This window comes from Eublepharis macularius, chromosome 12 (genome assembly GCF_028583425.1).
Source record: "Eublepharis macularius isolate TG4126 chromosome 12, MPM_Emac_v1.0, whole genome shotgun sequence".
Classification (NCBI taxonomy): Eukaryota; Metazoa; Chordata; class Lepidosauria; order Squamata; family Eublepharidae; genus Eublepharis; species Eublepharis macularius.
This window is the reverse complement of record NC_072801.1, coordinates 2,957,161-3,098,646: the sequence shown is the minus strand read 5'-3', so window position 1 is coordinate 3,098,646 and position 141,486 is coordinate 2,957,161. Positions and strand designations below refer to the sequence as shown.

The 141,486-nt window shown below is 50.0% G+C and overlaps 3 protein-coding genes and 2 long non-coding RNA genes across 5 annotated transcripts; 3 read left to right on the top strand and 2 right to left on the bottom strand.

Annotated features, from left to right (window-relative positions):
• Positions 1-11,076: 11,076 nt before the first annotated feature.
• LOC129338471 (serine/threonine-protein kinase PLK1-like) lies at positions 11,077-17,013 on the bottom strand. Its single transcript, XM_054992744.1, has 10 exons — positions 16,663-17,013; positions 16,381-16,549; positions 15,049-15,193; positions 14,567-14,660; positions 13,922-14,141; positions 13,369-13,527; positions 13,195-13,272; positions 12,592-12,746; positions 12,116-12,298; positions 11,077-11,744 (listed from the first exon to the last, which is right to left on the bottom strand). The coding sequence occupies exons 1-10, from the start codon at positions 17,011-17,013 to the stop codon at positions 11,538-11,540; spliced, it is 1,761 nt and encodes a 586-aa protein (XP_054848719.1). The 3' UTR covers positions 11,077-11,537.
• Positions 17,014-53,708: 36,695 nt separating this feature from the next.
• Positions 53,709-59,162, top strand: LOC129340687 (uncharacterized). The gene is made up of 4 exons (XR_008598042.1): positions 53,709-53,813; positions 54,387-54,468; positions 58,594-58,637; positions 59,138-59,162. It is a non-coding gene; the product is annotated as an uncharacterized LOC129340687 (long non-coding RNA).
• Positions 59,163-59,507: 345 nt separating this feature from the next.
• On the top strand, positions 59,508-61,985 carry LOC129340679 (uncharacterized). The gene is made up of 4 exons (XR_008598041.1): positions 59,508-59,562; positions 60,327-60,483; positions 61,269-61,484; positions 61,822-61,985. It is a non-coding gene; the product is annotated as an uncharacterized LOC129340679 (long non-coding RNA).
• Positions 61,986-64,173: 2,188 nt separating this feature from the next.
• LOC129338927 (mesothelin-like) lies at positions 64,174-87,416 on the top strand. Its single transcript, XM_054993487.1, has 14 exons — positions 64,174-64,217; positions 64,792-64,912; positions 65,521-65,606; positions 66,288-66,417; positions 67,975-68,165; positions 68,754-68,844; positions 71,648-71,759; positions 74,198-74,388; positions 74,723-74,860; positions 77,334-77,467; positions 83,918-84,048; positions 84,451-84,545; positions 85,044-85,230; positions 86,896-87,416. The coding sequence occupies exons 1-14, from the start codon at positions 64,174-64,176 to the stop codon at positions 86,988-86,990; spliced, it is 1,746 nt and encodes a 581-aa protein (XP_054849462.1). The 3' UTR covers positions 86,991-87,416.
• Positions 87,417-88,569: 1,153 nt separating this feature from the next.
• On the bottom strand, positions 88,570-93,331 carry LOC129338469 (mucin-5B-like). The gene is made up of 5 exons (XM_054992740.1): positions 93,222-93,331; positions 92,764-92,894; positions 92,483-92,577; positions 90,158-91,307; positions 88,570-88,797 (listed from the first exon to the last, which is right to left on the bottom strand). Exons 1-5 carry the CDS (start codon positions 93,329-93,331, stop codon positions 88,712-88,714), a joined length of 1,572 nt encoding a protein of 523 aa, XP_054848715.1. The 3' UTR covers positions 88,570-88,711.
• Between the last annotated feature and the right edge of the window lie 48,155 nt (positions 93,332-141,486).

Below are 141,486 nucleotides of genomic sequence, written 5' to 3'. Positions count from 1 at the left end.
CACCCGAGCAGCCTGACTGGGTGGTTGGCCTGCGAGGGTTAACCCCCAGGACTCCCAGTGAGGGGGTCAGGGTCCGGAGCGCTGCGGGAAGAGCCCCCTGAAGTCGATGCAGGGGGTAAATTGCCTGTTTTCTCCTATGGAGGCCAGCAGACTTGCGCAGCACATCGCGTGCTGCCGGGCCATGGAGAACGGCAACAAGCAGATTTAAGGTGAAAACCTGAAAGTAAGCGAATCCCTTCTGTTATTCTAAGCGTATGCGAAGGATTGGTGGGAGTTGAAGCTAAGAAGGTTCAGATATCTTCCCCTTCATCGAGTTTTGAAACTTAGTTGGCGGACTCCCCCCCCCTAAGATGGTGACAAAAAAGCAGAGCCCTGCTGTGGACAAATCTGTTTCGGCTGCTTTGCAGGGGAAAATAGAGTTTCTTGAAGAGGTGGTTAAATGGTCGGTCATTGAAGCTATGAAGCCCTTTTTTTTTTTAATTAACTACATTAACTAACAATACAAAGGGAAGAAAGGGAACAAGGGGAGGAAGGGGAAAAAAAACACAACAACTACAACATGTAACCACTATACTACACAAAATGTTTTCCCTTCATACTGCCATTATTCAAAAGTTAAAGCTTTATGTTATATTGATGGAGTGGTTGACCTTACTAGATGCAAATTACAATTTAAATTCAAATTAAATTTTCCTTCCCCTCCTGGGTCCCGGACGCAATTCTCTCTGAGCAACTGCAGCCGCAGTGCTCGTTTCCTCCCCCCCCCCCTCAGACTTCTCCTTTTCGTCTTGCTTGGTGCACTGAAATTCCGGATTTTTATCCTCAAAATCCCTTAGTTGATCTTCTGATAGTATCTTGAAAGCTTGATCTTTGTGACTGAACCAGATTCCTTCCGGGAATAACCATTTGTACTTTATTCCACGTTCTCTCAGAAGAGCTGCGAACTTTTTATACTTAAAACGTCTTTTCCGAACTAGAAATGGGACGTCTTTCAATATCTTAACTTTATTACCCAAAAAGTCCAAATCTGCATTGTATGAATTATATAGGATAGTGTCCCGGATCCTCTTAGATGAAAAATCAATGATGATCTCGCGAGGCAGCTGATGCTTCATTGCATATTTTGAAGTAGCCCGACGGACTTCCAAAATGGCGCTTTTTACTTCTTCTTTAGTTGCCCTCGCGGGTGTCGCCAGTAGTTCCGAGACCAGACCCCGTAAATCCTCATTTTCCTCCTCTTTCACATTCTGGAGGCGCAAAATTGTCTGTGTTCGTTCCACTTGTAGCCCGATCAGCTGGTTCTCCACCAGCTTAAGCTCTTTATTCGTAGCCTTCACGAGTGACGCACTTTCCCGAGCAGACTTCTCTGCCCCCCCTGCTGCTTCCTTAATGGTTTTCACTTCGCTCTCAATTAAGCCCACCCTTTGATCTGTTTCGTTCAGCTTGTCAACAAAGGGTTTTATGGCTTCACCAACCGCCCTCCGCACTACTTCCTCCAACGACTCTCCCTTCAGGGCAGCCGAAACTGACTTGCCCAGAGCAAGACTTTGTTTTTTCGTTGCCATTTTAGGGGGGGGGGAAACCACCAACCAGATACTGAAACTCAGCGAAGGGGAAGAACGAGCCTTCTTAGCTTCAGATCCCACCACTCCTTCGCGTGCGCTTGTAGTAACAGAAGGGATTCGCTCACTTGCAGGCTTTCGCCTAATTCTGCTCTTTTCCGTTTTCCATGGCCCGGCAGCACTCGAGGCGCCGCGCACGTCTGCCGGCCTCCGTAGGGACAAACGGGCAATTAACCCCCCGCATTGATTCCGGGGGGCTCTTCCCGCAGCGTCCCGGACCCAGCCTCCCTCACTGGGAGTTTTGGGGGCTAATCTTCGCAGATCAGCCGCCCGGACAGGGTGCTCGGGCGCTTCCTCTCGGACCTGCGAAGAGGAGCATCCGACATGGCTGAGAAAACGAAACCGAATCCTCTATGAAGCCCTTTGTTGATAAGCTAAATGAAATCAGTCAAAGTGTTGGATCAGTTGAGAACGAAGTGAAAACCATTAAAGACGTAGCGTCTGGGGCAGTACTCATGAAAGCAACAAACAAAGAAGTAAAGCTTTTGGAGAATCAATTGATAGGGTTACAAGTGGATCGTGCTCAGACGGTATTGCGTCTTCAGAATGTGAAGGAGGAGGAAAGTGAAAACTTAAAGGATTTGGTGTCGGAACTTTTGGCGTCATTCGCAAAGGCAACTAAAGAAGAGTTATTCTGGTAGTCCGCCGGACATCTTCAAAATATGCAACGAAGCGTCAGCTGCCTCGCGAGATTATTATTGATTTTTCATCTAAGAAGACTCGGGACACCATCTTCCTCTTCCGCTGAAGCCACGACCCTTCCACTTTCAAAAATGGCGATTCCCCACTTCCTGTCCCTTGGCAAGGGCCGCTTCCCTCCAGCCACTCTATTGTTATTACGCACTTCCTGTCTCCCGTCTTCCCACAGCAGGTCTCGCGATGGTGTCTTTTTCCCACAGCTCCAAGACCACAGGTATTCAAAACAATAGTCCGATTTTTGTAATAACTTCTTTAAACTTAGTCTCTTTTAAAATACAACTCCTGCCGAGTCTTCACCTCCTTTTCACTAGTCTGTTGCAGTTTAAAAATCTACTTTCTTTCCTCTCTGTTTTTGTCAATCTGTCCCGTTTCAAGAGATAGCGATCTTTACCTTCTCTTCAACTTTCTCGGGTTGTAATCGCTGTTTCGATCTTAAATTCTCCTCTCGACTTCCCTCCCCGATCGAAGCTTGGGTATGTAGGTCTTATGCCAGCCGAGTTGGCCCCAAAATTGCCGCAGAGATTATAGCCGACCCGTCGCAAGGTGGGACCTCAAGGATCGGGGGGGAGACTCCTTGTGTAGAGCCCCCCCTCGTCCGAGATCTAGCTCACCCTAGGGTCTTGAGCGTTCTTTGCCTGCTCCCCGCCTGAGAGCAGTCGGCCGCGGGTTATTTTCACCCCTCCGGCCGGTTAAAACGGCAATCCGGTCAGCTCCGCAAATGGAGCTGCGTTAGACCTCCATGAATCCCAAACCGGAAGTTTTTTATATGTTGTTTCTTCCCTTTCCCCCTGTTCCCTTTTCCCCTTTTTGTAGTTTTTGCGGTTAGTAATTAAAAATTAAAATTTACGTAAAAAAAAAGAAAATTGCTTGCAGAGGAGCTCCGGTCTGGTTACTCCCCACTTTAGGAAGCACTTTCTCCAAACCTTGTGGAAAGGCAGGATCTGCTTCCTCTTTTCCCAAGTCCATCTGGGCTAATTCTAGAGTCCTTAGAACCTTGGGGAGTAGTTTGGCATAAACATCCTGAGGGAAGAGTCTGGTCTGAATAACTTCTCCCATTCCCTCTTGTTCTTCCGACAGTTCCCCCTCTTTGCTCTCAGAGTGCTCTCCCGAAACCTCTGTATCTGACTGGGACTCTTCAGACAAGCTGGAGTCGTCTACCAAATACCTCACCTGTTTTCTCTTTTTTGAAGAATGGGAAGTGTGAGGGGGTGAGGCCCTCGTTCTCTTTTTTGGCCTTGTAATAGATCTACTCTTTCTAGAAGCGTCTTGGTTCTTGATAGAATCCATAACTTCCTTGAAACCCTTTTTCATCTCTGTTCTAATCCAGGCCAGCAGGTTGTCTTTGGTCTCTGGTCCTGAGAGGTCTAGCTGGCTACCCTCCTGGCCATGACTACTAAGGCCTTGCGAAGGGGGAGTGGAGGGGGGAGAACTGGAAAGGTCTAGGTCCTCAGCCCTCCCGGTCGCCATTTTAGGGCCTTCTGCCTCTGCCTGGGATGCCATTCCCGCCAAATTACTTTCCTTCCTAAACAGGAGTAAATGGGGGGAGGGAGAGACAAAGGACAGGGTCGAGAAAAAGGAGGCTAGTGAGCTTAATTAAGATTGCTTACAGCCCTGCCTAACCATCTGTCCTGAATTGCTCCTACTCACAAGCTAAGGACCCAATCCCTTCCAAACCCAGAGCCCAAAGGGGCACTTACCGGACCTGTGGAAGGGAGACTAGGTCTGTCGCTGCCGCCGCAGTGCATGCGTGCTTATGCGATTTTTGTGTCGTCTGCGCTCCCGCGGTGGTTTGCTCTCGCTGCTCGCGTCTCTCTTGCCCTCTCCCCGCTTGCCCAGGCTCAGCTTTGCCGTCGCGTTGCTGCGCATCGAGGGACTAAGCTGGGATCACTGTTGCCGCTGCCAAAAAACCACAAAGACTAGCTTCCCCCACGCCTCTCTGCTGCGGGGACAAGCGGCTGGCTCCGCACCTCCGGGCGTCGCGTTCAGTGTCTGAGGGGGAGGGGGGAGTGCGGGATGGAGGGACAAGCCCTTCCTTTTCCCCTTTAAACTCCTTCCTTTTCTTCTTTGCAGTCTCTGAGGTTCTTCTTTCTGTCCTCTTTTTTTTTTTGGAATCGTTGCTCAAAGCACAGCGATTCAACTCCCTGCCAGAGCAGGGCCAGTAAAAAACTGGTGCACCAGGGAAGAGCCCTCCCATGGGGGATCGTATGATTCGACCGACCCTGCAAATAGAGGAGGAGCTACTTCCCGTCAGTCAAGACTGACCCACACCCATACCACTGGAGAATGGTAGACAAAAGTTTTGGAGTTTGTGTCAATGACAAAACTTACTTCATTGACTAGAGAAAGGACATTAGTTATTTTTTTGACTGAATGGAAACCGTTTATAGACTTTTTACATGAAATGGATAATAAGGATTCGATGATATCTGGATTTATGGATAAGGAATTATGAACAATGGAAAAAAGAGGGCTCTTATGTTTAACTTATACTAAGGCTTACGTGGGCATAAGTGGATCGTACGTGGACGCAAATGCCCTTCCGCTGGCAGTGGCACAAGGCGTGCTACTGCCGCTGGGCCGCCACCAGCGGGAACACTTGGCAGGCGGGTGGAGGCAGAGAAGCGGCGCAGGGCCCTGTGCCGGCCCAGGAGCAGGCGCAGCAGAGGGCAGGGCCAGAGTTAGTTCACTCCCTAAGCCCCACTAGGCACGGGAATGCCCACAGAACAAGGTGGCATAGCCCATAGAGGCCCATTGCTGGGGAAAACTCGGCCCCCTCACCGAGCACCCAGCCCCACCCCCACAGACTGAAGGAGCATAGGATGTGAATTACCACGGGGGCCAATCCGTGTCCACTTCCGGGGTGGACGAGCCCCCCTCCCTGTACCCAATCACCTGCTCACACACCCTTCAAAACGTCCAGCTGCGCAGCTCATGACCTCAGGTAAGTGAGCATGCGGCCAAAGGCTCTGCCCCTCGGACTTCTGCCGTGGGTACTTTGAGCACGAGGCGGAAGAGTACTCATGGTGACGGGCACTGAGTGCACTTTGGGGACTTTGCGAGAAAAGTGGGAGAACTTTGCACTCGCTCAAGAGGAGAAGGGCAAAGTGCAGAATGTCTGGCTAACTAATAGCCACTCATGTTCCCTTGCAGGTTATCTGAATCTGAAGTTCCATCTCAGTAAAGAGCAAGGTAGTACTTACCGGTAAGAAGATGGGGCAGTGGCTAAGCTGGCTGGCTGATTTGTGCTGGCTGCCCCATCACCTGAACTCGCCTGACTGCCATCCTTGGAGGGGAAGAGGACGGTGGCGGCAGCCTCTGCCTGCCCCAGAGTCAGTAGCCCAGAAAACTACTCTTGACCAGGTGTTTGTAACTACCTGCTCACCTTCTCCCTTAAAGGTAAAAGAACCTCAAGGTAGAGCGCATCCTTGCCAGAGGGTCTTGCATCAGCTGGTCACTGCTGCTGCTGCTCTCTACTATGTGCATCTTCTCAGATGTTGGCGTGTGGGCTTTGCCTCGGCCATGGACCGAGGCAAAGCCCACATGTGTGTCTTTCTCTTGCAGGCACGTCGTGGCTCGTCCGGGAGACGACTGAGCATGTCTACTTCCTCCCCCCTCCCCCGTAATCCTCTGCAAGTGTCATTCGGATCCAGCCCAGGAAGCAGTATCTCAAAGCAGTCCACATTTCAGCCTCGCCCCTGCGAGCGCAGAAGGAGGGCTGCACCTTGGCTCCCTTTCCAGCCTAGAAACAATGGCACTTTTTCCAGTTTAATAAAATGAGTTGAAAAACAACAAACCTCTGAGTTTGCATGCCTGACTGACATTGTCATTAGCCCCTCTCTCAACACCCTGTCACACATGTCCACTCACACATCCCCACAAATGTATCAAGCGGCACCCCGTCCAGCTTCCCTGCCCCCTTCCTCCCCTCAATGTAACTTCAGGCAGAGGGGTGGGAATTGAACTGTGGACCATGAATGTCTGCGGGGTGGGGGAGGCGCTGAGGATTTTCATTCTCTGATAGTCTGAGCTGCTGCCATCTGCTAAGCCAGGAAGATGGTCACTGCAGGTGGAAAGCTGCTGACGGGGTGGGGGATGTGTTTGTGGAAGCAGGGATGGACTTGGCATGGGGAGGGTCTGTCAGTTCACTCTGGGGGGGGGGGCATCTCCCCAGTACTGGGACATGGCTGTCAAGGTCCAGCCCCCATTCTCGCTTTGTAGAGATACAGTGATGTGTTCAAGTTGCGCAGCAGCAAGTCTGAGTGTGCTTTTCATTCTCCTCATTTCCAAACGGCCTCCCACATGGTTCCCAATGGGCATTCCTGTCACTCATTGACAGCCTCGCCTCCCCCCCCACGCGCTTCTCCGGCACCTGGGGACTACTTAGGATTGCCAGTCTCCAGGTGGTAGCTGGAGATCTCCGAGAATTACAACTGATCTCCAGGCAACAGAGATCAGCTCCCTACTATCTGGCCCTACTTTTCAGGGAGGGGGAACCTTTTTCTTTTGGTGGTGGCAGCGGCAGTGGGTATTTGCAGGTGCACCAAGCTGCAGCCACCAGCCTGGCCCTCCCCATTGGCTGCGCTGCTGCTTGCCCCTCACCTGAACGTTGGCAGGGGTGTGGCCATTGGAAGGTGTGAGCGGGGTTGTCAGGGGAATGGTGGGCAGGCCCTCCCCCTCCCAGGGGCCGTTGCACTCCCCCCTCCCAGGGGCCGCTGCATCTCGCCACATTTGGGCTCTGGCAGGACTATCCTGCAAAAGTCCATAGGGAGCCGTACAGCTGTGCCCCTTTTACACTGGCACACGAGTGACAACGCTGCCTGGGGGGGGGGGGTTAGGATTGGGCTGCCCGTTTTGTTTATGTATTGTTAGTGTGTCTTCCTTTTAGAATGTTGTTTTTCTTATCTTCTATGTTTATTGTTTATAACTTTTATGTTGTTTATAGTGTGTAGTTTAAATAAAGAAAATGAAATACCGTAAGTAGGCATGCCAACCAAATCGCAAGTTATAGCCTTCTAGTGTCAAGACTCTATCATTTTCCAGAGTAATCTATTCCTTCATCCACATCAGACATGAGGCTGCAAAGTACAGCTTTAAATCTGGTAGTTCTAAGCCACCCCTTTCCTTTGCATCTTGTAATATTTTGTATTTGACTCTTTGTTTTTTCCCTTGCCAAATATATTTAGAAATGTCTTTGCCTCTGTTTAAATGGTACATCTGATGTTAGGACTGGTATTGTCTGGAACAAGAACAACATTCAAGAACATTCATCTTAATAATCGAGATCCTCCAAAAGAGGAGCTGTTGGAGGATATCGGTTTAATGTGTTTATTGACTATTGTAACCAAAGATATCATCTAAAAGCTTTTATTGACTATTGTAACCAAGGATATCATCTAAAAGCTATTATTGACTATTGTAAGCAAGAGGGGTAACAATAAATTATGATAAATCCAAAATAATGGTATTTTCAAACAAACTGTGTTCCAGACGGAAAATGTAGCCTGTTGAGAGCAGGTATCCCAATTTAAATATCTGGGAGTAAAATTTACTTACAATCTTTCTTGGAGAACTCATATTCATTCAGCAATTGAAATTGAAATTGCCAGAGCAAATTCAAAGGCTAGCTTAAGATTTTTCTACTCAAATGGTGGTCAGTACATACCGATGGCCATTATAGCCTTTAATGCCAAAATAATTCCCCAGATTCTGTTTGGGGCTGCCATTTGGATAAATCAGGTTTCTGAATCCTTGGACCATTGTTGTAATAATATAGATTAAAGCACATTATACTAATCAATACTAAGCTAATACATACGAACGGCTTGTATTCTAGGTGAACTTTTAAACTTTTCATGAACTTTCTGTGCATTTTTTTAGTGTTAGGTTACTAAAATAGGTGCACTTTAATCTTTTGACAGCTAATTAAAAATAGTGGACTCCATCTAGATTAATGTTTCTTTATCAGAGACTGGACCAATAGTGATCTAGTATCTTAACTCTTCCAGTCATTTCTCATGGATTTATGGCTTTGTTTTGCAAGTTACCTATAACGTCATTTTTGGCTAATTAGACAGGTTATACAATAGAAATTATGAATATTCAACAAAGCATTAAACCAATCATAGTTTGCTTATACTATTACATGAAAAGATCTTAGATATTTGCATATGATAACCTATAAAACATGCTAATGTAGATAATGAGTTAGAGTTCTGACTGGAAGAGATTTCGTGAAGAATAGGTGAGATTCTTATCTTTGCAATGTAGGCTACGAAAATCTTAATGCATTTCATAAGAACTTTATTTTTAAAAAGAGTTAGTTAGGAAATGTTAGCAAATTTAATTCTGATTGCCTTTCTGTGTTCTATTTTTGAAGGACTTCTATTAATATTTTAACTACTTGCTTCATAAACAAGTGTGTTTTCAATAAAAGAGATAAATTTTAACAGGTGTCTGAGTACTTTGATTAGAAGCGGCAAAGTAATAAAGAACCGTTTACAAATAAATGTACTGATAAGCAAACGGTTCAAAGAACAATTTTGCTTGACAGGTCTTGCTGAACACTATCCAAAAGAAAAGATAAATCTTTTCTTTGGAGTAGTGGAAGCTTAGTTCAGACACAGGCAAGACAGCCAGCTATACCATGCGCTCAATTTTTACGATGAATGGCAGGAGCCCCAAATTGCATTGCAGGAACTGCGCTTAGAGTGGAGTTTGCACAACACTCCCTGGAATCCAGGGCCTGGATAGCGGCTTTTAAACTAAGACTGAAGGTCCTTTATTCAGTCCCTAATACCCAAGGAAAACTTGTATACTTATTAAAAGAGGATAACTATAGAAGCATGTTGGAAAGATGTATAGATGTTAAACTTGAGCTGTTGGGCTTCTCTGCTGCAAGGCTTAATAAGATAAATTACCAAGAAGTGTTAAAGCGGACTAGACTAAAGGTGACTAACATTGACCGGGCCAACACTCTAACCCGTGCAAGACAGGTATGCTCCTCCCTTGCACTAGGGATTCCTTTGCCCACAAGTCTCCCTTCATATATGAGATCCCTTACACTACATAGCCATAGACGTGCTTTTACACTGGCTAGGCTAAACGCCCTTCCAACTGCAGAACTAATAGGGCAATTTGCGAATATACCATACTAGGATCACCTATGTAACTGTGCATCTGGTGCAATAGAGACACTGAGCCATCTCTTATTATCTTGTCAGCAGTGGGTAGCTCCCAGATCTCTTTGGATAACCCCAGTTCTGCTCAGACATCAGTTGCCTGTAGAACCCCGGGTGATATCCCTACTATTGGCAGATTCTGATCCAGGAATAACTCACCTCTGTGATGAAATTCCTGACAACGGTGACCTCTTTAAAGCATCAAAGCGGATCGTGTTAACTATAAATGTGGGTATATTTACTGGATTTGGGCTTTCAGTTATACTTAATGCACAAGTTTAGTGATTTTAGGATTAGAATATTAGATTTTATCCACCTTTTACTACCTATTTTATGCTATGTATACTTTATTGGGATATTTTATTTTGAATGTTTCATTCTGCTTGGGATTGGATGTTTTAACAATTTTATGATGTCTTAAATTTCAATTGCTGTAACTATGTGATTCAGTTTAAGATCTATAGTCAATCAAGCTTGTAAATAAAGGAAACAGGAGCCTGTTAAGATGCCTTTGCGTGCATGTTGTTTCTATGCTGGGCTTCCTGCCTGCTTGTTACCTGGATGGGACTCCTTGCAAGTAACGGAACTAGCAGCAAGGAGTGGGCTTATGCAAGAGGGGTAATGAGCGGAACCCCCATCAATGTTTATGGGGTCCTCTCCCCAAGGAAACGTTTGAGACAGGTGTTCCTTAAAGCAAAGAGTAACTTTATTTAAAGGGGAAAATGCATACACACGAGAAGTAATAAATTGTTGGCACAAACACACAGTCCTAAAAAATTAGCCAGAGGTTGGAATAGTGACGGAGGGGAAGTATATTTACTTATCTAAGAGAGCAGAACAGTCCCTGGAGGAAGAGAGCTTCAACATCCTGTTTCCTTGGGCCAGAGAGGAAGGCTCAGAGGAGAATACTCTGAAGGTACGACACTTGGGTCCCAAAAAGTGTGTACAAATTAAGTGGGGCAAAGTTCTGGTTTTTATAGGGCAAATCATGTCCTAAGGCTGGGGAGCCCACTTGGACGTTGAGACAAAAGGCCAGAACAGTCAGTTCCTGAGAATGACAAAAGGTTTTAGCACCTTTGATTGTTGCTACCGTGGTGCAACAAAAAACAAACATTGGATTTTCCTGTTGTTGGAAAAGGAAGCAATTGATCCTTAATATTCCTGGAGTTGGTGCCAGGAAGAAATTTGCAACTTAATCAATGCTGACTGAATTATAATCCATCAGAGGGATTATAAATTGTGGAAATGAGGGGTGATTGGAATGCATGGGGGTGACCCATCAGAAACCTTTCTTGTCAACAACCGTATATCCACAGCGTGAGGGGGTAGGAACAACCATACCCGATCGCTTTGCATTTGCATCTGTATTCTGTTCAAGCTTCATTCTCCTGGGCAGGACCCGGCAATTGCTTTGTCTATCCAGCTGTCATGGCTCTGATGCAGATCAAGCTGCATTAATTCGAGGGCTCTGTGATTTTATATCACAGGCTGTATTAAACACGACAGAGGCCGGGGTCGACCGCTCACATGCTTACACTAAGAAGACTCCCAAAGAAGCCGCCTCAACAAACATTGAGCAACATACAAAATTACCTTTATTAGATCTAATATTAAAAGGGTGATTAGGATTAGCCACAGAGGCTCCAAGAACAAACTGGAAATCAGCACAGATACAGGAAGGAGAGCCCAGAGGACAGAGAAAGCAGTGTGCAGGGACCCACAGATAAATAACTCACATGATGCAGCCACAGCCCACCTCTCCAATCCCGTCACCTGCAAGGGTCAGCCAGGTGACTGTAGGGAAAAAGGGCATCTTCTCCATCAGAATTTGGGCGGGAGGGCGGGGGTGGAGAAGAGATCCTTCCAAGACGACTTCTATTGCATGTGCTTTGCCAGGAACCTGAAGGCAGGGTCTGCCTGGGGTGGAAACCAGCCCTGGGCTTAGCCGCCAGGCAGAAGGGGTGCCCTGGCTCCAGTGCAACATCACAGCCTGGAGCCCTTCTGGAAGTGGGAGACTGTCCTCTGTCCCAGCTGGGCTCTAGGCACAGGGCTTCACACTGGCTGCCACCGTCTTGTTGCTGAGCAGCTTTTCCACCATGGTGCGGGCAAAGCGCAGGCGGCTGGCCAGCTCCTTGCTGCAGCCAAAGTCCTCAATGAGGCTCAGTTTGTAGGTCCGGAACTCCCGCTTCTCATTGATGTAGCTGACAGCGGCCATCAGGGGGCACAGGATGACCTTGGTGTGGTCCTGTGGGCAGAAAGGGGCAAAGGGTTCGCTTGCTCAGGATGCTGCCAGATCAAGAGCGGCTCTCCTCTGGCTTGCGCCAATCAAATTCACATCTCAAATACATCTTTGTTAAGAGTCACAAAATGAAAAAATAACATGACTGAATCATATAAGAAGCCCTTGCCTGGAACCCTGACACACAATGAAACCCTGCCTGTTTTTAAGGCCACCCTCCTCCGATGCTCCACAGCCATGATGGGAAATTTCCAGCGGGAGGAAGGTCTCCGGCTCAACTCCCAGGGCTTGTTTCCTGGGTTCTGAACAAGGCTCGCCTGTGAGTCCCCCACCCTGCCTACCGGGAAAAGGAAACGGGGCGAGGCTCTGCCGCTCACCTCAAAGAAGTTGAGCTGTACGGTGCCGTTGCTCAGGTGCAAGATGATGGCGCTGCGCGTGCGGAACCAGGTCCGCAGGTAAGGAAGCCGGGCCAGCTCGTCTCCCTCCCGCGGGGTGATGTTGGCGCCAGCTTTCAGCAGGTGCTCACTCATGTAGTTTTGGAAGTATTTTAGCAGCGTGATCTGGGGAGGCAACAAGGTGCCACATTAACCAGCCCCATAGCAAGCAAAATAGCTTCTTCTTCAGGGGAGACCGCCCAGGGCTGAATTTCTTCCAGGGTGGATCTAGCCACTGGACCCAGCCAGGGCTCCATCATCTTCCTGATTCCTCTACTGATCCCAAACCAGCCTTAGATCACCTCTGGAAAATCACCAGCCCATTTCAGCACACTGGGCCGGCTCATGCCTCCTCCCCCACCCTTCCTCTCTGCCACCCACTTGCTCCCACGCCACAGGGCATTCCCCAACAAACTGACCTTCTTGTTGAAGGTATCTGGGTAAGACTCCATATTGAAGTAAGTCTCAGAGCCGTTTTGCTCTATATACTGGAGACTGTCCCCATCATTGTACATAATGAGGCAAGTCGAGTCATTGTAGCGCATACCCACACTGTTGTCGCACAGCTGGTAGCCTGCAGGGGGAAAAAACAAGGAGCACAGGCCACTGCCTCATTCTGCTGGCCCAGCAAGCCCAGACCAGGCTAGCCACTTCTGCCAGAAGAAGACTTCCAACTCCAGCAAGGCGGCCCTCCAGAGAGGAGCGCGCGCCCTGGATCCCACTGGTGCGAGAGGAACACGGGGAGGGAGACATTTGGCTCTGCTCTGTGGCCCCTTGCGCGTAAGCTCCCCTCCCTGCTGTGTTTATGCAACAGCACCGTGTTCCAAGAGCCCTAGACCAGCCGCTTCTGATTGCTGCCTTAAACACAGACCTGCCCAAGCGATTTTTTGCTTTCCAGAAGCAAGAATTGAAGCCAGCCACATGCAAGCCAAGGAAGTTGTCCGGGCCCACCCTGCCAGGGTCAGGCTGGCTTGAGGCAATGAGGCTGGTAATGTGGGGGGCCCTGCCAGCTTGACACCCACCAAGGCCATACTTGTCGGAATAATCCACCCATTTGCTAACCCAGAAGATGGGGATGCAGGCCGGGTCTTCAGCTTCCTCTGAAAGAGAGAACAAGAAGGAACCAGCCTTTAGAAAGTGAAATGCAGCCGGCCGGTTTGGTTGAAAAGCAAGCCCCGCGCCCCCAGACCCCTTACCTTGCCTCACAGGGACTCGCTCTGCAGGCCTGGAGGAGTTAACAAGGGTCAGCTGTTGGAACAGGTCTGCCAGGAGGGTGTCCACAGCCTCGCCCGGCTCCCGCAGAGCCACCGCCTCCTCCTTCTCAGGCACCTTTTCCAGCATGGGGCTCTCTAAGCCTGAGAGGGGAGAAAGCAGCCTAGATGAGCAGCTGTAGGGCCTCCAGGGAGAAGGAAGACCTTCTAACCTCCCTCCACCAATGCACGTGGGTTTGTGTCCACATATTTTCTGGGGGACAAAAGGGGGAAGGAGAATGCCAAAGGAGCCCCCATCTCTCCCACTGGGGGCTGGCCTGCCCCATGCGCCTTTCATCCAAAGTTGCAATGTCCCACAGGCTGGCTTTATAAGTGGGAGGGAAGCCCAGCCCTCTGGTTCCCAGGAGAAAAGGCATTGAAATGACTCGATCCAGGCTCTGCAACACACACACACACCCTTTGCCTAGACCAGCTAAGGAGGTTCTGGGGCAGGACTTTTGGGGGCTATGGCTTGACTTGTTCGGCTCAACCGGCTCACCTTTGTTCACCACAGTCAGGGGTTTTCTCCCACTGGGCTCAAGCCCATTCGGGGCCAGAGAGAACCTGGGTGGGACCGTGAGGCAGCTGGTGGGAAGCCGCGAAGGGATGTAACCCGTGGAGAAGAAGTCGTTGTTCAGCAACTCCTCGATGGTGGGGCGGGTGGCCGGATCCGAACGCAGCATCCTTTGGATCAGGTTAGCAGCTACAGGGTTGATGTGCTGGGAGGGAGGGAGCGAACGAGCACTTAAAAGGTCCAAGCAAAAGCCAGGAAGCCAGGCAGACGACAACAGCCTCTGGGAGGGGACTGGAGGGGGTGACTGCAAGCCACATTTGTCCCCCCTGTACCTTCGGGAAGGGCCTGTGCAGTCTCGATAGCGCTTCTGCAAAGTGGTGGCGTCGGGGCACGACTGGTTCTCTGGCTGTGTGCCAGGGGCAAAAGAAGGTGTTCCCAACACAGGAGGGGCCTTCTTAACGCTACCATCAAAGGGTCACAAAGCAGTTCTAACCCTGCATCCTCGTGCTCCTCGTGCCTTTCTTCACTTCCAAGACCATGCAGGTTAAACATTGAAGCCAACAACTGCAACGCCTCACAGCCCCCCTTATCAGAGAGTGCCGCCTCCCCACCGTCCCGCCAGTGCCGTACCGACGGGATGGTGTAGTCGTTGTTCTTAATCCTCATGTACGTTTCCTTCAGGCAGGAGGTTTCAAAGGGAGGCTTCCCGACCAGGAGGGTGTACCTGTGTGGAAAGACCCATCCGTGGAAACTCAGGCAACAGAACACCCCCCCCCCATCACCGAAGAGGGCCTGCTGCTCAGGAAACGGCTTCCTAGCCGGGAAAGAGTGGCAGTTCTCCTGCCTGCTCATGGTGTCATTTGCTCAAAAAGACTACGACCCCCCTGCAGGCAGGGGAAAAGAAAAGCTTGCCTACAGAACGAGGCAAAGGAAACTGTTGCCTTAACTAATCTCACTCTAGCAGGTCTTGATGCATTCAGGACCAGCAACAGCAACACATCTTTGGAAGCAAAATCAAGCATTTGAATGAATCGATACTCAAATACGTCGGGGAAGGGAAAGGTCTCTTCGAGCAGCCACAGCCTCCCTCCCCGAGGCCCCCCACAACATACATGATGCAGCCAATGGACCACACGTCCACTTCAAAGCTGTGGCCCTTCTTGCCGAGCACCTCGGGGGCGATGTAGTTGGGTGTCCCGCACAGGGTCTTCTTCCGCTCCCCCTCATACTCAACCCTGGTTGCCAAGCCAAAGTCCCCTGGAAAGATGTAAGGAGGCAGCCCTGGTCAAGGCTTTGGCCAAGGTGGACCCCATCTTTGGGACGGGTGTACCCCACCCCAAATGAAGCATTTGAGCATGGGGGAAACAAATGGGCACAAGCTCACTCCTCATTCCCAGGGGGTAAAAATGGCAACAACATCTGGCTGGCCCCAGCTGGTCCAGGCTTGGCCACTCCGAGCTGTGCTTTTTTCCTCCATCTGCCTGGTCACTGACCATGCGCCAGTGGAGTAGAAGCACGTCCCTGAGAATGGCTGCCTCTCATTCAGGGAGGCCTTTCTGGCCCCCGTGTAGGAGCCAGAGACCCCCAACTCCCCTCCCTGGGTGCTGAGCCACAGCCACACCAAGATCCCGAGGAGATAAAGGCGGCTCGGTTCCTTTTCCTTTGCAGCTTTTCAGCCTCTGGGCTCGTTCTGAGGGTGTCATCACGTACAACAAGTAACTCTTGACGCAGGCTAAATAAAATATACCGAATGCACTGAGAACATATTACAGAGAGTGCCTGCGGAGAGCAGGAAGAACTCCGAATCAGGCCAGAGGCAAGCAAACCAAACAACACTTTCTGTTGCTGGCTGGCTAACTGGCTTCTCGGCTAGAAAAGAATAACGGCTGGAGGCTCCACAAGGCACCAGGCAGCCTCGTCTTCTTGGCCTGCCCACATCCGCCCGTGGGGCTTAATTACTTAACTGGCATTCTCAGCGTGAGAAACGGGGGGGGGGGCTCCCAACTGGGAACTGAAAAGGCCAGCAGATGCGCTAAACTGACAGGCCAGCGCATCTTCCCCAAGCCAGTACTTAGAGCCTGACCCCAAGCGCTGAGATCGTGCGGCTCTTCAGGCCGGGTGGCGCTTTTCCCTTAACCAGAGAGAAGCCGGGAGAGCCATGGGGGGGGGGGGGCAGCGCAGGCACGAAGCCCGCTGGCCGGGGCTCTCGGGCACCCTTCCCCCACCCACCCACCGGGCTGTCCCGTCCCAAACTCTGCAGCTCGGAACCGGGAGGGGGGCCGTCGGGCGGGCCGACCACCTATAAGGGCGGCTGAAGCGTCGCTCCCCAGCAGCACATCGGGCAGGCTGGCTGGCTGGCGTCCCCCGCCGGCCCTCGCATCCCTCCCCGCCCTGGAGAGCAGCTTCCCCCGAGCCCGACGCGGCCGGCCGGCCGAGGCCCTTACCGATCTTGACCTCCATGTCGTCGCTGAGGAAGAGGTTGCCCAGCTTGAGGTCCCGGTGGATGACCCGGTGGCCGTGCAGGTACTGGCAGCCCTGGACGATCTGCCGCAGGTAGTAGCGCGCCTCGGGCTCGGTCAGCACCTTGCGCCGCTTGTGCAGCTCCAGCAGGGACTGCGCGGGAGAGGAGCGCGGAGGAGCCTCAGCCGGGGCCCGGCCTTGCCCCCCTCGGCCCGCGCCCCCCGCCGGCCCCGCCGCCCCCCTCCGCGCCGGCCCGCCCGGCTCACCCTCCGGCGGCAGAGCTCGAGCACCACGAAGACAAAGCTGTCGTCCTCGAAGCAGCCGTGGAAGCCGACCACGTGGCGGTGCTGGAGGCCGCGGTGGATGGCCACCTCCATGGCCATCTTCTCCCGCTGCGGCGCCTTCAGCAGCAGCGCCTTGGAGACCACCTTGCCGGCGAACACCGCGCGGCTCTCCACGTCGGTCAGCTCGTAGCACTTGGCGAAGCCGCCCCGGCCCAGGAAGCGCCCCAGCCGGTAGCGCCGCCGGCTCCGCGGGTCCAGCAGCACCTCGGGCGGCTCCTTGCCCGCCGGGCGGGCCTCCTTCGGCCGGCTCGCCGCCGCCGCCGCCGCGCTCATCGGGCCGGGCTCCGGGGCGCAGGCGAGGCTGGCCGCGGAGTGCTCGGCGCCGCGATTTCAAACCTGCGGCCGGGACGTTGCGGGCGCCGCTGCGCGCTCCGATTGGCCGGCGGGATTTAAACTGCGCCCCGCCCCGCCGCCGCCCGGCATGCCGGGAGCGCGCCCCCGCCGCCCTTGCGCGGGCCCCACAGCTTGGCCGGCCGGCCGTCTCGCGCGCGGAGGCCCGGGGGCGCGCCGCCTCGCCCGCTCCGCGCCCAGCTTGCGCGCCGGACAGCCCTGCGCTCCCGCGGCGCCGCCCCAACCCCCGGCCCGGCCCGCATGACGGGAGCCGCTGCAGCTGCTCCCTCCAGCCCCGGGGAGGCGACCCTCCTCCTCGGCCGGCAGCCAGCCGCGTCCGTCGGGCTCAGGCCAGGAAAACCCCGGACGCCCCTCCGCCGAAGCGCTGCCTCCAGCCCGTCCCCCGCCGGAGGCCGCCCTCTGCTGCCCGGGGCAGAGCCAGGAGGGCGCGCCCGTGGCCAGCCTGCCTGCCCGCCCCCGGGTGGATCAGGGCCCTGGCGGGGGCTCGGGGCCCTGCCAAACAGCGTTAAGTGCAGCAGCCGTGCTTGGGGCGGCGCGCTGATGAGCCGCTTTCTGCCCAAAGTTGAGAGTAGGCGCCGGGGTCCCTCTCTTTGCATAATGCCGGGCGAAGCCTACCCCCCCACCACGCCACCCCAAGGCCGGCAGTGCTGGCCCGCCCCTCCCCGCTGCCCTCTCCCGCTCCCCAGCAGTCCACAGAAAGGCACCACAGGCAAGCTCCTTGAGCACGTTTTAATTTTCATCTGGAGAGGAACATAAAAACCAACCAGGCAGCTCACACAGTGGGGACAACACCCTCCCCCCCCCCCCGCTGGGAGCTCTCAGTGCTGGCTCATGTGTGGCAAAGGCCTGTGCGCCCCCACCCCTGGACAGACATCGCTCTCCTGCCCACCCCCACCCCCACCCCTAGGGCAGAATACAGCCAAGCCAGATAACGGAGCAGTTTTTCTCTAGCTAGGAAGAAAACCAGCAGATGAAGCCTGCTGGGCCACCACTCACACATCAGGTGCAGCCCCAGGGAGGACATGAAATCCTCAGCTGGGCCTTGCAAGGCCTCCTCAGTGTGGATGTTGAGGGCCCCCAAAACGATCTGCTTGAGAATCCTCCACTGAAGGTCAGAGATCACCTATGGCGAGCTCGGAGAGCAGCGCACACACTTCAACGCACAGTACAGTCAGTCCATACTGGCACCCAGAACCAGTGCGAGGGGAGAGGCTGACCAGGTTCTATATTTCATGTGTATGCTGTAAACTGCCTCGGGCACCAGACATGCTGGAGAGGCAGCATAGAAGTTGAATGAATGAATGAATGAATAATAAAGATTTTGGCAGCCCCGTCTCCTCAGGCAGATTTGGTGGAGGAGAGCTTGCAGTATGTGCCCCGTCTCAGCAGTGGCACAGAGCGCCTGCACTCCCGGGACATCCCCCTCCTCAGTCTACAAAGGAGTTTGCTGCCCAGGCACAGCTACTGTGGGTATCGGCGTGGGGTGGGGGCCGGTCTGGGTGCCACCCGTGGCCTCAAGGGGACTGGGCGGGGGAGTCAGGCAGGGCCTTCCCAGGCTCCCGGGTCTCCGGTCTCTAGGCCTCCCCCAATGAGGCTACTTGAAGGGGAACTGAATTGGGGGGGGGCAACACTGGGAATCTAGAGGAGGGGGGTGCATGGCCATCTGTTCCCGCAGCTGTCCTAATTGACAGATATGCCCAGGCAGGCAACGCTGAGGGGAATGGTTCCTGGCTAGAACGGACAACAAAAACACGGGCACTGATGCCTGTTTGGGGGATCTTGCTGGGAATCCTGTGGTGGTGAGTTGCAGAGGCTTTTACTGCACTTCAGTCAGGATTATTTTATTTATTTACTTAGATTTATAGTCCGCCCTCCCCAGCCAAGTGGGCTCAGTGGCTTTCCCGGAAGCTCTCTATTTGTGCTAAGAAGTTTCTGATGGGCTGTGTTGTGGAACTAACAGGCGCCCTTTTCCAGGCCAACTGTGTATGTGGGCAAAGATGCAACGTGGCTCTATGCCTTGACGTCCCTGGTACATACAGGAGTGGCTCTTGTGGTGAGACCCTCCCCCTCTCCTTTTGCCTTTGGGGGGAAGATGTAGCTGGTCATGGAGGGGCCCCCTGAGCTGTCTCTGCTTCCCACAGCCTCAGGGAGTGACTCTGGCACAAGTCAACGGCCCGACCACTGAGGAGGTCACACTCCTGAAGTCCAGCAAGTGCAAAATCATCCCCAGCACAGATGTCAGGTACCCACAGGGCAGCGTCACCCTTCCCCCCAGCCAGTGGCTGCTCATAGGTGAGTGTCCTGTCCTTTCTTCATGCACAGTGCAAGGTGTCAGCGCTGTTCTGTTACACACTGCAGAAGAAGGCGCATGCCCATCTTCCAGGCCCACATCTCAGTGTCTCTGTGCATGCTCACATTCTGTCTTGAAAGTGGCTGCAGGAGAACAGAACGGCAGCTCAAAGCAGCCATTAGCTGAGCAGCGCTGCGTTGAGACTGAAAGGCCCAGGTGGGAGAGGAGGCCTAGGAGAGATGTTAGCAGTCCAACCCCAGGAGAGAGGTCAGCAGTCCCTCATGCTGAAAGGGCAGTTTATGAATACGGTGATACCATAAACTCTTTTTCCTCGTGTGCTCCAAACACGCGGCCTGGGAGCTGGGCTGCCCCTCCACACCAGCTGGGCCCAGTGGCCGCTCCTGGGCCGGGGTGTTGCTGGGGTCATGTGGCCTGCCTTTTGGGGCTGTTCTGCCTCTCGGGGCTGGGTGGGCACTGCTGGTGCAGCCTCTGAGCCATCTGAGGTCATGCCCCCCCACTGGCTTCCTCTGCTGCCCAGCCGCTGTTCCCGTACCTCCCCCTCTCCCTTGGCCTGCCGGTCTTCTGGGGGGGGGCTTGCTTGCCCTCCCTCCCTGCCTGTGGGCTCTCCCCCAGTGATTCAGGGTTTATCCGGGGGCTGGGCAGGCGGCTGGCAGCGATTGGGGGAGGGGCTTCCCCATATTACCGCAGTGGTCCTTCTACCGGGGGGGGGGGATGTCCCCAGACACAAATATTACTCCGTTTTTTAAAAAAGAGTCCAAAGGGGAACCAGTAAATCACAGGCCAATTAGCCTGTCTGTCCCAGCCAAATGGGTAGAAACTGTTATTAAGGGTAGCGTTATGTGGCACGTAGAGGGAAAACAATCACGGCTTCTGGAAAGGGAAGTCTTGCCTCACCAGCCTTTTTGAGTTCTTTGAGAAAGGGAACAAGCATGTAGTTAATGGCAATCCAGTAGGCATTATATACTGCACATTCCTGACTGGGGGAACTAAAGACAGACGGGGTATCACCCCTCTTGTTTACAGACCACCCAGCTCCCCCGTAAGCACCCTTTCTGAGCTGGCAGAGCTGCTAGCGGAGATGGTATTGGAGACATCCAGACTTATTGTCCTGCGGGGGCTTCTACATCCATGCTGAGGGTCCCAAGTCAGACCGGGCTTAGGAATGTCCCTGGCATCCCTGTGGCTTTCTCAAATAGTGACAGGCCCTACTCACGAGAGAGGCTACACGTGTTGGACTTAATATTTTGCAGTGAGCCTTTGAGGGAAAGTCTTGTTTCAGTGTTGAAGATTTGGCCAGAACCACGGTCAGACCATCATCTGCTGAAGGCAAAAGTGTATGTGGCCCCAAAACCCTGCGAAGTAGGGGGTCCGGTTAACTTGCGGGTTCCTCAGGGTACAAACTTGTCTCTCATGTTATTCAAGCCTTTAGGATAACTCATTTGCAGCTATGGAGTTGGATGTCACCAATATGCTGATGACACCCAACTCTATATCTCCCTATCCAGGTCCCCACGGGATGCAGTAGAAATCTTGGATCGCTGCCTGACAGCCGTGGAGAAATGGCTGAAAAAGAACAAATTGAAATTGAACCCAGACAAGATAGAAGTGATCCTTGTTGGGACGGCAGAGATCTTAAAGGACATTGTACTCCCCACCTTCGATGGAGTGCCCCAGGACTACACAGAAAACAAAGAAGTCAAAACATATATAATCAATATCCAAGCCCAGCAGAGGATTTAAGCCATGCTTTCTGAGATCTTCTTATTAGAAACATGATGGAAATGAAATAGAACAAACTATTTATTTTAGCCAAAATCTATAATTTCATATTCTACCCCTATCAGTCTGGGAACATCTTTGGATTTCAGATATTTACTTAAAAGTATTCTATCTGCAGATAATAATACAGAATCACAGATAACTATTAAGCTTACAGAAAGGAAGAGATACTGATCTTTACAAAAGAAGAGGGGAGATAAGTTAGAAATATAATGTAATTGATAGTTTGATGTTAGGTTTTGCTTAATTCAATATAATCTATCTCAGTAGCGTATTAAGACAGTTAAGAATAGAAAAGGAGATATAAGTAGTAGGTTTAGACAGCGGGTTGGAAAACTGTTGGAAGTCTTAGATTAAGAGGCGGGGGAAAGGGTGGGAGAATATGGAAATGAGGGTTTCAATTGAAAATCTGTAATATTAATCTTTACTCACCCAATAAAAATTTCTTTAAAAAAATAATAATTCAGAATCACAGGGTTGGAAGGGGCCATACAGACCTTCTAGTCAGGGGCGGCGCAAGGGTTTGTGGCACTCGCGGCCAGCCGGCCGGGCACCTCCCCCACGCGTGTGCAAGCGTGCATGCACTGGCCTGCGTGATGACATCATGCGTGATGTCATCACGGGAGCGCACCACCGCCAGCCCGATTGCTGTGGCGGACGGCCTCCAAGCTCTCCCGCTCGGTTGCCTGCACCGTCGCAGATGCCTGCCCGTGGCGGCTGCTCCTGGCCGGGGGCTTGTGCTGGCGGCGGTGTGGGGCAAGAGGGATAGGCGGTGGCTGCTTTGTAGCGCACACTCCTGCCCCCCGCGTCTCCTCCGGCGCTCCCTCCGGCACCCCGCGCCTGAGGCCACCACCTACCTGGCCTCAATGGGTACACCGGCCCTGCTTCTAGTCCAACCCCCTGCCCAATACAGGAGGAGCCTAAAGCATCCCTGACAAAGATTCATCCAGCCTAGGGGTGTGCAAGGAAAAAACTTTCGGCTTTCTTGTTTCGGCATTAGCCGAAACAAGAATCTCTATCGTTAAAGCCAGAAAGCCGAAACAAGAATCTCTTTCGGCTTTCTTTCGGCTTTCTTTCGGCTTTTTCTATGGGAAAATGCCTCCGTCTTCCAGGACGCCTGGAGGAGGCATTTTCGCACCGAATAAGCCCAAAATTGGTGGGGACCTTCCTCTAACCCTTCTCTAACAACCACCAAAGTTTCAGACAGATTGGACTTTGGGGGGCCATGTTATGGCCCCCCAAAGCAGGTCCCCCCATCCTCCCATAAGAAAGCAAAGGAGCAGCATATTGTTAGCATGCTGCTGCTCATCTTCATTATTTCCTATGGGGAAAAAATGAAGAAGCAGGCTTCCTTTGCCAGGGGTGGCATTTTGCATGCAAAATGCCCCCTTACCCTCAGGGGCCCTTCACCCACCCTTCCTCCCACCCCCCACCAAGGCTCAGCCTGCTCCCACTTGGGGGGGCCATTTCATGGCCTCCCCAAGTAGGTGCTCTCATCTCTACCACTGACAGCTGGGGGAGGCTTGTCTTGCCAGGGGTGGCATTTTGCATGCAAAATGCCCCCCTACCCTCTGGGGCCCTTCTCCCACCTTTCCTCCCACCCCCACCAAGGCTCAGAGTGCTCCCACTTGGGGGGGCATTTCATGGCCTCCCCAAGTAGGTGCTCTCAGCCCCCAAAGTCCACCCCTCACAGCCCCACACAAACCCAATTCCCCCCCAGCTGCCACACACAGACCCAAATCCCCCCAGTAGCCCCTCACAGACCCAAATCAACCCCCACCTGCCCCACACCCACCATAACCCCAGGAACAGGCTGGCCTGCCCCCCCCTTTTGGGAACCCCTAAACTCTCTTCCCCAGGGCAATTCCGCACAGACAAGGGTGCCACAATGGTGGCAGTGCCAAATCGTCCCTGGGAAAGAGCACCTGCCCTGGCACACAGACAACCACCCTCCTGACCCCCACCACCACCTGCAGAGAAGGCTGGCCAGCCTGCCCCATTGTTCCCTATGCTGGGAACCAACCTCCCATCAAAGAAGGGAACACACACACAATGATTAAGTTTAAAAAAACTTTATTTTATAGTTTTCAAATTACAAGTGGTCAACAAATCACAACATATTACACTTATTGTCCCCCACAGCACAACACAACACAATTAACTACACATCAGAGAATCTTAAAAACAATTTTTCTTTTGAAATGGACAAACAGTAAAGTTTTGAACATTTCCACAGGTTACATAGTAAGCGGGCACAACAGGGCATGGAAACAGAAGCCCACACTAGACAAGATGATCATAACTACCAGCCTAATACAACTCTCCCTCCATAACATGACTTAATGGGGGGAACCACTGCAACAAAATCCCCCCCAACCCTCTGGGGCCCTTCTCCCACCCTTCCTCCCACCCCCCAACAAGGCTCAGCCTGCTCCCACTTGGGGGGGGCATTTCATGGCCTCCCCAAGTAGGTGCTCTTTTCTCTACCAGTAACAGCTGGGGGAGGCTTGTCTTGCCAGGGGTGGCATTTTGCATGCCAAATGCCACCCTTACCCTCAGGGGCCCTTCTCCCACCCTTCCTACCACCCCCCACCACATGCATTCCTTGACAATCAAGAAATCTGGAGTTAACTATAATGTGCATGTCAGTCCCTCAAAGACAGAAGCAATATGGAGTTAATGACCCATTTGATTTCCACAACTTCAGACACAATTAGGGATCCGTTTCCCCTTGGTGGGGGATCCCCCACTCTCACCTATCGCCCCCTGTCACTGCTTACCTGGCTGGAAGGGGGAAAGTCAGGGAATGAGCCTTCAAGGTACGCTCCTGGGGCTGCTGCCGTGATGTCACTGATGTCATCTGGCTGCCCTGAGAGTATTCCTGTGCTTTGCAGTGGGCTGATTTGGGCCCTACAGGCCAAAGCAGGATCACTTGTGGCCCAAATCAGCCTGCTGTGAATTGTGCGTGCTCCCCAGCCTTGTGTGATGATCACATCACTTCCTAGAACAGACATCATCATGCCAGAGCATTGCCATGAAATGATCATGCGTGTGTGAACAGACCCTAAGTATCCTCTAGGCTTCAGTGATGGTATAGTATGTCAGTAATGTTTTCACACACATTATAGAGAGAGAGAGAGACAGAGAAGGGGGGAGGCACTGAACCTAGATTATTTCGTCTATTTTACTGTCCCCTTCCAAAGCCAGGGTGGCATTGGCACAATGCCCCCCTCCCCCCGGCCAGAGCCTTAGTAACAGTATGCATTGACAGGCCCATGCATCATAGTCCTTTTTGAGACCCAGCCAAGTTGTGTGCCTTTTGGAGAAAAATGTTCAAGTTGCTGGTGGGGGTATGAACAATTTTTAGATATCCACTGTAGTGCAATGGCTAGAGTGTTGGTCTAGAATCTGGCAGACTCTGATTCTGTGCCTTGTAGGCTTGATGGATGTTCTTGGCTCAGCCTAAGTAAACAATTGTGTTGTTTTTTCCAGAGGCAGTCTAGGTGATTTTGGGGCCCTGGACAAATGTTCTGGACGGGGCCCCAGAACCAGTGCCGCCCCACCACTGGCTCCTTGCCAAGGCCAAGCAATTTGGTCACCTAGGCCCCAGATAGAGTGGGCTGGAGTGCGTTGTCTCCCTCCACCCCCCTCCACCCCCTCCAACTACTAAGAAGGCCATCGGTGGATGAAGTCACTCCCAATGTGGGGCATGGAGCAGCTGTCTATTGTTAGCCTGGTTGTGATGAGGGTAAAACAAATCAAGGGAGAACAACAATGTGTAAACCACTATAGGTTCCCATGGGGGAGAAAACCAGGGCATAAGATAAACCTTTAATTTGGTGGGGAGGGGGTATATACATTTTATGTGCATGTGTCTGTATGTTTTATGCGTTCAAATCACTTATGGTGTACTTTAGAATTATTGAGCTCCAAAATATCCCAAAAACCTTGTCCATGTATTGCAAACCGAAGTCAATCTACCACATCTAGGGTATTCTTCTTTTCCCTACTGCCTTCGATTTTTCCTAGCATTATTGTCTTTTAGTGAAACTTGTCTTCTCATGATGTGACATAAGCACTATCATTATATGATATCTTCAAGGGAGAAAGCAGGCCTGATTTGGTCTGGAAGCCACTTACATGTCTTTTCCGGAGTCCATGGTACATGTAAATTAAAACTTTCTTCCTACTTCACAGTATGAATGCATTTTCTTCCTATGAGCTTTGTCTAAATTTTACTGTACTGATACTGCTCATTTGGCCAAAAGGCCTGCCCTTGAGCAATGCCACATTAAATACTTCATAATAAAAATATGTTTTGAAAACCATTTAAAAGTGTCTTTAAGTGCCATACGCTGATTTAAAAAACATAAGCTAAATGTTTGGGTACACAACCAGATATGTGAATGACTGAAATGCAGCCCAATCCCACTGCCACTTAAAATCCATTTTTGATGGAGGTCTGGATTGACTTACATTGGTGTCATTGAGCTTGGAATCAGGAACCTGGAAGTGTTCCATGGGGGCTACAACTTTCATGCCAAGGCTAAGAGGGTGGAAACGGGATCTCTCTGGGGTGGCAAACTCTGGCCTTGGAAGTTACTGGCAATTTGGGGGTGGGACTTGTGGAAAGGGAAATCTGAGTAGGGATCTCCCCCAGAATCCATGGTCCACATTTGCCCTCTAGAGATTGCCCTTGGAAGCAGCCAGTTTCTCTAGGGAACTACTCTCTCTAACCTGAACTCCAAGCCCAACCAGGAGTTTGGCAGCCCTAGGAAAATTTCTGAAAAAGATGGCAAAGGAGGGCCAGCAACTGATAGAGGCATGGAAGCCCACACCAGGACAGTAGCAGGGGCCTACTTGGGCACAAAGGACTACCAGTGCTCTCATCCCCCATAGTCCACTCCTTACAGCCCCACACAAACCCAGTTCCCCCACCCCAGCTGCCACACACAGACCCAAATCCTCCACTCAGCCCCTCTCAGAACCAAATCAACCCCCACCTGCCCCACACCCACCATAACCCCAGGAACAGGCTGGCCTGCCGTCCCCTTTTGGGAACCCCTAAACTCTCTTCCCCAGGGCAATTCCGCACAGACAAGGGGTGCCACAATGGTGGCAGTGCCAAATCGTCCCTGGGAAAGAGCACCTGCCCTGGCACACAGACAACCACCCCCCTGACCCCCCCACCACCTGCAGAGAAGGATGGCCAGCCTGCCCCATTGTTCCCTATGCTGGGAACCAACCTCCCATCAAAGAAGGGAACACACACACAATGATTAAGTTTAAAAAAACTTTATTTTATCATTTTCAAATTACAAGTGGTCAACAAATCACAACATATTACACTTATTGTCCCCCACAGCACAACACAACACAATTAACTACACATCAGAGAATCTTAAAAACAATTTTTCTTTTGAAATGGACAAACAGTAAAGTTTCGAAGATATCCACAGGTTGCATAGTAAGCGGGCACAACAGGGCATGGAAACAGAAGCCCACACTAGACAAGATGATCATAACTACCAGTCTAATACAACTCTCCCTCCATAAAATGACTTAATGGGGGGGAACCGCTGCAACAGGGTCCAGCAGAACTTATGTCATTTCCTGTGGCTATGCTTTCAGTTCAGACACAAAAAGCTGAACTGGGCACTTCCAAGGCACTGGACACTGGTATTTCTGGAGCAGTTCTGCAGAGGTCTCCCCCCACCCCCACACCAGCCTCAGAATTTACCTGGGAACATCTGCGAGAGATCATCATTGGCCGGTGCCCATCCACCACTCTTCCCGCATCCCCCGACCATGCAAACCCAACATTAACATCAACAATTTTTTTAATGGATTTTTTCTTTTTTTAAACGTGAACAGTCCATCAACTCAGAAAACACAGAATAACATTTTTTGGGGGTTTTTTTTTTAAACATGAACATTCCATCAACTTTGAAAAACCATAATCACAACATTTTTGGTTTTTTTTTCTTTTTTTTACATGAACAGAACATCAACTTTGAAAAAACATAATCACAACATTTTTTGGGGTTTTTTTCTTTTTTTTACATGAACAGAACATCAACTTTGAAAAAACATAATCACAACATTTTTGGGGTTTTTTTTCTTTTTTTTACATGAACAGTACATCAACTTTTAAAAAACAGTACAACAATTCTTCTTCATTTTTTTTTAACAAAGATTTCAGCTGATAAAAACATTTTAAACATTCACTGCAGGATCTGATATTTTCCCATTCCCTAATCCCCACCTAAGCAATCCCTGTCTAACCTGTTCCTCCCTCCAGTAGCAATCCATGTTTCTGGGGCATTATTTTTCAGAATAAATTTGGTCCCACAGGGTCTGTCTCAGTGATGGGAGATGTTTTGAATACCCTGGGGGGGGCTTTCAAATTGCTGGGAGTTTTCCCTTTGCCACTGGTTCCTAACCACCCTCCCTCTACTGGCCGGTTTTAACTGTATATACAGGGTTTTATACAGGGGAGAGCGCGATTCCAAAGGATTGGACTCACAGAGGATGCAGGCCACAAGTTGGGCTCACCTCAGTCACTCTGGAAGTCCAGTCCTGAGAAATCGAAGAGGCGAGAGTTGACCTTCAGGAAGGTCAACTGCTCGACTCTCCATGGGAGAAGGCGAGTGCGATGTGGGCCGACAATGTCGCCCGCATGTGAAAAGACGCGCTCGCTCTCCATGCTCGTCGGAGGGCATGAGAGCAGCCGCTGCGCCTCGAGGGAGAGGTCCGGCCAGACCGACTCCTTCCTGGCCCAGTAGCTGAGCGGATCGGTGGAGAGCGACTCGCAGGGCTCCGCGAGGTAGTCCCTGACCATCGCCTCCGCCGGATCCTCTCTCACGGTCCTCACGACCCCAGAGGGGACGAGGGCCCACCGGAGCATCTCCATCTCCATCGGCACTCCGGTGGTGGCCGCGGGGGGGGGGGGCCTGCGCAGAGGGGGCGTCAGAGGGACCCGCACGGCAGGGCCCCTCTTGCGTCCCCCCTGTCGACAGGCGTCCCCTCTTGGCCTGCCTGCGCCTCACCCAAGAGCAGAGCCCGTCTCTGGCTTGGGTGAGGTTCCCGTCCCGCTCGGCAAAAGTGCCCTTTATGCGCGGGTCACACATGGTCGCCAACATGTATGACTCTTCCTTAGTGAGAGGAGTTAGCCTGGCAGCAATGCCAAGCTGCAGCCTTCTCACTAATGCGCGCACCGCTGGAACAAGGTCAGCACGGGGCGCGACCCGGTCTGCAAGGGTGGCCAGATTCCTCTGGAGCATGTGCACCAGGGGAATGACCAGACTGAGGGTCGCCGTGTCTGACGAGACCGCCACAGTGAAGTCCTTGAAGGGCTTCAGGACCTCCACTGTCTGGGTGATGGTGAGCCAATCCTCCCGGCTGAACTCACCCACCTGACTCGCACCGCGGTTCTCGGAGAGCCACGCGTGGAGTGCGGCCTGCTGCTCCACCAAGCGCTCAAGCATGGCGCAGGTGGAGTTCCAGCGAGTGCTAACGTCAGTGATCAGAGCGTGCTCTGGCACACCTGTCCTGACCTGTGTCTGGCGCAGTTCGTGCGTGGCCTTCACGCTGCGCGAGAAGTGACCCGTGAGCCTCCGACATTTCTGGATAAGTAGCTGGAGTTCACGGGTCCAGGTATCCAAGGGTTCCTTCGAGGAGCCCAACCCCAGCGCATCTCTCACCACTAGGTGAAGCTTGTGAGCCGCACAGTAGACGCACTCTCGGCTCACTAGATGCGCCGCTGCCCTCATGTTCTTGCCACCATCCGTCACCATGCATCCCACGGTGGCGGGTCCCTGGCCTATCCACTCGTCCAACTGTCTTCGCAAGGTGGCAGCGATGTTCTCCGCCGTGTGGGACACGTCGAGCACCTCGGCGTGAAGCAAGGCCTTGCAGTAGCCGGCCTGGCGGTCTCCCATCCTTCCCTGTCTAGCTGTGCTAGGCACCTCCCCCCGGCCCTCAACCAGAACCGACTCGGGTTCCCACCAGTGAGCAGTAAGCGAGAGGTACGCTTGCTGCACACTTGGGCAGGTCCAGATGTCCTATGTGAAGTGCACAGTTCTCCCGGCAACCCGGGACAGCTGTGCCTTCACATGATCCCTGGCAGCCCTGTAAAACGAGGGCACCACCGATCTGCTCAACGTCGTGCGAGCAGGGACGGCGTACCAGGGAAAGCAATCTCGGAGCAGCCCTGAGAAGCCGAAGTCTTCAAGTACGGAATACGGTTGTCCATCCACTGCTATCATATTGACGATGTGGCGCGTGATGCGCCGGCTCGCCCTCCGGATCCCCTCTCTGGGCACACTAGCGCCCTGCATACCAAGCATCTCTGGGAGAGAGGTTTGGCGTCCCTTTCCTGCAGGTACCCTTAGGAGGAGAGCACCAGAGGAGTCTGCCTCCTTCTGGCTAGCTGGCGGCCGTGCGGCGCCACTCGAACCCTCCTCCCGAAGAAGCACCGCCTGGTGGTGCCTCTTCATATGGTACCTCAACCCAGACGTGGTAAGATGCCGCACATCTTTGCCACGGCTGACGCGCCGCCTACAATGCAGGCACAGGGCTGCTCGGGGATTCTCCGTTGTCTGGAAGTGCTTCCAGATTTCGGAGGAAAAGGGCATCCCACGCTTCCCAGGAGAAGCGCTTTCTGGATCACCCTGAGGCACCTCCTGTGAGGTGCTCTGGCCGGACACACCGTGTCCCACTCTCGGCCGGGCAGGTGGGGATGGACGAGGCTGAAGGGGCAGAGATGTGGGCTCTCCCACCACAGTCTCTGCCTCTTCCTCCTGCACAGCCGCGAGAGGCCTGCTGCTGGCCTCAGAGGAAACTGGGGTGGACCGCCCCAGGGGGGGGTCTCACGGGCAGTTCCTCCAACATCCTCTGGGTTCCTGGGGTGAGCGGGAGCGCAGGGAAAGTCATGTGCTCCGCGCCCATCCCAGGAGACACCACATGCTGCCCCTCCTCCAGCAGCTGGCTCGCAACCACTGGAGGAGGAGGAGCCTCAGCAGCAGGCCCCCGCCCAGTGCCAGCACCTGCCTCACGCCTCTGGGTTGGGGGTGGCCCTCCAGCAGCTGCCTCAGGAAAGAGAGTCTTGCGAACCCTCTTCCTGTCACCAGAAGCCAGGCTGGTGAACGGCAGCAGCGCAGGGGAGGGCCTCCTCCGCTCAGATGGGGGGGGGCTGCCGCAGCAGTCCCCCTCCCCCTCCCCTCCTCCCCTCTAGATTTCTCCCTAGCCTTTCCCCCGGGGCCCCTCTCTGCTTTCCTCTCTGACATACTTTCCCCTCCCGAAATCTACCCTAACTAATCAGAAAAGATTTGGAAAACAAAGGTCAACTTTGTTTTCAAGACCTAACTAACCTGCTCTAAATCTGTGCTTCTAGTGGCTCTGTGACTTGGAGATGAACAATCAAGTGCCTTTTTAAGCAACCCTATTTATGTCAGGGAACCTGAGCCTGCCAATCAGCCGAATTCCTCTGGAATTGAGCTGGCCCTAAACCCCAATAACAGGCGACAAAGCCTTAAACACTCACACACTAGTATGCCTGGGCCGGCCTGGCACCACCACGGGTGCCAGAGATGGGCAGTGGAACCCTAGTTATGGGGGCACTAATGGGAAGCCTATTGACAGCTATTACAAATTTATATATATATATATATATATATATATATATATATATATATATATATATATATATATATATATATATATATATATATATATATAGAATTCAAACCTAACACTCACTCACTAATGCTTTCCCTGCTGAGTCCCTATTTAGTTTTGTAAAAAAAACTAGGCTTGGTTTCCCTAATAATTATGTTGAGGGCAATTATCCACTGATCACCTACCAACTGGCCTACCTACCTAAGAGACACTATATAGCGGGAACAATGTATCTGTGGTATGTCGGTGTGGGGTGTGGATGTGGTGTTCTGAAGATGAGCCTCCCCCCTCCCAAGCTAGCAAGAACCCACCCCCAAGCCCACCCAAATATGAACCTGGACTCGCTCACTAACACCAGTCCTGCAGTCCAGCAATGTTCAGGCGGTCTTGCAGCTGGTCCTCCTCTCCTCCGCGATGCTGTCAAGAAAATTGGAAATGTTAACAGAGTCAATACCACACGCCGCACACGCAACCCCCAAAATTCAAGGCCCCGTTGCACAAGCCAAGTCAGCCCCCCCCCCTGAAAGGCTAGGGCCAACCAGCAGCAAAACAAAACACATCCACCCAGCAGAGCTTCTGGCCTGTGCAGGCCAAAAGCTGGCACACTCATTTTTTAGTCCTGTGAAACATTAGTTCAAGCCCACCCCACACTCAAACTTGACAAATGAAACATGAAAGAAAGCAGGGACTGCAATCAATGCTGCCCCCCCTAACCCCCAAACAATGTCCTCTTGCCCAACCAGAAAATGCCCCCCCTAGCCCAAGCCATAAAGACCAAGCCAAAGCATATGCTCGCAGGTAGGCACAGCAGCAGACATAAGCTCAAAAAACATTTTACAACAACCCTACCAGTCCTCCACTACAGATGTCCAGCAATGTTGATCCTCCACGCAGAGATCTGCAGGCCGATGTCCACCAAGTGCAGTCCAGTCCAGAAGAGGTCCACCAACGATAAACAACCTGATTGTGAAGCAAAACTGTGAGTGCCAGGCCAGCAAACAGGAAGGGTTACCAAAGCCAAAGCAGCAGGCCTATGTGTGGGCCACAGGCTGGCACAGTTGTTCAGGACGGAGCCTGTTGGGAATCCTTGCAAGCAGGGGACCAGACACAGGAAAAAAGCCCACACCATTCCAGTTTGTGAAGCAAAACTGTGAGTGCCAGGCCAGCAACCAAAAAGGGTTACCAAAGCCAGAGTAGCAGACCTGTGTGTGGGCCACAGGCTGGCACAGTTGTTCAGGACGGAGCCTGTTGGGAGTCCTTGCAAGCAGGGGGCCAGACACAGGAAAAAAGCCCACACCATTCCAGTTTGTGAAGCAAAACTGTGAGTGCCAGGCCAGCAACCAAAAAGGGTTACCAAAGCCAGAGTAGCAGACCTGTGTGTGGGCCACAGGCTGGCACAGTTGTTCAGGACGGAGCCTGTTGGGAATCCTTGCAAGCAGGGGACCAGACACAGGAAAAAAGCCCACACCATTCCAGTTTGTGAAGCAAAACTGTGAGTGCCAGGCCAGCAATCAAAAAGGGTTACCAAAGCCAGAGCAGCAGAACTGTGTGTGGGCCACAGGCTGGCACAGTTGTTCAGGAGCCTGTTGGGAAGCCTTGGAAGCAGGGGACCAGACACAGGAAAAAAGCCCACACCATTCCAGTTTGTGAAGCAAAACTGTGAGTGCCAGGCCAGCAATCAAAAAGGTTTACCAAAGCCAAAGCAGCAGGCCTGTGTGTGGGCCACAGGCTGGCACAGTTGTTCAGGACGGAGCCTGTTGGGAAGCCTTGGAAGCAGGGGGCCAGACACAGGAAAAAAGCCCACACCATTCCAGATTGTGAAGCATAACTGTGAGAGCCAGCCAGAAGAAAGGCACCAAAGACACCCAGCAGAGCTTCTGGCCTGTGTAGGCCCAAACCTGGCACACTCTTGTTTTAATCTTAAAACAGTAGATCAAGCTTAAAGAAGGCAAGCACAACAACCAATGCTGAACCCCCCCCCCACCATCAAACATTGTCTGCCCAACCTGTCCCCCAGGCCATGCCAAGAATAAACTGCAACACCTTTTTGCAGAGGCAGGCCACAGCAGCACATTGCCCAGCATCAAAAAAATTTACAAAATTTTTAAAAAGGCCTACCAGGTCTCCTCTCAGGACGTCCAGCACAGATGATCCTCCAGGCAGATGTCCTCCAGATGCAGTCTCTCTCCTCGTCTCTCAGGCAGCAGCAGCAACAGAAGTGTTCCAGACCAGTCTTGCTCCAAATTTAAATCCCCTGCTGCAGCCTCAGCCAAAGATTTAAATCTATTGGCTGGCATAAGAATGCAGCAGTGGGATTGGTGACTCCTAAAGTCCCCCCTCCCCTGCCTTTCCCCACCCACACTCCAAGAGCCACCCTCCTCCTGCTCCCCCTCCCCTACCTGTTAATTTTGGCGGGAATCTCTGCTGCTTTGCAAATGCAAAGTGCAATGCAATGCTTGCACCTTGCATTTGCAAGGCAAAGCAGGATTCCCTATCCTCCTTTGCAAGAGTGGTGGGGGGTGACAGAAGGAGTGAGTGATTCACTCCTTCTCCCCCCCTCCCCTCTTCTAAGAGCCTGCAGGAAGCCTTTGCTTCCAGCAGGATTTTGCTAGCCGCTTGCTAAGGCAAACAGCTAGCAAAAACAAAATGGCGATTCTCGAATGCCGAAAGAAAGCTGAAAGAAGCCGAAACGTTTCGGCTTTTTTTCTTTCGGCTAAGCCGAAACATTTCGGCTTTCTCCGAAACGTTTCGGCTTATCCGAAAGAAGCCGAAACACTTTTGTTTCGGCTTTCTTTCGGCATTCGGAAAGCCGAAACGCACATCCCTAATCCAGCCTCTTCTTGAAAACTGCCAGTGAAGGGGAGCTCACCACCTCCCTAGGCAGCTGATTCCACCTTTGAACTACTCTGACCGTGAAAAAAGTTTTTCCTAAGATCAAGCCAGTACCTTTCTGCTTATCATTGAAGCCCATTGCTTCAAATCCTGTCCTCTGCTGCCAACTGGAACAGCTCCTTTCCCTCCTCCAAATGACAGCCTTTCAAATATTTAAAGAGAGCAATCATGTCCCCCCTCAATCTCCTTCAAACTCAACATTCCCAAGGCCCTCAGCCTTTCCTCCTAGGGCTCAGTCTCCAGACCCCTGATCACCCTCATTGCTCTCTGCACCCTCTCGATTTTGGCCACATCCTTTTTGAAGTGAGGCCTCCAGAACTGCACACAATACTCCAGGTGTGGCCTGACCAAGGCAGTATAGAGAGGGGCTATGACCTCCTGCGATTTTGATGCAATGGCCCTTTTGATACAACCCAAGACTTTGTTTGTCTTTTTTGCCACCACATCACACTGACTGCTCATACCTAGTTTATACTCCACTCTTACCCCAAGATCTCTTTCATAAGAGAATATAATATAATAAGGATCATAAAAAATTATGAACACTATTGAAGTTGGGAAATATTCTGACCTCTCAGACACCATATTCTTTATTCAAGACATACCATATTTTTATAGATGGATAGAGAAAACTGACAATCTGGATTTTTTTCAAAGATGAGGGAAAAGATTTAAACTGATTGTTTAGATATAATATAAATAAATATAAATTGTTTATTGCTTTTCCGGCCGAAGCCATAAGCCATACAAACACCAACAAAATATGAACTGTACACTTGAACAGACCCAATTCACACAGACATAACTCGTCATTATCACTTTAAACTATCTAAGCTCATGAAGATTTTGTTTCTTTATCACCGTGGCTAAAAAGGAAGCCACTATAGCAGAGGTTTGATTGTCAGGAAAGTTATCAGACAGTAGCACTGAGATTGCCCAAGGAAGGAAGGGAAGCTTTTCTTTTAACATAATAGGAATAATAAATCTCTCTCTTTCCTTACTCCACTTAGGGGATTGTTTAGATAACGAATGGAATAATATTTAGGGGAAGATAAAACCACAAACAATTAACAGCTGTCAGAGAAAATTATAAGAATTTACTCAGGATATTGTTCAAAAACTGATCCAGATATTCAGCAGCTCTGCGAGATGCTGGCATGTGAAAGCCACAGGGGGGAAAACTGGTCAATTAAGGTTTTGCTGGAGGCAGATTTACATTTGTGGATTTGCATAAATAATGTTTTGATAATAATAATAACCTTGTGATTATAAACCGCTCTTCAGGACAGATTAGTGTCACACTCAGAGTGGTTAACAAGTCAGTGTCATATTATCCCCGTAACAGACATCCTGTGAGGTAAGTGGGGCTGAGAGAGCTCTGAGGGAGCTGTGACTGACCCACGGTCACCCAGCTGGCTTCAAGCAGGGGGTGGGGATCAAACCCTGTTCTCCAGATTAGAGTTCTGCTGCTCTTAACCACTACATCAAACTGGCTCAGTTTAATATTTAATAAATAATACCACACAGACCTGAGGAGAAAATCGTGGCCTTGAGATCACTGGGTGCTGCTTCATCAAAGAGGAGGCCCAAGATGCCACGTTTAGCCACACGGTGTCACTCTTGCATCATTTAGGATGTTGGATTCAATTGGCTGGACCCTGGTAAGAGAAAATGACACTTGAAGCTATTCTTTCCCTACAGGTCTCAGTACTTTCATTTAATGGACTTTGACTTTAGAAGTGCTAAGAAGATTGTTTTAATCAGTTCCTTTACTCTGGGCTTTCAATTGGCACAAAGACGGGGAATTAACAGCTCCTGGAAATTTATGTTGATTAATTAGGATTAATAATTTCAGAAGGGTTTTCCTTTTAGCCAGTTCAAGTAAAAACAAATGAGGGTCTTAGTAGCACCATAAAGACTGACATATTTTTATTCTAGCACAGGTTTTTGCGGCCTTGATGAAGTGCCATGCTAGTCCATAAAACTTGTTCCAGACTAAGAACATGTCTGTCTTTAAGGTTCTGTTAAGACTGTGTATTTATGCTTTTATTAAAGGTAGGTAAAGGTAGCCCCCTGTGCAAGCACCGAGTCATTACTGATCCATGGGGGGACGTTGCATCACAACGTTTTCTTGGCAGACTTTTGTTACGGGGTGGTTTACCATTGCCTTCCCCAGTCATCTACACTTTACCCCCAGGAAACTGGGTGCTCATTTTACCGACCTCGGAAGGATGGAAGGCTGAGTCAACCTTGAGCCGGCTATCTGAACCCAGGGCCAGCGCCAGAGTTTCTGGCGCCTGCAGCCACGAGCGCACGCGCTGTGCGTGCGCACACCTCTGACTGCGTGATGATGTGACATCATCACGCAGCGCAAGATGGATGGGCGCGGCACGCAGAAGCTTCTCCGTGCTCCGCACGCCACCCCAGCAGCTGCTCGCAGCTTCTGCACCCGGCTGGGGGGTGTGGGGGCGGAGGAGCGCGCAGCAGAGCTGGCGTGGCTGGCTGCAGCAGTAGCTGCAGCCAGCCAGCCCCATGCCGCTGCCGCTGCCACATGCCCCAGCTGGGCGCAGAAGCCCCGAGCCGCTGCTGGGGCGGCGCACGGAGGCTGTGCCTGGCTGGGGCGTGTGGCAGCGGTGGCACGGGGCTGGCTGGCTGCAGCAGTAGCTGCAGCCCAGTCATGCCAGCTTCGCTGCGCGTGCCTCCGCCCCCCACATGTCCTCCAGCGCCCCTCCAGTGCCCTCGCACCCGAGGCCACCGCCTACCTGGCCTCCATGGGCGCGCCGGCCCTGTCTGAACCCACCTTCTGCCAGGATCAAACTCAGGTCGTGAGCAGAGCTTGGGCTGCAGTACTGCCGCTTACCACTCTGCGCCACGGGGCTCCTAAGGATGCTGTTATTAGGACTACTGTTTCCCCCCAACAGTTGGCCTCAGGGTACAGGCCCAAGGAAAACGGCCACCGACTGATCCACAGAACAAGGCCCTGGCTGGCATTTCTAGCTCAGCCAATTTCTTGCCTGGCTGGACCTCTGCAATGGCAGGAATGCCCTCAGAAGGCCACGCCTTGCCTCAGTCATGATTCATGGCGAAGGAGAGAAGAAAGCCAGCCGTTGCCAAGGTATTGGGGCCGCGCCTTCATTCCACTGATCTTGGAGGTGGCCAGCCTGTGAACTGGGCCCAGCAGCTGTCCTCCTCACCAGCTTTGAGTAATGCTTGGTGCTGTAAAAACCTTCCCCTCATGAATTTTGAATAGCAGACATCTGCTACAGGTATAGGAGGAGACTGAGTGGATTTTTTCTGGTCAGCAATGCACAAGAAGGCAGCCACTTAAGGGAGGGGAGGCAGAGATAAATGGGGAAGGCTGAGTGCTGTCTGTTCCCCTCATGTTTTCATCCTGCCTTCCTCCAAGGAGCTCATGAAGCATGCCTGGTTTTCCCTCCCAATTTTATCCTCCCAGCAACCTTGTGAGGTACTTTAGGCTAGGAGTATGGCTGGGGAGTTTAAGTGGGGGGGCTAAAAGGGAAAAAATTCCCCACTCCTCCGCTTGAAGCCAGCTGGGTGACCTTGGGTCAGTCACAGCTCTCTCGGAGCTCTCTCAGCCCCACCCGCCTCACAGGGTGTTTTGTTGTGGGGATAATAATGACACACTTTGTAAACTTCTCTGAATGGGCATTAAGTTGTCCTGAAGGGTAGCATACAAATTTAATGTTATTGTTATTAGTATTACTAAGGAGGGATCTAGGGTGACATCAGCAAGGTAATCCACCCGCCTATCAGTGGAGATTAAACTTCTCTTAAGTGCATTTCCGTGTGTGGACAAGCTGGGCTGGTTGCTAATGATCGCTGTAGCACAGGATGGGCAGGCTACCCATTGTGGGGCTGCAGCCTGGGCTGTGGCTGTGCTGCTGCCTGCCTGGGGCAACCAAGTGGGGCAGTTTCTCAGCCCCCTGGGAAGCTCCCTCAGTCAGGCTCTCCTTCTCGCTGGGGCATCCCCTCTTCCTTGAGCTTGCCCACCAACAACCAGGCACCAGAGAGAAACATCTTTCTAAAGGGATGACTGACCTTTAACAAAGGTTTCTGGACTTCATGGCCACACTGAGGCAAGAAAGCCCCTCTGCCAAAGGGCACTCCCCGACTTGCTTCCTACCCAGGCTCCAGGTGTGTTACCCCTTCCAGAGGGGACTATACTACTACCCATTTTTGCCCCTCAGCTGAGCCAGTCTTACTCTCCTTCAACTCGGGGGGGGGCAGCCTTTCCTGACTGCTCTCCTCCTAGACCTCCTGCCAGTGCCAGCAACCTAACCCTTGGTGCCCCTTTAAACAACTTCCTCCCTGCTGGAGCCACTTCCTGGCTCTCGGTTACACTACCGAGAGCCAGGAAGAGAGAAAAGAGGTGGTGGAACTCAGTGGTGGAACTCAAGACTGCACAATGACATCACTTTGGGTCAGCTGGAACAAGGGGGGAGTTTTGGAAAGTTTAAATCGCACTCGGAAAATGGTCACATGGCCAGCGGCCCTGCCCCCCAGATCTCCAGACAGAGGGGAGTTTAGATTGCCCTCTGCGCCGCTCAGCAGCGCGGAGGGCAATCTCAACTCCCCTCTGTCTGGAGATCAGGGGGCAGGGCCACCAGCCATGTGACCATTTTCAAGAGGCTCCAGAACTCCGTTCCCCCGCGTTCCTGCTGAAGAAAAGCCCTGGTATATTTGTATTATTGTGTCCTAATTATGATCTTTGATCTTTGTGAGCCGTTATACTTGATATTTAATATTATTTATTATTCCATATTTATTGATATCTTGGATGTGACTGTTGATATATTGTGAAATATTTATGCATATATTTCATAAGATAACCCCTTTTGAGCACTTTGCACTTTATATATTTCATAAGATATTGGTTATATCAAGTGATTTATAGTCCACGGGGGACTCTTGTCCTCCTCGTGTTTCTACCATCAAAACTTGCTGGGTAACCTTGAGACAGTCACACACACACAGCCTAACCTACCTCACAGGGTGGTTGTGAAGATAAAATGAAGGAGGGCAGAACAATGTCATAAGATGCTTTGGGTCTCTATTGGAGACAAAAGCAGGGTATAAATATCTAAATAAATCAATGTTCATAGGGTTGTTGATAGACTGTTAATAGACCACAAGTCTATTAACTGCCTCTGAATATAATCTAGAAACTATGATAAGCACCAAATTTAATGGAGCTGTTAACCCCCAGGGGGTTGGACTAGATGACCCTGGAGGTCCTTCCCTCTCTATGATTCTACAATTGCCTGATCTGGGTCTCCCATTGCCAGTCAACATGTGCTGAAGTGACCATCAGCTGGCAAGCACAGAAATCTTAGAAGAGGCAAGCGAGCATGTCAGTGAGGTCCACTGGCAGGCTGGAGGTTTCAACTGCAGCCCTACGCAGGAGCCCCCCATGCCGGAGCCTGGCAATTCGAGGTGATTCTAGTGAATTTGCAGCCGAGACTAAAAGGAGAGTGAAATGCGTGTGCCTCATTGTCTCCGAAGCTCTGCTTTGTCCCAACCTGTTTGGCCTTCGCTGGGTTTGCACGGCTGTGTTTGTGGTCTGATTTGAGGAAGAACCTCTCAAAAATCAAGGGAAGGAGCACTGACAATGCTTACTTTCAGCTCGGTAAAGGAGCCTCCCAGGCCACGGCTATGTCCCAACAAGCCTTACATTGAAGGGGTATAAAGAAAGATTGACATGGGTGTGTTCTGAAAGACAGCTAACGCTTTCCACATCTGAGAAAGTTCCAAGCCACAGCAACTAGAGGTTAAACCAGTTGCAGTGTCAATAGTCAGGGGATGGAGAGAGGGAAACCTATCTAGTATAGAAGTGATCCAGAACCATTTCTTAAGACATATCCTAGCCCTTCCCAGGGAGTCTCCAGCTGCTTTGGTGAGAGCAAAATCAGGTCTTCCCTCCCTTAGAGCCCAAGCGCATCTGGCCATTATAAAATATTGGGTAAAGAAAAAAAGTCCTAGACAAGTTTCACTTAGCCAACAATCCTTCAGTTTTTTGATGGCCAATAACTCACAGCACTCTGTTTACCTTAATGAGATATTCTTAAAGTACTTTATTCCTGATGATCTTATAAGGACTCTGGCCACTTACCCCAACTTAGGGACTGGAATTTTAACTCCAATGCATGGATCAATTGCTCCCAAATTCTAAATTCAAAAGCAGCACCATGGTTCAAATATATTACGTTTGACCACGTCCTCACTCCTAATCTTGTTAACATTTCTAGTCATAATCTTAGAGCGTCCTATTGCGATTTCAGTCCATGCCCTCAGCAATATTGTCTGGACATTATTCTCAAATTCCTATAGCCCAATGGGTCTATATCTCATACATATGAGGATTTACCTCATTTTATTCTTTTTTGTCTTTCATATTCTGACCCCAGATCAAATTTTCTGGTGGGATTTTTATCTGGCTTAAGTTTATACACAGATGCGGAGAAAATCTCATTTTTGCTTTCTAATGATGACGCATACATTTCATATAAACTTTCACTTTTTGCTTTTGCTGCTATGAAGATAAGGTCTAATGCAGCAAAGAATGAGAGCATTACCTGAACTTGCAGTTAATTTGTTGATTGATGGTTCGATGTCTGTTTTAATGGCATTTCCCCCATGTTCTGGTAAATCTGTATTATATATAGTTGTATTTTACCTAATTTTGATCTTATCTAATGGGGATTTTGTAATTTTGTGACAGCCTATGGCTATACTCAATAAATTCTGAACTGAACGGAACAGTGTCAATATCTCCATAAGTCATCGGGTTTGTGTGGTGATATAAAACAGGTTCGCTGATTATACTTGGTCTTTTTAAGGTCCTAAAGTCAGAAGGGACCTTCAAGGCCCCCTGCTCAGAAAATTCAAGCCCCATCCCCCATTGCCTCCATGTGTTCAACCAAAATCCCCCCTCCTGGAACCTGAGCCCATGAGATTCTGGAGCAGCAGAGAATGAGGCTTTTCCCTCTTCCAGGGGACACCCTTTTGGGGATTTGACCCAAACCATCATGTTTCCCTCCTGAGTCTTCTTATCTCCGTCCAGGCTAAACATACCTGGCTACCCCAACCTTTCCCCTTCTGAATCTGAATCCAATCTGTCTACAACCTTCTTAAACTGTAGGGCCCCTGAACTGCACTCAGGGCTCCAGGTGAGTTCTGACTTGCACAGAGCAAAGGGGAACTGTCTGCAACTTGGAGACGAGGGTTCTCTTCATGCAACCTCAAATTGTGTTATTTCAGTGCTGCTTTTCTGTCAAAATATCCAAGATAGTTTTCAATTTCAAATAAGTACAGGAAGTGCCTGTCAGGTCTTGCCAAGTAATTCCCCAAACACTTCACTGCATCACTTGTGTGAAAGAGTTAAAATGTTTTATTAAGGATTAATTAATACCAGTATCAAGTAGCTCAGACAGTGGAATTGGCTGGAATGCCCAAAGGTGATAGAATACAGATAGTTATAGGATGAAGTCTCCACCCCCAACAGAGAAACCTCGTCTGAGAAGAGGCCTGGGAAGAAGGGAGGAGGGAAAAGGGAGCTCAATTTCTCCAAGGTCGAATTCCCAGGAGCTCAGCAGGAACTCAAAACAAAAACATCTCTCCTGTAAAATAAGCAATTAGTCATGGCTAGACATGGGCACGAACAACAACAACAAAAGAACCATGTGATTTGTGGTTCGTAGCATTCTACGAACCACGAACGTTGGACTTTTTCTCGGTTCGTGATTTATGGTTTGTGAGGCTGTCATTTCACAGACCCCATGCTGGAACTGGCGCTGTGTCTGTGAAACTGACAGCCCCTTTCTCCTGCCGCTCCGACAGCAGGAGAAAGAGGCTGCCATTTCACAGACTCCGTGCTGGAACCGGCACAGGGGTTGTGAAACTGATAGCCTCTTTTCCTGCTGCCTGGGCTGTCAGTTTTACAGAACCTCGTACTGTTCCAGTGCGGGGGTCTGTGAAACTGACAGCCACTTTCTCCTGCGCAGGGCCTGTCAGTTTCACAGACCCCGCACTGGGTTCAGCCGATGAGCTGAAACTGGTGCAGGGTCTGTGAAACTCTGAACCAGCCACGGAACAGCTAGAAAAATTTGTCTGTTCCACAAACATGCGTTCCCATGGAACGCATGTTTCGGTGCAAACAAACCAGCCATTCCGTATGGAATTTTGTTCCATGGTTTGTTTTGTGCCCCTATCTAGTCATAGCACATTAGAAAACAGCTTCACTCTGCACTTACTCAAAGATCCCTTACAACAGCAGTACAGATACAATTAATGGCATGGCAGATATGCAGGGCTTATCTGACAGTGCCCAGGGTCATTGGCTGGTGTCAGATGAGCCCTGCTTATCTGCCATGTATGTCTATTGCACTCTGTGTTATATTCTGGGCCTCTGAGAATGTATGGAGGAATAAATGTGTAGCTGTGAATCACTTATCTTGCAGGTGGCTGCTTTCACTTTCTTGGCTGGCATAGGAAAGTGTCCTTGAAGTGCTGGTTGGAGCTGTATCTCCCTGAAACATGGAATGAGCTCATCCTCCTCTTCCCCTCACCCCTACCCCATCCATCCTTCTAGGCCCTGTGCACCTAAATTCTAATGGTCCTTATCCCAGGGAGGGAACCTTGCCCTATAACTAACATTGCTTTCCTCCTTTTCGTCACTTCTGCCAATGCTGTAGTCTGACTGCACTGATACTGATGGATCTCTAATAAAGAAACTTTAACTGGACTCTTGGAGTGTCTACAGCGAAGTATCTGGTGATCTAACTGGCAAGGCCACAATATCCATTACTTGTACAATACCAGACGAGACGGGTACGGGACCTAAAGAGATGCCAAAAAAGTCTTCCACCCTCCCCACCCAGACATGAGGTTTAGTGGGGAGAGAGATTGGGACAATTCCCAAAGCTGGGGCGACTCATCAGAACCAGTTATTGACCACCTGATGTGAGTGGGCGCCCCGCAAATCGGAGAGTTGAGAGGAAAAGTTAAGGCGGTGAGGCAAACTATTCAGCCGCAGCCTGATGGACCTGGTGGAGTCCCTCAAGGAGGAACCGGTGAAATCTGAGGAAGTCCCTGTCAAATCCAATGATGATGGAACAGAGGATGATGATGAGGTGGACGAGGAGGAGAAGGGAGGCAATGGCGTTGAACCAGTCGACACCCCCCCCCCATCAAATCCGATGAGGATTGAAAAGAGGACAAAGAGAAGAGAATGTCTCAGAATTGGACCAAAGTGACTCCCAAGACTGCAAACCACCGGGGGAGGGTCAAAAAGTGGTCCAGGGTGGGATGCGAGCCATCTGGGGAGAGCTGGATGACCTGAAGGATGGCATGATACAGGTGATGAGAGGACTACGAGGACTGATGTGGTGCTTGCCTCCCGCCAGGGTACCGGTTGGCCCGGGGCCTGCTGGAGATGGAACCATACCTGGGCCAGGCCCACAAGACATACCTGTTGGGCCCCCGGCAGCTCCACCACCAGCCGCCCCGCTGGTAATTCCCCCTGCAGCTCCACCACCACAAGGAGTACCAGCTGCCCCACCAGTGATTGCTTCTGCAGCCCCCCCCCCTTCGAGGAGCACCCGTTGCCCCACTGGTGGTTCTCCCGGCAGTGGCCCCACCTCTGGGGTGGTGTAAACTGTACGCCCACTTTGAAGGGGACCCTGAAGAGCTGGGCTTCTTCCTAGTACAGGCAATGGAATTTTTCCAGGAGTTGGGGTCACACCTTCCCAAATGAACAGTCGGGTAAGCTACCTGGGCTCCCAATTGGGGGGTCCCATGGCCAAATGGTATGTCACCCTATAAGGAGCGCGGGCGCCAGAAGTGCAATATCTGGAAGCATTTGTGCGAGCTTTAAGAGCCCAGTTTGAAGACCCCCTCAAGGAGGAGTGGTCCAGAACCAAATTGAAATGGATTCGGCAAGGCGGCCACTTTATGCGTGAGTATGCTGTGGAGTTCAGGCAGTATGCGGCCAAAGTATAGGAGTGGACAGAGGGAATTAAAATCAAATTCTTCCAAGCGGGACTGAACCCGGAGCTAGTGACAAAGACCCTGGTGCAAGATGACCCCAGAACGCGTTTAGGATGGATCCAGCTCACCTGTGAAGTAGAAAACTGAGACCAGGTTGTCAGGCTCCTGAAAATTCAGCACCACGTTGGAACTCGCAGACCTTCCCATGAAACAGGAGCAAAAGAGAAGAAACCACCCAAGTTCTACTCACCAGAGATGGAAAAGGCCATCCACTTGAAGAGGGGTCTGTGCCTACAATGTAGGGAATCAGGCCATTTTGCAGCAGATTGCCCCAGCGCGAGGAAAGAAGCCATGGAGAAGGGCCACCCAGCACGGAAAACCCCAGTACCTGTGACCAAGCCATCCCGCAATGCTCCTAAGAGACAGAGCGAAATAGATACCTAAAGGTAGGAGAGGAATCGGAGGCATCGAGTGGAGACCCTTCGGGGGGAGAAAAGAGTGTTCCCATACCAGTGGAAAATGCCAACAACCTGCTGTGAGGAGGCCCCACTGGCAGATCAAAGAGAAATCCATGCCTGAGTAGGTGAGATATAGAGGGGCCCTATTTTATGTGCCAGTCATGCTAGTTAACCCCGGTAGGGGAACCCACATCTGAGTGTGAACTTTAATTGACTCAGGATGCACTCAGGACCTGATAGCTCTGGCGCTGGTCATGGGACTAGGACTAAATGTGTGTCAGCTTAGGCACCCTATTATATTTGAACAGATGGACGGTTCCCAAATGAAAGGGACCCCCTCCAGCTACAAGACTGAATGTACCCCAATGGGAATGTGGAGTCATTGGGAAGCCAGAACTTTCATGGTAAGTGCCACCACTAAATTTCCATTAGTGTTGGGGATACGATGGCTGTGGGATCACGATCCACACATAAGGTGACAAAGCCGATAGTTGTGTTTTGATGGGGAAACTTGCCAGGAACATAAATGGAACCCCGAGTGGGGCTTGGCAGCACCATCCCTCCTGGATGTGGCCCTACTGACCAGGGAGGAGAAGGAACAAATTCCCCCGGAGTACAGAGATTTGAGTCAAGTGTTTGATGAAAAAGAGGCTGATGAACTTCCCCCCAACAGGGCCATGGACTGTGCCATTGAACTGATTCCTGGTCAAAAACTCCCAAAGGGGAAGTTGTATTCTATGAGCCCGCAGGAATGAGAGGAATTACGGCAATTTATTGATAAGGGCTTGGGGTTCCATCCAGCCTGCCAGCTCCTCCCATGCCGCTCCAGTGCTGTTTCGTAAGAAAAAAGATGGGCGGCTGAGGCTGTGTACAGATTACTGAGGGATTAATGCAGTCTCAATGTCGAACGCTTACCCCCTCCCCCTCATCAGGGATCTACTTGGGGTTGTAGCCCAGGGGAAGATCTTCTCAAAATTGGATTTAAGGGATGCATACTTCCAGGTGAGAATAAAGAAAGGGGACGAATGGAAGACCGCCTTCAACACCCCATTGGGGCAAATTGAGTATCGGGTCATGCCTTTTAGATTACAAGGGGCTCCAGGAGGTTTTATTACTCTAATTAATGAGGTCCTACACAAGCACCTGTACAAGGGGGTGGTGGTTTATCTTGATGACGTTTTAATTTATTCAAAAGACTATGAATCACATGTGAAATTAGTACGAGAGGAACTAAAAACTCTGTGGGACCACCACCTGCCGGTAAAACTGTCTAAATATGAATTCCATAAACAGGAGTTGGATTTCTTGGGTTATCGAATCTCGGCCAAGGGATTGAAAATGGACCCTAATAAAGTATAAGCAGTGGGGGTGGATGGGGGTGGGACCCCCTGAAAACTAGGTGACAATTGCAATCATCTCTGGGATTCGCAAACTTCTATAGGCCCTTCATAAAGAATTTTGCCCAGATCTCTTTGCCATTGACTGACCTGTTGAAAACCAAAGGGAAAGGACTGCAAGGGTGAAGCCTAGTGCTAGACTAGAATGGACAAAAAACTGCCAAATCGCGTTTGAGCAGCTAAAACAATTGTTTACATCAGAACCCGTTCTAAGACACCCCGATGAAAATTGCAAATTTATTGTGCAGGGGGATGAGAGTGATGTAGCGATGCGGGGGTCATATTGCAAGAGGATGAGAATGGAAGATTACACCCTTGTGCTTACGTCTTGAAAATTTTTTCTGATGCAGAGCACCACTGGGCGGTGGTTATTAAAGACTTTGCATCTAATACAGAGACATTTCTGGTGGCCAAATATGAGACGGGATATCTCCCAATATGTATCCATGTGTCAGGTGTGTCTGATGGGGAACAAAAGGGGGGGAACCACTGGGACTCTTGCAGCCATTGGAAACCCCTTCCCGGCTGTGGACAACGGTCTCGATGGACTTTATCACTGATCTTCCCCCCTCCAAAGGGAAGTCTGTAATTTTGGTAGTGGTGGATCTATTTTGAAAGCAGGCTCACTTCATGCCCTGCTCAAAGATCCCAACTGCAAAGAAACTAGCCAATTTGTTCATGTGGTACATAGTCTGATTACACTCATTCCCAGAGAAATTGATTTCCGACAGGGGAAGACAGTTCATTGCCAAGTTCTGGCGGAAGCTCTTGCAAGTAGCAGGGATCAAGCAGGGGCTCAGCTCCGCCTATCATCCCGAGACGGATGGGCAAACCGAAAGGGTTAATCAAGTGTTGGAACAATTCCGAAGATGCTATGTTCGTTACCAATAAGATAACTGGACAGACTTTTTGATTTTTGCCAAATATTGTTATAACAATGCAGTACATACGTCTACCGGGGCCTCTCCCTTTATGGTAGCTCATGGATATGAGGGCAAAGCTATGCCGTTTGCTCAAAGTCCACCAGAAGCTTCCCCAGGAGATTTGAGAGACTGGTGGTCCAGATTAGTAGCTCAATGGGAAGTGATAAAAAAGAGGTTTATAAAAGACAGACAGACAAAAAGACGATCTGACCCGTGGAAGTTACAAGTGGGAGACTATGTATATATTTCCACCAAGAACCTGCGGGGGGAACAACCAAGTAAAAAGCTTGGATGGAATTCCTAGGACCTTTCCCAGTGGTGAGGGTGATCAATGAAGTAATTGTGCAGGTGAAACTACCAAAAAAATTGAAAAATGTCCACCCTGTATTTCATTTCAGCCTCCTGAAGAAAGCACACACCCCCTGGATAAATGGCATCCAGAACGAGGAGTCCCCCCCGCCGCCCGTTGTGAATGGACAACCACACTATGAAGTTGAAGACATTTTGGACTCTAAATTGAAACAGGGTGAACTGTTTTACCTGATTCAGTGGGTACGCTTTAATAAAAGTAATGCGGAATAGGTAAGAGCTACTGATGTTAATGCCCCCAAATTAGTAAGCAGATTTCACAAAGCTTAACCCAGAAAAACCGGGTCCAACGTGAAGGGAAGGGCATCTTCAGGAGGGCAGTATGTCAGATGCGTCCTGCTTATCTACCATGTATGTCTACTGCACGCGGTGTTATATTCTGGGCCTCTGAGAATGTGTGGAGGGATAACTGTGTAGCTGTGAATCACTTATCTTGCAGGTGGCTACTTTCACTTTCTCAGCCGGCCTGGGAAAGTGTCCTTGAAGTGCTGGTCGGAGCCATATCTCCCTGAGACATGGAATGAGCTCATCCTTGTCTTCCCTTTCCCTACCCCATCCAACTTTCTAGGCCCTGTGCGCCTAAATTCTAATGGTCTTTATCACAAGGCGGGTATCCTGCCCGATAACTAATATTGCTTTCCCCCTTTGTGTCACTTCTGCCAGTGCTGTAGTTTGAGTGCACTGATACTGATGGATCTCTAACAAAGAAACTTTAACTGGACTCTTGGAGTGTCCACAGCGAAGTATCTGGGGATCTAACTGGCAGGGCCTGACAGCTGGCTTCTTTTACTCCCCGGTCTGAGTAAGTCTCTTGCCTTCTCCTTGAAGCGTACCCAGGGAAACAAGGGAGAGGCTGCCTCTGCTGGCTTCTCTTATGTCCTTGGTTTATTTTGCTTCACTTATACCCCACTTTTCTCTCCAGTGGGGCCCTAAAGCAGCATACATCAGTCTCCTCTCTTTTATCCTCACACCAACCCTATGAGGTAAGTTAGGCTGTGTGTGTGTGACTGGCCCAGACTCAGCCAGCAAGATTTTGTGGCAGAGGGAGGGTTTGAATTCGGGTAACCCAGATCCTAGCCCAACACTCTACCCACTATACCACATTGCTTGGTGGTCACTTTATGACCTGACGGTGTGAGCGTTCTGGCTGAGGCTTCTCAGAAGAAGAGGTCTGCGACGCTCAGCAACCCCGGAATAAGGCCCCAGCTCTGGCGGGTTGGTGCGTGCAACATGATTTGGGAAAAGAGTCACCCCCCTGATCCCTCCCCAACATCAGGATTTTCTGCAAACCGTAAGGATCCCCTTGATGCAGCTATTCACAATTAGCAGCATATAAAACTGCCCCCATGTGAAATGCTTCCTTCGGGTATTAAAGGCAGCGTCTTTGCTTGTCATGTTTTTTGAGTAAACCTCAAGCCCTCTGAGTTCAGACAAGGGAGCAACTGGCACTTAGTTCTTTTTCATTGTTCTCCCTGCAGGATGCAGCTGCACTCCTCAGGTTTGGGGAAGTCACCACGGTTGGGATGGCACATTGGGTGTTGGTCGGAGGTCATGGAGCTGAGTCACTGGTGCATTTCACAAGGACGGTGGCGCTCCTGCTGAAAAAAGTGTTCAGTGTGTAAACGGATGAGTTTGGAGAGTGACAGCTATATTTTAAAAGGACAAGGTGGTGCCATGAGTCAAGCGTTTGCCTCTGAATCATAGAATCAGTGTTGGAAGGGACCTCCAGGGTCATTTAGTCCAACCCTTGCACAATGCAGGAAATTCACAACTACTTCCCGCCCCCCCCCCCCCCGGCCACCTCGCCCATGCCCAGAAGATGGCAAAATACTTTCAGGATCCCTAGCCAAACTGGCCTGGGGAAAATTGCTTCCTGACCCCAAAGTGGCAATACCCTGAGCATGTAAGAAGGGGCCATGAGGACTAAGCACTGATGTAGCCCATTCTGCCCACCCCCTCATGACCTGCCCAGATTCACAGAATCAGCATTGCTGTCAGATGGCCATCTAGCCTCTGCTTAAAAACCTCCAATGAAGGAGAGCCCACCACCTCCCAAGGAAGCCTGTTCCACTGGGGGACCATTCTAATTGTCAGGAAGTTCTTCCTAATGTTTAGCCAAAAACTCTTTTGATTTAATTTCAACCTGTTGGTTCTGGTTCAACCTTCTGAGGCAACGGAAAACAACTCTGCACCATCCTCTATATTGCAGCCCTTCAAGTTCTTTAAGATGGTTGTAATACCACCTCTCAGTTGTCTCCTTTCCAGGCTAAACATTCCGAGCTCCTTCAACCTTTCCTCATAGGACTTGGTCTCCAGACCCCTCACCATCTCCGTTGCCCTCCTCTGGACACGTTCCAGCTTGTCTATATCCTTCTTAAATTGTGGTGCTCAAAACTGAAGACAATACTCTAGGTGCGGCCTAACCAGAACAGAGTAGAGTGATACCATTACTTCTCATGATCTGGACACTATGCTTCTGTTGATTCAGCCCAAAACCACATTTGCCTTTTTAGCTACCACATCATACTGCTGACTCATGTTCAGTGAATGGTCTACTAAGACCCCTAGATCCTTTTCACACATACTACTGCCAAGACAAGTCTCTCCCATCCTATATTAATGCTTTTGATTTTTCCTATCTAAATGCAGAACTTTGCATTTATTTCCATTGAAATTCATTTTTTTTATGTTTTAGCCCAGTTTTCCAGCCTGTCAAGATCATCCTGTATCTGTAACCATATTTGCTACCCCTCCCAATTTATTATCATCTGCAAATTTAATAAGCGTTCCCAGGGTCATGCCCTGCTTTGATTTGATCAACCAGTGGGATCTAGCACTTTCCAGAGCATGCCACCCTCTGGCAATCTCTAGTGAGCATGCCAACCTCTGAAGAGCAAATTAGATGTCACTGGGGCAGCCACTGTGAGATGTTCAGATGACTGTCCCATTCACGTCAACTGGAGGAGAACTAATTTGTATATCAGAATGGGTGTGTTGGACTTGCCTTCCAGGTAATCCAGGCACGGGCTCTGCTGCAGAATACGACCACTGATTTACTAATCAATATTGGTAGAGTTGCGCTGAGGCCGGGTGGTATCTGGGTTCCACTCAGGGTGCTGCTTATTACCTTTAAAACTCTTCACAAATTGGGCCCCCACATAGCTGAGGGACAGCCTCTCCCTCTGCCACCATCAGCAGTCCTTTCCGACCCTCCCACCAAGTCCACCTGGCTTTTCCCATCACTGCCCCCTGAACTACCTCACTGCGGATAGATGCCCTCCTTTTAGCCTTCAGAAAAGTCTGTAAACCATGGCTGTTCCAGAGGACTCATACCAGGTAGTTTCTTCCAGACTCTGAGAGGAGAACATTCCTTGGTTGTGTAGAAACGGGATGGGTTTTTAAGGTCTACACAGAACTTTAATTCCTCTGCTTAGAAGAAGCGACTGAAAGATTCTGAATTCTCACTTGGAGCTCCATGGGCTTTGAAAATTCATAGGCTCCTATGAATTGACAGAGCTTCTCCACTGGTTCCTCATTTGTGTGGCATTCTCTTCAACTGGCCCCTTTGCCTGGCAGCTTAGCTCTAAGAAATCTGCAGCAAGAGTAATACTCCAGCAAAATCATTTCCACTTCCCTATTATTAATAAAACAGGAAATTTGTGGCAATTGTTAACATCATGCCAGCCACATTCTTTGAAAATCCAACCCTGGCAGCCATGTGCAGTTATCACCTCTAAAACGACACACAAACAGAAACAATTAGCTGTGATGATGGATGGCAGAACCTCCGGTTGTGGGATAAGAAACCAAATGTTCGCCTGGGCTGGAGAAAAGAATGCGGCACATAAGGGCTCCTCATTTACTTTGAAGATCTGTAGGCGGCATCGTTGTCATCAGGGCTTTTTTTCTGGGAAAAGAGGTGGTGGAACTCAGTAGGTTGCTCTCGGAGAAAATGGTCACATGGCTGGTGGCCCCGCCCCCTGATCTCTAGACAGAGGAGAGTTGAAATTGCCCTCCCTGGCACTGGAGCGGCGCGGAGGGCAATCCAAACTCCCCTCTGTCTGGAGATCAGGGGGCGGGGCCACCAAGCATGTGACCATTTTCAAGAGGTGCCGGAACTCCGTTCCACCACGTTCCTGCTGAAAAAAATCCCTGGTCATCACCATGCCCCCAGGAGTAAATGGCCTCTATTTTGTCCCCTAAACTGGAAAGAAGCAAGATGCTAAAGCCATAGTGAGGACAACTCTGTTAAATCCCCTGAACTGTGAGGTAAACCATCTGTGAGGTCCCTGAGCTCTTGCTGAGCACTCCTTATTTTCCCCAGGATGCAACCTTACAGTATATTTTCTGCAAAGGAGGAAACTGAGGAAAGGGAAATAGGGGTGTGGGGTGTGTGTGGATAATGGATCCCCAAACCTGTTTGCAATAGATTCCACTGCCCAGAAATGATCCCAGTCTGATTTAGGCCTCACTCTTAGTCTCTCTTCTTCAACAGCTTGGTTCAGACGTCATATGAAATCTTGGTCCAGCTAAACTCTTTATTAATAGCCTTCCTTTCTCCCTGAGACTCACAGTGAACTACAGGATTAGAAAACAATGTGAACAATAAACTGTCTAAGCAAGGTATACTCTAGGCAATGCAGAAAGTGGAATGACAAAGGACAATGCAGTAAAAGCAAGATGACCCTTATGCTAATCATTGCATTAGACTACAGTCCTATTCCATTATAAAGGGGCCCTCCTGTGCTGTTCTATTTTGCTAACTTTTGCTAACTCCATTTATAAAAATGCCTCCTTGAACATTTTTGTTTTGGACATTCTGCAGCATGGGGGCCTTCCTGACCTCCTCCAGCGGGCTGGTCCACAAGGTGGATGAACATCAACAGAGTGTAACAGGAATCAGGGGAGGTGGGCCCTGCAGGTATGTGAGTCCAAGGGCCATTAAAGGCTTTAGATCCAGAGGAGTTGGCCGTGTTAGTCTGTAACTGCAAAATAGTAAGGAGTCTAGTAGCACCTTAAAGACTAACCAACTTTATTGTAGCAAAAGCTTTTGAGAACCACAGCTCTCTTCGTGCATTACTATTAAAGGCTTTGTGGGTGATTACCAGATCTTTGAACTGAACCAAATTGATAGTACCCAATGGAGTATCTGTAGAATTATGGGTGTGACGTGCACGCTCCTCTGGTAAGTGGGACTATCTGAGTGGAAGCCACTCCACTAGCTACATACCCTTTATCAAAACCAGTCAAAATAATACAACATAGTGTGCAAGCTTTTGAGCTCTCCAGAATTCTTCATCAGGCTGGATGTTAATTAAAACACAAAAGGAAAAAGATGGGGATGAGATCTCTTAGGCCACATTTTTAAAGATTCTCTGTCAGCAGCATAGTCTGTGGAACGTGAAGCCTCTTTCATGGGCTCACACGATACATGCAGCCTAGTCTACTTAATCGGGCACAGGGCATGGATAAGGTCAGGTTGCACACTTGGCATGCTGGGGGGAAGTGGAGGTTCCCCCAACGGAAAATATAAAAGGGTATCCAATCCCATGGGATTGTTGGGAGGGTTAAGGGGGGGGCGCTATAGGCCAGCAATGAGCTTTTTGGTGAAAGGGTAGAAGACAAATGGGATAGGTCTGGATTTGGTTCTCTAGGTCTCCTCACTCTTTGACAAGCCCAGAAGCTGTTCCCCAGGTTCCCCCATTTCATTTTGATCCTTTGTTTAGAGTAAGTTCCCCTCCAACTTGAGTTTTTCAACAAACCACAGTTTGGTTGACCACAGATTTCCTGTATCTTAGTTGAAATCAAAAATAGCTTGTTACCAGGTGACTTGAATTAAACCAAGGGGAACAGAGGCTCTCTCATTTTCTCTAATTAATAAGCAATTGTACTCATTGTTAAGAGAAAAGTGTTTGGAATTAAGCATAACCATGGATATAGTAATACAATTGAGGCACAGACTTAAGGAAAACTGATCTGGTAGATGGGAAGTCCACCCAAGAGTCGAGGCGCTTCAGAGGAGTCAAGGAGCATAAAGATCATGGATGGAAAAATAGTAAAGGCCAAAAGGGGAAGCTACCCAAGTTAGACAGTTTCAGAGTCACCCATGCCAGGTGTTGGGAAATTGCGTTAGTAAAAATATCTAAGCGTGCTGGGAACATGCGTCATTGGTGATGCCCAATCAGGAAAGCCCACATAGGCATTGGTGCCGTGGCAGCCACCCAAATAAGTTCTCAAAGAAGAGGGGGAAAGGATATAAAAGGAGACCCCAAAAGAGGATGAGACACAAATCTCCTTTGCCAGATTTTTCCTGACTGGTTGGCAAACAGCTCATCAGCTTAGGCAATCCTCGTTTGGGGTAAATATAATGCAAGCTTGCTGAAATCCTGCCTGTTTCCCGTATTCAATAAAAGCTTGGCATGCTGGGGGGAAAGCTTCACGTATTCAATAAAAGCTATAGCTGCTTTAAGGCACATCGGTGCCCTGTTCCTTTCTCCTTCTCCTGCTGGCACCTTCAGCTCAAACGAACCCTCGTACAAGAAGAGTGGGGGTCTTTGGGGAGTCTGGTCACCTCCACAGCGGACCCCACCTCAGGGCGGAATTCCAGCATGATAAATGTACTAGACAAATGGACAACACTCCTTTAAACCAGCAGGGGCAGCCAAAGCTTCCAGTAGGTACCTCTTTCAGCGGTGTGGTAAGAATTAACACATAAATGCCACCCAGTTGGACTGCCAAACTGTTTTGTTTTTTTTTAAATTCTGCAAATCCCAGGTGTGGCTGGTGCACTTGACATCTGTCCTGTCATTTCAAATGAAGTGATTAGATGCAGAAGGGCCACACCCTGCCCTTCTCAATAAAAAGCAGCACTGCCTGAGCTCTCAGCCCTACACACTGGGACGAGAGAGTGGTAAGTACTGGACTTGGAAGAGATGCCCCTTTTCTGTGCCTCTTCCCCCACCCCCAGTCCTTTAGGGGCAACACTGCTTGCTTCTCATTCTCTGAGCTCCGTCTTCCATGCCAGACTATGGTCTAGGGCCTTGCGGGGGGGGGGGGTGTGCGTGTGTGTGCGTGCATGTGTGTGTGTGTGTGGAGTTAGTTCATGTTGTTTCATTATCTGATGGAGGGACTCTAGCCCCTGACAGCTTCTGCTAAAATAAATCTGTTAATCTTTAAAGTGGAAAAGACTCCCTTTTCATTTTGCTGGAAGGGAGGAGGCCAACAGAGCTACCCCAGTGGAATACATGCACGTTATAAACATTGCTATTATGCATTATGGTTTAATGAAGCACAGGCTTAGAGAATTCTTTAAGACAATTGCCAACACTGTCTTAATCATTTCTCTTTGCAGGACTTTCTCTTCCTTTTTGCCTAATTTTACAGCTGTAATATTTGCCTCGCCTAAATGCATTTCCTGTTCTTTTAAGGATCCCAGAAGCTTTAAAAATCAATTTAATTCCGTTCTTTTTTTTCGTTTCCACAGTGACTGGATTTAATCATGAGAAGAGATCCATTTGGAATCGTGTTCCAGTCCCCCAAATGCCTCAGCTTCTTGCTTGTGCTTGGTGAGTAGTTATTATTGGTTGCAAAATTTTGCAAAGAATTTGGAGCTGAGCAAAATGTCAGAGGAATGCCGAGAGAAACAAAAACGTAGTTTGGATAACAGCAAAATTTATGATGGGGTGGCGGGGAGGCAAAGTCCCCGTGTCCCTTCTGTTGCTACTCAGTTTCATCAGAACTGTGGGGGTAGATTTGGACAAGACATCCAAAGAATGTTGTGGCAAGAGTTTGGATCAGTGACAGGCAGGGCTTTTTTTCAGGGGGAATGTGGGGGAACGGAGTTCCGGAACCTCTTGAAAATGGTCACATGGGCTGGTGGCCCCGCCCCCTGATCTCCAGACAGAGGGGAGTTGAGATTGCCCTCCGCGCCGCTCCAGTGGTGCGGAGGGCAATCTCAACTCCCCTCTGTCTGGAGATCAGGGGGCGGGGCCACCAGCCATGTGACCATTTTCTCCGAGGGCAACCCACTGAGTTCCACCACCTCTTTCCCCAGAAAAAAAAGCCCTGGTGACAGGCAGGGTCGGTTCAAGACCGTGCCCCCAGTTATTGCGTGGTGTGGGTTCAAGAGACGACCCTTATCTCCCCATGTGCTACTAAGTGCTGAGAACAGGGCGGGCTCCAGAAACCTGTGGGTGCCTCAAGAGCTTAGCTTAGATCTGTCCAGCAAGGACAGGGCCCTCGTAAGCGAGAGGGGCAGGCCCTTTCCCATGCGGAATCTTGAAAGTTCTGTTCCAGTTGTCATCTCACAGTGGTGCAGCGGTCAGAGTGTCAGACTAGAGTCTGGGAGACCCAGGTTCAAATCCCCACTCTGCCGTGGAAGCTCGCTGGGTGACTTTGCAGCCTAACCTACGTACCTTAGAGTGTTGTTGTGAGAATAAAATGGACGAGATAATGATGTAAACTGCTTAGGGTCCTCATCAGGGAGAAAGGCAGAGTATGTATTAAGTAAATGAATAAATAAATTGTTGTATTAGCACTGTGCATCAAACCAAGCCTGAGGTCCACATGCCAGCCCCCTAGACCTGATCCTACCAGGAGGTCATTGCCCCACTGTATACTGCCTTGGTCAGGCCCCACCTGGACGATTGTGTGCAGTTCTGGGGGCTTCTTTTCAAAAAGGACGTGGAAAAATTGGAAGAGCAACCAGGATGATCAGGGGCCTGGAGACCAAGCCCTACCAAGAAAGACTGAGGGGCGCGGGAATGTTCAGTTTGGAGAAGACGGCCTTGAGGGGAGACATGATTGCTCTCTTTAAGTATTAACAAGTTGTCACTTAGGGGAAGAGAAGGGAGCTGCTCCTGTTGGCAGCAGAGGATAGGACTTGAAACAATGGGTTTAAAGTTCAGGACGGAAGGTACTGGCTGGACATTAGGACAAACTTCTTCACATTGAGAGTAATTCAGCAGTGGAATCGGCGGCCTAGGGATGTGGTGGGTTCCCCCTCACTGGCATTCTTCAAGAAATGGCTGGAGGAATACTTGTTGCACCCAAAGAGTGCTTGTTAATGGTTCTTCATCCTCTTGGAGAAGAGTGACAAATGGCATTCCTCAGGGATCGGTCCTGGGACCGGTTCTGTTCAACATTTTTATGAATGATTCGGATGAAGGAATAGAGGGAATGCATATCAAATTTGCAAATGATACTAAATTGGGAGGGATACCAAAAATAATAGAAGACAGAGTCAGGATATAGGATGATCTTGACAGGCTGGAAAACTGAGCTAAAACAAATATAATGAATTTCGACAGAGATAAATGCAAAGTTCTGCATTTAGATAGGAAAAATCAAATGCATAATTATAGGATGGGGGAGACTTGTCTTGGCAGTAGTATGTGCAAAAAGGATCTAGGGGTCTTAGTAGACCATACACTGAACATGAGTCAGCAGTGTGATGTGGTAGCTAAAAAGGCAAATGTGGTTTTGGGCTGTATCAACAGAAGCATAGTGTCCAGATCACGAGAAGTAATGGTATCACTCTACTCTGTTCTGGTTAGGCCGCACCTAGAGTATTGTCTTCAGTTTTGAGCACCACAATTTAAGAAGGATATAGACAAGCTGGAACATGTCCAGAGGAGGGCAACGGAGATGGTGAGGGGTCTGGAGATCAAGTCCTAGGAGGAAAGGTTGAAGGAGCTCGGAATGTTTAGCTTGGAGAGGAGACAACTGAGAGGTGATATGATAACCATCTTCAAGTACTTGAAGGGCTCTCATATTGAGGATGGTGTGGAGTTGTTTTCTGTTGCCTCAGAAGGTTGGACCAGAACCAACAAGTTGAAATTAAATCAAAAGAGTTTTTGGCTAAACATTAGGAAGAATTTCCTGACAGAGTGGTCCCCCAGTGGAACAGGCTTCCTTGGGAGGTGGTGGGCTCTCCTTCTTTGGAGATCTAGATGGCCATCTGACAGCAATGCTGATTCTGTGAACTTGGGCAGATCATGAGAGGGAGGGCAGAATGGGCTACGTCAGTGCTTAGTCCTCATGGCCCCTTCTTACATGCTCAGGGTAATGCCTATTGCCACTTTGGGGTCAGGAAGCAATTTTCCCCAGGCCAGTTTGGCTTGGGATCCTGATGGTGTTTTGCCATCTTCTGGGCATGGAGCAGGGGTCATGGGGAGTGTGGTGGGGGAGGTATTTGTGAATTTCCTGCATTGTGCAGGAGGTTGGACTAGAGGTCCCTTTCAACCCTATGGTTCTATGATTTCTATGACTTCCATATGCCTGCATTTGGCAGGGGGTTGGAACCGTGGGTCTGTGAGATCCCTTCCAGCTATATCATTCTAAGCTTACCTCTTCAGTCTTTAGGGATGCCTTAAAAGGAAATGATGGGTTCCCTTCTTCCTTGCTCTTCTCATTTCTATTCACATCAGAGTATTTCTGAAAGGGAAAATATACACAAAAGAAGATACAACATTAGAGAGCAACCTAAAAACAATTCACAGGATCAGTGATAGTCAAAATGTCTCAGAGTAGATTGCCCAGCAGTTCTTTCATTCTGAGTACTTTGCATTGCTTGGAAATAGCCTCAGTTTTATAAAACCATTCATTCCCACAATCAAAAAGAGTCCAGTAGCACCTTTAAGACTAACCAATTTTATTGTAGCATACCACACTGTGTGCAGAAATGTTTCTTAATATTTCTCCTGTTATTAGCACACAGTTTTGCTGTTGCTCCTTAGGAACAGCAGCTTTAGGATACATAAGCGGCCTTTGAGTAGATTCATTTCCAGTGATCCATTTAGGAAAATGAGGTCTCCTTACTCAGAAATCTGCAGTTTGCTTTTCTGCACTGCTTCAGGGCGGAGTTGACCATTGTAAGTCCAACAGCTTCACCCGACAGTTTCACTGGCGGCGGCGGCTGCTGGAACTCTGACCAGTGTCCCATGGCAAGCCTTGGCACTCCTAGGAAGAACGGGCCAAGTATCGATGATCAGGGTCAGAAAAACCCGCCCAGCAAAACAATGCTCTCCAGCTTAATGCGACACTAGTCATCTGCATGGACCAACAGCCCACGTAAATACATGGTTGGAGTGTCTTAGTTCACGGAGAGAAAAGGAAAGATCCTAACACCTGAAAAACACATGAAGAGACGCATTTAAAAAAACCCACAGAGTCTGGCAAGCACCTCAGAACAAGCTGCTGCATCCTCAGGCTAGGACACCCGTCAGCAGGGGAGCCAAATCTCTGTTCATCTTCCTGGATTCAGTGTAAATAGTGCAGATAAACACCGCAAAGAGGTCAATCAGGATAGCAGAATTGCCAAAGCAGGCAGGCGTCTTTTGAGCCACAAACTGGGTGGTCTGTGTAGTCACACCTCCTTCATTTCTTAAGTGGAAGTTTCCTCAGGGCCAGAATTTGCAGCCTGCCTGCAACGCACAGTGAACAAGCAGACCTGGGATCTAATCTCTCCGCGCCAGATAGAAAGCACCCTGCACATGCTCTTTAAGCCGCTCCTTAGCCTATCGTGCCAACCCAGTAACTTCTCAGAACCAGATCTGCAAGCCGAAGAACATGGAGAGTTCCTGCTGCTATCCTTGGGGCAGTGCAGAGGGCTCCAGCTAAATTCTACGCACTTTGGGGCGAAGCGCCTGCATTCCCCACTGAAATCTTACGGAAAATCATTTGTCTTCCAGGCTGGGCAACATCCACCATCGCTGAGTCTGAGAAGACATTTCTGGTGAGAAGTGCTTTGGTCTGTGAATACTTGTTGAGCTCCCCCTTCCCACCCACCCCCTCACTCTGGAGGGTTTTTTTTAGCCTCCCCCCCCTTCTGTATCCAATGGAAGGGAAAAGCTACACAGGGGACCCCAAGAAATCCCATCTGCCTCCTCCCTTTCCCCAATACCAAATGCACAAACCCAATTCCATAACTGGGACTTCTGGTTATTTCATACAATCAAAAACAAAACAAAGCAGATCTTCCTGACAGGTCTGAGTAAAATTGTGGCTTTTGTTCCAGGGTTTTAGCAGGTTTTGTCACATCCGTTCTGTGCCGTGGTTTTCTCCTCCCAGCTCTGAGTTCTCCGGTTTGGATTCATCCGCACTTTGGATCTGTTACTTTATTAAACGTACACAGTCTTCATACAGCTGGCACAAATTATTATTATTTATTTATTTACCTTTTGCACCTGGTTGTTGACCTCACCTCTCTCTCTCTCTCTCTCTCTCCCCTCCCAGTGCATCAGCGGCTCGGAAAACGGTATGTTCCTTCTCAATATCTAACCCTTGCCAATAAAGTCTCCCAAACCAGTTTCTTCCCCATTCATTTTGTTTCATGATATTCAGCCCCTATTTACAGCCTTATTCATTTTTCATTTATTTGTCCAGTGTGTATTGTCAAGGGCTTTTCCTATGAATTCCCCCCTCCCTGCTCCCACTGCAGTCTTCTGCCCCCCCCCATTGTACCCTTGTGGGAGCTGCAGTGACAAGTGAGGAATTAGCTAAAGGACCACTTTCTGCCTCCCCTGAGCGGCAGTGCCTACCACGAGTGAGAGGGTGCATAGGATCCAGGCCCTAGGGTCCCATTTTTCCTTCCCTGCACCAACAGCATAACACCTTCTTCTTTTCTCCACAGATAGTGGTGTCTGTGGCTCAGTGACCAGGTACATGTTTGCACCATCTGCTCCCTGGCCAGGCTATTCTGCTTCCCAACGGACGGGCCACCCTCTGTGCATGGCTGTGTGTGTGCATGCAAGGGGGAGGTGGGACAAAGGAGCCCCCGCTGATTCAGTGAGCGCTCTCCAACTGCACCACCCGTGACAAAACAGAGGTTGTGCGTCGCAATGCCAAAATCATCTTCACTGCTTCTGTGAATTAACATTCAAATAAAACGCCCAGGCAGGCATCTACGAGGAACGCTTTTGATGTAGAGTAGCCTGAGTTAGATGGACCCTTGCCCCTCTCTGCCCAAGGCCTGTGGTGATATGGCCAGAGCAGAAGATTTGCCACACCCTGGGAGTGTGATGGACATTTGCACCTGGGAAGACTTGGGGGCTACCAAGCAATGGTGTTCATCCCCATAGCAGTGCTGCTCAGCGAGATGGGGGGGGGGCCTTCATCACTCATCCCACATCTGTCTACTCCTTCTTATCCTCTCTTCACCCACCCAGCTCAGCATGGCTCCCCCAGTTAACTCCCACAATAGCCCTGTGAGGTAGGCCAGACAGAGAGAGTGCGACTGGTCTAAGGTCAGTTTCTATAGACACTTCTGGCTCGTCGATTTACTGAGAAAGAGGACCCTGTTCTCAAGCAGGCTTGGCAGTCATAACAAACACCCCCAGCTGAAAGCATAACAACTTTTGATAAACGCTGTGGTCAAAAAGCAGTTCCTTGCTCTAAGATTTCTCTCTTCCGGACCCTTCCCCAGCCTCCCTGACAATCTGGTTTGCAATGTTGAACCTGCTGCCGTGGACCAGCTCAGCCAAGGTGACGCACTGGCCCTGGCGCAGAGGATCAGCAAGAACTGCCTGATAAGCCACAGGAGGTGCCCAAAGCCCGGGGAGAGCAGGACGCTCCCTTTCCAGGTGAGCCTCGCAAGCGGATTTGGGAACTCTCCGAAGCGGCTTCCCCTCCCCCACAACAGCCCTTCAGCAGAAATGCTCCCTGTCCCCCACAACACACTTCATGGGGGGCTGGGGGAAGCATAGGTGCCTGCACAGATCTATTCGCCCCAGATGTGCTTTGTTCCTTTCATGGATCCCACAAGGCAATTCCGCTATAAAAGGATTATGGGCCCATTCACATCTTTAGTCATTCAGTTGGTCTCATCTGCAACTGAATCCATAAACAGCCCCCCCCCCCGGGGGCTCCATTTCAAAACACTTCAGTTTGCCTCTTCTTGAGTGAGGAGAATTTCCAGGAGAGTCGTAGAGTTTAATTTTTGTTGGGCGAGGTTTATACAGGGCCATTCTAAACAGAGTGACACTACACTGATGTCAGTGGACTTTTAGGAGGGTGCAACTCTGCTAAGGTAAGGCAGTTGCCTTCATAACATTTGCCAGGCCTGCTGGAAGGAAGCGGGCACTTAAAAACCGATCTCCATTCTCCTCCTTGAATGTCTGTTGGGTACTTGCCAAAGGGGGCAAATATGGCAGGTACCGCCTCAGAGGAAGTGAACAACAGAGGAAGAGGAGGAAAGAGGTTTAAAAAGGGAGTAACTGTCCCCCTCTGCACCTGGCCTTGTAGTAAGGCATAGGAGTCACAGGGAGGTGCCCAAGATGGAGCCCAGTCAGAGCGGTCCCCTCCCCCCACTCCAAGACCCTCCCTAATTCAGAAGGCTCTCTAATTCTTTGGGTTTTTTTCTCATCAGATTGCTGCTTTGCTGGTCAGCAAGTTTGAAGAATTCCCTCCAGAAATCCTGTCTTCCCTGGGCCAGGTGGCTGTTGGGCTCTCGGTGGCCCAGATTGAGTTGGGTTTCCGCGAGGAGGACATCTTGGCTTCCCTGCCCACCCTGAGCAAAGTTCAGGGCTGGAACACTCTGCAGGCAGCCGCTATTTTGAGGAAGCTGTTCCACTCTGGATACCAGGTGAAAAGATCCTCCCCCCTCCCCTCATGAACTATTTAGAAGTCAACACCACCTGGGTAATTTGTGGTGAAGCCAGGAAACCGTTTCTCACCACCAGAATCGCTGGAAACAGCGCAGAGCCCATGGGCCATGCACCCAAATCTTGGTCTTACTGCAAATTTTGCCTGCAAAAAAATGAAGTCCATTCATGCAAATTATTTTGCCTGCATAAGAATGAAGTCCATTCATGCAAATTATCCAAGAATCTAGAACTGTTTAATAGTGGCAACATTCAAAAAGTGAGTTTAAAAAGCATTCAGGTTTACTCGATACACAGCTGAGAATTTCGTGTTTGCAGATTCAAGATGGAAACAGCCTAGCAGCTCTTGGGAGCCTGGTGGTTGGATTGGACCACGCCCACCTGCAAGCGCTGCCTCCCCAAACAGTCTTGGATGCTGTTAAAGTCCCAGACTTCGCCACACAACTGGAGAACTTGTCACCCGCTCGGAAAATTGCATTTGTGGAAAAGGTGAGTCCTCCCTTGTGTGAACTTAGAAATCCAAGTGCAAATAGCACAAGTGGTGTGTTGGGGTTAGAGAATGGGCTGAGCCCTGCAGAAACTTTGAAATGGCCGCTACAGGGGTGGGGCCAAGCCACAAAATGCTGGGAAGCTCTAAGCAAAGCCTCCTCCAAGGACAGATGAAATTGCTTCCAAATGGGGGCCCATTGCAGCGCAAAAGGTGGTGAGCCTTCAAAGTGCCTCTGAAGCCCCTCCCACACCAACAGCAGCCAGGCCACGGCGTGGGGCTGTGCCACAGTTTCCTGGGATAAGCTCAGCGCTTTGCTTATCGGCTAGACGGGCGGGAGTGACTCGAAGCTCCCCGGTTGATGTTCTCTTCCATTTAAGACCCTTTGAATTTTATCCTCAAGCAGGCTCCAGGAAACACATCAGCAAGTGCCATGGTGCCCCTGGTGGGCCTTGTGTTGGGGACTGCTGGGTTACAGGGTGGTGTTCACACCGGGGAAAGACCAGGTTCAAACCCGTGGTCTTCCAGGAAGCTCAGCAGGGGCTTGTGGGGCAGTGATTCACTTTCAGCCTAAACTATCACACAGGATTGTTGCAAAAAGAAAGGGAGAACCATAAAGGCCACCCTGAGCTCCTTAAAGGATGAACAGAATTAAAACTGTAATAAATACCTGAAAACCCTGCCCCTAGTACTGCTTGTGTGGTATGTAAATAAGGGAACCCATGGGGGTAGAACCCTTTATATGGCCCTTGACCCCAAGGGCAGCCAGTGCAGCAGGAAGCAAAGTTACTCAAAACAGACAGAGCTGCCTCCTCCTACGCAAAGGTAACGCCACCCCATTCTGAAGGAAAGTCATGCACTGGCGACAATTATCACAGCTCTTGCTACACAAAAGATAAATTCTAGCTACAGGAACTCTCCAAACAAGATTAAAGTTATGCCATGGAAAGAGCAAGCCAAGGGAAGTTGCGAAGGCTGTATGTGCAGTTCTGGTTCAGTGAACACCAACCACTGTAATTCAGCCACATCCACCAGCATTCAGGGAAGAACATCAGCTCCACCTCTCAGACTTGTTGGGACAGTTTCCATGGCCCGTGAGAGATGCCAAAAAGCAGCCAGCCTGCATCCTGGCACATGCCGAGGGAACAAGAACTGCTCCGTGTTAGGTTGGGAAGGAACTCCTCCTTCAAACCCCACTGATATACAAACAAGCAGTTCTCGCAGTTTTCAAATTATCGCGCATGGGGCTGTGTTACTTGCCACACAGGCTTCTCAGGTATCGGAGGCAGATCGGAATCAGCATTGCGCTTCATGCGCACAACTGGCTTAACAACGCAACAGTTTGAGTGAATCATGTGCAGGAGAACAGTGGGAAGAAAACATTTAAAATAAATCATCCCACCACTTTTCAGCTCTGTGCCCTGCTTGGGACACTCTTCTGTATGTGGTGTTTGACTTCCTGACTGGGGAACTGCAGATATTCAGAGTGCCCCCAACATTTTATAAGCAGCATCGTTTGCTGAGAGCTGGTCTAGCCCAGTAAGCAAGCTAAGAATCACGGCGGTAGCAGCAGCATCCAGACTCCCCCTTACAAAGTCCCTGATTCAAATCCTGCCTCTTCCATAGACTCAGTCTATGCCTTACACAAACTATCCTCTTTTAGCCTCAATCCTCTCTCCAAATATAAGGATAATATTGACCTACCGTGGAGGGTTGTGGTAAGGATTACAATAGAATATATATAAAACACTTTCAGCACTCTCAGTGTGCTATATAAATGGTAAATGAAGCATTCACGGTAGCATAATGAAAAAGTGCATGTTTAAAAAAACCAGATTCTCATCTCTCCAGCTGGGAAAGAAGGCTGCTGGAGATAGATGCTTCTGGCTAGATAGGCCACGGGGAGGAGCCGTGGCTCACTAGCAGAGCATCGATCCAGAGGAGTTAGCCGTGTTAGTCTTGTCAGGCTTTGGCATGGGCGCGGCTGCGCAGAGTGCCGGTGGGCCTGAACTACAGCTCCCAGCGCAGACAGGGACAGCACAGGTTCCAGCTTCCTTCTCCTCCCACTCCCTGGAGAGACAGGGAGTCCGTGGATGTCTTGCTAGAACAGAAGAGAGAAACAGAGTTTGCCTGTGCTTGCTAAAATCATAGAAGTCCTTGCTGGTTTGTTTCCACAGGCCGCCATGTTTTTCAATGACTTCATCAGGAACGTCTCTGATTTCAAGAGGTATGGCTGCACCATTCCCCGCACGCCCCACCCCCCTGCAATGACTGATTTTTTTTTGTCTGGAAGGGGGGAATGCCAGATTAATCTATAATACTGCAGAAATGAATCTGGAGAAGATAGACTGCCCCGTTGATCTCCAAATGTTGCATGTCCCACATGGGAATATCATACTTTCCCTTATATGTCTTGGGTTTTCTTTACACTTAAAAGGGCATTTCTCTTTCAAAAAAAAAATGAAAACTGAACATTTTGGAGAAGGGTCTAGAATATGTCTTGGATTCTCTGCACTGAGCAGAGGATTGGCCTAGACTAGGGAAGAAGGTGGGACATAAATGAAGTGAAATAAAAATAAAGAGATGGGCTGGGAGGCCTTTTCAGCTCCAAGATGCTGTGACTCGGCCCCAATTGCGTTCTGAGCACCTTGCATGAAAGTGAAGAAAATGTTGCCTTAGAAGATGCTTCATATATCTCTTGGATCAGCCCCATCCTTTCAACCCCCTCAAGTGAAGGGTGGGAGCAGATTCTGCCCAGGTGCCCAGTTCCCCTTTGCTTACCACCCGCCTTTGCTTTTCAGCCTCTGCGCCCCTGTCCTGCAAGGCTTCACCTGTGCTGCTGCCAGCAGTTTGGACACCGAGAGACTCCAAGAACTTGCCAAGGCCATAAAAGAGAAAAACATCAGCCTGGGGAAAGATCAGGTCAGGCTGCCTGCTCCGCAGGGGCTTCTTCCAGAATCCAGAGCCCCGGCACTGATCACCTCTCCAGGAGTTCATTTGGCCTTGCCAGGCCTTTCTCTCAGGGTCAAGACTCAGTCCTGAAATAGATGAAGCCAGGACTTTTTTTCAGGGAAAAGAGGTGGTGGAACTCAGTGGGTTGGCCTCGGAGAAAATGGTCACATGGCTGGTGGCCCCGCCCCCCTGATCTCCAGACAGAGGGGAGTTGAGATTGCCCTCCGCGCCGCCAAGCAGCGCGGAGGGCAATCTCAACTCCCCTCTGCCTGGAGATCAGGGGGCGGGGCCACCAGCCATGTGACCATTTTCAAGAGGTTCCAGAACTCTGTTCCACCGCGTTCTTGCTGAAAAAAAGCCCTGGATGAAGCCATTTGTAAGGAGATGGTTCAACTGAGCATCCACAGAGTGCTTTTCCTTCCCCAGTCAATAATCGCAGCAAGGAGTTGGGGGCGCTGTGAAGGCTTCCCGGGGAGAAAGTATCACTTCTAGGCTGATTTTTGTTTCTTTTCAGGGCTGATGGTTCAAATCCACCCCTTCCCCCATAGTGAAAGAATTTCTCTTGTGTTTCTTTCCAGCTGCTCTGCCTAGCGAACAAGTTGATGCTCCATGGAATTCCCCGTGATTTCAATAACTATCCTAATGACTTGGTGCTGTTTTTAAGGTAAATGCCGGGCATTTCCCCTTCCTGTTGCATTTGCGCCTTTTAAAGCAGAAAATTCTGCCTCTGCATAGATTTCCAAATAAAGGAGGGGTGGGGTGGGGTTCATGTAGAAAACAGCAACATCAAAGGGTTTTGTGAACTCTCTGGGAAAGACCAGGGTCTCCTTTGACTAACCAAGGCACACTAAGATCTAGTTTTTATTTATTGCTTGCTGGTTTAAATCTTTGACGTCTGGCCTATCTGTTGGCACACTCCATAAGGTGTGAGAAAAGCAGCAATTTCACACCAGCAGTTTCAACAGATCGGTATGAAATTTGAAGCAGTTCACGGACTGTTTAACAGGGGGAAAACAGTAACTGGTTTTAATCCCTCCATACGCTGTCTATCACTTGTGTTGTGATTCTCTGTGTGAGTCCTTGGGTCTCCTTGTGCAAACATGCAAGAATTCAGACTTCCTTGGGCCAATATTAGTTTTAGTGGCAGCTGTTTTGGCAAGGAGTTTAGGCAGAAAACAGTTGCTAGCCTGGCTTGAAAGTCTGCAACACAATGATGCCTTCGACACTGCTCGGTGCGGGGGGGGGGGGGGCAGAGGGGGGAAGAGCAGTTTTCTTGGCTCTCTAGGGCCATGAGTGTGAATCATTCATCAACAGAGATAAACACAAAGTCCTTTAATGCTTCTAGTCCTTCAGATTATGGTGCAATTGGAAGCTGCAAAGAGTATGTTGCCCATGTTGGGAAAGCCAACATTGACGTGCTGGAGAAGGGTTCACCCCAACGGAGGCAGCTGCTGGCGGAGGCCTTAGATTGTCTGGTAGGTAAAGAACAATCTTGGGGTCTTAGCTGGTGGGAACGATAAGCATGGTTCGGCCAGGCTGCACTTCCACAGGTGGAGTAGCATCTGGGTAACATGTGGATTCTTAGTGCCTCTCTGGCCCAAAACTCCCAAATGCAGCTCTTGCTGAGACTCACCCAAAGTGGGGTTCAGAATGAACACACAAGCCTCAGTGATCAAAGCCCTTGACAAAAATTCTAGCAGCTGTATTTGAAACCAGCAATACTGCTGCAGAATTTGTTGCGTCCAGAAAGCCAGAGAGGGTTCTGTGGTTTTCATGCTCACAGCAGTTATGTACTTTGGAAGTATCAGTATCACTGTTATCTTGCATGCCAAATCATCAAGCCTTACCAATTGTCAGGTCTTGCCAGGTATTTCTCCCCAAGCACTTCATTGCATCACTTAAGTGTATGAGTTAATGTTACTTTATTAAAGAAGAATACCAGTATCATGGTGGTCAGGCAGGATCAGTGGCTGAAGTGACGCAAGGTAGCAAAGCAAGGTTACTTATAGGGCAAAGTTCCCGCCCCCCCCTCAGTGGGAAAGAAAGTCTGTTAGGGTTTTGGTGCACTGAGTCAAGGAGCCAGGAGAGAGGGGAGGGAAAGGACGAGCTCTGCTCAGTCTCTTAGGAGGTTGGTGCAGTCTCTGCTGGAACTTCAAGGCCACGTTCACAGGCTGGCCAGGAAATGGTAACCAAAACACCTGCAAGATAAGCAGCTAGCAACCAGTCAGCAAAACAGGTTCCCTCTGCATGTTCTCAGAGGTACACTACACACTGCAGCAAGGAATCCATATCACATGACAGATATGCTGGAGGCGTATCTGACACCAATACTCACAATGCCACCTTTCACACCAAGGAGGATTGTTTTTGGACTTCTGAATGCCACAGAGCCCATGGTATGGTGGGCTATAGTACATGGAATAGGCATAAGCAAGAAACATACATATCACAATAAGGAGTTGGGTAAATTCTGCCAACAATCTCAAAGCTCTGGAGGAAATCCATTCTACGGTTCTACCCATGATCCCAGTTTGAAATATATTCACGCTGCAAAAGAGAGGGCTACGAAGTTTAACAGGTAGATTAATTAATTGTTTTAATAGTAGACTAGCCGTATAATTGTAAACACAGTTACACCATTCTATGATGTCAATAGATTAGAATGGCTTAACTGTGGTTAAAATTGCACTATTAGCCAATTAAATGGTACTGATCATTATTGATAATAAATAAGTAAAGGATACATTTGTTTCATTTTTTAGACTATTTTGATTCCTTTATATGAACAGGGAATGATAAGGAAACGAGTAAAAATGCTCCTAACAATGTTTTGGACAAATTTAAAATTCATCTCACACTTTCGTCAGTATCTAAAATGCTTCAGAGGTTCAGAGATACACAAAACTCATTTATTAATTGGTTAAGAAGCAGATGATTAATCAACCTAAAATTCTGTATTTAGTTGACAACCTTTTTCATCCCTTTTAAGTTTGACAATTTTAAAACAATTCAATTTTAAAACAATTCTTTAGAAAATCTCTGGACTGCATGTGAGTGAGGAAAATGCTGAAATTCTGGGCCACTTGGTCTGTGACCTCAGTGCAGATTACTTCAAAACCTCTGGCAAGAATATGCTGAAACAGTTGACTCGGTGTCAGTCCTTCAGTGTGGATCAAGCCAAAGCAATTCAGGCCATCCTCTGCAGTGGAGACACCCCTGTTGGGTAAGTTTACCTGTTGGTAAATGTCAGGAACTACAATGCCAAGACCACAGCTATACAGCCCAGAAAATCCACAACAACCATTTACCTGTTGGATTTTGTCCTTTGGAGATTCCCAAAGAAGGAACATAGGAAAACCATTCCAATGACTTCTGAAACAAATCTGAATTGACAAATTGCTCAGTGACAAATGGCAGGGTCAAGGGTCAATTTCACCAGAAAAATCAGACTGCTAAAATGGACTCCCTTTCCTTTGTTGGCTTTTGAAGGGAGAAACTCCAGCCTTCTAACTTTAAATCATCTCTGAAAACAAAACACCTTGGTACCAAATACTGAGCTTGCGACCATCCCCCGTTTACTATTTAGAAATGTGATCGATTGAACTGTTTCCCCCCTTTTAGCTATAGTAATGATGGCATAAGCTCTGATCTCTTGCCAAGATCTGCCTTCCATTCTGCAACTCTGTTGAGATCTCCCAAAGGGAAAAACACCCCTAAAAACATCACAGCCTCCCACAGAGGGGGCTTTCTCCCTCGTCTCCAAACTCCCCTCTCAGAGCTCAGTGGCTTTTCTCCTTTGATTTCCTCTCAGGCCCCCTTCAGAGTGGTCATCCAGCACCCTCGAAAAACTGAGCGGCTTGTTCCAGATCTTTGATTACTGCATCCTGCAGCAAATCCCAGCGGTAAGTTTTAATCCATGCTTCATGATGAAAACTTTGAATCAGAGTCACAGGAAAAGTGGGCGGTTGTGAACAGGATGCAATTCAACATAGATAAGTGCACAGTATTGCATCTGGGCCACAAAAATGTGAAGCACAAATAGAGGATGGGGGATACGCTTCTGGGGAGTAGTGTATGCGAAAGAGATCTTGGAGTAAGAGTGGACTGTAAACTAAATATGAGCAGTCAGTGTGATGCGGTGGCAGAAAAGGCAAACTCAGTCTTAGGTTGTATCAACAGGGCCATTGCATCGAAATCACAGGAGGTCATAGTTCCTCTCTATACTGCCTTGGTCAGGCCACACCTGGAGTATTGTGCGCAGTTCTGGAGGCCTCACTTCAAAAAGGATGTGGACAAAATCAAAAGGGTGCAGAAGAGAGCGACGAGGATGATTAGGGGTCTGGAGACTGAGCCCTACGAGGAAAGGCTGAGGGCCTTGGGAATGTTGAGTTTGGAGAAAAGAAGATTGAGGGGGGACATGATTGCTCTCTTTAAATATTTGAAAGGCTGTCATTTGGAGGAGGGCAGGGAGCTGTTCCAGTTGGCAGCAGAGGACAGTACTCGAAGCAATGGGCTTAAATTACATGCAGAAAGGTACCGGCTGGATATTAGGAAAAACTTTTCCACGCTCAGAGTAGTTCAAAGGTGGAATCAGCTGCCTAGGTAGGGTTGCCAGGCCCCCTCGATCTCCCAGCAGGAGATTGGGGCCTGGCTCTTACTTGAGGGGGGGGGGGGTGCACGCGCCCAAAGCGCGCGCGCGCTCCTGCAAGCACGATGACGCCACTTAGTGATGTCACCACGCAGCCCATTTGGGTGCAGATCGGGCCCATTGTGGGCCCCTGCGGAGCGCAGGAGCGTTCCTGCGCTCTGCAGGGGCCCACAATGGGCCCAATCCACGCCAAAACGGGCCCATTCCGCGCCCATTTTGGTGTGGATCGGGCCCGTTTAAGGCCCCTGTGGAGCATGGGAGCATTCCTGCGCTCCGCAGGGGCCCACAACGGGCCCGATCCGTGCCAAAACGGGCCCGATCCGCGCCCATTTTGGCATGGATCGGGCCCGTTTTGGCGTGGATTGGGTCTGTTGTGGGCCCTTGCGGTGTGCAGGAACGCTCCCGCGCTCCATAGGGGCCCCGATCCAGGCCAAAACAGGCCTGATCCTGGCTGCTGCTGTGTGTGGGGGCGTGCAGTACCGCAGGGGGGCGCGCATTGAAGGTGTACGCCCCCCTCTGCTGGCCAGGTAGGTGGGGGCGGGGGTGGGAGGGTGGGGGCAGGGACTCCCACCCCCACTGGGGGTCTGGCAGCCCTATGCCTAGGGAGGAGGTGAGCTCCCCTTCGCTGGCAGCTTTCAAGGAGAGGCTGGATGAATATTGGTCAGGGATGCTTTAGGCTCATCCTGCATTGGGCAGGGGGTTGGACTAGAAGGCCTGTATGGCCCCTTCCAACTCTGTGACTCTGTGAAAGGAGGATTTTGTCCACCAGCTGCCTGCCCAGACTGCAGGCCCACTCCCTGGAGCAGGATCCTTCCCAGAGGCGGCAATGCATCCTCCCTCCCCACTGGCCTTTGCCCCTGGGCCAGCCTGCTGTCCTTTGGCTGTGGCCTTCCTCTCAGGCTTCCTGCCACAGTGCTGGCAAGTTGGCCTATTGCTCTCCTACTTTGGCCTTTTAACAGCTTCTTCCCTGCCCCACCTACTTCCTGGGTCTCTTACTCTACACTTGAGTAGGCTTTTACTCCTGAGTAGGCCAGTACAAGCTGCCAATTCATCTTTCTGACAATGTATTGTCGAAGGCTTTCACGGCCGGAGAACGATGGTTGTTGTGGGTTTTCCGGGCTGTATTGCCGTGGTCTTGGCATTGCAGTTCCTGACGTTTCGCCAGCAGCTGTGGCTGGCATCTTTAGAGGTGTAGCACCAAAAGACAGAGATCTCTCAGTGTGAGAGATCTGACTGAGAGATCTCTGTCTTTTGGTGCTACACCTCTGAAGATGCCAGCCACAGCTGCTGGCGAAACGTCAGGAACTGCAATGCCAAGACCACGGCAATACAGCCCGGAAAACCCACAACAACCATCTTTCTGACACTTGATCCGCTCCTCTGCAGCTGGACTGGGGCTTCTTGTAGGGCTGCTCCTTGGTGCTCCTTTCTCCTGTCTGACTTTGGGGTGCCTGCTTAAAGATTTAGTTGAATTAGGACAACCTATTTCATTGAAAAATCAATCTTTAGATTGCAGTCCAGAAAAATGGGTTCCACTACATCAACTTGGGAATTTTATTAAGAGCCTAACAGTTGGGGAATATGCGTCATGTTTCCCAAGTCCAGTTTTCTTTGGGAGATACTCTATTAATTATTCAGTGTTTCTGCTTGTTCTTTTTCCTTATCTGAAAAAATTCCTAATAAAAATATTTTAACAATAAAAACAGTGGGCACCTATTTAATTTGCCTACGGCTGCCAACCCAGAGGTGGGAGATCTCCCAGAATTACAACTGATCTCCAGATGACAAGAGCCCCTGGAGGAAATGACTGCTTTGGAGAGTGAACTCTACCACACCAAGGTCCCTTCCTTACCCCAATCCCACCCTTCCCCGGCTCTGCCCCAAATTTCCAGGAATTTCCCAACATGCCTTGCCTTTTCCTTATCAGACCGTAAGGAGAACAAATATGGAGACTGCCTTTGATCCAGGGGGCAGATCCCCTCTCCTAGTTTACAGAGTAATAAAGGGTTTTTCAAAGCTCCCAGTCTGGGTGGTATGGATTGCTTTTCCCTTTCCAGAGTGTCTTATTGCCACGGCTGAAGTGCTTCCGACACACACCCTACCTGCTGAGAAAAGAGCTGGCCTCCTTGGTGAAGAACCTCCAGCCTGCCAGGCTCAAGCGTTCCTCGGGTACGTAAAGCCCAAACTAGGCTCTATGGGTGTAAAAAAAATTTTAAAATTGGTAAATTCGGTTTGGTAATACTGACCAGAGCAAATTCGGTAAAATGTGGCCATTTCCTGTGGGAAACTCAATCTGGTGGCCTGAGGGGATCATTTTTGACCAAATACCAAATTTTCAGGGTGCCTCCTCCTAATTGTCCTCTAAAGATCTCCCAGGTTCTCCGCCATGTGAACCCATCAAGAACCTCAGCATGAATGAAGCAAAGCCTTTCAGTAGCCAGCCCGGTAGTCCCTCAAGCCCGCCCCAAAGGACACCTCGTGCTGCTTCTCCTCCCTCTGCTGGGTCTCCACAGCTGGAGGAGGGGAGCCTCCGCAGCAGACCCCTGCCCAGAGCCAGCTCCTCCCTCAGGCACCTAGGTTGGGGGTGGCGCTCCTGCAGGCGTCTCAGCGAAGAGGGCCTTGTGAACCCTCTTGCTGACACCAGCCAAGCCACAGGCCAGGCTGGGTTGGTCCTGCACGGAGCACGAGAGTGCTCCTGCGGCTGGCACAACAGCGTCGTCTCCGGGACTGATGCCGTTGCACGCTAGGGTTGCCGGGTTCCCATGCCCTTCTAGCAGGAGGGGAAGGGACCTGGCACTTACCTCGTGCCAGCAGTGTGGTGTTCCTTCCCGGAAGTGATGTCATCGCAATGGCCGCAGGAGTGCTCCCTGCGGGGCCAACTCTGCCTGTTTGGAGCCAAAATGGAAGAGAGAGAGAGTGCTCCCACGGCCCGCATGACGACATTACTTCCAGCAGTGATAGCATCGTGCCTGTTGGGAATGCGTTGCGCGTGGCACGCACTCCTTGCGCGTGGCACGCACTCCTGGGCTGCTTGCTGGTGGCGGGCAACCTCCAGCAGCTTCCCACCTCTTGCCGATCACTGGGTGATCAACAAGCAAGGGGGCAAACCCCCAGGAGTTTCCTCGCCACCAGCAGGCACCTGGGAACCCTACCACACGTGCGCGTGAAAAGGAGCACACTGCCGGCACGAGGCGAGTGCCAGGCTCCCCCCACTCCCTCCAGGCGGGTAGAGTGACTTGGCAACTCCAGGGAGGCAGGGCCTCAATCTCTAGGCCAGACCACACACCACAAAACGGCGTCTGCTGTCAGGCAAGGCTGCCTACGTAACTCCTCGCAGGCAGTTTTGAAGAGGCGTTCTCCTTCCAGAGAATCCCATCGGCCCGAGAAGGAGGGCTGCTGCAAGGACTCGCCACTCCCTCCCCCTTTCCTTCCTTATTTCCCCTCCCTTTCGGGGAAGAGGGCAGGGAACAGTGCGCCTTGCTGGCCCTTCACAAAGGGACAGTCCAGCTGCAGTTGCCAGAGTTTGCCAAATTGAATCACATTAATATGACCTTCAGTTCGGTAATCCCAAATTCCACCCAATCAGCTGGAATTTGGTATTTTTAAAGGGATTACCAAACCAAACTGCACATCCCTTCTAGGCTGCATGCGAGCCAGTCTGCAAAGGGATCTCGGCAGCATTTTTAAAAGGGAAATTGGTAGCAACCACATTGTGCCTGAAACAGGGCCACGGCGTGGAGCTGAGAAGAGGGACTTCAGTGTCTTCTCCCGTGCAGCTTCACCAATCAAAGTGAAGCACTCAACCCACCAGCCCCACAGTGCAAAGAGCAGGCACTGGCCTTTCCAAGACTAGTAGCAGCGTGGGAGTGGGCAGTCAGTGTAAGGCCTCCACTCCGCACCACTGCCCTGATCTGAATTGAGGGTCTGCCTGCCTGCCTGATATTTCCCTGGAAAGATCTGTCTGTAGATGACTCAGAGCCAAGCTACAAGTGACGCCTGACACAGGTTGGACACTTGTCAGCTTCCCTCAAGTTTTGATGGGGAATGTAGGCGTCCTGGTCTTGCAGCTGTAATGGAGAGCGAAGCTGTAAAACCAGGGCGCCTACATTTCCCATCAGAACTTGAGGGAAGCTGACAAAGTGTCCAACCTGTGTCAGGCGTCACTTGTAACTTGGCTCTCAGTGCCGCATCTAGTGTCCTCCTGAGATGATTGCTGTTAAGTCTTGAGCTTTTCTCATGGATCAAGTACATTTTCATGCTGCTTAGAATAGGGAGCCGTTTCACTGTTTCTTGAAACACAGGCTTTTAGAGTGCCCATTGCTCTAGCTTGGGGTTACCAACCTCTAGTTGGAGCCTGGAGATCTCCCAGAATTATTACTGATCTCCAGACTACAGAGTTCAGTTCCTTTGGAGAAAATGGCTGCGTTGGAGGGTGGACTCTATGGCTTTATACTCTGCTGAGTTCCCTCCTCTCCCCAGTTCCTGTCCTCCCCATGTGCATCCCCCAAATCTCCAGGAATTTCCCAGTCCAGCGTTGGCAACAATATTCTGGCCACTGAGATGTGGAAGCCCGCAGACTGTGGCTGACTTGTGTCTCGTTTCTATAGACTCGCAGTGCCCACCTGGCAAAAATGTGACTGATGAGATAGCGCAAGATGATCTGATGCCTATTGAATATACTGTCGAGGAGCTGCGCGATTGCTTGGGAATCCCCGTCTTGATAAGAAACCTGGGAACACTCTCAACCTTCGCTTTCACAGACGAACAGCTGCCTGTGATAAAGGCAAAGCTGGACGAGGTAGGGGAGGTTTTTATTTGCTTTGGGGGGAGTCAAGAGAGACGTGGGAATGAGGCTGAATTCCAGGCAAGTATTCCAGACAAGGCCCAAGAGAACTGGAAGGAGGCTGTTCTGAATGGAGTCCATTTCCATTGGGTTGGATTCTACGGATCTGTCCCACTACGGGTGGCATTTTCCTCTCGCTTCATCATTGTCCAGGCTCTCCAAGCCCCATTATGGGAAGTGTGTGTGTGTGTGTGTGTGTGTGTGTGTGCGCGCGCGTGCGTGCACGTGTGTGCGCACACAAGCTGAGTGGCATTCACAAACATTTACTTTTACTTGTGAATTCCCAAAGACTGGATATCCGGATCAGGTACTCCGCAATCTTGGAGACTTCAAGGATTTAATGAGTCTTGAGGACATTAAAAAATGGAAGTTCAACTCGACAGAGACACTTGCATCACTGCTGAATGACAAGCTTTCACCTGAGGGGGTAAGGAAGGACACAGCAGACATTTGCTTCTTTGGGAGGCATCACCCAACCAGATTCTCTTCTTCCCATTGTTTCCAAAACCAGAATTATTTTATTTGCTTTAAAAAGGTCCTCCAAAATCTCTAGCTCCTCCTTTTCACCTTAACTATAGACAGGGAGCCCTGCTGGCCCACAGAAAAAACAACAAGTGTAATAGCTTTTTATTAGGACCTACCGAGGATAGTCCAGGAAAGCCCAGCCTCATCAGATCTCAGAAGCTAAGCAGGGTTGGCCTTGGTTAGCAGTGGGATGGGAGACCTCCAACGAAGACAAGGGTTGCAGAGGCAGGCAATGGCAAACCACCACCTCTGTGAGTCTCTTGCTCTTAAAGCCCTAGCAGAGCTCGCCATAAGCCAGCTATGACTTGACAGCACTTCCCACCCCTAACCCTCAATATATGTCAAAACTGTGGCAGTGTTTGAATTCCTCATTAGTCTGGATGTTGAAGAGGAAGAGGAACTAATGTTCAGGGCAAGTTGGAACAGCCCTAAGTCTACCACCACAATAGGTGTTGCAGACATAACCGGATTTGGTGGTGCTGGGGGCAAAATCAGTTTATGTATGTTGTTCACCCACAGCTATCAGCACAAAGAAATGATTGAGGATATAATCACCAGCACTCACTCAGGAAGCCTGCCTGTCCATAGCAAAATTCAAAACAAACATTATGTAATACGACTTATAAAAGTTTTATAGACTTTTATAAAAATCAGTTTTCTCTTAGTTATGGCACACCCAGTCCATAAATCCAGAGGAGTTAGCCATGTTAGTTTGTAGTAGCAAAATCAAAAAGAGTCCAGTAGCACCTTTAAGACCATCCAACTTTATTGTAGCATAAGCTTTCGAGAATCACAGTTCTCTTCGTCACATGCATGGAGGGCCAAAAGAAACTGGTCAGATATAGAGGAGGAGAGGGGAGGGCGGAGTAGATGCAAACAACTCCTTCTGATATGGAGATGCAAACAGCTCCTTCTGATATGGAGATCAGTTTGCTTCTGTAAAGGTTCAGAGGAGTTAGCCGTGTTAGTCTGTAGTAGCAAAATCAAAAAGAGCCCAGTAACACCTCCAAGACCAACCAATTCCACTGCAGCACAAGCCTTCGAGAATCACAGCCCTCCCCGCCAGATGCTTCTGACGAAGAGAACTGCGATCCCCGAAAGCCCACGCCAGGTGCCACTGGACTCCCCTTGATCTTGCTTCTGTAAAGGAAATCAGTTACCTGTGATAATGGGATAACCATTCATAGTCCCTATTCAGTCCCAGCTTGACAGAGTCAAATTTACATATGAATTCCAATTCAGCAGCCTCCCGTTGGATTCTGTTTTTGAAAGGTTTCTGTTGAACTACAGTGACCTTTAAGTCTTCGATGGAATGTCCTGGTAGATTGAAGTGTTCTCCCACTGGTTTTTGGACGTTTCCATTTCTAATGTCAGATTTGTGTCCATTTATTCTTTTGCGTAGAGGTTGGCTGGTTTGTCCAATGTACAGAGCAGAAGGACATTATTGGCACATGAGGACATATATCACATTGGAGGAAGAGCAGCTGTAACCTCTACGCAAAAGAATAAATGAAGAGAACTGTGATTCTCGAAAGCTTATGCTACAATAAAATTGGTTAGTCTTAAAGGTGCTACTGGACTCTTTTTGATTTTGCCAGTCCATAAAGAAGTTGAGTGCTCTGCCGCCACCTAATGGCTGCAGTTGGTTTTGCAACATAGACCTGAGCTGTCTGTCTCCCCACACACACACACCCTCCCCCATTACAACTTCTACAACAACAGACAGGCTCTCCTTTCCCACACAAAACTTTGGCTGTGACAGGAGAGTCTTAAAGAGGAAGTGCAAAACAAAACAGGCACTTCAGGTAGTTGAAGAGATATTTAATCTCAATACACCCACACCCACCAAAAAATGCCATCTATTTATCTAGCACGTTAAATTCTCCAAGGAATTCAGGATGGCATAAGTTTCTGCATTTTGTTCTCACAACAACCCTGTGAAGTAGGTCCGGTTGAGAAAAAGTGACTGAGCCAAGCTCTCCAACTGACCTTGAAGAACTAGGGTTGCCAACTGACTGGAAAATTCCTGGAGATTTTTGTAAATTTCTTCAGAAAATGATGGGAGGTATCACAGAGTGTTTGCTAGCCTTCTTTGGCATGCCAAAACCTGCCACATATAAAATAGCCATGAAAATTCAACTGGTCAGCAAGAGCCCCCTCTGGCTTCCCCTACTCCCTAATTTCCTGCCCAGCTACGAAAAAGTCTCATAAAATTCCCAGGCTTTGGAATTCTCCAGATTGCCCCATAATACGTGTCCAACGGGCCCTTTCTGCTGAGCTCTGAGTTAGCAGTCTCTGCCGTGCGCTGCGTGTGGAGTTGTCTTCCTCGGGGCTTGCAGGCTGATGTCTCTGGGCTTTGAAATTATTTCTTTTAGGCCACTGCAATAATTCATCAGTATACTGATTCTGGGGGCCCACTGAACGCTGCAGCCCTGAACGTGATTGGCACCAAATACATCTGCCTGCTGGATTCAGATCAGCTTGAGAGGATTGATGAAAATGCCATCAAGTGAGTGAATCTCTTTAACATTTTTGTTGCAACATCCATTTTCCACTTAGCAAAAATGTCACTCTCTCCCTCCCAAAAAAGATAATGCAAACACTTGGCATTAATTTTGCTCTGTTCAAATATTCAAATAGGCTCACGTGTTTTCTTAGCAACACTAACAACAGCCCTGTGATGGAGGCTAGCTTTATGGCCCACATGTTGCAAATGGAGAGGGAGGAGGCAAGGCAGAGAGAAGAGCTGTTTGCCTCATGTCACTCCATCAGATCATGGCAGTAGCAAGATTTGAACTAGGGACCTCCCAGTTCATATAGCCAGCATCTTCACTGTGGCAGCTGAAGGATTCGATTTTATTGATTCATGCTGCTAAATGTGGCCTGGGGAAGCTGCCGTCAACACTGGCAGAAGGCCCTCTTGCCATGGAAGAAGGAAAACACCACCATTCGCAGTCAAGAACTTCCCTTTAACCTCAACCTTTTCATTCTTCCCAGTTAGGGATATCCTCAGCTGTACCAGTTCTGGATCGGTCTAATAAATAAATTGTATGTTGGCCCCAGAAACCTAATTAAAGGATTCCATGTTTGGGCAGTTAGCAGAGTCTACTACTTAGCAGAGGAAGTGTGATCATAGGTAGCTGTGAGCTGGTTTTGCTGGCTGGTATATGAGCAGGAGAGAAAATAACAAAGCATACACTTGCTTATACTTAGAAAGAAAAAAAGAGTTCTTCATTGTAGGATTCTATCTACCTATCTAGTCTAAGGATGTACATGGATGCTAGGACAAGTCCTAACATCCATGTTTCCAAGATGGAGGGAGGAGAAGAGAGAGATGGTGTTATGATCTTCACTTTCTTTAGGGTGGATTTTGCTTTAATCTTTCCCTTCACACCCTCTGGGTAGTTTGCTGCCACCAGGAATATATTATTCCAAAATGTTTTATTTAAATTCTCCCTTTCGTAACGTGTTTGAGCGTCAGGCTCCTTCGTGGTTCTATGTGGCCCTGAGGATAGGAATGGGAGATAACTCTGGGATATAACAAAACACAGTTTATTTTTTTAAGAAGCGTATTGGTTACATAAAAGACGTTCTTAGTTCTTCTAGTTGCTTCATCCAAACTCATCCACACAGATCTCTTGTAAGGCTTCACACACAGTTAGCCTCTTTCTCTAGGCTCTGTATTTCCCTCACAGAGAACTCCTCAGACAGCACACAGCCGGCCTGTTTTCTTTTCACTCTCTCTCTCTCACTTCTTTCTCTCTCAGGCGCACACACAGTTTGCCTGCTTCAAATAGAGTGAATATATAGTCTCCCAGACACACTCAGTTCAGGCTTCCCCTCAGGTTGCCTTTCCCTCACAAATACATGAACACCCTCAGGCTGCCCACAGCTCGCCTCTCCGGCCCTAACTGAATCTTTTTCCCTCCCTCAGTAACTGAAAACTGCCTTCACTCCGCCCACTCTCAGTCATCAACCAATCATATCACTCACTCATCTCTCTCTTTCACCCACCCCAATCTTCAACTATCTCACCAAGCGTTTAAAGACACAGGCACCCATTTCTTGAAATCATTGCAAATCCCCCCCTTCTCCTTAAGCGGAACACATCTCTTTTCCAGAAGAGTGGTGTGCAGCTTCCTCTGGCTTAGGGAATGTTTTATTGTCTCTGCAGTTCCAGTTAAGTCCACTTCTCACACTTCTGTGGTTTTTGGTTTAAAGTATTGGGTTTCTTTAACTTGCGTTCCTCCTCTGCTGGGGTGTCATCTCCCTCTCTGGGATGCTCCACTGCTGGGCTGAGGTCATCTTGGCTTTGGCCTTCTCTACTAGGTCGTTGTTTGCTTCTTCTGGTTGTTTCTCTATCAATATTCTGTTCTTTCCTAAACAGTCTATTTCTTTCTTGCGAACAGGGTTTGAGCTCAGTTCTTTACATGCTCTCTTCATGTTTGATGCACTGGGTGACTCATTTAAAAGGCTAGCATCCTTCAAGAAGTTTCCTAACTCTTTATACTGGTTTCTGCACAAGCTGAGCTTTTCTAGTACTTTCCATTTGCCTTCAATCGGTTCAGCAACTTTACTATCAAGTTGCTTCTCTCCTCCAACATAAAGTCTGTTTCTAATTGACTGATAGCTCCTGTACATTATTAGAAAGACAATTAAAAGGACAACAACGGCAAAATAAATCACCATTTCTAAATGCTGAATCTTTTTGTTGCTGTTTTCTAGGGCTTTCTGCAGCCTTTGGTTTTCTGTATCCAAACCTTGGTAACTGACTTCTAAACGTTCAGCCTTCTTAAAAGATGTTTTTATAAACTTTAGACTTTTCTGAAGCTGTAGGTTCTCACTTTCCAGTTCTTTGTTGTCTAATTGTAACTGAGCCATCTTGAGGTTCATACTCTTCAAAGATTCAACTGTTCTGAGTTCTAAATTCTCTTCATCAATTTGTGTATTCTGTTTTTCTAAGGACTCTAGCTGAAATCTGAGTTTTTCCAGAGTCTTTTTCAGCTTTCTATTTTCCATGTCCAGATTGCAGTTTTCTTGCTCTAAAGAATTTATTTTTCCACAGGTTATCTTTACATTAGTAATCCTTTTCTGTAACAACTCATTTTCCCATGCAAAAATGTCTGTTTCTGCATTCATCTCATTCTGCCTGGCCTCCTCTCTTATGTCCTTTAACTCAGGATCCTTCATAATTTCTTTTTTAAACTCCTCAGAGTTTTTATTTATGCCTCCTGCTTTTTCTTGGGACATTTCAGCAGTACTGCTAACAGGAGTTTGTCTCTCTCTCTTTCTCTCCTGTAATGTATCGATTGTGTCTGTTGCTAGGATACCTAGGGGCTTGTCTTCTGCTCCCCTGGCTTCAGCTTGTAGCAAATCATTGGAGTCAGTGCATACTTGAATTCTTGCCCCTGCTCCCATTACATCTCTTCCCAATACTACTGGTATTTTCTGTTCTTTAATAACTGCTACAGGAAAATATTCTTCTTTTCCTCTCCAGTTAATTTTTAGCTGGGCTAGTGGCACTCTTTTAGAATTTCCCCACACACCTTGCAAGGATATTTGTTTATCTGCAATCAGGTTTTTCTTATCAACAAAATCCTCCCTGACCAGTGTTACTGAGGCTCCTGTGTCTAGAATGGCTAAAGTATCTCTCCCATTTATTTGTACCGCCTCTCTCAGTTCAGTACCCTGAGCAACCTTATCTATCTTTACCCCACACAAATAGACTGTTTCTTCAGTGTTTATGGGTAAGGCAGTGTTCTTACGGGGAGTTTCATTTGTGTTTGTTGAGCCTTTGGAGTTTCTATCATCTTCATCACTCTGATCATCTAAGTCAGTTCTAGTGACCCTCCTTACATGCTCAAGCGTTGTTTGCTTGGGTTGGTTCTTTAGACATTTGTAAGCTAAATGCCCTTTCAGACCACATACATAACATCTTTTATCATTCCAGTATCCATCTTGGTTTCTTTCTATATTTTTATCCTGACTTTTTATAATCTCAGCTCTCTCATATGTTCCTTTCCTTTCTCCCTCTTGTCCTTTATTGGATTTAAACTCTGGTTTATAAGAGTAGTCTTTCCTTTCACGGCGATCCCAACCTCCTCTATTAAGGGTTAATCTATCTGCCCACTCTGATGCTTGGTTGACATTCTCTGGAAGTTTGTCTTTAACCAGAAGTCTGATCTCTGAAGGAAGTTGAAATAAAAACTGATCCAAAATCATTAGATCCCTTATTCCTTCTTTAGAGTTAGCTTTGGCAGATGAAATCCATTTATCAAAATAGTCTGTCAGTTTGGCACTAAAAGACTTAAATGACTTCTCTTTCTGAGGCACTAGGCTTCTAAACTTCTTTCTGAAGTAATCAGCACCTAGCCTAAATCTGTCATATACTGCCTCTTTGTATTCAGCATAAACAACAGGTTTATCTGAGGGAAATGTGTTGTAGATCTCAGCCAATTCCCCTCTAATTAATCTGGGTAAATACTTCATATATTGTGTCTCTGGTATTTCCCAGTTCTGAGCAGATCGTTCAAAAGTGGACAGGAAAATTTGTGGATCTTCTCCTGACACATACACCATAAAATCTTTTGGGGTAACTCGAGGTAAATCAGCTCTGGGTTCAGAGTTTCCCTCCTTTTTGTCCCCATTCTTAAGTCTCTCTCTTTCTAATTGTAATCGTTCAGCTTCCAAACTGGTGTGTCTTTCCATCTCTTGAACTCTAAGTTCCATTTCAGCTTTCCACTTTTCCCTCTCAAATTGGTTTTGTTCTCTTTCAGCTTTCAGCTTCTCCCTCTCAAATTGTTTTTGTTCTATTTCAGCTTCCCTTTCCCTTTGTTTTTGTTCTATTTCAGCTTCCCTTTCCCTTTGTTTTTGTTCTATTTCAGCTTCCCTTTCCCTTTGTTTTTGTTCCATTTCAGCTTTTCCCTCTCAAATTGTTTTTGTTCTATTTCAGCTTCCCTTTCCCTTTGTTTTTGTTCTATTTCAGCTTTCAGCTTTTCCCTCAGAAATTCTAAATATTCTGGATTAGGGTTGTACATTCTCTCCTCTGCAGTTCTACTTGGCTCCACACTGCTCTGTATCAGTATAACTCTCAGTTCTTCTACACTTTTCCCCTCATGAGGTAAATTTAACTCTATGCACTTCTGAATGAGAGCCTCCTTTTTCATCCCCATAAACTCTGCCATTTCTCTTTTACTTTTATTTCCTTCTACAATTGTACTAAACTTCACCAGATTATGTTCTCTCTTATAAATCCTACTAGTTCTTCTGTGTCTTTCCTTTATAAATCCTCATAGGATTTAACTGAACACTCTGTCTCCTTGGCTATCTGTCCCTTCAGAATGCCTTTCTCTTAGAATGTTCCTTCCTCTCAGGCCATTATATCCCCCTTAAAATATTTTCTTCTCCTCAGGATGTTTGGATCCCACTGCTACGCCTCCACTTGTTATGATCTTCACTTTCTTTAGGGTGGATTTTGCTTTAATCTTTCCCTTCACACCCTCTGGGTAGTTAGCTGCCACCAGGAATATTAAATTCCAATATATTTTATTTAAGTTTTCCCTTTGGTAACGTGTTTATGCATCAGGCTCCTTCGTGGTTCTATGTGGCCCTGAGGATAGGAATGGGAGATTCCAATGACTGCTACTCTGGGATATAACAAAACAAAATAAAATTTTATTTTTTAAGAAGCGTATTGGTTACATAAAAGACGTTCTTAGTTCTTCTAGTTGCTTCATCCAAACTCATCCACACAGATCTCTTGTAAGGCTTCACACACAGTTAGCCTCTTTCTCTAGGCTCTGTATTTCCCTCACAGAGAACTCCTCAGACAGCACACAGCCGGCCTGTTTTCTTTTCACTCTCTCTCTCTCACTTCTTTCTCTCTCAGGCGCACACACAGTTTGCCTGCTTCAAATAGAATGAATATATAGTCTCACAGACACGCTCAGTTCAGGCTTCCCCTCAGGTTGCCTTTCCCTCACAAATACATGAACACCCTCAGGCTGCCCACAGCTCGCCTCTCCGGCCCTAACTGAATCTTTTTCCCTCCCTCAGTAACTGAAAACTGCCTTCACTCCGCCCACTCTCAGTCATCAACCAATCATATCACTCACTCATCTCTCTCTTTCACCCCCACTCTTCACCTATCTCACCAAACATTTAAAGACACATGCACCCATTTCTTGAAATCATTACAGATGGTGTCTGGGACAAAGCCAGGAAGAGTGAGAGGGAGGGAGTCAGGAGAAGGAAATCCTGAGAATAGCAATCTACATATCAAAAGATAGGCAGAGCAGTAAACAGAGTGCCCTGACCTCTCTATCTGTCTAGCTATTTGGTTTGTCCCCCTCTGAAACCTGAGGAAAGGGACAACGCTGAATTCTCCTCTTCCAACACAGTCAAGGGCCACAGGATAATGTTTGGTAATTGAAAAGTTGTAGTTCCTTCAAGGAATCCCTCCAAATCAAAGCATAAAAAGGAAATATTTACCAAATATCAAATAGCTGTGGGATTTCATTTCAGTTTAAGCCACCATAAATACCTGGGCCAAAGGCGGTTATTTTTCCTATGAGTAATAATGCATAAAACATTTCTTGTTGTTCAATTTAAGCGTGCTAGGCCTTGAGATACTGTAGGGAAGGGTCCCATTGAAGGCACACACCAAACAGTTCGCTGGAGCAGAGAATCTCTCCCGTGCTTTGGGCTGTTCCCGCCGACACCTGGGTTCTGCTGGGCAGCCCTAGCTGCTCACAGAAGATCTGAGTTTTGTGGCCTGTTGTTTTGCTTGGATCTACCCAACTCAGGTTGTGGGCAGGTTTCCTTGTGGCTAATAAGGGTGTTTAGGACATTTTGGGGGACTGCAGAGCTGTGGGATCAAGAGTTCAAGGGTGGGGGAGTTGAGATGGTTGGCAGAGCTGCTGGTCTCCTGTATTCATCCCCTTCGTCTCTTTTTCGGCAGCGGAACTAATCCCCTGGATCTTTCCAACTGCACCCAAACCACCAAAGACATCCTGTATCCCAAAGCCAAGCGGGCTTTCTCTGACCGACACAACCCCCCTCGATATTATGGCCTCATCAAGTCGTATCTAGGTAAGCAGAAGAATCGCCTGGAAAAATAAAGTTGTTCTCTAAATGGATCACCACAGTTGTTTGGAATAAGACCTTGAAGCTCCTTCCCATTGGGCCCCAAAGAATTGCGGAGCTCTGTTTGTAGCCCTACAAATGGGTCATTGTTCCTCGTGTGTTGTGTGGGAGCCAGGCATCATCCCTCAAGGTACCACAGCAGTCATGAGGGCTTTGCTCTAATTCCTTCCAGGATTAGCCTAGGCAGCTAAAAAGGTGAGAAATCATATTTTGTTCTCACCTTGTAGAATGCCAAAGGGAAAAACTCTGAAAAGAAAGTCTTGCATAAAGACTTGAAATTACGGGAGCCCATTTGCAAACAGCAAGGCTAACAAGAATAACACATTTTATCCCTCTTTTTGCTTCTAGGAGGAGCTCCAGGAGATGACCTGAGGGCGCTCAGCAAAGATGGCGTCAACATGGACATCAACACGTTCATGAAGTTGAGACCGGACTCCTTGTTGGTATGTGGGACCCTCGCTTCACGCCAAAGGTGGTGCTCCAACAGAGCAGCTCACTGCAAAGGATGAGTTGTGGCATAATGCGCTAAGTTCAGAGCAACCACCCTTTCAGGTTTAAAAAACGTCATAATTGGGAGTTTCAGATACCAGGACAGTTTCAAACTACCACCGTAGGGCACTTTGCTACTGGAGTGTGCTAAAGTTTTGACAATACAAAATGTTGACCCTCAAAACTAAAAGCTGTCACTCTTGCCCTCTGGATGGATGTCATGGTATTGGCGCCACATAACAGGGCTGCTGGAAAAATTTCACTGAGCACAGTGTTGGAGGATTTTTTAAGGAAAGCAAACGAGGTTCCGTACGAGTAGAGAAATTTCTTAGGGCAATTCCCTCTGCCCAGCAGGCCACCAGCTTTGCCTCTTGAAATCCCTCCCCTGGAAAGTTTTCAGCACCAAGAATTTTTGTGCTCATATAACTTCTTCTCTTTTGGTGAACCGGCAGAGTCTAACACCCTCTAACGTCAAGGGCTTACTGGGAGAACATCTGAAGGATCTAAAGGGCCAGGAGAACAATTCCCCAGTTAAAGAATGGATCGCCAGACAGAAGCAATCGGATCTGGACCAACTGGGCATTGGGCTGGTGGGTGGGACGCCTGATGGATACGTCAATATCACACCCAGACACCATGGTAAGAGGCACCTTCCCGCTTGCTTTTGGGGTGGCAAACTAAAACACTCTCTAACCTTAGAAGCAATCTAGGAGTTGTTATAAACATTCACTTTTAAAACTATCTATCCTCCATATATATAATTGAAGCCGTTCAGGCCGATGTTTTGTTCTGTTTTATCCTAACAACATTTCTCACCAGAGGGAGGCAGCTGATCACTCTTCTCCAGTCACCCTCCCTGCAAAGATGCCCAAGCACAGCTTTTAAAATTCTTAGTGTACTTCATTTATCCTCCCCCTTTTCTCTCCTACGGGAACCGCAAGAAGTTTACATTGTTCTCCTTCTTCCCTTTTGCCACGTCAACAATCCTGCAGGGTAGGTTAGAGTGATGCCCACCCAGCTAAGGGGCTCATCCCCCCCAGAGTTGTACGAGGGTGTTCTCTGTGCTGTCAAGGAGGAGTCAGTAATGCCAAGACAGCCTGTTTTAATCAGCAGTTTCCAAGGTTCACAGTCCCCAGCAGCTATGCTGGTTTGCCCCTTAGTACCTCCACCTGCTTGCCCAGGTTCTTAGGCCCATTTTCCCCACTGAGGTCTTTTGCCTGATCTTGGTAGCCCACTGGCCTTTGCTAGGCCCCCCAGGCATGGCCCAGTGGTAGTTGTTGCCTCTTGGCCAGAAATGCCCCCTTCCCCATCCCAGGGACTCCAGCATCCCAACCCACTGTAGAGAACTCAGCCCGACTACTCTCCTGCCCTGGTCCTAGCTGGTCCCAGCCTGGTAGTTGCTTCCCCCTTTAGCTGGGCCCTTTTTATCCCCCTTCTTCTAGACCAGTCCAGTTCCTTCTGCCCTGTGCCCGCTCCTGAGTAGGTCTTTTCTCCCAAGGAGATCTTTGCCCTCAAGCGGGCATTTTCCTTTATCTTCTCCTGCCATGACCCCCAACCATTACCTGGCTGCTGGCATACACAGGATAGTGCCGTTACACCCTTTCTCCCCCAGGGCTCAGGTGCCCAGGGGTGATAGGCTGAGAGCATATGGCTGGCTCAAGCTTACCCAGGATAAGTGGGGATTCGAACCTGGGTCTCCCAAATCCTAGTCTGACAGTCTAACCCCTGCACCACACAGGCTCTCTTTTTTGTCTTAAAGGCACAGGGGGAAGGAGAAGGGGACAAACATCCTTTTTGGGCACTGGGTATTCCTTACCCATGGAGGGGACGTCTGGGGCAAGGGAAGAAAGACGGGCACTCCTGGCCACTGGATTCTGGCAGACCCATCAGGGCGGGGGGCGGGGCAGGCTGCCTTTTGCACAGGAAGCTCCTCCTCCTCTGGCCGCAGCTCCACTTGGGGGCAGGGGGAGGGAGGAGGGTGGGCTGCGGAGTTGGCGGCTCTTCCCAGCTGCTGGTGCCCTTCTGTTCCCTCAGGCTGGGGAGCAATTTAGGCTTCAGATTTGTTAAGGCGAGATCAGGCAGGCCCTTTTAACATCATTTTTGCAGAGTGTGAAGGCGTGTGTCAAAGCAGAGACAATATGCAGCGTTATTTTCCTTTTTTATTTATTTTGCAGATTAGTAGTATAGGAGCCCCCCACCCCAGTGGGTGCCGGCTGCCCCCAGAGGGTGGATGTGCGGTTCAGTGACACCCCGTTTGCTGCCGGCTGGGGCCTCCCCCACTGACGCTCCTTCTCTTTTCGCCAGGACCTCCAGAGGCATCAGGGGCCACCAAGGGCCACTCCCTGCATCTCTACCCCTCGCTTCTCCTGACTCTGCTGCTGACCTCCTTCCTATCATGACGTTTTCCCAGCTTTAAAAAAAAACAGGGAACTTATGCTGGAGACCAAATCTCAATTATTTTGCCAGTTTTCTACCAGTTGGCAGATGTGCCTGCATTAGGAAATTACGGAAATGCAAGGTGGGGGGAGAAGGCGAGGAGTGGAGAGATGAGGGGAATTCCCTCCTCCTGCCATTTTGGGAGGGCGGGGGTGGGGGGGTCAGTAACTTTTGAAAAACTGTTGTTTCCTGCACTTGGCAATGTGAATTTGAAAAGCAGGCATGCACAAGGTGGGGGCACAAGAACTTCCACCCTCTGAAAAGTCAAATGCTAGGACTGGAAGGAAGGATGCAAATCGAGATGAACGCTGTTTAGTCTAGAAGTCCCAGGGAAGAGTTCCTCTTGAGGACTAGCGTGCCTCCTTTTTAACTTACTGATGGGGGAACATGGCAGGATTACTCCCCAAGGACGAGCAGCATGAGCGCAGCACAGAAGGACAGGGAATAAAAGGGGAAACTGCGGAAACTGGTGAAAGAAGCGAGACAAGCTCACACAATGTTCTCTGCCTCTGTTGCCTAGCTGTATCGTGCACAATAAACATTTGGTCTTCCTCCCTGCCGTGTCTCTTGCGATATTGCTGTTCCTGACACCAAGATCTAAAATCCTCCTGACTCTTCTTCAGGAGGAGAGAAATGTATCTACCTAGAACATTTTTGTCCTGTACTTACAATGATCCTATGAGGTAAATTAGGAAGATGAACTGATTGGCCAAAGGTCAATAAAACAGGGCTTTTTTTCAGCAGGAGCGCGGTGGAATGGAGTTCTGGCACCTCTCGAAAATGGTCACATGGCCGGTGGCCCCGCCCCCTGATCTCCAGACAGAGGGGAGTTGAGATTGCCCTCTGCGCCGCTGGCGCAGAGGGCAATCTAAACACCCCCCTGTCTGGAGATCAGGGGGCAGGGCCACCGGCCATGTGACCATTTTCGCCGAGGGCAATTTAAACTTTCAAAAACTCCCCCCTTGTTCCAGCTGACCCAAAGTGGCGTCATCGTGCGGTCCTGAGTTCCACCGCCTCTTTTCCCAGAAAAAAGCCCTGTTTGTAACATTTTATTCAAACCAAACAGGTCGTTTCTATAGAAAGCTGCTGCAGGCTAGTGGATGACTGAGGGAGGGGGTTCATATTCCATGTGCCAGTTCCAGGGAGTTACGCTTGTGAACAACTCCTGATGGCCTCTGACTGATCCCCGTCCCTGAAGCCCCAAAGCCACGGCCTGGAGGTCTCTGACTGAAGGCGCATCTCTGAGGCAGTTTTGAAGTACACCCCACCCACCCCCCACCGGCCGGCAACATTGCCACAGAAATCCTTTTTCCCCTCGGTCATCCCCCACCTCACCCCTCCGGTCAAGGTTTCCTGTGACCCGAGTTAGAAGTCTGAAGCCACAAGTTGGAAAAGGAAGGCTGTGATCTCTCGCAGGGCAAGTCTGTGCAGCTGTTATTGAAAGGTTAGGCAAACACGGCAGACCTTCTGATGCAGGGCAGATGTGCGGCAGGAGGAAGCAGGGAAAAAACACATTTGGCTGATAAGCACCTAAAAATATAGGCTGTTAGGTGCCTGAATCTGGACGCAGCTTGTATTCTAGATAAAGTTGTGGGTGACAGGAATTCCTATGTTCTTGCGCTTGCTGTCATCGATAGCCACAGGAGGGGGGCAATCTAGCCAAGGAGCACCAGCAGCAGCGGTCTCAGAAAAGCCTCCTGAGAACTGAGAGTCCAACAGCGAGGGACGGCATCAGAAGAAGGCAGCTGAGAGACAGGGAGGAAGCTGAGGCTGGAGGGAGAAGACAAGAATCAAGATGAGCCCACGTCACTCTGGCATTCAAGTTGCTTCAGGCGAAAAGCCTCCTGTGAATCCCCCTCTGAAGCACCAAACTCAAAGGTCAAGGATAGCAGGCAGACTCGGCCCACACCACAAGGTGGTCGTTGCTTTGTTTCCCCACACAGTGAATGGCACACGGTGTCTGTTTCCAGACACACTGAATAATGCACTTTCAATACACTTTAACAATCCTTCAGAAGTGGATTTTTTGTTTCACACACAAAAACCCAGTTCCAAATAATCACTAAAGAGCATTGAAAGTGCATTATCCAACATGTGTGGAAGCAGCCATTGACTCAGAAAGCCTCTTTGGAGCACAGATACATTTGCCCCTGGCGACTGCTGCTTCTGGGCCAAGGGGCAGGTATTACTCCTATGACTTGGCGATGGCCCACATTTGAGTTTTGCCCCACAGAATTCAATGGGAGCCATTGCTAAGTCGATCCAGTGAGAACAAAGGCAGCCTCTATCCATGTAGACCGACTGCTTCTCGTGTCTAACCCCAACCTGAGTTCAGTCCTTGGTGTGTTAGGGGGAGCAGGGGAGGATGGACAGAATGCTCAGATGCTCCCCAACTGCCTTCATGAGCGCTTTCTCCCCGCAGAAGGCAAGAAAGGGGGCAAATGCTAGAGCAGCTAAAGCATGGGGGTAGGGGGTTCTACCTTAATTAGGCCCTGCTCTTCCCACCTCAAACTCTGCACTTGAATACATTCAGAACATCAGAATGCACTGGCATGGACTGGTTTGACCTGCACAAGGCAAGGATTAAAGGGCTGTTTTCCCCAGAATGGAAGGCGATTCTGCAGAGAAGAGTCGTGCCTTCTGGTGCAATCCTAAACAGCATTGCATCCTCCTAAGCCCCTTGGCCGCACAGGAATCAGAAGGGTGAAACTCTGCTTTGGACTGCACTGCTAATAAAGCAGAAAGCAGTTCCACGAAGGTGCTCAGCATCGTTTAGGCCCTTTTCCCAGTCAGAGAGAGACCGGTGGCTGCATCTACACTTCAGACCACCTTCTGACTATCGAAGGCTCACCCCTTGGAAATCTCATCGGCCTCTAAGGTGCTCCTGGACCCAAATCTGGCTCTTCTACTGCAGACCAACACGGCTGCCCACCTGAAATTTGGCAACATCAGCGACCTCCTTCCATCGTCAAGGGGTTTGGATGCTGCGGCTCCATTCTTCTAAGGGCAGCAGCCCTTCCTTGCAAGGCAAGCGTGCTCAAGCAAAGCGACTCCTACCCAGACTGTTCCCCCAACTCCTGAACGTGGCGGGGGAAAGTTTATAGAACCCGACAGCCCAGCTGCAACTTACCGCTTAGAGGCCTAACGTTGATGTAGCCATTTGGTGTCGGATACGCTTTCGGTGGTGCTGTGCGGGTGGTCCCCCTCTTGGACGCTGCAGCGATTGTTGTGCGCAGTGGGCCAGGGCCAGCGGGGAGAGATGTTTCGTGGGGAGTTTCAGCCCCACGGGCAGTTGTCCTGCTGGAAGCAGCTGGCAGTTCTTCACTCGCCGTCATGGCTGTGCTGAGATACACCAGGGTGGTAGCATTCGACAGAGGGATGGGTGGCGCCGAAGGCCTTTCAGAAGAGGCGCTCACGGTCACGTTGGGTGTGGTGGACATTGTGGCACTGGCACTCACTGCAGATACCCTCGCATAAGAAGTGTGAGTGATATTACTGGTGGTGCCAATTACATTGGTATGCGTGGCAATGGTCGGAAGAACTGTCCCATTCGATGTGACGTTGCTGGAAGCTGCTCTGGTGTTGACGGAGGTAGTTACGTTCATGTGGGTGGCAACTGTTGGAACAATTGTCTCATTTGTTGTGATGTAGTTGGGTGCTGCTGTAGTGTTGACCGAGGGAGTCAGGTTGATGCCTCTGGCAACAGCTGGAAGAATTGTGCCATTGGCTGTGATGTGGTGGGCAGCTGCCGTGGTGCTGATGTCCGTGGCAGTGGAGGCAACTGGAGCCCTCACGGTGGTGGGGATGGCAGCTTTGGGATGTATGCTGACAGTAGGAAGAGCCGTGTTGGTGGTCTCAAGGGGAGTGGATGTTTCACCCGCAGTGAGAGTGGCTTCGGAGGGCGGAGCTGTATGGGAGTCCACAGCAGTAGCCAGCGTGCTTGGGGAAAGCCCCGTGAGGGCGGCGCCGGAGAACGTTGCAGCATTTACGCCTGAGATCGTTGCAACGCTCCCAGCAGACCCAGCGGAGGCTGCCGAGGAGATGGCTGGCGCGACGGCTATTGAAGTGCCGTGGGGTTTCGTGGCCCCGGAGGCCCCGGCTGCTGTGCTGGTGGTTGAGGGTGGGGCCATCATCCCTCCTCGGAGACCAATCCCAAGAGTGTCCAGCTCAGACTGGAAGTGGCTCCTGATCCACAAAGCTACAGAAGGGTGGGCTTCAGCGTCTTTCAGATCAGTCAAATGGACCCCGAGCAAATCTTTCACGTCCTGCACACTCAAAGCCTGCAACAGATTTTTCTTTTTTCAAATCCAGAAAAGTCTCTATAGCACACTGGCTTTTAGACAAAAATTTAAAAAGTTACAATACAGAGGAACAGAATATTATTCCTGGATTTAAAAGAAGACAAACACATTTTAAAACAGCACAAATTAAATTACACAGAAATGTCAACAGCCCTTTGCTTCTTGATGATCCTAACACTGAATGATCAGAGCCGCAGAAATCCACTTGGCAACAGACTGGAGTCAGCAGAGCTGCCATTTCGATTTCAGCAGTCTTTAACCCTCAAGCTGCAAAATGTGTTGAAAGCATTGGCCCTGCCAGACTGTGGCATCACGCAGGCCCCCCAAAAATACAATCTGGCAGACTGTGGCATCACATAGCAGGCCTAGGGCCCCCCCAAAACCTTGAGGCAGAAGGGAAGCCAGAGCAGCCAAACTGGGTGCCAGCCAAGAGCCCTTAACGGCAAGTGCAGCCTCCAGCGCAGCCCTCAGGTCACAGGATTTGTCCACCCTTGCCCAGTCCCCTTTTAAAGGTCTGGGGTCTGGGGTTGGGAGACCCAGCTCGGGTTTCTGCAGCCTCACAGCAGCTGCGGGGAATGGCAGTTAAAAAATAAAGGGGAGCCCAAATAGGCTCAGAACGCCACTGTGAGGAGGGGGGGAGCAGGGCTTCTGCCTGCCCTCTCAAGATGTTTTCTGTGTTAAAATAGCAGGGGAGAGGGGCTGTTTCTGTTTTTACTGCTCCTCATACACAGAATACTCCACATTGAGCAGCAAAAACAAAAACTATTTTGTTTTTTTTAATATTAAAACAAACAAAACAAACAAAACAAAAACTATTTTGGAAAACAGTTTGAGAGAGGAGGAAGGAGCTCTTCTTCCCCTCAAGGAGGCATTCTAAGGCCATTTGGGTTCTTCTTTATTTTTTAACCGCCATTCCCACAGCTGCTGTGTGGCTGCGGGGGACCCAAGTTGGGTCTGGAGAACATGGACCCAACTCTAGAGGGACCAAGAACTATTCCCCCAGGATTGTCTGGGATGAGGCAATGTCTGTGACACCAGTTTCAGCCTCTAGTGCGTTCATCAGAGCCATCCCATTTTGATGGACGTTTCCTAGCTAACGCTTTCCAAGTACGCAGGTGTGCCAGCGTTGCATTCATCAACCGAGCGTCTCTAACCTTTAATTCCTCTGGCTTCAAGTTAGTGAAAGTATTGATATCCATTGCAACCTGGGATCTAGCCAGCTTTTTCAGATCTTCCACAGGTGCTCCACCTTAAAAACAGAGAAATAAGAGAAACTAATGGGAGGAAAGATGTAACAGGGCTGGACCAGTAGCGGGGCTGCTCTGCTCGTGCCCCCTGCTGCATTGAGTCTGGAAGGACCTTTTTCTGACCCAGAAAAGCTAGTGCTGAAGCCCACTTCTCACGTGTTGGAATGGAAGTGTAACCAACTACCCACCTAGATATGGCTGAATTAAGGGGTAATAGGCAGAAGTTCCTTCCTGGCTGGCAAAGGCAGACCGGGCAGTTTCATACAGGATGTCTTTTTTGCCTTGGGAACAAGAGGAAATGTCTAATTTCTCTGCATGCCTAAAAGGAAGCAAAAGGCACAAGATCAGAACCTGTGAGTGACACCGAGGCTTGGAACAGACATCTGCACACCCTCTTAAGCGAACTCAGGAGGCAAGACAATCTGTGGCACATGGATAACATGCTGATTCAGGGCTTTAAAAATATTTATCCCAGCCAATTTTCAGCCAGTGGCTCTCAGGTTGCTGTGAAACTGCCCGTCTTTTCCGCACTCTCTGCTCCGCACCGGCTCCATTTGCCTGAATGAAGAAACCGCACTCCGGAATGCTGGCAGGCCCCGCACATCTGTTTCTACAGGAAAAGCCCCACTTAGAGGCAGAAACCCACCTGATTGATTCGGGGCTGATCTGCCTTAGCTGATCTGCCTCCAGGAGGCAGAGGTTCGTGCCTGCCAGCGCGCTAAGCAATGGGCCTGTGAGCTTGCCCCCCAGTTCCATGTAGGTTGAAATCAGCTGCTTGAGCTGCAAAAAGAGAGTTAAAATAAATCCCCACTCCAGAACTAGCCAGCAGAACCACCCAGACCAGCACCGCATTTCTGGGAAGCCACACCAAATGCCACAGGGGGGTGTTACAGATGACCCAAAAGAAGCAAAGAAGAAAGCCGAAGGGCGCCGGCCTCTCCTTTCACCAGCCAGAAGAGTGAAGACTGCAAAATGAATCCACCACTTTCATCCAGGCAAGGCTAACAGCACAGGCACATCCGCCTGGCACTGCTGGTGATCAGATCTGACTCTCCAACTGACGTTTCCCATGCTCTGGTGTGCTGGAGGGCAGAATCTATCTTCTGGAAGCACAATTCAAACTGTTAGTGCTTATCTTTACAGCCCAATCCTGAGGTGGGGAGCCGCAAGTACACAGGAAGTGGACTAAGGGTTATGCCATCGTAACCCAGACTTACACTGGCGTGACCCTCCCACAATGGTGCCTGACCATGGCACTGCTCCACTGCTGCCTCCTGCTGGCACAGGCACAAGTGTGACGCAAGTCCCTGCCCCTCATTACACGTGTTGGTTTCCCTCCCATGACCAGACACGAGAGATCTGCCTCAGTCGCCGTATGATCCCAGCCCACGGAGCTGTCCCCCAGGCAGCTCGGGACTCAACCCCACTGCGGAGAAGGCAGTGTGAGGGGCGGCCCTCCTGGCTCTGACTTCCACGTCACCAGGCACAACTCCCTACCCTGACAGGGGCACACTCTTCCCTTTTGCTTGTTCAATAAAGTCTGTGCCGAACAACAACTCCCTCCCTGCCTGCCTGCTTGCCTGTGCCTGACAGTGGCTCCCCCTCCTCTTCCCCAGAGGGCTGCCCTGACACACATTCCTGGGCCAGTACGGACAGGGGGGCTCCAAGGGGCTGCCTTTGTGTGGCTCTGCTGCCCAGAGGAGCAGGTGTCCACTGGCTCCTGGGAGACTCAAGCCTCGTCCAGCTTCCCTCCCTTAACGCCCCCCCCAACTTCACTGCAGGCTGCAGGGCGGGGCTTGGAGCGTTGCCTGTGTGTGTCTGGCGGGGGGGGGGGGCACCATGGAGGACTCTCATTCTCCGTAAGTGCTGCTGGCATTTGATAAGCCAGCCAGAAGACCACTGCATGCCAGGGGCAAGGTTGCTGCCAGGCGGGTGTGTGGTGGGGGGGTGACATCCTGGGATCTCTGGGGCTCCCACCCCACGAGGCCAGACCACTCTCCTTTTTGCTTTTCACAGAGGCAGGGATAGGCTTTGGGAATCTGGCGCCGGAGATGGGATGCCGGCCCCCAAGCAGTTTCTCTGGTCTGCAGGCAGTTATTCCCCTGTAGGGGCCGTCATCCCAGCTCTGGAGCAGGGCTCTCAGGTCCGCCACAAGTTCTCCTCCTTGTGACATTTGTTTGATGTGTTTCAAAGGAGCCGCTGCTGATCGAGGGGCAATCATTTCTCCCGACAAATCCAATGGGCCTCCCAGCCTCTCCCGTGGTTTCTAACAGGCATGCCTGTCATTCGCTTCGTAACCCACCCCTCATCCGCCTCTAAGGAGCTGCCCCTCCGGGACTTGGGGGGCTGCTCCTGAGTGTCAAGGACTCTGGGCATGAGCCCTTGACACTCCAGCCGCCTTTCTGGTCTTACTGTTCACGGAGGGGGTGCGTGTTTCTCAGCAAAGGGGTTTGCTAATGTGGGGTGCTTCAGCCGCCAGCCTGGCTCTCGTCAGAAACGGGATGGGCAAATGGGTGGGAGGGTGCCCTGTCTGCACTGTCAGTGTTCCCCCTCGAGGCAGGCCCCTCTGTTGGGACGTGGCAAGCCCGGTTGCAGGGATCTCCCTACCCTGTTTGCCCGCTCTCTGTGGGGTCGGGGAGTAGCCCTGGCAGTTGGCAAGGGGAGACACAGCCCAGCCCAGGGACTGGCTATCCCTTGCCTGCCACTCATGGCATTGTCAGCTGCAGCCACCCTCCGACTGGCGGATTCTGCTGGCTTTGCCAGGGCAACTGGGGGGGGGGGCATTCTCTCCTGGCCACACCTTGTTGGCCCCGCCCCCTGGCAGGCTGCAGCTCCCACCCTGTCCTCCTGGGGAGGTATCCCCCACATGCTGCTCAACTGGCTGCCCCCCCCCGCACCGGGCACCCCGGTGCAGGAGCCTCAGCCACGGGGGTTTGTGGCCCTTGGGTACCTGCTCCTGGCTCCAGGGTTGTCAGGGGAACGGCGGTGCAGGTGCCCTGAGCAGCTGCCTCACCGCACCTTACTGGGCTCAGCCGCCAGTGTCTCTCTCCCACCAGAGTCGCTACGGAGCTGTCAAGCGGCACAAGCGCAGGGCCAGCCCTTTGGATTCGGCTGTTAATGTCCTAAGCAGCTTGGTACCAGGGGCCCTGAAGGACTGTCTCCTCCCGACCGGCTGGTCCAAAGGCAGTGGGTTATTTCAACTGAGTGTTCACAGTCCGTTACAGCTTGATCTCCTTGTTCTCTCCATTTCCTCCCCTCCTGTCCAGCCCCCCAGTTAACATCTACCTCTCAAACCCTGCAGCAGGTGATCACCACAGGCAGGGCATTTTCTGAGGTGGCACCTTGCGCCTCGAATCCACCTTACCCTTGAGGCTGGCCTGGCATGTACTTTACAGTCTTTGGGGTGCCAGGCTAAAACACATCTTTTAATTAGAGGTTTTATCCGATCAGTTTTTTTAATGGTCTGCTTTTGATTTTGATTTATGTTGTTCATGTTCAGTGGGCTTGTTTCTCTAAAGGTTTGTTGTTTTATATTTTTGTTATTTTAATAATAAGCTGCTTTAAGCAGGACTGAGGAGGTGGCACAGAAATATTCTAAGAAAATAAGCGGCTTTGGGAAATGATTTGTCAGAAAAGCAGGCTATAAGTACAATGAATAATATGCAAATAAAACAAGGAATTTGTCATGTCGCCAGAGGGAAGTTAAGTATGCAAATCACCTAAGAAATTCAGGGAGGGGGGCAGAAACGGTGACTCTGCCCTGCGTTCGGACCCCAGAAGCCCCGTTTATCCATTACCTGATCCGGCTTCCAGGCCCCGCCGTCTGGGCTCAGCAGTGCCGTGAGCGTCTCGCTGGAGATCACTCGCCACTTGCTGATCTCCTCTGCGCTGTACAGGCGGGAGAGATAGCTCAGAAGCTTCAGCTGGTCATCTGGAATCCCATCCGGATAAACCTGAGACAGGCCGGAGACTCCCCAGTAAGCATTTAAACAGTCAGGACAAGTAATCTGTTTTAGCCAGAAAGCAAACACTGCCCCCGCCCCACCCCCTGCACTGCAGTCAGATTTACAGAACTGTTTCTTTCAGAAACTGACCGGCTGGTTTGGGTGAAGACACATGGATCTTTTCCCCCCAAAATTACCTGAGCAGCTGCGCACCAGAAGGGCCAAAGAGGCCCGTTTCAATCCCCACAAGAGACAGCCCACTTGTTTACCTCGCCTAGTTTCCTTTTAATCACGGCCAGGTAGTCATTGGGCAGAGGCTGCTCCAGTAAAGAAGCCAGGCTGGCTTTCAAAACCTCGTTGCTCAAGCAGGCATCAAACTGCTCCGCACGGTCATACTGGATGATGAACAGTGGATCTTCCAGGGTGCTGGGGGTGACAGGGGCCGACCGGCAGCCTGTTGGCGGAATTCATAGGTGAGGGAGAACCATCAGCCAAGAAAGCTCTGCAAAGCTGCAGGATGCTGGCAGTTGGCTTTGCAACTGCCCCCCAACTCGGGATCACCAGTCCACAGCCCTCCAAGTCCCCAGAGCTCTCTTTCTTCATTCCAGAAGCACCAGGGCTTCTTCTCAGCCGGGACGCGGTGGAACGGAGTTCCGGCACCGCTGGAAAATGGTCACATGGCCGGTGGCCCCACCCCCTGATCTCCAGACAGAGGGGAGTTTAGACTGCCCTCTGCAGTGAGTGGCGCGGAGGGCGATCTAAACTCCCCTCTGCCTGGAGATCAGGGGGCGGGGCCACCGGCCATGTGACCATTTCCACCGAGGGCAATTTAAACTTTTTTAAAAAACACCCTTGTTCCAGCTGAACCAAAGCGACGTTAATTGTGCGGTCCTGTAAGCATGCGTGCACTTTGCGTGTGCACATGTGGTACCTGGGGCACCACCTCCTGCCAGGAGTTGCCCCCTCTGCTGGCAACCCACTGAGTTCCACCACCTCTTTTCCCAGACAAAAAGCCCTGAGGAGCACCATGTATCTCCTGACTTTACGTAAGGGTTTCTCAGTCACTATTTTGTCCTAGTAGGAGAAACTGCTGTTTCCTCGGCTTTTTTCTTTCTGCTCTCTTCCAGCCACCTTTCTGGCCACCCTGCCTCTGAACTCTGTCTCGGGGTTAAACTGGAGCATTCTTTAAAAGGAAATACACTCCTGATTTATATCCCAGCTGCCGTGCTCCAGAGAGGGGGCTTAAGCCTCCCTCCCAAGCAGGTTCACCGGTTGAAATTGAACTGCCTCAACTGTTACTAGTTCACTCCCCCCCCACCTCCATGCCCCCTTTCTGCTTTGAGCCAGGACGCCACCTTCTTCCTGGGCTCTGTGTGGCATTTCCCTTCATCCAAGCCAACCGTCCATTTATCCTGTCCCTTCCCTTCTGAAGCTAGAATGTTCATAAGCATTCCAACAGACAACTGGATGAATTTTAGCTGTTATATGTGAAATGCAAACCCCCTTGCTCATCGTAACTCATTCGTGCAGCAGAAGTTGATTTCCTGGATCCCAACTGCTCGGTTGCTTGCAGCAGTTCTTGAACAACCACCACCCTCGTGCTCTGGTTTGAATTCCCCTGAGCTGCCAGCAAAGAATAATTCCCACCCCTGGAAAATGTTTCTCTTACTTTCTGTTGCCCGTTTGCTTCTGGCAGAAGAAGCCCATTTAGACCCCACAGATTTTAAGAAGAGGAGAGTTTTCTCTTTCTGGGAAGGGCTCTGGCTGTTGTAACCCTCTGCCACATTCCTGAAGAAAAACATCCTCTCCTCCTGAGCAAAAAAAGAAATTGAAGGGAGCTGCAACCTCACGCGTCAATCTTATACACAAATGGGAGGGGAAGAGGTCGGGGGGGGGACCAACATGCAGGTAGGCCCCTGCCAGGCCTACCTTGTTAACAGCATCCCAGGTGGTGCCATTCACGTAGAATGCGAGCTGCTCGAGGTCCTTGAGGGTTCCTTCGTCCCAGGACGCAGGTGCCCTGTGCCACGTGCAGAAGGCAGGCAAAGCTTGGTTCTTGTGGGGTCAGGCTAGAGAACTCCATGACTGCCTGGTAGTGTTTATTGCGTGTTTGTCTGTTTAAACTAATTAGCAGTCCTGCTTTGAACATCCAGGAAGAGCCATTAGGAAAGGGATTCCCTCCAAAGCTTCATTCATGATTTAAATAGCCCTTTACCCACAGAAGAAATTAGACCACCGGAAAAAAATTAAAAGAGGCATAGACCTTGCGACCTGCTAGCTGACAGTTGGGGGGGGGGGGGCTGTCAAAGGCCCAGGTTAGCTTTGTAGAAAAACCAAGAGACTCTAACCAGGAACTCTGGTGTCACGTCAGGCATCGCTTTGGAGAAGGGTATTGTGTGGAACAAAGAGCAAAATGAGCCTTGGCAGAAACAGAGACACTGGGTTTGGGATGCTGAGGATCTGTCCCACTAACAGTGCAGGGACCCTTCCATTGGAGGCCGAGGCTCTCTTGCACCACGTTCTGCAGGAGGCACTGCCGTTAGTAGGACAGATCCGCAGGATGCAACCCGGGGTGAAATTTTAAACACTCCGATTCAGAACTTCGGAAGAACAGAGGGGCTGACGTTTTGTTTTGAAAAGATCCTGTTTGAAGGACTCTTCACACAAAACCCCCCCCCTCCTAATCTGTTTTAGGCAATAACACTAAACATCAATGTTACCAGATTACGACCTTACGCTCCCCCCGAATCCAAAAATCTATCCATAATTGGAAATATACAGAAACAAGGTGGAGTAAAGCATCAATTGGAATTCTCGCATCAGAATATGAATAGGGAGAAATTTTCTTGAAAAGTTTCACCTGGGCCGATTCCAGACGACTAACCTGAAGGCGCTGCATGCTGCCATGTTCCGGATCGCGACGGGGAAAACGCGAAATATTGCGTTTTCTCGTGCGAGTTTGGCGCGATGTTGTGCCAAACTCGCGCGAGAAAACGTGATATTTTGCATTTTCCCCGTCGCGATCCGGAACATGGCAGCATGCAGCGCCTTCAGGTTAGTCGTCTGGAATCGGCCCTGCAGTTTTCGCACAGCCTTTCTTTGTTCCATTTCTCATGTCTTGTTGGTATGCCCAGACATCCTCAGCAGTCCCCGCTGAGGGCCACATGAAGGAGCATCTCTCTCCTAGGAGGCCTTTATCCCGCCCTTCCCCACAGAGCTCAGGGTTCTCCTTGGCTCTATTTTACCCTCACAACAACGCTGCGAGGTAGGTTAGACTGCCAGTGTAGGATGCTGGCCCAAGGTTACCCAGCGAGCTCCCAGGGCAGATGGGGGATCCTAACCTGGCCCCTCCAATCCCAGACGGACTCAGCCACCACCACACCAGACGTACTCACCCGTACGCCGTCCTCCCGCTGCTCAGGAGAGCGTTGAGAGCAGATTGCTGGGAAGGAGTGAGAGCAGGGCAGAGCCTCAGGTTCTCCAGGATCCCCGGGTCAGACTCTCTGATGGTGGCTGGATCCATGTCACACACAAACGCCCCAAGTCTTTGGAGCTGCTCCTTGCTGAGAGAGGCATTCACTACGCCCTAGCAAAACAGGCAGTGAGAACAGCAATGGGGGGACCGAGGGAACCCCTTTCCTGTTGAGGACCGTGCTTATTCTAAGTCAGGTCAAAGCACAAGAAAAGAATATCACTCACAAAACAATCCATCGCGTTATCCCGGAGCCTGGCCCTGTGGGTCCAACTGCTAGCTAACAGGGCAAGGTTCCCTTGGGATGCCAGAGCGTAAAATGCTTCACAGCTCCGGTTGTGGACTCGGCTGAGGCTGAAAGAGATCAGAATCTTGATCATACAGGGGCTGGAGGGGTGAGGAATCTACAGACACCACCACCCCCCATCACACTTTTACTAGACATGGTAAAGTGGACGGATGGCCGTGCTGGAGAAAAGGGAGTGCTTCAAAAGAGAGGGACACCCAAAGCATTCCTGTCAAGTATTCTCAAGAGCTACTCACGGGAAGAAAAGCAGCACATCGGCTGGGTAGCTGGTAAAATTTGCCCCTGAATTGCTTCTGGCAAGAAGTTTAGCCATGCAGGACAGCTGATGTGGGGGGAAAGCCAAACACCATTAGAACACACACACACGCCCCACCCAGATTATCTCACTGTGCATCATGCAACAGCCGCACGTGTGTGAATGGGCCATTCCAGATCAAACGGCACAGGTGGAGCTTCCACCTCTCTCAACATTTTCCCACGTCTGTTCCCACTTTCATCTGCCATCCATCGAGTGTGTGACAGGATGCAGCAGACGTGGTGTAGTGGCCCAGAAACCAAGCCACAAACTGGGAAGCCCCCTGTTGAATTGCTGCCTGTGCTGCGAATTTGTCGGATGGCCTCTGGCATCTCTCACCCACAGCCCAGTATTTGTAATCCAGGGATCGGAAAGGCAAACCAATGGCGGCGAAGCAGAAGGGCAGCAAAGGGCCTTTTCCAACCGGGCACAGAGGTGCCACTTCTGCTGACCCCCCTCCCCACAGCCAGAGTGAGCAGGTGCAATCAGGGCCAAGGTCAGGGGGGCAATCCAGCCCCTGGGGGGGGGCAGCCTGATCCCCCAGTTGCAACCTCCAGTGCAGAATCAGGCTAGAGACAGACCAGAGCCTGCAGTCAACAGTAGCAGCGAGGCAGGCTGCAAAGACCTTGAGAAGAAGGGAAGTTAGAAATTCCCCCCCCCCTTGCAGGAGGGAGAAGATGCTCCTGCCAAACTTCCCTCTTCTACAGAACTATTCAGACTCCACAAACCCCATTCTGCTCCTTCGTAACTAACCCCTCAGCATTTTACCTGGTGCTCCAAACACAGACACACCCAAACACCCAGGAAACAGACCTGGCTTTCCCTTTGGCCTGTGGCACACGCCAGCCTGGTCCTGCCACCTTGCTGGGCGGGAAGGGCTGGATTCATCCTGCAAGCCCCACTGCCTGCGTGGTTCGGTGTGTCCCTGCTCCCTCCAAGGGAGGCCTCTTACCTGCTCCTCACGTAGGTGAGCCCCTTTCACCTTCATTTCCTGGGCCAGAGACTCCAGCTGGGGAAGGCTCAGTCCGCTGGCTGCCCTGCACTGGAACCCTTGCAGGATGAACCCAGAGAGCCTAAAAGCCAGGAAGGGGCATCAGTCCTGCCCCTCTAAAGAGAACATTCTGATTGAAGGCAGCAGGGGACCCCTCCCGCTGCCGACTTACTTGGTGTAATTATCAATACTGTACAGAAGATCTCCAAAGAAGACAGCTGCCTGGGAGGGAGGAAAGAGCCAGGTGAGAGGCAGAGATGGCCAGAGAAGCACAAACAGACCTGTGCTGGTGCAAATTAAAGTCTTCCCCACCCACCTGTGGTCCCCTGCTTGGTCCAGCTTAGCCTGATTCTATGAGATCTCAGCAGCTAAGCAGGGTCAGCCTGAGGTGGTACTTGGATGGGCAACCACCAAGGAAGTCCAGGATCCCTAGGCAGAGGCAGGCAATGGCAAACCACCTCCTCTCTTGCCTTGAAAACCCCATTCAGGGTCGTCAACATCAGTGGGCTGTGACTTGACAGCACTTTAGACATGCAAGAAAGGGATAGGAGATGCTGCCATCTGGTGGCAAGACTGAGACTCTGCATGAGTCTATAATTGAGAGGCCATAAATAATTTTTTCTCCATCTTAACCACTGACTTGGCCATGCAGAGTCTCCATGTTACCACCAGGTGGCTCACTGAGACTCAAGGCTCTAAGACAGCTTGTGAGTTTCAAGGGCATTTCAATAAATAATGTCACAGCATCTATAAATGCAAATTTGCAAAGATTTAAAACCAGCAGAAATTCTGTCCAGAATTGAAGAAAGGCTAGAAAAGAGCATAAGCAACGCTTAGACTGACACATTAAACAACATAAAACTACGTGATAGGATCACACCCAAAGCAGCAGTCAGCACACAGAAGCACATAGTTGTAAAGTCTCCCTCGCTATGGATGTCTCTCTCTTAAACCACTTCCTTGCCATACAGTCCTCCTATCTAAGTAAAAAGCCTTCTTGAATAATTCAGTTCTGCAAAGTTTGCAGAAAACCAGAAGAGCAAGAGTTTTCCTGACTTCTTCATATAGGCCATAACCAGGGCTTTTTTTCTGGGAAAGGAGGTGGTGGAACTCAGTGGGTTGCCCTTGGAGAAAATGGTCACATGGCTGGTGGCCCCGCCCCCTAATCTCCAGACAGAGGGGAGTTGAGATTGCCCTCTGCTCCGCCGAGTGGCGTGGAGGGCAATCTCAACTCCCCTCTGCCTGGAGATCAGGGGGCGGGGCCACCAGCCATGTGACCATTTTCAAGAGGTTCCGGAACTCCGTTCCACCGCGTTCCAGCTGCAAAAAGGGGGCCATCACAAAAGAATGACCAGCTGATTTTGCCCATGTGCAGGGTTGGCCCTGGTGAGTACTTGGACGGGTCCCTCTGTTCACCTCTTGCCTTGAAAAATCTATAGGACTGCCCTAAATCTTTCTGTGGCTTGACAGCACTTTCCACACGCGCGCCAGAGAAAGGAGATGCTGCTCTCGGATGGTGAACTTGAGAAACTGCAGGGCTAAGGCAAGGAAGCTGGGTCAGTCCTGGCTACAGTACTTGGATGGGAGACCACCTAGGAAGTCCAGTGTCTAGGTTACCAGTCTGCTGGTGGAGGCAGGAGATGCCCTGCTCCCCGCCTCTGCCCCCGCCCCCCCCACCTCTCTCCTGGCCGAAAGGAAGCAAGCACAGGAACAGGCCACGAAACCCCTGGAACAAACTCCCACGCGCTCCAGAATACTGCCGCATCACGCTGGGTCCGTCGTCATTCCCGGTGCGACTAAAGATGCACCAGATTGTGCCAGGGGCTGATTTGATCAAATTGACCAAACTGGCCCATGGGATTCCGCATTACACCAGGAAAGATGTCATTCCAGCATGATGGGGAAGCATTCCGGAGTGTGTGCGTGAGGCAGGTGCTCCCGTCGGGCCTCCCCACGACCCCCGATCCCCTGCCTTGAGTCCCAGGGGACATGGCAATCCCACCCCCCGGGTGTCCCTAAGCAGAGGCACGTAATGGCAAACCAATTCTGTTTTGTCTCTTGCCCTGAAAACCTTATGAAGGCTCTATAAATTGGCTGCAACGTGATACCTTATACACACACACAAACACCGTGATCATCGCAAAGGCTTTACCTGTTGTGGCGACCACTGCTTTTTATTGATTTTATGGAGATCTGAAATCTTGCCTCGAAAAGCCAGCAGTAACATTGGGACTTGGTCCACCAACTCATCTGGGACATTATTCAGGATGTCGCCGAGGGAAGAGGCATTGGAGAGGATCTGACAGGACAAGATCAAGAGTGCAGGGCCCAATCAGAGCTCTCAAAAGCTGGCCCTATGAGGACACGCAGGCATGACCTCAAGAAACCCAGCGCTCCCCATTCCGGGCTGCAGCCTCATCCAGGCTTCTGTGTCCAGGGTGCAGGGTTGGAAGCCTGCCAAGCACAGCTCGTCCCTTATACCCAAACGCGCACATTTCTAGCAGCTGGGAAGAAACATTTGGCAATGCTGAGTGAAATGCAGAAGGGGGCAAAGCTGAGCATTCAACCGGGCCGAGCTATGAGGTTCCAAGGCTCAGCATAGCACCTGTCTCCACCACATGGCTAGCACAAGTGGGAAAAGATACACCGATCTATGCACGAGTGCTTAATTCGCACCATAGACACAGGCTGGCTCGCCTTTTTAAGCACCACGGGTGAATGGCCCAGTAGCTCTCTCCAGCACATGAGGCCCTACACCTAAAACACAGAGCGTTACCTTGCTGATAAATGCTTTCTTTAAATATTCTGGACCCTGCCTGAGAGCTCCCACGAAGCTGTTGTTCCTCGCCAGCCGAATCGCCACCTCCCCAGAGATGTTGCTGAAGGCGTTGCTAGGCAGGCCTTGTGCCAACGTCCCCAGCCTTTCAAACTTCTCAGGGGCATCCAGCTGCGAGGAGGAGGAGGAGACAGTAAGTCAGAGCCCCCAACAGAACGTCCCCCTGCCACTGCTTCCAGGCACGTCCCTATTGGGCATCAACATAATCAAGAGCTGCACTGGAGAGGTAGGACGACTTTTCAATAAGTGGGAACTTTCTCAGAGAGAGCCTGTCTAAACAGAAGATCTAAGTTAGGCATGTGCAAAGGGAGGGAGGGATTGTGTTTTTATCCATTTCTTGTTGGGTTCCCTGGCTTGCTTTGGTGCTAAACTCAAAAGTGTGTGTGTGTGTGTGAACATTTTTTCTCTCTTCTTTAATAAATGCTTCTTTGATTCTTAAATGCTGGTAGCTGTTCTCTGTACCACACAGACTCCCACTGCTCCACCACGCCATCTAAAGGATGCCACGGGAAGGGGGTGGTCCCTGGGCCCTTGGCTGATCCCTCCATAGCGCACAGGCGCAATAAAGAGTCCCTGCAGTAAGCAGGTGCTGGGCGGCAGGAGAGTGGGCTCAAGGCAGGGCTCAGAGTGGCACGCCTGCCCAGGGGCATGGGAAGCCTCGGTTCTCCTCCCAGAAAGGCCAAGCGGTGGCAGCAGATATGAGGGAGAAGAGTGAAGCCCCTCTGAGGGTTGAGGGGGGCATAGCATGGGTGGCACATGGCAGGCAGAGACTTGGACTGCCACTGGCCACCTCTAGACACCCCAGAGGGCAAGAAGGGGCAGTGCTCACGGGTCAGTGGGGCTGTTCCACCGCAGCCCTTATATATCTATCTTCCCTCTCCTCTTTATTGCGCCAAAGCCAATTGCTGCCATTAGCAGAAGGAATTCACAGGATCCAAACCCTTAATCTGATGTGGCCTGGGCAATCCTTAGGGGCAAGATCTTCCCACAAGGGAGCCATAAGGGATGTGTTTCAAATACTTACCCTGAAATTGCTGCGAAGGATCTTGCTCACCAGCGCCTGGGCCTGCCCCCTCTTCCAGCCTCTGACCTCTCCAAGGGATTCCAAGACTTTGGGATCCACTAGATTTTGTGCTGTTATATTTGAAATCTGACTGGCAGTCAGTCCCACGGCCCGCTGCCCCAAGGCCACCAGCGCCTGCCCATCAAAGACCCGGACTTGTTCCACAAGCAATGAAGCCAGCTGAAGAGCAGGAAAGAAGGGGAAGGGAGAGACGGGCCAGCCGGTTCAGTACCCAGAATGCAAAGCACGCGGGTGGGAAAATCCGCTCAAGCACTTCAAACAATCCAGCCATCGTTTTATTAGTTTTCCAGATAAAACAAAGACAAGAAGTGAACAAACAGAAATAAAAAACTGAACAACTAAGGCAGAGAATCTCACTAAGGAAGATATAAACAACCCGAGTATCATATTAAACAAAGCATTCCAAGAACAACCCTAAGCCATAATCTGAATTTAATACAAAGGGGGGTGGAGCGAAAGCACTTTCCCAATGAACTAGCAACGGTGTCTGTCCTGAAAGAGTTCGCCTTTGTAGTCCAGCTTGGTTCTGCCTGCCATTTTCCTGGTCTTGGTTGTGCCTGTCGGTGTTAGAAATAGCAATGTCTGGTGTTCTGCAGCAGCAAGAAGGAAGAAGAGCCTTCTATACAGGGGGCAGCAAGGGTCACTTAGTCAGGACAGTGAGGGCAGCACCTCTCTTGATTCCTGGGAGTCATTTGCTTGACTTTTCTCCTATTGGGCTAAACAGGGCAATATCCTGCTTCTTCTCTCTCCTGCCGCACTTCTTCTCTCTCGCTGCAAGATCGAGCAGAACCACAAGTGACAAAAGGCACAGATTGGACACTTGTCTGCTTCCCTCAAGTTTTGATGGGAAATGTAGGCGTCCTGGTCTCGCAGCTTCGCTCTCCGACTGCTGTCCAATGGACTTTTCAACTGTCACTTGTCCAACATTCCGCCAAGCTGCCTACATTTCCCGCCAAAACTTGAGGGAAGCTGACAAGTGTCCAATCTGTGCCTTTTGTCACTTGTGGTTCTGCTCGTAGTCAGATAGCAAGGAATCTCTCTCTCCTCTTTACTCTCAAGTACGCAATTTCCTCAAATAAAGCTTTTGCCTCTCTGACCAGCTCAGCGTTTATTCCGCAGCGTTATTTACACTCGCTCTAACAGTCGGACCCCCGGATGCACCTCTTTGCATAGACAACAGATTCCCCGCCGATGCTAGGTGTAGGTTCAAGGGAAAATTCCCAAACCAACAGTTGCTTGATACTGTTTTATTAGAGCAAGTGAAAAGATCACAAAATAACAAGTTTTGGGTTCCCCCCAGTTCATTCACGGTTGTTCAGTACAAGGCAAGGAGTAGTTTGGGTGCCTGGTGAAGAAGTTGGGACATGTCTTAAAGCAGAGTATCAGTTCGGAACAAGCCTGGATTGGACACGGGGGGGAGGGGTGCTGGGTGTCAAGTAGTTTCAAGAGGTACTAAAAGTTACTGAGACAGAGAGCTGCAGAAAACGAAAACTGTGCCAGTTTGAAAGCCAGCGGGCAACGAAATGCCCCATCCAGGGCTTTTTTTTGGCCGGAAAGCAGCGGAACAGCGTTCTGGTACCTCGGCAAAGTCACCACGTGTCGGGTGGACCTGCCCACCTGATTCCCTTTCCTCCAGTGCAGCCCAAGACTTTCCCGTCGGCCAGCTGAAGCCGTGGGGTTTGAAAGTTAAAGAGCCCCTTCCCCCGTGGCTTGCAAGCCCCGGGAAAGGGGCCTTTTGCAACCCCCTGCCAGCTCGCTTCAGCCGGCCTGCGGGGAAGTCCCCACTAGGGGTGTGCGATTCGGTTTCCAATTCCCCCCTCCCAGCTGAAGCCCAGGGAAGCTCCAGCCCCTTATTTCACCTGATGTGGGGAGGGGGGATTCCCTCCCCCTTCCCATTGGGAGAACCCCCTCCTCTCCCCTCTCATCAGGGGAGAGGGAAGCTTTGAAACCTCAAAGCTGCACTTTTCAAAAGCACAGCTTTGAGCTTTCAAAGCTTCCTGCCGTCTTTTTCACCCAATCGGAGTGGGGAAGAGAGGATTCCCTCCCCCCTCCCATCGGGGAGGGGAGAAGCTTTCAAAGCTCTTTTTCACCCGATGGAAGGGGGGAGGAAGGAGAAATCCCGAGGACCAGCTGAAGCCATGGGGTTTAAAAGTTAAAGAGCCCCTCCCCGGGCAGCCCTCCCGGCCGGATCCGCTGAGCCAGCGCGCCTGGCCCTGCAGCCATCCCAGCCAGGAGCCACGGCTTGTCTGGTGGCCGTGCGCGCCATCCCTGCAGCCTCCCTGGCAAGTGAGGGGTGGGAAGCTGGCCAGGCATGGCAGGGACTGCGCTCGACAGCTCCGCAGCCCTCACAGCCAGGCACCACATTGGCAGGCCCCGGCCTGGTGGGGACCACGTGCGTCAGCCCCTTCAGTGTTCCAGGCTGCCCAGGGAGACAGCCGGCAAGGCTCATGGTGGAGGGCCTGGCTGCCAGGTAAAGGGTGGGTGTGTGCGTGGGCCCAAATCACGGGAGTGCTCCTGGGAGGCTGCCGCGCCACGTGCAATGATGTCACCTCCCAGAAATGACATCATTGTGTGGTTCCAGGAGCACACGTACTTTGCATGTGTGCATGTAGTGACGGGGCACTATCTCCTGCCAGGAGCTGCCCCAGGTGAGAGTTCCCCCACCTCCTTCCACAGAAAAAAGCCCATCACAAATCAGTGGGGGGTCTCACCTGACGGTCAGAGGAGGAGAGATTCACAGAGCGGCAGTGGAGATTGACCCGTTGGATGAGGTTCAAGGCCTGTTCTGGGGTGAGGCTTGAGATCCTGGAGGAATGTCTGGCAAAACAGATGAGCTGGTCTGGAAGGCTGGGATGGGGGCAGGATGGAAAGCCCGTCACACACTGCAGGGTGATCTTTCATTTACTACTCTCCACTGTGCTATTGCTACCATATGGCAGCAAAACCAGAGTTGCACTTACCAGTAACTGCTGTCCATTGACGTCTTTCATGCAGGCACACATGGGACTGCGCATGCGCAGGCCTGCCGAACGGCAAGGTTTTACAGCTTTAAAACCCACTAGGGGGCGCTTGCCTCTCCAGAGCGCCAACGCGGCGTTTTCCCGCCCAAACCGAGCAACTCTGGGAGACAGCGCCCCTTCACCCTCAGTCCCCCCCGAGTCGCCAATCCTCTCAAATAAACAAAGAGCATCAGCAGAGTAGGAGGGGGGGTTATGTGTGCGCCTGCACGGAAGACGTCAATAAACAGCAGTTACTGGTAAGTGCAACTCTGTTTTCATTGTCCGTCTTCCTGCACAGTCCCACCTGGGAGATTAGCAAGCCCCTTACCAGGAATTGGGTGTGCTCTTCCCTTGAACAGAGATTGAAGAATTGCTTGTCCCACAGCTGCTTCCTTGCGCTCCCGTACATCGAGTGCATAGAAGTCTCAGCTGACAACCGGGTCGCTGCCGTGCAGATGTCAACTAAAGGGACTCCACCCATCAACGCTATCGAGGATGCCTGTGACTTCACTGAGTGTGCGTGAATCTCCAATGGGCACGGTAAGCCTGCTGTTTTATAACAGAGGTGGATAGCCCTCACCACCCACCTAGATATGGTCTATGGATTGGCCCTCCTGCCCCTGTTGGGGCCAGCATAACAAGCTAAGAGTTGTTTATCTATTCTGAAAGATGCTGTACATTTCAGGTAAAACAGAATAGCCCTACGGACATCTAATGTATGCAGCGACTGTTCCGCCGACGACATGGGCGATGGAAAAAAGACTGGGAGTCCTATATCCTTTGAAGTATGGAATTCTGTTATTACTTTAGGTCTAAAATCTAGTCCTGTGCTTAAAACCACCTTCCCAGGGTGAATTTTACGAAAGGGAGATTCTGACCATAGGGCAGCAATTTCACCTATTCTCCTAGCAGATGCAAGCGCTATGAGAAATGCCACCTTCCAGGTGAGAAATCTAAGGTGACATGTAGCTAATGGCTCAAATAGTTTGCTCATCAAATGAGTCAGAATCAGGTGTAAAGACCGCTGAGGTACTAATTTAGCCACAGGAGGAAACCGGTTTTTCAAGCCTCTAAGAAACAACCTGGATGAGTGGTGAGAGAACGCCGTCTTTCTATCTATAGGAGGATGGAAAGCAGATATAGCTGCTAAATATGCTTTGACTAAGGAGTTAAATAAACCCTCCTGTTTCAAATGGAGTAAAAACTCCTAACATCGCACCTAAAGAACAATCTGACAGATCTAAGGATCTAAGTCTAGCCCATTGGGAGAACCTATCCCACTTACAGGTGTAAGATTTTCTTGTGGAATCTCTCTTAGCATTCCAGATTACCTCAGTGACCCCCTCAGAAAAACTGCCTACTGTTGAATCAACCATGCAGTTAGTTTCAGTCTGGGTAGACTGTGATGTAGGACCCCTCTGCAATGCAGTTGATTCGGACGTACAGGAAGATGGTACCATTACCCCTTTTGATAATTGCATTAGACGGTGAAACCACGGCTGTCTGGGCCAATATGGGGTCACTACTATGATCTGTGACTTGTCCGTCTGGATCTTGTTGACCATGCATGGTATGAGAGGAATTGAGGGAAACGCATAAAAGAGATGACCACTCTAGGGTATCTGAAATGTGTCCCCCAGAGAAACTCTCTCTATGCCCCTCTGGAACAAAACAGGGAGGCTTTTCTGTTTTCCCCCGTAGCAAACCAGTCTACTTCCGGAAACCCCCAATTTAGAAACACCGTTTGTATATATAATTGTTTTATGGACCACTCGTGGTTGTTTGAACCCAGTCTGCTTAAAGCATCCACAGCAACATTGGATGTTCCCAGGATATGAATTGCTTGAACGCTCGTGCCATGATCTATGGCCCGTTCCCAGGTTGCGATAACTTCTCTGCATAGACTCTTTGAGGCTGTGCTCCCTTGCTTGTTCAGGTAATACATCACTGAACAATTGTCTGTCAAAATTTGTACATGTTTACCTTGTACAATATCTGCAAATGCGGTAAGTGCATAACGAATAGCCCGAAGTTCCAATGTGTTAACATGCAAGTCTTTCTCTTGCTTCAACCATTTACCATAGGCAGGGCTTTTTTTCCTGGGAAAAGAGGTGGTGAAACTCAGTGGTGGAACTCAGGACTGCACAATGACGTCACTTTGGGTCAGCTGGAACGAGGGAGGGGGGTTAGTTTAAATCGCCCTCAGCGAAAATGGTCACCGGCCATGTGACCATTTTTAAGAGGTTCCGGAACTCCGTTCCACCACGTTCCAGCTGAAAAAAAGCCCTGAACACAGGTATTGAGCTGACCACAATGAGCCCCCCCCCACGGACACTGATGCGTGGTGGTGATAGTGAGACCTACCTTCTTGGAACCAAAGCCCATACCGGTAAGTAAATTAGCATCTGATTCCCACCAAGTAAGTGATTTAATTACGGCTCTCGGGATAGTAAATTTTTTCTCTCGAGAATGGGTAACCGGGAGAGAAACCCCAGTTGCAACCTCCTTGTGTACAACCTAGCCATTGGGGTCCCCATAGTGATCTCTGCCACGAGACTTAACAAGGTTTGAATGCTCTAGCCGATTGGAATCTACAGGTACTAAACTGTCAAACCATGGCTTTGATACACATAGCCCATTCTACTGGGAGGAAAGCTTTATGGACTTTACTGTCAAGAACAGCCCTGTCAGAGACTGCCAGCTTAGATCTCAAATAACTTCACTGCATGAGTCCAAAGATGCATGAGTTAAAGCTTTTAATAACCTAAGAGTTCAGTACAGAAAGACTTTCTTGATAGGAATGGCAGTTCACTCCCCCTGTTAAGCGTTAAATTCTTCAGGCACTACCCACTCTATTCTAACCTGCCCCCCTTTTTGCTAGGTTCCCATCTATGCAGAGAAAGAAAGTACAGTGAGACAAAGTAGAATTGTTATGATTAAAAATCCTTGGCCGTGCTGATAACTGCATTCCTTCTTAGCGTCTCACAGCTTCTCAAGCAGCATCTCCATCACTCCCAAAGTATGTCAAAGATCTTAATAGCACTCCCAGAGAAGTCCACAGAAGATCAGGCCTGGAGCACACCACTGAACCCCAAACCCCCAGAGTATGGCAGGGCCCATGACCCTGACAAGCCCCAATGAACTGCACTTTCCTAGAAGGTGTCAGGCTGGACTTCTTGAAGTGTATGAGAAGTCCCAAGTTCTGGCAGGTGCTGATGATAAGGTCAACATGGTCCTGCAAAACTTCCCTGGAGGGATCAGATACAAGCCAATTGTCTAGGTATGGATATATGGAGCACCCTAAGAGCCGAAACAGACGTGACGAGTTACCTCAATTCAACCTGGGTTTCCTTGCCTCAAGGTTTGACGGGAAGTGTAGGCGTCCTTGCAGGTGCATTGCTGCATTTCTCCTTCCCCTGCTTGCGTGGCCCGGAGCTATATAGCCGCACGTGCTCTGCCTCCCCCCCCGGCCCGGTCGCACTGAGCATCACTTCATCTCCCCCCCTCCCTCGTCTGGCCCAGTCCCCGCAGTTCTGGCCTGCGCGGCTTCTGGTGGGGGCCGGGCGAGTGAGGGGGAGTTCCCGCCTTTCCTCCCGCTCTCCCGGTGCAGCCCGGTGTCGCTCTGTGGGGGCTGGGCCAGGCGAGGGGGGGAGTTGCCTCCCCCGTCGCACTGAGCGTCACTTCATCTCCCCCCCCCTTGCCTGGCCCAGCCCCCACAGAGCTGCACCAAGAGAGCGGGAGGAAAGGCTCCTGGAGCATGCTGCATCTCCCCCTCACTCGCCCGGGGTTGAGGATACTGGTAGGGCTGATAGCAGTATGATCTGCCCCTATACGACTGCTGCTGTTGTTGGTACTGGGGCCTCTGATTAGATGGCTGATTCAGAGGGAGGACCCTATAAGAGTGTGCTGTTTGCCGGTCTTTGTGCTTCTATGACAGATACTCATCCGTCTTTGCGGAGAGCAGGGGCTGTCCTTCGAACGGTAGGTCTTCTATTCTGTTGCATGTCTCTAATGGCAACGCAGTAGATCGCAGCCATGTGTGTCTGTGAAGCACAACTGCAGATGCTAGGGCCCGGGATGACAAATCAACAGAGCCGTGCCCTGTGTTGACCTGTTGTTTTGACAACTTTAATGCCTCCTCCTGAATGACTTTGGCCAAGACCTTCTGGTCCTCAGAAAGCCGATCAATAAAGGCCATCATTCAGTTCCACAAAAATATTTGCCACGCACTCATGATTGCCATGTAGTTGGCACTCTTAATATTCAGGCTGAGATCTTCCTGCCTAATATGTTTAGCTTCTTCCCCTCTTTATCCACGGGAGTTGAATGCGTACCCTGTCTTGGCTTGGCCTCCATCTCCTGTGTCACAAGGAATGACAGAGGAGGATGTGTGAAAAGGAAGGCGCAGACATCTTGCCTGGTTTTACAATAATTTTCTGCCTTTTTGAATGTAGAGGTGACAGAAGAAGGTTTTTCACACAGAGATGAGATCATATCGGCGAATCCCTCTATAATAGGGAAAGCAACATTGGCAGGATTACCGGAATAAAGGTGCTGGAGAATTTTATCTTTTGGCTTCAGTTCAGTAGAAGCAATCTCGATATCAAGAGATTTGGCCATTTGTAAAAGTTGCTCAGTATAGAGCTTGTAGTCATGTGTCGGGGAGATTGTCCCTTTGTTGGCCCACTGGGACTTCTTTCAGGGGAGTACTGATCTTGTTCAGGTTCTGAAACTGGTACGCCAAAGATGACCTAGACATCTGGTCAGATTGGCGTTGTGATTTATGCCGTGAGAAGCCTTCAAAGGTAGACGCTACTGATTCTGTTCTGTAAGGTTCGCCCAGGTCCAAGCCGAAGCGGGATGGTTGAGAGCGCTGAAACCAATTTTGGCAGCATGTGGGCAGCAAGCCCACTGTACCTCCTGAGAGCCACTCCACAGATTCTGTTGAGTGTGAGGTTCATTCAGCTCCTCTTCCTCTTCGGAATGAAGCGAGGGGGAACATGAGTGGAAGGAAGGAGCGTGTGGTCGTTCTGGCTCTCGCACCCCCAGAGTCGAACGAGGTTTCTCACCAGCATGTTTGTGTTTCTCCTTCTGCAGGTGATGCTTCTTGGACTTAGCCTTCTTTCTCGGTGGTTCCAAAGACTCCACAGGTAAGTCTCACTTGTTGGATCCGAGTTCCCTCAGAGCCAAACATATCGGATCCGATTGATCAGGTTCACTCGGAACCGGGCACTTCCTGCGATGGTTGTCTGGGCGCCATGTCGGCTCCAACAGGCTGGGTAAGGCTGATGGTGGACAGATACAAGATTGCGATGCCTCAATCAGGCTCCAAGACACTGGCGGCAGATGATGGGTCTGAGTCGGAGGCAACATCGGATCCAAGGAGCTTTCTGAGGGGCCAGTCGGAGCTGAGTCTTGCCGATCTTGGTCAGTCGACTTTGTGACCGATATCGGCGTCGGAGTTGGTCAGTTGGAAGACTCGGCTTTGGCGGAGGTGTTAGCCACTCCAATGCTAAGACCCGCAGATGCCAACACAGCCAGCTCCCATAGAAGGGCTTTGAGCCTTCTGGACCGTTCCGCCCATGCCTTGGGGGTAAAAACCTGGCGGTATTTGCAAGCTGCCCCTTTGTGACCCTCACCCAGACAGGCAAGACACTTAGCGTGCCCGTTAGTACAGGTCATTTTAGTAGCGCACGAGGCGCAGTGCTTGAACAAAGCCTTATCAGCCATAATACGAAGTCACAGTTCTCCAACAGAATGTCCTACTCAAAGCAAGCAGACCGCGGATCGCTGTAAAGGACTTCTTCAACTGGCGGCGAAAGAGGAACTGAGGGTGAAGGGGCGTTCGCCGTCTCTCAGAGTCGCTCAGTTTCAGCAGGAAAATGCCCCGCAGGCGCTCTGGAGAGGCAAGCGCCCCCTAGTGGATTTTAAAGCTGTAAAACCTTGCCATTAGGCAGGCCAGCGCATGCGCAGTCCCATGTGGGACTGCCCAGGAAGACCGACAATGAAAAAACAATTCCCAGTCCTTTTCCTTTCCCCCATTTGTTAACAAACAGCACAAATTCTGCCTTTTGCACTGATAAAAGATTAAGCTGGCCCAGATATTTTTTTTCTCTTCCCTAGATACTGGTAGGCATATACAGCCAACTGCAAACTTCCTGTTGCTTTGTACATGTATTTTGCTCACTCACCTTTCGAGGCTGAAATCTGGATCGGAAGCAAAAAGCGCAGCTGCGTACAGCTCAGCCAAACCGTTCTGAATTGTAACCCGGTTCACAAGCCCCAGGTTGTCTGGGTCTAAGGCAAGATCCTGGAACTGGGGAAGGGCGAAGCTGTGTCAGTCATTTACAGTTCCCTGAACCAATGCAAAGAGCTTCTCGTGAGTCTAGTAGGATTTTCTAGGCTTAGGGCTAATCAGATCCCTTCCTACTGAAAAGACAGTGAACCTGGGGACTCAATCATGCATGATGGGATAGGCCTTTCCTTAAGAATGCGTTCTTTAAAATAATTTTTTTTAAAGGGCATATTGACAACTGACCTCTGATAACATAAAGTTGCTTTTCAGTGCAATCCTAAGGAGAGTTACTCCAGTCTAAGCCCGTTGAAATCAATGAGCTTAGACTGGAGTAACTATCCTTAGAATTGCAGAGTTTACGTGCCAATTGCAAAGAGAAATATGGTCCAGGACCTAGTGAAAGCAGCCAAAGGGCTAACAGCAAAAACCTGGGAAAATAGCACTATAAACAATGTTAGACTTATTGGAATTTTCTAGTGCTTGCACACTTAACCTGAGATAGAAGACAGCAACCCCCCCCCACACACACACACTTTTTAATAAAAGCTGGTAATCTTTTCTAAGCTGCTAGAAACAGACACTTGATTTAACAAGAGATTTCTAGAATAGTTCTTCTTTACTGTAACTAAGTATTTTCATGTTTATACGTAAATCTATAAAACTGGTGGGATAATATTGTATAAACGGTGACAGCAGCAGTACGCACATGGCGATTTATAGTTTACTTGTCTCACTGAGTTGTGTTAAAACATATCTTTGCTCGTCTGTTTATTTCACCAAAAATGGAATAAGATAAGCATTATGAATCATTTATTTAACTTGTTTCAAAGAATTGTAAATCAGATATGTCTTTCTATGTGATTATATTTATGAAGCTCAAAATTTGTACAATATTTATTTTTAAAAGTTTAAAAGAAAAGAGGATGAACCTGCTCATAAGTCTGATAGGATTTTATAAATGATAAAATTAATATTAAATTTTATCTATTCATTCTAGATCTTAGGAGCCACTCAGTTAAACTAAAAAACCGAAGGAGTGTTCTACTGGACTCTTTTTGATTTTGCTACTACAGACTAACACGGCTAACTCCTCTGGATCTACTTTTTATTGGCACCTGTTATGAGGACCAATTAAAAAGGTATGATACAACTTTGATTTCTGGATTTTTCTGTGGACCAACATCATCCAATTCACAGTAAATTCACAGCAAACAGAAGAAAATACTTTTTGCAGAACACATAAGTAATTTAGGGACTCTGCTGGCACAGGATGTGTAAAAAAGCAATTAGGCAAATTTGTGCAGGTCTGTCGATGGCTACTGAGCTGTGATAGCTAAATGGAACCTCCAGTTTCCGAGGCAGTGTACCTTTGAATACGAATTGTTCAAAGCATGGGAAACAGTGGGAAAGAACTGTTCCCTTCATGCTCCGCACTTGAACTTCCCAAAAGGACATTTGATTGGCCACTGTGTGAAACAGGATGCTGGGATACATGGTCCTTTGACCCGATTCTGCAGGGATCCTTGCGTTCTTATGGAATGGACTGCTTCTCTGTGTGCTGCACATGATACACAGTCAGGGTATAACACTCTCGCTGAATATTCAACCGTTCCCCACCTAGATTTCCTGTTTTGTGTGGCACCTTGGAGTACTCAGATTCTACTTCTAGTTTACAAAGAACTAGGCACTGGATCAGGCCCACACTTACTCCAACATACTATACTTTTTAAAGAGAATTCCAGCAGAGATACATACCAGGGCTGCACTATTGTTGGTGAGCAGTCGTATGTCTCTTGCACTGGCATAGCGGATGTAAGTTTGCAGGTATGTCGCAAGCCAATCTCGATGGCTGGCATTGTAACAACGAGGCTTGGGTTTAGCTGCCATGACACAGATCAGAGAAGACTCTTAAGACAAAACGTAGCCCAAAACATCTTAAAGAAAGAATCAGATTTTTTTTAACAGTCTTGATCCTTTGCTTGCCTGACACCTACAAGCCCTTCCTAAACATTTCCTGAACTGCTGCTTGGTAATAGATTGTTCACAAACACTCAAACTTCTAAAGGTTAGAATGCAACAAAATGTTTTAACTCAGAGGCCCTCAGGTTGACAGACTCATCTGGGACCCTCTTGGCTCCTTACGTCCCCTGATTTCAGCATTTCTTCAACTCTGTATCGGATTCTTGTTAATTCTATGTCTTTGTATTTGTATTATGCTGTGACATAAATAAATGAATGAATGAATGAATGAACAAATGAATAAATTTGTGCTGAACTTGAAGCAGCAATACTGTCTTGGACCATCTGCAGCCATGGTGCTACAGTTCAGCGGAGCCCAGGCCTGAAATTCCTTCTGCTCTCCAACCACTGTGGTTTTCACCTGGGCACTCACCTGTTAGATAAGCTTTGATGGAATAGTAGATTTCTTCCTCCCTGCCTTTAAACGCCGCAATGTCATCATTCAGTTTGCTCACGCTGTTTGGGAAAGCAGATGCGAGAACAAAGCCCAGCCGGGAGTGAATAGTAGCTGTGCATCAGAAACCAATATTAGGAGAGGGAAAAGCAACATGGTGGGGGAGGGGACGCAGTCTGTCTCCTGCACCTGACAAAGGGGGCCTCGGTTCCAGGAAAGCTTCTGCCAGGATAAAAACATGTTCATCTTTAAGGAGCCACAAGAGTCCTGTTTATTTTGGCTGCAACAGATGTAACTGTGGTGTGCACCCAAAAAATATTCAGGTTTCCCACTTTGGGTTTACCCAAAGCAGAAAAACAATTGCCGCTTCGGGATTTGGGTGTTTAAATGCTTAAACCAAAGCTCAAAGCAGCCCTTGTCCTGCTGTTTGCAAACTACAAGAAAAATTTTGCTTTCAAATTCCAGCTGCTTTACAGCTGATGAGAGGGAACTGCCCTCTCATCAGCTGAAAAAAAGCCTTTTAAATGCCTGGCATTTAAAGGGCTTTTTTCAGCTGATGAGAGGGGAATCCCCCCCCATCAGCTGTAAAGCGGCCGGCGTTTTGAAAGCAACACTTTTCTTGCCACTTGCAAGTGACAAGAAAAGTGTTGTTCTTTGCCCGAAACTTCCTGAAGCGAAACAATTCACTTTGGGAAGCTGTGCTTTGGGATTCCCAAATTGGCTCAGCAATGCTGGGGCCAATTCGGGAACCCCGAATCTTTCCAAATTAGGTCCATTCGGGTTAAAAACCCAATCAGAAACCCAAAGCGCACACCCCTTGATGTAACATGGCGACTCCTTTGAGTTTCTCAATATGGATACCTAGCTGTAGATCTTGTCCTCCCTTTTAATACTACTACTTTGTCCCTCCTTAAACACATGCACCCCTTTATCCCTGGCTTTAAATGGAGTACCTTCAGGAATTCCAAGGCAATACAATCTGCAGTCTAATTCTTATTGCCTTTCTCTTCCTCTTACCAGCCCTGCAAAGTAGGTCGCACTGATACGTTTGCTCAGCAAAAGGTGATCTTCCCACACTTCCGCCTACTACCTATTGTATCACACTGCCTCCTCCCTCCCTGCCCCCAAGCAGCAATGATGCTTACATTTTGTGGAACGTCAGGCAGCTGGCATTCAAGACCTGGCTCGCATTCAACAGGTCACCATTAAGGAACACCAAATAGTGTGCTAGATAGTTGTCAAGCCACAGGTCCACCTCTGTGGTGTTGTGGCTAGTAGCCACAGTGAACCACATGCCAGCTAAGAGGGCTGTCTTGGTGTTATTCGACAGGATGTCCTGCAAGAGAGAAGCCATGGAAACCCTGCCTCAGTGGCAGATGCCGGGCTGCTGAAAAAGGGTGCAGAGACCCCCTAAATTACCAAGAACGCAGAAGAAAAGGGGGAACCAGCTATGATGGGGGAAAGCCCAGTGAAAATCACGACCGTCACTGCCAGGGATGCAAGATGGCCTCCGAGGGAACAGGGCCAGCCATGAGTTTGAAGCCTGCCAGGCATCATGCCTGTCTAATCACCAGCCCACTGGCCCGCCTTGGCCCTTCCCTGTTGTGTCACACCTCCAGGCTCTCAGAGTCCCCAGTCCAGGAGTCAGGGCAGCTGCAGTGCCCAGCCCAGTGATTCTGCTGCCTCGGAGCAACTCATTTTGGCAGTGGGAACAAGAGCTTACAGGGTCTTTCCTCCACCGAGCAGCCAGGAGCTCCGTTCTCATGACGGATCTTTTTGGTGTTTTATTAACTTACAAAGACATCTTTCTGGTTAAATCTGTCAATAAATTCCTCTTTCCTCCGATAGGCACGCAGCACAGTTGTCAAGAAAGGGTCTTCATTGAGGAATCCATCCCTGGCAAATAAGTCAGCCAGGACATCCGGGGGAATGGTGTTCACAATCTGAAGCAGGAGGGAAAGCCAGGATTAAAACTAAGGCAAGAAGCCGTCTATTTAAATAACCTTTATTTAATCACATGTATCCAAGTGGTTATCCTGATGAGTGGGAGGTGGGCAGGAACGTAAAAAATCTGCACACGCTCAGAGTAACTGTTCAACTGGGTATTTTTGCCTTCCAGACCAGAACTGAAAAAATAGGAAGACTCAGCATGGTGAGTCAATAATTGTTTGTTGTTTTATTTTTTAATGTTACATCTTTTATACCCCACCTTTTTCCCCAGTGGGGACTCAGAGGAGCTTATATCAATCTCCTCTCCTCCATTTTATCCTCCTAACAACCCCGTGGGGTGAGTTAGGCTGAGAGAGGGACTTGCCCATGAATGTCTAGTGAGCTTTCATGGCAGAGTGGGGATTTGAACCCGGGTCTTCCAAATCCAAGTCTGGTGCTCTAACCACTACACATCACTACTTTTCAGTGTGCAGGGCAGGGCTCATTTCGAGGGGGAATGCGCAGGAATGCAGTTCCGGTAGTTCCCCAAAGAGGTCACAGGATTGAGGCCAAAACGGCTTGGATCGGGCCTCTGACGGGCGGTGGATCACTCTCCTGCTCAACAGCAGCCCAGTCCTGACCATTTGGGGGCCCTTTTTGGCCATTTTCTGCCACTTTTTGCCACTTTGGGCCCAATTTCGGCCCTGAATGGCCAGGATTGGGTCCAAAACAGCCAGGATAGGTGATGTCAGGGGGTGTGGCATATGCAAATCGGTTATGCTAATGACACATTTCCAGTGATGTCCAGGAGCATGGCATATGCTAATGAGTTATGCTAATGAGTCCCCCCAGCTCTTTTTCCACGAAATGACCCCTGGTGCAGGGCATCATCCTGCATGGGTGGTCAGATTCGATTTTGACAGCAAACAATTGCAATACCTTGTGGAGGTCACCAGTACGGATGAGGAGGGACCGCAGAGCCCTCAGTGTCAGATGGACAGCAAAGCCCTGAAAGGCCTCTCGCAAGAACCCTGCAAAGCTGGAGTTCACAGAATAGCACTGGAGGGAGGAGTCTACAGCAGCCAGAGAAAAGGAAAAAATGGGTAGGGAGAGAGGAAGAAGCCACCCCTACATTTATAGATGTGCCAAATCTTTTTTTCATTTCAGTTTCCCAGTGTTTGAAACTTTACGTTCAGCTTTTTAAAAGCATTACACCCAGGGCTTTTTTTCAGCTGGAACCTGGTGGAATGGAGTTCTGGAACCTCTTGAAAATGGTCACATGGCTGGTGGCCCCGCCCCCTGATCTCCAGGCAGAGGGGAGTTGAGATTGCCCTCCGTGCCGCTGAGCGGCGCGTAGGGCAATCTCAACTCCCCTCTGTCTGGAGATCAGGGGGCGGGGCCACTAGCCATGTGACTATTTTCTCCGAGGGCAACCCACTGAGTTCCACCACCTCTTTCCCCAGAAAAAAAGCCCTGATTATACCCAATGTTCAGATCTTGTTCTTTTTCACACATGTTCAGACATTTGATTTTACACATTTACACCTCACCTCAACAGTGTCTGCTTGAGGTGGGAACCATAGCACATTTCAAATGTTGCAAGCATTTCACACAATATTACGATAGCCATGTCAGATAAGCCAGTACCATTAATAACATTTTTATCCCACGCTTCTTTTTCAAAGGAGCTCACGTCCATCTTCACTCCCCCCTTACTCTCACAACAATCCTGTGAGGTAGGTCAGACCGCTGAGTGGTCCAAGGTCAGCCAGTGAGCTTCAAGACATAGTGGGCGAGGGATAAGAATCCAGATCTCCCGAGGCCTAGTTCAGGCTTGGGGGGGGGGAGGCTGAAGCAGAGACAATACTGGGTGGCTTATGACTCTCGAGGGGTTCACTGGGTACAATGAGACCGGGCCAGGTCTTCCCACATGGCCCTGCACGCCAGTCCCTTGCGCTCGAGCCCATGAATGGTGAATGATACAGTTTCTAGGGCCTCTGCTATTCAGCTTACTTGCAGCCACCCCAAGGATCCCTTCAAAAATGCTCTGCTGCGTAGCGTTGCTGAATTCGCTGAGGGAGCCATTAAGCAAGGCCGTCCTGTAAATCAGCAAAAAACATTAATAGTGTCTCAGTCATCTGATCCATCACATTTAGGGGAGAGCCGCTTTGTTACAGGTCTTACACCTGTGAGATATAAATAGTGAAAGAAAGAGACACAACCATCCCTAGCCTGACCACCACCACCACCCCTGCTCTAGTGGGGGCACACTTGCAAGTGCCACGGCAGCTCCCCTCATGGCCACTTTGGCCTCAAACAGCCACAAATCCAAGGCATAAAAAGGCAGCAGCTCCTACACAGAGCTGACGGCAGAGCAGTTTCTGTCCTCCAGGCGATCAAACAAGTGTGGGACAAGTGTGCTGTTGAATGCTGGTATCAGATTCTGGAGACTCCCCGTCCAGACTATAAATTGGGCATCATCTCCCTCTTGCAGTCTTGCAAGGACGTGCTCCAGCAGGCTGGCTTGGATATCTCTGGGCAGGCTACCGTTGGCCTTGAAAGCAAAGAGAAGGAGAAGCCAAAGACTAAGAATGTGGGTGGGGGCAGATGGCTGGTTTGCCTTTCCCATGCAGTGACATAATGGGGGGGGAGGTGTGGCACCCCTTGGCAAGTACGTGCATCAGCCTATGGCAAGAGAAACCTACTAAGCTTTGGCATCTTTCCAGAAATCTAGAGCAGGAAGGGAGTCATAAAACTCTTCTCCCCACCCCTTAGGAGGGAAAGGTGGACAAGCTGGAGGCGGAGGGAGACCCAAACCCCAAAAGAAAACAGACTGCCCAGATAATATGGGGCCACCTGCCAATCAAGACAGTGTCATTTCCCCACAAGCACAAAACAAGGATTAAAAACATGCGCCAAGACAACAGCTCTGTTTAAGGGGGTGGGGGAGGGTGCATGTATAATCTTCAAAATAAAATAAAATTGAAGAAATCACTGAAATTTAATTTTCTGAGTACATACATTGGCTTTTGTTAACCTAATCCATGTAAAACATCACTAGTGATAGCCTAAGTAGAAGATTAAATGAGATGCTAAAAAATATTAACTAGCTGGGCTTGCCCCACTTTTAAAATAATAAGGTAGGCCAAGGATCCTCAGCTCCACCCTGGATTCCAACGTGGTCCATGAGATGGTGCCAGAGACATCTGTGGTCGCCTCTCCAAGCTTCTCTACTTACCCATCTGTTGAATTCGTCTAAGTATTCAGTCAATGCAGAGGTTTCTATGAGCCCCATCAAGTCCTGGACATCTCTGGGGGTCTTGAGGGCTCCCCCAGTGGCAGACAATTCCCCAAGCTGCTTCACCGTTAAGCTCCTGAGAGCATCCAGCTGAGAAAGATGAGTCCACAGAAAGATTGGAATGAAATGCGAGAAGTGACTTGAAGGGGTGTGTGTGCCATTTTACTGCTAATAATAACCCGAGAAACCATTCCTTGATTCAAAAGGGTCAAAACCTTGGTTTCCACGGAAAAATTCTAAATCAGTCAAGGTGGGTGGTCTCCCACTGTGCCAAGCTATGCACCAGAAGCTCTGATAGTCTCTCCCACATTACTGTTGGGGAAATTATAAAACAAACCGAGGGACCAGCAGACAGTTTGCCAACCAACACGGCAGTGGTACGGCTGGAAGAAAGGAGACCCACCCGCAAAATGGCGGCCATCCTGAAAGACTTGCAGTCCCCTACACAAGGCCATGGACAGATCATGTCTCCATCTAATTCCACAGTCGACCAGCATGGCAGAAAAAACCGGCAACTACTTACTCCATCGAATCTCGAATTCAGAGATACAAAGTCTTGGTATTTGGCATACTTTCTGAACCTTCCAAAATTAACCACCAGCCACTCGGAGCTGTTGAGTGCCACTGCACATGCCGATCCTGTGACAAAACAGCCATCAAGTAGCCACAATGAAATTGTCAGGACATCAGACTTGCTTGCAAAGAGGGTGCAAAGTAGGAATCTGTTGTTTAGGACCAAGGTAGGTTCATCAGTGTCAGGCAGGCAAGCCAGCCTGCCTGCCATAACTGGGAATGCATTATCTACTGTGGGGGATGGGCTTTCTTCCTGTAGTATAGCTTTCTTCTTTCGCTATCTCTTGGCTACACTTTGCTTAATCAGTACAGCTGGAAACATGTGGGAACGAACCTTGAGAAATTCAGCTTTGCATCTTTTTCAGGACTTTCGCTGACTTCAACTGACTTGTTTATACTGGGAGGAGGGGGACTGGGCTATAACCTCTCGGGGAAGACTCTGCTTCAGCATTCCAGGCAATCTCTGTGTTTCAGTGCACTTCTAGGGAGTTGATCTGAATAAAGATCTTTAACTCATACAACCGTGTTGGATGAAGCGGAGTCTCTGAGAGAATCCCCTAGCCAGGCCTGACAATCGGGTCATTGGCAATGCTTCGGGTTCCACAGAAGTCTCTCCATCAGGCAGGAGTCTCCTTGTAGTCAAACACAGCAACGTTTGCCTCGTGCTTGGGCAGCTGCTGTAAGACCAGAAACTGAGCAGGTTGACAAACATCAACTGTGATGTTTGACAAAGTCATAGCAATCTTTGTTTGCCCTTCCAGTCCCCCAGGCTGCCAATGATCACAGTCGAGAGGCAGAGGGTGCTGGGGAGAGAGAGATGCGTACAAGCAGAATTTCCTTCAGGGAACTGGTTCAGGGCTTCACTCTGCTATAGATCTTGCAGGGGTGGCCATGAGTCAGTCACTCTTTTTTTTGGCCTAGCACACCTCGTGGGGCTGTTGGGCATGGGGAAGGGAGAATCTGTGGGCTGTCCTAAGCACCTTGGAGAGATGGTGGAATAAAAATCTACAGGGGAGAAAAACACGCTAGACAGAAGCTGGACTCCCATGACTTTTGGAGCATTCTAACCTGTGTTCTGTAGGAGGGTCAAAGCAGAGGCAGGGGAATGGTGCATTTTTTTCAGGGCCCAGTGTGTATATCTCCAGGCTCAACACCATACACATGTTGGCCACCTCTCTAAAACATCTGCCTCCTATGCATCAGCCTGGCATTAAATGTGCAAAATAAACACACACCAAAACCTTCTATACTTCCAGGGATAGCTAGAGGAGTTCCTGATTTGCCCCCAACTGACAGAACGGCCCCTTACCATTAGAATTCAACCCCTTCAAGTAAAGAAGTTGGAAAAAGTTGAAGACGTGTTCTTGGGTCTGGTGGCTCATCTTGGTAAACTCCAGATCTAGTCCTTTCACTCTGGAAGCCAAGGAGAGGGAGAAGCAAGAGGGAAACTGTTTATTTGATTCTATATCATACTCACAGCACATTTCCTGAGGCAATTCTCCAGAAAAAAACATTAAAATGCAACAAAACTGATAATGCTCAAGGCAGCTGAACTGGGTAAAACATAAATACAAAAGTCAACATAAAAAAAAAACTTGCAACAGTAAAATAATAGGTAAGAAAAAATCATTGTAAAAGAAGTTATTGCGTCAGAAACAAATGCTCAAGTGGAGGAAGGAGAGAAAATATACAATTAAGCAAAACGACATCAACCAACTGGCCCCTTTTCATTGACACATCAATGCCTGGGCTAAAAAAAAGAAATGCTTTCTTCTGATGCCAAAAAGGCAGGAGATTTGGTGCTCAGCAGATGGTTTCAGGGAGGGCATTTTGCACGTTTATGTATTAAAACATCTTTCGGTTCTTGGCTCAAGATAGCTTACAGTAATAATTAAAACATGAAAAATTAAAACAAAAACAAAACAACCAACCCCAAATATCTCTCCACACCCCCAAAAAAGATGCCCGCTATTCATAGCCCATCAACCCCCCCCCCCCAGCTAACTAACAGGCCTTGCAGTGCCCCCTAAAGATCAACATGAGGCATCATGTCAAAAACGGGGCCTGCCCCGAGTAGTTAAGCTCTTTGACTGGTCTGAAAACTAATCTCAAAAATGCCACGTTCATGATTTCGTATGTAGAGCTGAAATTGCAACTAGACGTAAGCTACCGGAGGGAGAGACCAGAGGTTTGGGTCCCTGCAACTGCTCGACGATCAGTGGCCCTCTCTGCCCCATTTCCAGCAGCATGGCCAGCACTTACATGGCCTGATACTGAGGACACTGCATGGTTTCATTCTGCAGGCAGTGGAGCACAGCAGGGGACACCGCGGCGAGGAAGGGCCGAAGTCTCTTCTGGAACCAGGCCGTCACGAACGCCGTCTCATTGAAACGCTCCTCATTTCTGAGCCTCTCGTCCCACAACGCCATCAGTACAGCTGCCTTCCACGGGTGTGAAATCAAGGAAGAGTTCTCCATCTGGAAGGCGCACAAGAAACCTTTGAGAGCCTGGAGCAGGGAGGCCGCGTGGCCTGTGAGTGGGGGAAGCAAAATGTGTCTTGGGGGAAGTGGGAAAGAGGGGGGCATGACCATAGCTATGGGTTTAGGGGACCACAGGGACGGCTGGAGACATTATCTGCCTGACGTTCCCATTCCATGTGGCTTGGAAAGGCACTCCCAGGATCCCTGGCAAGGCAGAAGCAAATGCTTCCCATATTCGGGGGTGGCTCAAGCACGTTCCCAAATGCACACAAGGAACTCTCAGCCTCAGGAGAAATTGCTCTGCACGACTCGGGCCATTTCCCAAACCAGCACATGGCTCCTGTTTGCAGGCTTAGCCTCCTGTTAAAAAGCAGGGCTAGGGAAACAAAAGGCCTTTCCCAGCCAAAGACCACGGAGAGCTCCTTGTCAGTCAGAGGACAGAAACGAGCCGTGCAGATCAACAGCCTGAACTGAGGCAGGGCCACTTCACGCTCCAGAGGTCACACATCCAACCCCCAAAGACAGGAGCCCGCCTGGCCCAGAAGGAAAGTCTCTCAGGGCCCAAACCACGTAACACCAAGAGCACTTCAGGGCCCCCTGCAAGACATCCCCATCGTCTCCTAAAGGGGTCCTGCTTACCAAGTCACTGAATTCATCCAGCGCCACCTTTAGCTCCTCTCCATCCAGATCACTGAACAGAACCCGAGCGATTTTTAGGGGCACCTCTTTGTTCTCTCTCAGGACAAACTCCAAGGCTTGGAGGATAAAAGTGTGATTAGCTTGGGACAAGTTTTGGAGCTAAGGAGAAAGGCGAAAAAGGAACACATTGAAGCACTGTGCCCTGTGCATTTTTACTGACAACTACTAACAGTTGTGAAGAGGGGTATCGCCAGGGCTTTTTTTCAGCTGGAACACAGTGGAATGGAGTTCTGGCACCTCTTGAAAATGGTCACATGGCCGGTGGCCCCGCCCCCTGATCTCCAGACAGAGGGGAGTTGAGATTGCCCTCTGCGCAGCCCTCAGCAGCACAGAGGGCAATCTAAACTCCCCTCTGTCTGGAGCTCAGGGGGCGGGGCCACCAGCCATGTGACCATTTTTGCAGAGGTCTATTTAAACTTTTAAAAACTCACCCCTTGTTCCAGCTGACCCAAAATGATGTCATTGTGCTTTCCTGAGTTCCACCACCTCTTTTCCTAGGAAAAAAGCCCTGGGTATCACCATTGCTCCCCCCACACCCCACCCCTGCAAAAGACTGGGTTCTGAGCTGGAATCAGCTGCGTAAGGATGTGGTGGGTCCCCCTCACTGGAAGTCTTCAGGAAGTGGCTGGATGAGTCCTTGTCAGGGATGCTTTAGGCTGTTCCTGCACTGGGCAGGGGCTTGGACTAGATGGTCCGTAAGGCCCCTTCCAACTCTGTGATTCTATGATAGTTCCAAGCAAGATGAACAGCTGAGAACCACCACGGCCCTTTTCACACTCATGGTCAAAATCACTATTTCTCAGCAGTTGACCCGATCGCGGTGGCTTCTGATTTGCACCTGCGCATTTTACACGGTCTCTGTTGCCTATTCAATTGTGTGTTGTTTTTTTATTTTACACTTGTTAATGGGTACCGGTCCAGTTGCGAGCTTTGAGGGCTTTGGATGTAACGTCACTCTTGTTTTAAGTTTGAGCATGTGCTGTAATGATGTGACATTGCTTCTTCATTTTACTACAAAATCCCGCCCCTCCCTGTGTTCTTCATTACTTCACTGGCCCTGTATCTCCCCCAAAAGAATTTCCTTGCAGGGAGCAATCTGTTTGGGGATGCAAAAAGTCCCAGGTTTTTGCATCCCTCTTCCCAACCCCACACCCCACACCCAGCCCAGCAGAGCAAGCGCACCCGGCTTCTCCAGGGCGGTGCGGCAGCAGGCGGGCTGGAACGTCACTGCCTCTTCCCCCCACCCAGCCTCACAGAGCGAGCGCACCCAGCTTCTCTGGGGCAGTGCGGTGGCGGGCAGGCGGTCTGGAGCGTCACTGCCTCCCCCCCACCCCAGCACAATGCGGCTCCAGGCCGTGGCCCAGCCTCACAGCGCAAGTGTGCCAGGCTCCTCCATTACAAGTGATTATGGAGGAAGGATAAACAACGCAGAAACATTACTGTGTATTTGATCTATTTAAAAATAAATGTAATTGCGCAAATGCATGCAGGGTTGAGCTGAGGATGGGAGCGACTTTGAGGTCCGCACTGAACAATCAAAAGGCAAGAATACGAGGGGGGGGGAAGAAAAGCGAGAAAGGCATTCAGGCCGACATTAATCGCAACAAGTGCGAATGGACAGATGATTCAAAATTAAAGTCGCACTATGCGCGCAGGGAGAAAAAGTGGACAAAGGGTGCGGTTGCGTCCTGTGACTACCTCGGTAGTCTGAAACCGGTGAAAACATGAGATGGAAAGACCGAGTGTGAAAGAGCCCCGTGTCGCAAACTGATCACACGACAACCTTGCTAAAGAAAACACGGCAGGAAGGCCGGAAGGTGCAGTGCAGTTGCTTGACTTACGTTGTCACAAACCAAGTGGGTGAGATTTGAGGGCGCTTTGAAGTCATTCCTGCAAGGGAAGCGAGAGGGGCTGAGAGGAGACGCCGCGGGAGACGCGCACGGCGGTGCCTGAAGAGCCCCCTCCCTTCCACCGAGGCTTTTGGACTTCTTGAGTTCTACGGCCTGCAGCGTACAGGGGCGAGAGCAACCCAGGGCTCTGTGCACCTCCCTGAAAATACCCTGGCTTTCTGCCCTCATAAGGCCCCAAAAGTGGCTAACAAATTAAAAACATACATAATAAAATCAAGGCTTTTTCCCGCGGGAACACGGTGGAATGGAGTTCCGGCCCCAGTTAAAAATGGTCACATGGCCAGACAGAGGGGAGTTTAGATTCCACTCAGCAACCTCAACCCCCCTCTGTCTGGAGATCAGGGGGTGGGGCCACCAGCCATGTGACCATTTTCGCAAAGGGCAATTTAAACTTTAAAATACTCCCCCCTTGTTCCAGCTGCCTCAAAGTGACGTCATTGTGCAGTCTTGAGTTCCACCACTGAGTTCCACCACCTCTTTTCCCAGAAAAAAAGCCCTGAATAAAATCAACATCTTAAAAACCATTAAAACCAACAAGGAACACAACATTAAAATAATTAAAACCAGAGCTAAAATACACATGCAAAACCAGACAAACAATTAGAAATATTGGGCAGGAAGGAGGGGTCACTGAAGGAATGTGAAACAAAACAGAAAAGTCTTCACCTATTGGCAGAAGATGGCGACAGAAGGGGGCAGGTAATTTTCCTTGGGGAGCGAGTTCCAGAGTTCTGGTGCCACTACTGACAAGTCCCTCTCCTGGGCTGCCACCCACTCAATCCCAAAAGGCAGGGGACGTGAAGCAGGGCCTCCAAAGATGACTACAGTGGTCAAGTAAGGGAACTGGTGGTCCTTCAATTGCCAGGATACCTGCTTTTACTACGTTGGGAGTATAGGCTGTCAACGTGGTTTGAAGAAAAACTGCTCATGTGCTGTTGACAGGAGTCTGGCAGAAGCGAGCCCCTAAAACTACTCACGGCATGGAAACATGCTCCCCTGTGGACACCTCCAGGCAGTGCTGCTGTTAATGGCAGAGAAGCAGGGGCTGGTTGAACCGCTGCCTGCCCGCATTAGAATGAAACCTCCCGGCACACATGCCAGTCAACCCATGTTTATGGCTTCACTTGATCAAGGAGATTTTTGCCCCAAAGAAACCTTGTGGAGTTTTGCTGAGAAGTCCTCGGTCTGGAACGGTAGAGGAGAAATATTATTGATCCATGCTACTGGCAAACTCGTTTCTTCAATTACCTCTCCATGCCACCACAGACTTCTGAAGCTGTTGAAAAGAGGAAAAAAACATTTAGCAAGCTTTGTTCCACACAGGGAGAGCAGATCTGGAGCATTAGAGTAGGAGAGTGTCCAGATCACTTACCGTTAATCCTAGCACCTGGGCACTGGAATGAGAAAAGAGAGAAAAGTCAGAGGATTTTCTGGTGAAGGAGGATGAGAGAGGACCATGAAGGGCCACGTGCACCCCTGGTCAAAGTGCACCGAGCATATGAGGTGGAACGAGGCATCCTCAGCCTTCAGTTTACAAAGGAGGTTTCTTGCCTTCATGATTATTGCAGGATTGGCCACTTGCTTTTAAACCAGGAGTATGCAACATGATTATCCCTCTGCTCCTGGGAAGAAAGTGCTATTTTTGTTACAAAAGCCAGGAGCGTTGCCAAACTCTTCTTCAAGAATCCTTCCCACTAAAATACAGTGAGTCCCTTTTGCAGGTGCTCACCAGAATTCCTTAGCAGTGAAGCAACCGTGAGTGCAACTGACTATTGCACATATTTCCTCAAAAGACTTTCAGTGTAAAAATGGCTCAAAATCTAAAATATGCAGCTCAGGGAGAGGCCCTGTCACTGAGGAACTTGCATGCCCAACAGACATTTTAATTTATGACCAGTAAGGGATGAAAATACCCACTTTGCTGGGCACTTACGCCCTTATCAGATATGTGCTGGGCGTTCCACATATTGAACACCTAGCAACCTAATTTTCAGGCACTCAGGGAGTCCCACACATCTGAAAATTAAGCTCCAGAAACTGCTGGTAGGTCTGACCACGGAACTCCCCACGTATGTGTGGTAAGGTTCTTAGTCACTGTCTTCTGACACCAATGCCCTGCTAAAGCATCTCCAAAAATCCAGGATAGATCCTGGGTGATGTCAGAAAGAAGTATAAGCAACGTACAGATGCAGCTTCCACCGTATTCAAGGAGAGTCCTGCAAAAACCAAAAGGGACACAATCAGAAAGACAGCCAGAACGGAGGGCTCAAACTGATGAAGCTGCTTTACACACAGCCAGACATAGTGTGGTGTGGTGTAAAGTGCTGTACTAGGAGCTGGGAGACCTGGGTTCGAATCTCTGCTCTGCCATGAAGCTGTGTGGCCGGTGAGAGACCCAGATGTGACTCCCCCCCTAAGTGACAACATAGGCTGTGATTGAGCTAGTTTGCCTTAACCTGCCTTACAAGATTGTAATGTGAGAAGGCTATGTATGCAGGCCAGGGTGCCTTGGAAGAAGGGTGGAAGGACAACCTAAATTTGCAGGAATATCATATAGAAAGAGCAGCATGCACCACATCTGTTTCAGATCAGCCACAGCAGCTGGGTGGGTGTGGGTGGAACTGGGGCAGTACATTTCAGATCATGTGCAATTGTTCCTCCTGGAACTCTGATTTCCAGCCAACTCCCAGGTTCTACAGACAGCAGGTGGTAGAACCACAGCCGGAGTAACAAAAATGCCTGCTTCCCCACACAAACTCAATACAAAATATGTAAATAGAATTTATAAATAGTCAAAAAGGCTAACAGCCTATATAAAGTCATAAGGAGCATACAAAGTAACAGTGATAAAGTTTTCTGTTACATCAATCTGCTATCATTCTATGTATATTAATTCATTCAATAAATACAATAAATACACATACAAAATTCATTAGCTGTTGGGTAATAGAAAACAGTTCATAGAGCCCAGAGGGTCAATTTCATTTCCTCCTGCATAAAGAAGTTCCTTAAAGTGGTTTGTGAAAAAGAACGAACAAACTCCAAACGGATTTAAGTTCCAGGTGTCAAGAAGGTAACACAAAGTGTATTCTCTTTAAGTTCACGCCTTCCGTCTCTCTTATTTTACAGGTGGCCCAAAGTTACAAGGACACAGGAATGAATCCACACATAAAAAGCCTGACACAGGGCCAGCTATTGCAAACTATGTTTCACACTCCCTCTCTCAGGGGCTTTAATATGGTCCAATAGTCGTTGTTGCTCTGTAACAATCAAGTTATTTCTTAGAATATAACTGTCCTGTTGTTGCGAGACATTTCTGAAACACCTGAATGAACTAACTTACCACTCTGACAAACGATCCTTGCACACTCAAACAGCAGTACATCATAACCCAAAGGAGTTCTCTCAACCACACCCCTGGGCTCTAGGTTATGTACTCTAAATTCTCATTCATGGTGCTTAAAGTAAAGGACACAGTGCCGCTCCTATACACCCTGTCTAATTACAAAATTAAGCCATACAAAGGCAAGATAAGATTCCAATCATTATTCAGTCCTCCCGGCTTTAAATTTCCCAAGTGGTGAATCCAGACTGCCTCCTTTTGTGGAAGTTCTCTTTGGATTACCCTTAGGGACCCTTTTCCTTGCTGCATGAAGGACTGTAACTCGGAATCCATCCTCCTCCTGGTGGTGATCAGTACAGGGCTCCTCTAAGGGCGCCTCCAAATTCCTGTGTCTAATACGGGGCAGGCGTTCCAGGATGCGAACCCTAAGGGGACGGGTGGTGCTGCCCATGTATGTCAGATTACATATGCAAATGATGAGACAGACACCACCAGTCGTTTGACAATAAACGGACTGGCACATGGGTTACTCCTAGCTCAATTCGGTTGCCTTCTAGGGTAAGTGGGCAAATGCAACAATGCCCACATTTGTAACATGCCCTACAGGTCCGGGCATGGTGGTCACCTGGTCTCTGAAATACGAGTGAACGACAATATCCCTCAAACTGCAGGTATGTCTGTACCCAACAGTGGGTGGTCTCTCGTGTCCTGGTATATTTTTAATGAGGTGCCAATGTCGGTTCACTATCTGTTTGATGTTATGGGCATAAGATGAATACTGCAGCGCCCACCTGAAAGAGGTATCCTGAGGAAGGGTGCAAAGGTGCTCAGAAAGCCAACTAGGAGGTATGATGGCGTATCGCGCACTTACACCATCATAATCCCCTCCTACAACAGCGCAGCAACCTGGCCCCACGCCACCTGGGCTCCCCGCGGGCGCTCAGCCACAGCAGCTGGATGTGGGTGAAACTGGGGCAGAACTCCTTGCACCAGAGAGGCAGTCCCCCAGGGAGCCACGCTCAACACAGCAGTTTCGGGGGGGGGGGGCTTCTAGCAGCCCATGTTGGGGCCCCATTCACAGTCCCCTGGCCAGGCTCCCTCCTTGGGTAAAGAGCGTGGTTGCGGGCCGGGGTGACTGCGTGCTCACTCTTGTGACTCCCCTGTGATGGCAGGTGGGCAACCCCTCAACTGTTTCCCTCACAGGATCAGAGCTCCACACAGCCGTCGTGGCGGCAGCAGAACATCCAGATGCAGTCGAGGGGCACTTTCTCACGGGAGGACCGACCCTCACCTGGATGCCAGCAGCACCTGCAGCGGGAGAGCCACCACCGCCACCCACCCGCCCCCAGAACACGGACACCCACCCGTCGGCACAGCAGCCTTGGTTGTGGCCATCCCCCTCCCCGCACGTTTCTTCTTCCCCTTCAGGCCGGTCACCGCCCGTCCGGGATGGTCAGGAGCACGGCTGCCTCATCCCCTGGCAACGCCTCACAACCGGCTCTCCTGCCTGGCCCCTTGGACCACTCAGCCTGCGACACAAGAGGGCCGCTGGGCCCACGGCATGAAGAGCGGCTCTCCTGGCTCGGGCTGCCACGTGGAAAGGCACAGCCGCCATCCTGGGCAAGTCGTCCAGACATCCCCCTCTCTGTTGGCAGTGCAACAAAGTCTGTCGACCAACAACTTTCTCCCTGTCAGTTTCCTTGCCTGTGGCTGAACCCTCCCCCCCCCCGCTTCTCTTCCCCATAGGGCTGCCCTGTTGGCACAATGCAGGGGGGTGGCCTGTGGCTGTGGGGGGTGTGTGTGTGTGTGTGGAACAGATGGAGTGGCTCTGAGCATGCTTCTGGCACCTCTGCACTTTCACAGGGCTCCACTGCCCAAAGGAGCAGAGGCACGTTGGAGGCCATGTCCCCACTTAGCCTGCCCCCTCCCCGCCTCCCCTCTGGGAGCAGGGAGGACCCTGGAGTGTGGCCTGAGTGCTCGAGGGAGGGAGGCTAGGGCTCTCTGTCCCCTGCCCCACCACTGGAGTCTGGGAAGCCAGGCAGATGCTCGGAGATTGTAGGGGGTGAGGATGATGCTGGGAGGGGGGGGGAGCATCCAGTCCTCGTGCCACACGGACACATGCATGGGGGGTTCCCTTCATTCCCGGGGGGACCACAGTGGAGGGATGGCCCCTGCTGGATCCTTCTCTTCACCATGAAAATGGGGGACTGGACTGACTGAGACTGTTAATCCTAAGAGTACTGAAGAAATGGTGGCGGGAGGGATCCATGTTCCTCCACACGTATCCTTTAGGTGTACGCCTACATAGAGAACTTCAGAATTACAGACTACTGAAAGTAACTCAGTAGTCCCCTAGATTGCTTCTTCCATGTGGAATACTGATCCAGGGAGATCAGAGTGCGCGCGCATGTAGGTGTGCAAGCAATGGGCTGCGCACATGGCCCTTAGCCCTGGGGCTACAGAACCAGCCGAGAGGGGCTGCTCGGCATGGATGCAACATGTACCATTGCTATGAAGCCATTCGCTCCTGTCGTGCCTTGCCTGTTTCCTGAAAACCTGACCGCAGGCTGCCTGGCCCTGCCTACCCTGAGTGCTGGAACCCCAACCTTGGACTGAATGACCGCATCCTGCCTGGCCCCTGGAGCCCCTGGCCCCTTGGACTGCACATCACAGCCCAGTCCGCCTTCTGGCCCCAGGACTGGGAACCTGCAGGCCCGTACAGTCATTCTGGATCTTTAGGCTAAGAACTCGTATACCCTGTGGGTTAAATCACACACCCGATTTGTCTTGTTTTCCGTAAGATTTAGTTGTACTAACTTTCTGCTTACCTTTTTGCTTAACTTTTTAATTCTTTTAAGTGACGGTTGGGTGGCAGTTTGATTGACTATTTCTGTGCTGCCTTTTTGTATTTTTTAAATATTTATTATATTGTTTGATATCGTTTTTTAAAATAGTCATACATAAGTTTTACTGAAATGTTTTATAGAGCGTAATCCGCCCTGAGCCTGCCTGTGCAGGGAGGGCGGAATAGAAGTTGAAACAAACAAAACAAACAAACAAACACCCATATATCCCTCATCCTGTATTATTTCTCCACTTGTTCAATGGTCTTTCCTTCTGTCAGATACTGATAACTAGTTTCCTGTCCTTTTAAAGGATGTTGTCATGTCTGCTCCAGCCATGCCATTATTTCATGCTGATCTGTGTTTCATGCTGTAACTTGATGTCATGTTGCCACGCCGGAACTGCTTTGCTTTCACAGACTCACTGAAGCTGCAGGCGCCTTACAAAACGGCTGTGAAGCTCTCAGTGCGTCTGACTTTGTCCACTGCTCCCTCCCGTGAGTTACTGTGTCTCAACTTTGATCTCCTGCTTTCTCATTGTCTAGCCGATAACTGAAATATGCAAGAAGTTCTCAGGAATGGTTCGCACCAAAAGTATAATTACTGTCGGGTGGGGGAGAGGAGAAATTGTCTTTAAGAGGAATGATTTTCTCTCGTATTGTTATTCCTGTCAACCTGTTTCTTACTGTTTAGTTGCTAACCTTGCTTCTGAGAAATCCTATGGACGTATCTGTGGACATGATCTGATTTCTGAATGAAACCATTTAACCAAGAGCCTGGATTCTTGCTGCAATGGAACAGGGATTTGTCTGCCATGGCCTGTCATCCCTAGCCCGACAGATACTGCCAGGGAAGCTTACAGGTTTTCCATTTTCTTTTGCCTATGATATGTACTGGAAGTAACACTCACCTTTTTACTGTTGTTTAAGATGTTAAGCGTATGCCTACATAAAGAACTTCTGTTGTATCGGTAAATACTTGACTTTGACTGTACTTTTAGAGAATGTTTTTGACTTTTATCTATGTTTTTGTATTATCTTTGCTGATTGCTTTCATCTGATGGTGATATCAGACAGTCCTTGATTCTCTACATAAATAGTTAACAAAACTTCATATAGTAAATGCGTTGTAATCTGCACAGTATCCTCAGCACAAAGATGGGGTTTCTGGTTTAACGTCCACGTTTTGGCGTTTCAACCCCTTCTTCAGCTGTGCACTGCTGGGCAGGGGTGCAGAGAGTGCTTCTCTCAAAGGGGTTTTCCACGCTGCATGGTCTTGCCACCACGTTCCTCTGCACGGGGGCAGCATGACTGCAGACAGCTCCAGCGGAGGGGAGGCATCCAGTGGCAGCCAAGCTGGACCAACCTGAGAATGTGCTCCTGCATGGCCTAGTAGCGGAGCCTGGGCCTTCCAGCACATGACGGCAGAGCATCTGTTTGGGGACACGCCACCCAGACAGAGATGCCCACTCTGAAGCACTGGAATGACTCCTTTGGGCCAGCTCGGAAGCTCCTAGCCAGGGGCACCCTGGACAAGCAGGCAGAGCAGGAGACTTTGTCCAGGGCAGTGGCAGTCATGAGTGCTGTGATCCCACGTGCTGTGGTGGACGGCCTGGGCACCAAGGTCCTGGCCAGTGAATACGTGATCTGTGGGGCCGAGAAGCTGGCAGGGGGGGGGACTGGAGATGGGCCTCCCCCCCCCTCCCGCTACCCTTGCATCACTTGTGCAGGTGAAACGCTGGGTGGGGGAGCCACTCCTGAGCTGTCAGGTGACATTGGCAAGAAGACCGGGGGGGGGGGCGGGGGGAATGGTGGGCTGGGAACTGGCCGGCCAGCCCTGGCTCCACGAGAGATCAGCCTGATCGTGGGGTCCTCGTTTGGGGTGGCAGGGAACTCTCCCAGGAACCCAGTGCCTAGGGCTCCGTCCCCTGCCCGAGGAGAGGCAGGAGAAAAAAGAGCTGGCCAACACAGAAGATGAAATGGAAGTGGGCACAGGAGACAGAGGTGAGGTGACAGTGGCAGGGAAGCTGGCCCGGGACCTGGGGGGCATCAGTGGGTTCCCGGAGTCAGTGGCCACGGGGAAGCCAGCAGCCGTGGAGGTGGCAAATGTTCTTGAAGTAGACTGCTTTTCCCTCCTTTGTTGCATCTTGGCTGTAGTGGATCTATCTACCTTGCTAAGAATCCTGTCCCTTCCACCACGGAAATTTAAAAAGGGATGCCTGTGAACTTTCAGAAAAGTGGAAATGAAAACATGCAGGAAGTCAACTTCAACCCGAGTTGATAGACGTTTGGGTCAGCAACAAATTTCCCCGTAAGTCAGATTTGCCGTCCTTCTGCTAACACTCATGGGGAGAAACTGTCTCAAATCTGCCCTGGGGGGGACCAGGATTCTAAACATAACCAGACCAACAACCTGTGATTTGAAAGCGTTTTGTTCACAGAGCTTCTTCTGAGCAGGAAGCCAATGCCTTTGGGGAAGACGTTGCGCAGAGCAGAGATATGTGGAAAAACCCTGGAGTGACTCACCTAGGTAAAGGCCAAAGGCTGCCAGCAGGAACGAGGAAGAGGATGCCGCCATCCTGAGGGCCCAGAGGTGGGACCTGGGGGGAGAGCAGAGGGACACTCAGCAGCAGCCGGGGAGGAGGGGAGGGTGGTGGTGCAAGGCCACTTTCCGAAGGGGCCACGGGCCACAGACTCCAACCCAAAACCACCCTCCCAAACCCAGTCCAACATCTGTGAACAGATCAGAATCAGAAGGATGCCTGTAAGGGGAAAAGTCTGGACTCCTGAGGCCTCAAAGCACAAAAGAAAGCCAAATCTCTCTCCCCACCCTGTTAAGGTCACTCACCGGTCAGACCAGGAAGGATTTACTCCGTCTCAAATTTATTGGTCTGTCCGACCACAGTGGGGAAGAAGGCCCGTCCTGGTCCTAGAGACTTGACCATGATTTTGAATTTTCCCCAGGCTCTGAAGCAGCCATCGCGGAGCCCCCGACCTCTCGGGCATCCACACGGAGATGGTCCAGGATGGGATTTCCAGGATATTCCAAGACTCACACAGGCTGGACTGTTCCCCCCCTTCTCCCCACCAGCACCAGGGTCCACTGAACGTCTACAGAATCAAGTGATAACTGCAAATGAATCCCCACAGTGAAGACTTCTGTATCTCCACAAATGGCAATTTGAAGCACAAGAGGTTTTCTGCAGAAACAGCCAGCACATTCAGCTGAGGGGCGTTCAGCGGTGAAGGAGAGACCACGCAACACTCGCGTGTGGGGAGGCTGCACTGAAACAGCGGACTGAAACCAGGCCTCTTGATTGGGCCAAAGTTGGTTGGTTCATTACGAAATGAAAAATACGTGGAAATCAATGCAGTTTGTTGGGGGTGGAGTCAGATGACCCGAACTGGTTGCTCCCCCACCAATGGAAACGAGTAAGAGCTGCCTGTTTTCTGTGCCATGGGTACCCTACACTCATCTTCAAGGACAGCTGGGTCAGAGCAAAGCCCACCTAACTGAGTATTTTAGGTCCTCCAATTGGCTAGTCCAGAATCTCTAAGAAGCTCCAAGTAGAGCACGGAGGCTACAATGGGGCATCCTTGTTGGTTGTCCAGAATCCTGTAACCGGAGGTATGCTGCCCAGAGCATGCAGGGTCCATTCTCAACTACCATGCTGAGTAGCAAGTGAAAGACTGCCCACCATAATTATCTTACCCTGTTTAAGAAGCTAAGAAGAGCCACACAGAATCAGGTACAGTCCAGCAACATGCTTCCAAATGCTTTTGGGAAGCTCACTAGCAGTAGAGCAGAAAGGCCTTCCCTCCAGTTTCCTCTCAGCTTTTTGGATGCACCAGGTCTATAAACCTGGTGGTTCCATTTAACTGACACTAAGTTTCTCCTCCTGCATGAATTTGTCTCACCGCTCTTCAAAGCAAAAACAAAAAAATAACAGTAGCCACTGCTGCATTTTTTTTTGGAGCAGACAAAATCGTCTTTTTATACATGGTGGTGGAAAGTGCCATCAAGTAATAGCTGACTTATGGCAAACTCCCACTGGGGTTTTCAAGGCAAGAGACTAGGGGCCCTAACAGAGGTAGTTTGCCATTGCCTGCCTCTACACAGCAATCTTGGTCTTCTCTGGAGGTCTCCCACCCAATTACTAACCAGGGTCAACCCGGCTTAGCATCTGAGATTGGACTTGTCTGGGTTCTTTTTTGCGTCTGCATTCATAAAATCCATCAATCTCTGACACAGCTGAACAGTTGCCCAGGCAAAGTACAAGTATCTGGACCCAGGAAACACTCCACTTTAATAAACGCCAGGATAATTCTTCCCACTCAGCGCCCGACGAGTGAGAAGTATGAAGATGCCTTCGTTTCTTTTTATTTTCATCAGAAGGGGGGTTGAGTTTGCCTGCTTTTGTTCCTGGCTTTTCTGGTTCCTGTGGGCTTTTTTCTTAAACAGTATATTTACATGATTTCTATGCCATTGGTGCAAACATTTAAGATGACATAAATTTAACAGGAATGATTTGGCACTGGGAAACACAAAATGCCACAAAAACAGCAGTCCTGGCTTCATGTGGTTTTCAAAAACAGCACTGATGAGAAATTCACGACCACCCCTAATTCTAACAGGGAACTGCTGGTTGCCTTCTTGGGCAGCTGCTCCGAAGTGCGAACATCTTACAATCTGAAGCTCTCGGGGAGGTTCCTTGAGGCTGATGTTGGCGTTCCATCTTAAGCTGAAAACCAACAAACTATTCCCAGGGGAAACAAAGGCAAAAAGCCCTACAATCAACAAAAGTTTTTTGAATTTTTTTTAACAATTTTATAAAGTGCAAAAATATTTTCAAAAAGAGTCCAGTAGCACCTTTAAGACTAACCAATTTTATTATAGCATAAGCTTTCGAGAATCAAGTTCTCTTCATCAGATGCCTGATCAAAACTGGGCGTATCAAAGTGTATCAAAAGTGTATCAAAAATATTTTGATACACTTTTGCACTTTATAAAATTGTTAAAAATTTTTACAAAAAACTTTTTTGTTAATTGTAGGGCTTTTTGCCTGTGTTGTTTCCCCTGGGAATAATTTGTTAGTTTTCAGTCTGTAATCCCAGGGAGAGCCACCCTTGGTTTCTGGTTCCATCTTAAGCTGGCAAGAAGCAAAGAGGCACAAGACCGGCAGAGAAGCCGATTTCAGGAGGTGCACTTTCCCTCGTCCCTGTGTGACCATTCTTTTATTTCAATTTTTAAAAAACTGGTTATGCTTATTGTTTGTAACATCCACCTAACTAGCTATACATTTTAATCTAACATTTCCGTCTGATCCTTCCTCCGTAGGCTTTGGAGCCATGTGCATGGATTTCCGCACCACCCTTTTCACAACAACCCCGTGAGGTAGGCTAAAAAAGCACGACTGGCCCCACTTCAGAGCAGGGATTTGGCCGAGTGGAGATCCCAGCCAGCCTCTCTATGGCTCTAGAGCACCATGTGCTTTCCACAAGTTTCAGAAGCACAAAACATCTGGCAGGGCACACCTCTTCTCCCAAGGAGCCTGCAATGGAAATTTCTCTCTGGGGGAGGCAAGAGGGGGCACCCGGGCTTCCCAGAGGTGGAAAGAGAACGCATCAAGCAAGGCTGTTCTTCCAGCAAGTGCTGTCACTTACCTGAAAGAAGCGTCCATCCTCAGCTGCGGCCGGCCAGGTCTCCCTGGGAGGAGCAGTGGGAAAGAACAGGTCCCAGCCAGTCTGCCTTGATCTTATCCCACCAGGGCGTGAGACGTCACTGGAAAGGAGGGGGTGGCACACCCACATCAGCTGCCAAGGATGCAACCCCCTCCCCCACCTCTGTCTCCTTTGGGGAAAAGATGCAGAGGAGTTAGCCGTGTTAGTCTGTGGTAGCAAAATCAAAAAGAGTCCAGTAGCGCCTTTAAGACTAACCAATTTTATTGTAGCATAAGCTTTCGAGAACCACAGCTCTCTTCATCAGATGCATGGTACAGAAACTGGTCAAATATAGAAGAGGGGGGGAGGAGGGTAGGAGAGAGAAGAGACAATTAGGGGGGAGGGGGACGGTGCAACCAAAACATTCCTTTGCTAGTCAATGTAAACATCTCCTTTTGGTGTGGAGCTCAGTTGGCTTGTGTGAGGCTTCAAAGGAGTTTGCCGTGTTAGTTTGTAGCAGCAAAACCATCCAATTCCAATGCAGTATAAGCCTTCGATAACCACAGCTCTCCCCGTCAGATGCATCTGACAAAGAGAACTGTGGTCCCCGAAAGCCTGGCTCCCTCCGCTGTCCCCTTTTTTGTTTTCGCTCGTCCGGTCCAGGACAGGCAAGCCCGCGCGGCAGACCGTCCGGGGCCTGTTCGGCGCGGCGCGCTCTTGGGGTCCCGGGCCGGGCGGGGGGCGCCTCGCCGCTCTCGGTTACCCACCCCGAAAGGCGGTGGAGAGAAGGGAGGGGGAGAGGCTGACGGCGCGCTGAACAGACATGCCGCGGGCTCCGCCTGAGCCAGCCCCGGAACTGCTTTGAGCGCCTCTGAGCATGCACAGAGTGCACCGCGCGCCTCCGTCCCCACCAGTGGACCGAGGCCGGGGGGGGCACTTTCCGTGTCCGCCATGACCGAGCGGCCACCCGGGGCCGGCGCCAGTGAAGCAGGCGGGCCGCAGAGGGGCGCGGGTCCTTGTCTTCGACGGTGCTGGATGTTCGGAGTAGAACCTCCACGCCCAGCGGCAGCGCGTCTGGGAGCGGACCCGGGCCCGCCGGCGCCCTCCCTGCCCGCGCACGAACTTGCCGGGCGTCCCTCCCTCCCTCCCTCGGGGGCTGCCAGTGCCCAGAGCGCGCCGCGCAGGGCCCCCGCGCCGGGTCCCGTCCCCCGCAGGAGACGCGCCGCAGGACCAGGCGCGGCCCCGGCGGGCTCGGCCCCGCGGAGCGTTGTTGAATTTTCCCTCGCTCGCCGATAAGGGCCCAGCCTGAGTTTCGGGGCAGGTCGGCCAAGTTCCCCGTCCGGCCAGTCCGTTCTCATTCCTGGCCCGCCCGCCCGTCTCGGGGTCGAGGCTTGGCACGCGCGGCCCCGCCCCAGCTGCCCGGGCAGGCCCGGCGGACGAAGCCGCCCCGGAGGGCTGCGCGCCTGGCTCGGGAAGGGCGCGCGGCCACGCATCGACCAGGCGGACAGGCGCGCCCGCCCGCCCCGACGGCCGCGAGGTG

Excerpts from the sequence above, each read along its gene's own strand:
- LOC129338471 (XM_054992744.1), bottom strand. The coding sequence starts at position 17,013 with ATGAGCGCGGCGGCGGCGGCGGCGAGCCGGCCGAAGGAGGCCCGCCCG. Across the intron at positions 14,142-14,566 it reads ACGACTACACCATCCCGTCG|CACATCAACCCTGTAGCTGC; the intron begins GTACGGCACTGG and ends CCTCCCTCCCAG. Across the intron at positions 13,273-13,368 it reads GCGAGTCCCTGTGAGGCAAG|AGGAAGCTGAAGACCCGGCC; the intron begins GTAAGGGGTCTG and ends TCTCTCTTTCAG.
- LOC129338927 (XM_054993487.1), top strand. The coding sequence starts at position 64,174 with ATGTTTTTCAATGACTTCATCAGGAACGTCTCTGATTTCAAGAG. Across the intron at positions 65,607-66,287 it reads GACTTGGTGCTGTTTTTAAG|TCCTTCAGATTATGGTGCAA; the intron begins GTAAATGCCGGG and ends TAATGCTTCTAG. Across the intron at positions 66,418-67,974 it reads CGGAGGCCTTAGATTGTCTG|AAAATCTCTGGACTGCATGT; the intron begins GTAGGTAAAGAA and ends ACAATTCTTTAG.
- LOC129338469 (XM_054992740.1), bottom strand. The coding sequence starts at position 93,331 with ATGGAACTGGGGGGCAAGCTCACAGGCCCATTGCTTAGCGCGCTGGCA. Across the intron at positions 92,895-93,221 it reads ATCAGCCCCGAATCAATCAG|GCATGCAGAGAAATTAGACA; the intron begins GTGGGTTTCTGC and ends GCTTCCTTTTAG. Across the intron at positions 91,308-92,482 it reads TGAAGCCAGAGGAATTAAAG|GCTTTGAGTGTGCAGGACGT; the intron begins GTTAGAGACGCT and ends AATCTGTTGCAG.